Genomic DNA, 144179 nt, shown 5'->3' on the forward strand with positions numbered 1-144179 from the left:
CCAAAGCTGGATTGTGGTACATTGACATTCGATTAGGCCTGTAGACAGTATTGTTGTTGAATATTTCCAGGGTCTTTGTACTCTGCTCATATTATTGTCAGATTGAAAAGTACGTGACTGTTGCTGTTACATGTTAGTTTGAAACTGATTACATGAAGAAAAATTTGTGGTATTGGTTACTTTCTGTTGTTAACTATTAACTTTCCTGTGTAGCGAACTGTTATGTGCACAAACCTGATTTAATGTTTGCTTCATCGACTGACATTCCTGAGATTCAATAAACAGAATGGGAGCTGTGTCGTCTGATTTATTTTCACTTTGGTTTTGAAGTGTTTTTAATCTTGCTGATAGCTCATCCCATCGTTCCGTGAGCATAAGAGTGTGTGTGGAATTGTTCGAACCTAAAGCGTCGAATTGCTTCTGTAGTTTGCATTTAGTTTCGTTCATCGTTTTCAAATTTTCTTTAATTGTGTCAGGGTCCTGCGCCAGCTTTATTTGTTCATGACGGGTGATTAACGATTCAATGCAATCTGTACACTTTTCTTCAACTTTTTGGATTCATATAACAACAGTGGTCTTGAAATCAGATACATCTGTCCGCATTTGGTTCTGTGATTGCTGTACTCTGTTAACTTCGTTTATAACGGAATATATATTAGCGTCAACATGGTTTGTAAGAATATTGAGTAACTGCTGTTCTACTTGCAGTCTTTGCGCTGCTAATGGCTGTAACAACTGACTGTTTTACTCTGTGTGTTTACGGAGAAAGTCTTCGTATCGCTTTTCTGCGGTGTCTGTGTGAACTTTAAGACGTGCATCTAATCAAGTGTCTTGTTGATCTATTCTTTCATTAACTGACTGTATTTCATCTGTGAGCTTTTTATATGTTTCACTACATTGATATCTTAAATCATTAATGTCATCTCTCAGAGGTTTGGTGCTGTCTGCGCATTGCCAGGCTATGGCTTCAATTTTATCGCAGAGACGTATATCAGTGGCCTTAATGTCTGTGTCTACCTCTTTGAAACAGTTATCAGTCGTTTCTGTGTACGATGTAAGCTCGTCACGTATGGTGGAAAATTGTCCATTGAACAGAGTGGTGGTGTCAACTTGTATTTGTCGTATGATGGAAAATTGTTCATTATTTTTATTAAATCGTTCATAGAATATGTGCATGAGATTTTGAAACATCTCTTCCATATTGCTTTGAACTGATGTCACCTGTGTTGTGTTTTGTGGTGCGGAGACATCATCTACAACCATTGACGTCTTGTTTGTTGCTTTATCTGCATAATTACCATTTACGGAATCTGACGAATTTTTATAAACAGATTGCGTACTTTGCACTCCTGTGTACTCTGACATTCTGTTGGCATTCTAATTGAGTGTACAACAACTGGAAAGTTCATTTACCTGATTTGGTAAGGAATCGTGTTCTGACATCTGTGTGTTAGCAATACCTACTTCAGCGTCTTCCACTATGCTGGAATCGGCACTCTGAGCAGATTGTAAATTAGGTGAAATCATATTGTCAGGAAACCGTATATTACTCTGGGAAGTGGAGGTCACGGTGCTTTGCAACCGTTGTAGTGCTTCACAACTGTTGCACAGCAGAGTGGTAACTGTCGTCTTCAAGATTGTTGTCAATAATAGAAAAATCGTCTATTTCCGCATCTCTAATTGTCAAATTACACATCAGAACCTTAACACTACTGTGTGGCATCGTATCAAATACGAAGTACAAATTCAAAGACGAAAATTCAACACTCAACTCAATGAAAAAACAATGTGGAGCATAAGAATGCCGATGAACTGTGGAAGGAATTTTGTACAAGTTATTAAATTACGTTGCACCAAAAATATCCAACTATTATTATTGCTACAGAGTGGTTGAGAGAACAAATATATATATCTGACTATTTTAATATCTGAGATTTCACAAGTCGAACGGCTGCCAGAGTTGTCACCAAGTGTAACGTTCTCTTACAAACTGAAAGCTTTATGATTACGTTGAAAGAATGTCTTAACAGTCACATGGATACAAAATTCGGATTGCAGTGTAAAGTGTTGTAAGTGCAATTGGTGTGCTTTCTCTGTGTCATTGTTAGCAAACTTTACACGACTTCATTGGGAAAGGCAGTTCCCAATACCAGTAAAAGAAATACAGTCACTGCAAAAACATTCAGCCCCTTAGGCACTGAATCATCTGACCATGTTCAAAACTGATAACTTTGGTCCCTGTGCACATAACAAATAAATTAAATTGTCTTATCTCTAAAGCAAAATATTTTCTGGTCTCCCACAAAAAATATAAATATGCTAGCTACAGGCTCAGCGATGTGCAGTGCTGGTTGTAATACTTTGAAATGCACATGAAATTGTTTTGGCTGATAAATGAAAGCATCTATGAAAATCCAACATCTTTGAAAAACATATGACCGGGACAGGGATGCGGTACTGATTGTGGTCTACATCTACATCTACATCCACATCCATACTCCGCAAGCCACCTGACGGTGTGTGGCGGAGGGTACCCTGACTACCTCTATCGGTTCTCCCTTCTATTCCAGTCTCGTACTGTACGTGGAAAGAAGGATTGTCGGTATGCTTCTGTGTGGGCTCTAATCTCTCTGATTTTATCCTCATGGTCTCTTCGCGAGATATACGTAGGAGGGAGCAATATACTGCTTGACGCTTCGGTGAAGGTATGTTCTCGAAACTTTAACAAAAGCCCGTACCGAGCTACTGAGCGTCTCTCCTGCAGAGTCTTCCACTGGAGTTTATCTATCATCTCCGTAACGCTTTCACGATTACTAAATGATCCTGTAACGAAGCGCGCTGCTCTCCGTTGGATTTTCTCTATCTCTTCTATCAACCCTATCTGGTGCGGATCCCACTCTTCTCAGCAGTATTCAAGCAGTGGGCGAACAAGCGTACTGTAACCTACTTCCTTTGTTGTCGGATTCATTTCCTTAGGTTTCTTCCAATGAATCTCAGTCTGGCATCTGCTTTACCGACGATCAACTTTATATGATCATTCCATTTTAGATCACTCCTAATGCGTACTCCCAGATAATTCATGGAATTAACTGCTTCCAGTTGCTGACCTGCTATTTTGTAGCTAGATGATAAGGGACCTATCTTTCTATGTATTCGCATCACATTACACTTGTCGACATTGAGATTCAATTGCCATTCCCTTCACCATGCGTCATTTCGCTGCAGATCCTCCTGCATTTCAGTACAATTTTCCATTGTTGCAACCTCTCGATACACCACAGCATCATCTGCAAAAAGCCTCAGTGAACTTCCGATGTCATCCACCAGGTCATTTATGTATATTGTGAATAGCAACGCTGCTATGACACTCCCCTGCGGCACACCTGAAATCACTCTTACTTCGGAAGACTTCTCTCCATTGAGATGACATGCTGCGTTCTGTTATCTAGGAACTCCTCAATCCAATCAAACAATTGATCTGATAGTCCGTATGCTCTTACTTTGTTCATTAAACTACTGTGGGGAACTGTGTCAAACGCCTTGCGGAAGTCAAGAAACACGGCATCTACCTGTGAACCCGTGTCTAAGGCCCTCTGAGTCTCGTGGACAAATAGCGCGAGCTGGGTTTCACACGACCGTCTTTTTCGAAACCCATGCTTTCCTACAGAGTAGATTTCTAGTCTCCAGAAAAGACATTATACTCGAACATAACACGTGTTCCAAAATTCTACAACTGATCGACGTTAGAGATATAGGTCTATAGTTCTGCACATCTGTTCGAATTCCTTCTTGAAAACGGGGATGACCTGTGCCCTTTTCCAATCCTTTGGAACGCTTCGCTCTTCTAGAGACCTACGGTACACCGCTGCAAGAAGGGGGGCAAGTTCCTTCCCGTACTCTGTGTAAAATCGAACTGGTATCCCATCAGGACCAACGGCCTTTCCTCTTTTGAGCGATTTTAATTGTTTCTCTATCCCTCTGTCGTCTATTTCGATATCTACCATTTTGTCAACTGTGCGACAATCTAGAGAAGGAAGCACAGTGCAGTCTTCCTCTGTGAAACAGCTTTGGAAGAAGACATTTAGTATTTCGGCCTTTAGTGTGTCATCCTCTGTTTCAGTACCATTTTGGTCACAGAGTGTCTGGACATTTTGTTTTGATCCACCTACCGCTTTGACATAGGACCAAAATTTCTTAGGATTTTCTGCCAAGCCAGTACATAGAACTTTACTTTCGAATTCATTGAAAGCCTCTCGCATAGCCCTCCTCACACTACATTTCGCTTCGCGTAATTTTTGTTTGTCTGCAAGGCTTTGGCTATGTTTATGTTAGCTGTGAAGTTCCCTTTGCTTCCGCAGCAGTTTTCTAACTCGGTTGTTGTACCACAGTGCCTCTTCCCCATCTCTTACGATCTTGCTTGGCACATACTCATCTAACGCATATTGTACGATGGTTTTGAACTTTGTCCACTGATTCTCAACACTACCTGTACTTGAGACAAAACTTTTGTGTTGAGCCGTCAGGTACTCTGTAATCTGCTTTTTGTCACTTTTGCTAAACAGAAAAATCTTCCTACCTTTTTTAATATTTCTATTTACGGCTGAAATCATCGACGCAGTAACCGCTTTATGATCGCTGATTCCCTGTTCTGCATTAACTGATTCAAATAGTTCGGGTCTGTTTGTCACCAGAAGGTCTAGTATGTTATCGCCACGAGTCGGTTCTCTGTTTAACTGCTCAAGGTAGTTTTCAGATAAAGCACTTAAATATATTTCACTGGATTCTTTGAAAAATCTCCACCCAGAACTATAACATGGTGGGGAAATCTACTCGAAATACACTCCTGGAAATTGAAATAAGAACACCGTGAATTCATTGTCCCAGGAAGGGGAAACTTTATTGACACATTCCTGGGGTCAGATACATCACATGATCACACTGACAGAACCACAGGCACATAGACACAGGCCACAGAGCATGCACAATGTCGGCACTAGTACAGTGTATATCCACCTATCGCAGCAATGCAGGCTGCTATTCTCCCATGGAGACGATCGTAGAGATGCTGGATGTACTCCTGTGGAACGGCTTGCCATGCCATTTCCACCTGGCGCCTCAGTTGGACCAGCGTTCGTGCTGGACGTGCAGACCGCGTGAGACGACGCTTCATCCAGTCCAAAACATGCTCAATGGGGGACAGATCCGGAGATCTTCCTGGCCAGGGTAGTTGACTTACACCTTCTAGAGCACGTTGGGTGGCACGGGATACATGCGGACGTGCATTGTCCTGTTGGAACAGCAAGTTCCCTTGCCGCTCTAGGAATGGTAGAACGATGGTTCGATGACGGTTTGGATGTACCGTGCACTATTCAGTGTCCCCTCGACGATCACCAGAGGTGTACGGCCAGTGTAGGAGATCGCTCCCCACACCATGATGCCGGGTGTTGGCCCTGTGTGCCTCGGTCGTATGCAGTCCTGATTGTGGCGCTCACCTGCGCGGCGCCAAACACGCATACGACCATCATTGGCACCAAGGCAGAAGCGACTCTCATCGCTGAAGACGCCACGTCTCCATTCGTCCCTCCATTCACGCCTGTCGCGACACCACTGGAGGCGGGCTGCACGATGTTGGGGCGTGAGCGGAAGACGGCCTAACGGTGTGCGGGACCGTAGCCCAGCTTCATGGAGACGGTTGCGAATGGTCCTCGCCGATACCCCAGGAGCAACAGTGTCCCTAATTTGTTGGGAAGTGGCGGTGCGGTCCCCTACGGCACTGCGTAGGATCCTACGGTCTTGGCGTGCATCCGTGCGTCGCTGCGGTCCAGTCCCAGGTCGACGGGCACGTGCACCTTCCGCCGACCACTGGCGACAACATCGATGTACTGTGGAGACCTCACGCCCCACGTGTTGAGCAATTCGGCGGTACGTCCACCCGGCCTCCCTCATGCCCACTATACGCCCTCGCTCAAAGTCCGTCAACTGCACGTACGGTTCACGTCCACGCTGTCGCGGCATGCTACCAGTGTTAAAGACTGCGATGGAGCTCCGTATGCCACGGCAAACTGGCTGACACTGACGGCGGCGGTGCACAAATGCTGCGCAGCTAGCGCCATTCGACGGCCAACACCGCGGTTCCCGGTGTGTCCGCTGTGCCGTGCGTGTGATCATTGGTTGTACAGCCCTCTCGCAGTGTCCGGAGCAAGTATGGTGGGTCTGACACACCGGTGTCAATGTGTTCTTTTTTCCATTTCCAGGAGTGTATTTACCAAATTATTCTTCAGGTGCTGAGCCACAACAGCTGCTGACCCCCGGGAGCCTATAGAGACAACCAATTACCACGTCTGAGTCTGCTTTAACCGTGACCTTCACCCAAATCATGTCACAATTCGAATCTCCGTCAATTTCCTTCGATACTGTTGCACCTCTTATCGCTATAAACACGCCTCTCCCTTCACTGTCCAGCCTGTCTCTGCGGTATACATTCCAATCTGAGTTTAGGATTTCATTACTGTTTACATGTGGTTTCAGCCAACTTTCTGTCCCTAGTACTATATGGGCGTTGTGGCCGTTTTTTAATGAGTGCAGTTCTGGGACCTTTCTATAGACGCTCCTGCAGTTTACTATTAGCGTACTGAACTGCTTTCTGAGCTACTGACAGTTTTAATAAAGAATAATAAGGTCATTTTTTTCCTGTAGTGCTGTAGATATGGGCAGAATATAACTATAACTATATTCGAAGTAGAGAGGATATAAAGTGTAGACTGTCGATGGCAAGGAAAGCGTTTATGAAGAAGAGAAATTTGTTAACATCGAGTGTAGATGTAAGTGGCAAGAAGTCGTGTCTGAGAGTATTTGTATGGAAGTGAAACATGGACGATAAATAGTTTGAACAAGAAGAGAACAGAACTTTCTAAATGTGGTGCTACAGAAGAATGCTGAAGATTAGATGGGTAGATCACATAACTAAGAAGCTTGCACAGGATAGAGTAGCATGGAGAGCTGCATCAAACCAGTCTTTGGACTGAAGACCAAAACAACAACATAATCTACACAATAAAGTGCCTTTCATAGATCATAAAAATACTAAATAGCGATATTTTAGTGTTAAGGATTTTTATTAGTTAAGCACAGAGACGCTTTCTTAATTTGAATGGTACGTGTATTAAACGTAACACACGGTTAAATGCGAAGTGTTCTTTGCCCCACACTTCCCAGTGGTGGGCAGAGTATAAATGCAGCTGACAGAGAACTGCAGCGCATTTGTCTAGTCAGTGTTCGCACTGCACACCCTGTCGTCTTTCAGCTGACCCCAGAGCCGCAATCTGCGTGCCTTCCCCGCTCTCCCTTCTGGTATGCACTGCACTATTAATAACGCGCTGGCGGCGTGTACATGCTTGAAGCGGAATTTGCGGCTCCCTGCCTCGGCCCGACACCCGCTTATCTCAGGGCGGGCGGGCAGAATCTCTTTGCCCCTTTTTTATTCTCTTTGGGACGGAAGGCAGCTGGGGCGCTTATCCCTCTTCATAAACAGCTTGGCAAGCGACGGACGGCCGCATCCCGCCATTGTCCCTCGGGATTTCGCCGGCTTGTCTGCGGACTGGCTGGCTACCTGTTCAGCACTTTCACTGGCGCAATAAAACTTGCACGCTGATACCCATCCACTAGCGGGGCTCCCGCAGCGAGTTGCGCCAGAGTCAGCAGTTCTGACTTTTAGAGCCGAGTGAAAGGAGCCGGCGTTAGCGGCGGTTTATTTAGAGGCACTGCAAAGCTCTCGTTTCAGAGATACGAGGTGCTTTCCACTACACAAGTAGCGTGCCGTTTTGTTGGGTCTGATTCTGCAAGAAGGACAGTCTTTTAACGTTGCGCGGGAAAGAAGTGATATTACGGTTTAACGCCATTGAGGTCACTACAGACGTAGCATAAGCTTAGTTAGCCAAGGATGAGACAGGGAAACAGTGCAGTCCTCTTTAAGGAAGTGATTGAGGTTGCTGTAACAAAACTGAATAAACATACTTAAGGGTTTGCACAGGGTGTTTCAGGAGGAGTGCTAAATATTTCAGTAGATGGTGGTATAGACAAATTCCAATAAAAATGCTATGAAACGTGTGTCCAATTTTTATTGAGTACAGATATACAACTGAGTTCATTGCATTTTTGTTTCGTGTGTTGGTAGACCTGTTGCTGTGGATTGCTATGGGCAATGTCAGTAGTACAGTGTTGATGTTCACATTGTGAAGTTGTGCTTTAGTTTACACTGAAATTTTCATTGTGATTTGTTTGCCAAGTAGACAGTACTGTAACAGATAAACATGCCGCACGTATTTTCACACGCTATGCTCATAAGGTATGGGTTTTGTAATGGAAACACTGCTGCTGCTTGTAGAGAATATTTCATCCGATTTCCTAACCGAAGACTACCAGATTCAAGAGTGTTTACTGGTGTATTCAATACGCTTCGTGACACTGGTAGTGTGCCCAGCAGCCATACTGCATCTGAACTTGTAAATGGATAGACTGTGAATGAATTAGATGACATTATTCAGTCAGTAGAACGTAGTCCTTCAACAAGTACACGTAGAATTTCTGCACTTGTCGGTGTTCCATATACAAGAATATGTATGCACGGGTTTCGGCCGTATAATTTACAGCTAATTCAACACCTTCGAGCAAGAGATGAAGATAGACGATTGGAAATTTGTCACTGAATACTTTCACTCGTGACGGCATCAATAACACTCGTAATTCACGTCAATGGTCTGAAGAAAACCAACATGGCACTGTGCAGACACATTTTGGAGACACATTTCCAAGAACGCATCTATGCAAATGTGTAGTGTGGTCTGACAGATAATCAGTGGTTTGCGCCTGTTACTTTATCATCTTACTGGGTCTTATTATCTATAGTTTCTTGAAAATGAGCTTCCAGCCTTATTGGAAGAGATTCCTTGCGCTACAAGAATGCGAAGTCTACAAACAAAAAGTAACCACAAGAGCCGCTTTCATCGTTCGGATTGTGAGTTGTACAGCCCTCATAAAAGAAAGGAAAGATGACCTTAGAAGAACTATTCGTGGTGTTATGAAGGGAAGTCGAAAGTGCATTGAAGTTGACGGTGAAAGTTTTGAAAATAAACTGTGAAAGTCCTAATTTGCCTTTGCTTTAGGTTGGGGTTACGTAGCTAACAGCTGTATCCCTGTACTCAATAAAATTTGGGCGCATGTTATATGGCATTTTATTGCAACTCGACTATACTACCACTTCATAAAATATTTACTGTCCCTCCTGAAACACCTCGTAGAGGTAAGGTTTCCAGACTCTGCCTACTGATGTAAATACGTGAGGCGTTTCAGGACTCTGTTTCTCCAACGTGTGTAATAGTTGTTGTTGTTGTTGTTGTGGTCTTCAGTCCTGAGACTGGTTTGATGCAGCTCTCCATGCTACTCTATCCTGTGCAAGCTTCTTCATCTCCCAGTACCTACTGCAACCTACATCCTTCTGAATCTGCTTAGTGTACTCATCTCTCGGTCTCCCTCTACGATTTTTACCCTCCACGCTGCCCTCCAATGCTAAATTTGTGATCCCTTGATGCCTCAAAACATGTCCTACCAACCGATCCCTTCTTCTAGTCAAGTTGTGCCACAAACTTCTCCTCTCCCCAATCCTATTCAATACCTCCTCATTAGTTACATGATCTATCCACCTTATCTTCAGTATTCTTCTGTAGCACCACATTTCGAAAGCTTCTATTCTCTTCTTGTCCAAACTAGTTATCGTCCATGTTTCACTTCCATACATGGCTACACTCCAAACAAATATTTTCAGAAATGACTTCCTGACACTTAAATCTATATTCGATGTTAACAAATTTCTCTTCTTCAGAAACGCTTTCCTTGCCATTGCCAGTCTACATTTTATATCCTCTCTACTTCGACCATCATCAGTTATTTTACTTCCTAAATAGCAAAACTCCTTTACTACTTTAAGTGTCTCATTTCCTAATCTAATTCCCTCAGCATCACCCGATTTAATTGGACTACATTCCATTATCCTCGTTTTGCTTTTGTTGATGTTCATCTTATATCCTCCTTTCAAGACACTGTCCATTCCGTTCAACTGCTCTTCCAAGTCCTTTGCCGTCTCTGACAGAATTACAATGTCATCGGCGAACCTCAAAGTTTTTACTTTGTCTCCATGAATTTTAATACCTACTCCAAATTTTTCTTTTGTTTCCTTTACTGCTTGCTCAATATACAGATTGAATAACATCGGGGAGAGGCTACAACCCTGTCTCACTCCTTTCCCAACCACTGCTTCCCTTTCATGCCCCTCGACTCTTATGACTGCCATATGGTTTCTGTACAAATTGTAAATAGCCTTTCGCTCCCTGTATTTTACACCTGCCACCTTTAGAATTTGAAAAAGAGTATTCCAGTCAACATTGTCAAAAGCTTTCTCTAAGTCTACAAATGCTAGAAACGTAGGTTTGCCTTTTCTTAATCTTTCTTCTAAGATAAGTCGTAAGGTCAGTATTGCCTCACGTGTACCAACATTTCGACGGAATCCAAACTGATCCTCCCCGAGGTCCGCATCTACCAGTTTTTCCATTCGTCTGTAAAGAATTCGCGTTAGTATTTTGCAGCTGTGACTTATTAAACTGATAGTTCGGTAACTTTCACATCTGTCAGCACCTGCTTTCTTTGGGATTGGAATTATTATATTCTTCTTGAAGTATGAGGGTATTTCGCCTGTCTCATACATCTTGCTCACCAGCTGGTAGAGTTTTGTCATGACTGGCTCTCCCAAAGCCGGCAGTAGTTCTAATGGAATGTTGTCTACTCCGGGGGCCTTGTTTCGTCTCAGGTCTTTCAGTGCTCTGTCAAACTCTTCACGCAGTATCGTATCACCCATTTCGTCTTCATCTACATCCTCTTCCATTTCCATAATATTGTCCTCAAGTACATCACCCTTGTATAAACCTTCTATATACTCCTTCCACCTTTCTGCCTTCCGTTCTTTGCTTAGAAATGGGTTGCCATCTGAGCTCTTGATATTCATACACGTGGTTCTCTTCTCTCCAAAGGTCTCTTTAATTTTCCTGTAGGCAGTATCTATCTTACCCCTAGTAAGATAAGCTTCTACATCCTTACATTTGTCCTCTAGCCATCCCTGTTTAGCCATTTTGCACTTCCTCTCGATCTCATTTTTGAGACGTTTGTATTCCTTTTTGCCTGCTTCATTTACTGCATTTTTATATTTTCTCCTTTCATCAATTAAATTCAATATTTCTTCTGTTACCCACGGATTTCTAGCAGCCCTCGTCTTTTTACCTACTTTATCCTCTGCTGCCTTCACTACTTCATCCCTCAGAGCTACCCATTCTTCTTCTACTGTATTTCTTTCCCCTATTCCTGTCAATTGTTCCCTAATGCTCTCCCTGAAACTCTGTACAACTTCTGGTTCTTTCAGTTTATCCAGGTCCCATCTCCTTAATTTCTCACATTTTTGCAGTTTCTTCAGTTTTAATCCACATCTGCCCCTGGAAATGCCTTACAACTTAAAACCTGGTTCCTAAATCTCTGTCTTACCATTATATAATCTATCTGATACCTTTTAGTATCTCCAGGGTTCTTCCACGTATACAACCTTCTTTCATGATTCTTAAACCAAGTGTTAGCTATGATTAAGTTGTGCTCTGTGCAAAATTCTACTAGGCGGCTTCCTCTTTCATTTCTTAGCCCCAATCCATATTCACCTACTATGTTTCCTTCTCTCCCTTTTCCTACACTCGAATTCCAGTCACCCATTACTATTAAATTTTCGTCTCCCTTCACTATCTGAATAATTTCTTTTATTTCATCGTACATTTCTTCAATTTCTTCGTCATCTGCAGAGCTAGTTGGCATATAAACTTGTACTATTGTAGTAGGTGTGGGCTTCGTATCTATCTTGGCCACAATAATGCGTTCACTATGCTGTTTGTAGTAGCTTACCCGCATTCCTATTTTCCTATTCATTATTAAACCTACTCCTGCATTACCCCTATTTGATTTTGTGTTTATAACCCTGTAATCACCTGACCAGAAGTCTTGTTCCTCCTGCCACCGAACTTCACTAATTCCCACTATATCTAACTTTAACCTATCCATTCCCCTTTTTAAATTTTCTAACCTACCTGCCCGATTAAGGGATCTGACATTCCACGCTCCGATCCGTAGAACGCCAGTTTTCTTTCTCCTGATAACGACATCCTCCTGAGTAGTCCCCGCCCGGAGATCCGAATGGGGGACTATTTTACCTCCGGAATATTTTACCCAAGAGGATGCCATCATCATTTAATCATACAGTAAAGCTGCATGTCCTCGGGAAAAATTACGGCTGTAGTTTCCCCTTGCTTTCAGCCGTTCGCAGTACCAGCACAGCAACGCCGTTTTGGTTAATGTTGCAAGGCCAGATCAGTCAATCATCCAGACTGTTGCCCCCGCAACTACTGAAAAGGCTGCTGCCCCTCTTCAGGAACCACACGTTTGTCTGGCCTCTCAACAGATACCCCTCCGTTGTGGTTGTACCTACGGTACGGCCATCTGTATCGCTGAGGCACGCAAGCCTCCCCACCAACGGCAAGGTCCATGGTTCATGGGGGGGGGGGGGGGGGGTAATAGTTGTTAGCAAATATAATACATCATGCCATTTTTGACGGAGAGATATCTGCAGAAGAGAAAATAACGTCGCATGTACGCGAAGGAAGCTCTAGGAGACAGTTACTGTTCACAATATACTTAAATCACGTCGAAAGATTCAGGAGGATGTTCGTGGATTATATTGTCTTACATCAAGAAGATAGAAATTTGTAGTGAAATGCTGTAAACTCGTAGAGGATCTACACTTGTAGTAGGGACTGGTAGTTCACGAATAACAAACAAATGAACGTACTGTGACTAAATTAGCGGAAGGAGCCGTTGTTAAAAAGAAGGAAGATTAAAGTTTAGTGTCCCCTCTGGCCCGTTATTATTTGATTACACAATTGGCGAACAGTCACTGGAAGCAACGATATTCATTGAATATCTTGCCGTATGCACACGGAGCAATTAAAGTAGAGTGACTGCATAAAACTAATTGTAGGAAATGCAGATGCCAGAGACGTTCCCTGAAAGAAAAACCAGGAAGTGCAGTCCACCATGAAGGAGGTAGCTTTCAAAACACGTGTTTGTCCGAAGCTTTAATATCGCTCGTCAGTGTGGGATTCATTCCAGAAAGCAGAGGTAGAGAAAACAGAGAAATCGAAAGAAGAGCAGCACACTTCGTCACATGTTCTTTTAATAAGTGCGAATGAATTACAGAAATGTTCATACACCTCCAGTGGTGGACGGTACAAGAGTTGTTTTGTGCTTCACGATTTGGTTTACTGTTAAAATTCCGATATTATACCTCACTTTAAGAGACAACTAATTTACTGTTTTCATCTGAATATGTTTCACGACAAGAGTATGAAGGCAACATTAGAGAGACCAGAGCTCACACTAAGGCATTCCTGCAAGTCATGCGCAGAAACGCATTCTCCTTCTCGTAGCTGGGCGAGTCCACCCCTCTGTTCTGAAGGGGAGTACACTTCAGTTTGCTGTCACTCAATCGTGCACTTCGCCTTGAGAGAGTACAGTGCTCTCACATGGCGATTTATTTGCTGTATGTTTATAAATTAGAAATATATGTAGTTATCGATGGAGTTACCCACTGAGTGCGTGGTAGCCGTGGCTACGGGTATAATTTAATCTTTGCTTGTTAACAACCCGCTGGAGACACGTTATTGTTGTGGTGCGTGTTAGTTGCAGTTGGGCTCTCCGGCAGGACGAAGTGAGCTTGGATGGTGCATCCATCGGCACTGAGCGGCAGCCGTCTTAATGCTCATGTAGCGGGTCCGTGACGCTATCGGCCGTGCTCAAGTTTCAGTGTGGAAGCGATTGTTAGCAAATTGTAGCTTGTAGATTGAAATGCTGAACGTCATCAAAAGTGTTAAGGTTATTTAGTGCTTGAATAAATTATAATTCGTGAGCCCTTGATAATCAATGTTCTCACTTGAAACAATCATCATAGAATCCCAGGAGGAATTATATAATAAGATTAACTGTACAGAAAGTTTGTTGGAAAAGTATGGAGAGATTGCGACTTAATACATCGGGACTGGAGGAATACCGACAGGTTCGTTATATATGGAGACCGATGACAAGGGCGTCGCATCCTACAAGTCTTCGGATTCGGAGCCTGGTTGCCATCGTCTACTTGTGGTGAGTGAACTAGACTTTCTTAGCGGCGCCTCGCCTTCCAAGCAACGAGGGACAAGAAAAAGATAATAGACTGCGAATAATCTCATTTTAATTATAATTTGCGTGTGCTGTATACAATTGAACAATGATGTCTAATTAAACAGAGAACGTTAACATAATCGACGAAAGGACAGTGTTGATCAGCACACTGGTGATATGAGTTTTGTCAAATAATCAGAAGAATGTGGTAGAATTCAAAATGTAGATGCCCTGGGAGTGAAAGTGCAAACTTAAATGTAGATGTTGAACCACATAAGGAAGTAACAGAACGTACTGGCGGAGTTTTTACAAAAAATGAACGCTGAATAGAACAAAAACTCGATGTTCATGAGCGAAATCTGAACAAAAAATTTGAAGAACGAACTAAAAAAATTGCAAAAAACGGTAGATTAAAAAATAGTGAATTTTAGTAATGAGTTTCAGAGTCAGTCTGACAATTTTCCTCAGGACTGTAGGAAATCACTTGATGAGAAACGGTCAGAGTTCGTGTACAAGGTTACAATGCGGTGTCAAAAGATAGAAGCTGATGTAACTGAGATACAGAAACAAGTCAGCTCACAAACGGAAGTAGTAAAACAAGCTTTACTGAGCAATGCCGTTACAAATAATGAGGTAGTTGGAGGTCAAAATAATAATAAATCAGCCACTAATGTAGCACCAGGTCTACAAGAACAATATTCCAATCTAGAACCAAAAATACAGGCACTGAAAGGCACAATGAAGAATGTAAGAACATCCCATACCTCATTAGACACAAACATCATCCGACAAGAAACTGAAATGATAACGCAAGAAAATCGTGGAACAGGTTATTGTAAAAACCTTGTTAACAGGGTACTCTGTCAAGAACAATTAAAAGAATTTGATTCATATGAACAATTATAGCCCATGGATTTCATAAAAGAATTTAAAGTTTCATTTGCACGAGAACAAAATGAACCAGAAAAAAATCGATATTTGTGTAAGATCAGTATACTACTTTTGTAGACTTTGTGAAAGTGCGTTGCATGAGAAACAACCTAGAATAAAAGAGAAATTATTTGCCAAGTACAATTACGATGAGCATGAGGGGGTTTATGCGCTACTTTCTTCAAAAACTCTGGGAGCGCAATAGTTATCTGGACAATCCTATTGATGATGATGATTTGATTATAATTTTTATAAGGCATTTGCCATAGAAAGTAAGGAAACGGTTATCGTCGCGAACATTTGATGATTTTGGTGAGCTGTTATGAGTTGTTGACAGTTCAGAAAAAATAGATATTGAAGGAACGCCAAAGAGATCAGGGATCAGAGCGAAATTTGACTCACAATGCACTTCAAGTATATCATTGAACCATTTTAAATTGTACTGTGTGGTGTGTGTGGTGTGTGTGTGTGTGTGTGTGTGTGTGTGACGTTTACATTTCTTTTCTATTGCGCCGCGATCTGTCAAAGTGAAGTGTTCCTGTCACGTGTTTTCTTTCTGTGTTTACGTGGTACCATAACCTGGCGACACTACGTTACCTCTACGTCAGAGCGTGCAAGCTACTGGGTTACGTGAAGTAACAACGTCACAAGACGTGACATCCAACAATTTACGAATTCTCCGCGGAATGGAGCACGGCGACAAGCAGCCATGCTATCTGACCACCACCAACGCGCAGCATAGAGCAATCATCCAATAACGAAGGAGTTTTGTGCCGAGCGGCGCATGGCGACGTCCAGCGGTGCTACGTTACCGCCACCGCTGTACCACGGCGACCGGCGCAGTCATCATAAACCCCCTTCCGTCACTCCACCAGAGCATCTCTGTGCGCAGTTCCCTATCCAGCACGCCACAGACCACTTGGTGCTTATCAACAAATCCACGTGATGCGGAGCGGTGACACCGTTATGAATCACATGTGAAGTTTTTACTGTGGTACTTAGGTATTTATCAAAACAAAAAAAAACAGATTACCAACGAGTGTAGTGATTAAATGTGATACTAAAGAGCAACCCAAAAAATATTCCTGGATATTGCAAACATGTATGATATTTAGGTATTGATGTATTTGTTTCATGCACTGAATGACACTTAAATAACATTTGCTCCCTTCTTGCTTTTCTTTTCTTTTTGAATACGTTAATTAATAACGATAGGGAGGTGTCACTTTGATTACTTATTTACTTTTGTGTATGTTTTGTAAAGCCTCTGATTACTTCTCTTTTCGCTGTGTTATGACAATATTTCATCTCTGGTTATGATTAGCGTAAGGACATAATATTCTAATAATGATTATTACTTTCCAGTATATCAGTGCTTTATTGATTTCTCTATTGAAACTGATTACGTTCTTGATTAATTAAAAAGTTGATTACTTCATGAGCTGCTTTAACGGTGAACTTTAAAAGTTAACGAATTCGATTAGGAATTAAAGGCAGAAGAATGTTAATTTTCACAACTTGGAAGTTACATTAATGTATATTGTGAATTACAGAAACTGACTGTTTATGACTTAATGCTTTTACCTTTCTTTATCGATCTTTCATGGACATAAAGTCTATTGTTTTGATCGTGTTATAGACACTTTCTCTTGGTAATGCTGTGTAGTAGTAACTCTCTTTGAAGTAAATAACTACAATATTTCTTTACTCAACATTATATTGTATTCTCTTCTGCTCTTTCCTGTTTACTGGGACCCTTCTTACGTGATCAGTTACTCACTGAAACGTTATGTCGTCATAAATTTCCAGCCAAGATTAATTCTTGAAATCTGGGGATATGTGACGGTACACTGTCCCCACATGGCAACGTATTTGACAATTCGCCGTAATAGTTATTGGTGAAGTTATCCATTTAGCGCTTTGTAGTCATGGCTACCAGTGTAAGTTGACCTTTGCATGTCGAAAATACGCTGGAGACTAGTTACTGTTGCCGTGCGAGTTGGTTGCAGTTGGGCTCTCGGCCAGGGCGGAGTGAGACGAGCTTGGATAGTGCATTCGTCGGCACTGCTCGGTAACAGTCTAATTGCATTTGTAGCATGTCCGTGCCGCGATCGGTCGTTGCTTAAGTTTCAGTGTGGACGCGATTGGTAGCAAATTGCAGAATCTAGACTGAAATGCTAACGTAATGAAAAGTGTTAATGTCTACTGAGTCTTTGAATGAATTATAATTAGTGACCGCTTAACAGTCGATCTTCTCGCTTGAAACAGTCATTATAGCGTCCCTGGAGGAATTATTTAATGAGATAAGCTGTACGGAAAGTTTGTTGGAAAAGTAAGGAGAGACAGCAGTCTAATATAGCGGGTTTTGAAGAATAACGACAAGGCAGTCATAGTCTGGTCGAAACGTTCTGCCACTGCCTTCGCTCACTGCGGAAACCGAAGCGCGCATATGCTGGCTGCACTTCAGCCTTTCGCAGACGATACTAAACAAACTAATCGGGAAAACATATTCATTCTCTCACATCTCATAGTCTCATTCGTGAGCACCAGTGTGAGCTGCCTATCATTTCGTTAATCGTCATCGTTATTTTCATACCTCTATATTTAGTACGATTCTGTGTGAAATTCGAATAGTTTACAGAGAAAAATAGGAATCGCTATGGTTTTGCTTTCGTGGATGTTAAGCCATCATTACTGAGTGCTGAACTTTTCTTTAATCTTGAGATGAGACATGTAACAAGAAAATAAATTTAAAATAGTACATTCACTTCCAGTCGCACATACAAATGATAGTCTTAAGTAAAATATTCATAACATCCCTCATATCTCATTAACTATTCAACGTATCAAAACAAGTTTTCGGAAAATGGTACCATGCAAAGCGGATATCATTTTGCCTTATGGTTAAAATGTGAAACTCTCTTATTACTGTGATGTAGGAGTAACTACAGATTTTTTCAATAAAATATTTTTTAAGGGTCATCGACATTTGGTTAAATAAGAATTAGTTTGGGTTTGTAGCAACGTAAGTGAAGAATCATAAGTTTATTTTTATGCTGAGCATGAGGTTTTCATAATCTATTGACCGTACTTGCCCTCAGTTGTTGTTTAATACTGAACTGTTTCAAGATTCTGTGGCAACTGTAGCTGCATTAGAATGTTAGTGATGTGAAGTTGGGTAAATCCCGCTGTAGTTTCGTAAAAGAAGCTAATTGTAAAATGGCAACAAGTGAAAGGAAAAAAGATTTACATGTCAAACGAAAATAAATCGCTCCTTCTGTTGCAGTTTCAATGTAATACTGCGAGCCTTTTGCGTTTTTGAATAATAAACGCCTCATTTGTCGAATTATTTGTCATCTCAGCATAACATGTTAATACTATCATTAGCAGACTCGCTAGCTGTAACTTAGATGTTCTGCGAGACTGATGTTTGTGTGAAGACCTTTGGCTGTAGAACTATGCCTGTCCCAACGGCAAGAGAGCTCCCACCACTTCTGATGTCCCCTCCCCTACCTCACTGATGCGTAATTAGGAGCTATGTAATACTGTACCCACTGTAGAGTATCCACCAATACACACCATAGTGTGGTATGTGGAGTACAGATAATACTTATTCACTTATGAAAATTTTACCCACAAAGTCATTGTTCACTACAGCATGAACCATACTGTTGTATGCTTTGTATATTACTCTTTTCACACAGCAAAGTCGACACCCAGTTCCCTAAGCTGACAACATGCCGATTCAAATTTTAGTTACTTGTATATGGACCTTTTAGGAAATGGGCGAAATTCGTAGTTAGTGTGAATATTATGGTGTGTGATTGTTAAGTTAGCGCCCCACATTTACTGAGATGGATTTTGTGAATCCCAGATTAAGAAGTTAAGTACTGTTAGTTATGTTAATTAAAAATAAATTGTATATGAATGACTCATTTGCAAGCAATAATACCTAAGGATTATATGTGTCAATACTGGATTGTATATGAGTATCTTATAAATGATTTATTTCCACAAATATATCTATTATGACCATGATTACATGCTCTGGTTTGAAGACGGTCTAAAACAGATCGAAACCGATAACCTCATAAAAAAGAAATTTCTTGCGGTTGTGACAGTTCATGTGCATTTTCAAGCAATAAAAGAAACCTGTTTTCCAAGCGAAATGCTCTCAAAAATTGCGTGATTAAACCAGGGACCTAGAAACGACAGATTCTATGCCCCACCGTATCCCTCAGTGGTTCAGAATCCCCAATAGGCCATAGCAGTCCACCCACCCCACCCTCGCGCCACACCGAATCCAGGATGTTTGTGCAGTTGTGCAGTTCGGCCACCAGTGAACCCCCCCCCCTCCCCCCCATAAGCAAATCTCCTACCAGACGAGTTTAACCCCAAACTTTTGCGTGGTAAAATAATTATAGCGTATGCATACATGGAAACTGTGTTTGCACAGCAATCGCCAACACAGTGTAACTGAGGCGGAATGAGGGGGACCAGCCTGCAGTCACCATTGTAGATGGAAAACCGCCTTGAAAACCATCCACAGGCTCGTCGGTACACAGAACCTCGACACTAATTGAAGCCTGGGACCGGTACGACTTCTCACCAGAACATCGTGGTCTCTATCGTTTACGCCCACCACGTGGTTACCATTCAGGAATATTCATTTGCCATCAGTGATCTGGCATTCTCAGTAGGTGTTTAAAAATTTTCTTTCAATTCTGTCTATCACTGTTTCATCTGACATCATTCGACTTCTCACTTCATGATGAGTTTTTTTCGATTGTTGATATTCTGACACTCCTTCACAAATAATCCATTTCCATAGATTTTATTCTTCTTTTCAGGTCAGCATAGTCCTGTTCCATAGTTATGACCCATAGCATAGAGTAAATTCAACCTATAATCTGCCCACTGTTTTGTAGCGAAGGAAGCAGAGGATCAAGCAGGTAAAAAGACGAAGGCTAATAGAAATCCAGAAGAGATATGGAATTTAACTGATGACAGAAAATGTAAAAATGCAGTAAAGGAAGCAGGCAAAAAGGAATACAAACGTCTCAAAAATGAGATCGACAGGGAGTGCAAAATGGCTAAGCAGGGATGGCTAGAGAACGAATATAAGGATGTAGAGGCATATCTCAGTAGGGATAAGATAGAGACCTCCTACAGGAAAATTAAAGAGGCCTTTGGAGAAAAGTGAACCACCTGTATAAATGTCAAGAGCTCAGATGGAAACCCAGTTCTAAGCAAAAAAGGATAAGCAGAAAGGTGGAAGGAGTACATAGATGGTCTAGGAAAGGGCGATGTACTTGAGGACAATATTAAGGAAATGGAAAAGGATGTGGATGAAGGTGATATGGGAGATATGATACTGTGTGAAGTGTTTGACAGAGCACTGAATGACCTAAGTCGAAACAGGGCCCCGGGAGTAGACAACATTCCATTAGAACTACTGACAGCCTTTGGAGAGCCAGGCCTAACAAAACTCTACCATCTGTTGAGCAAGATGCATGAGACAGGCGAAATACCCTCAGACTTCAAGAAAACTGTAATAATTCCAAACACAAAGATAGCAGGTGTTGGTAGGTGTGGAAATTACCGAACGATCAGTTTAAAAAGTCATGGCTGCAAAATACTAACACGAATTCCTTACAGACGTTGCTAGCATTTGTAGACGTAGGGAAAGCTTTTGACAATGTTGACTGGAATACTCTCTTTCAAATTCTGAAGGTAGCAGGGGTAAAATACAGGGAGCGAAAGCCTATTTACAATTTGTACAGAAACCATATGGCAGTTATCAGAGTCGAGGGGCTTGGAAGGGAATAAGTGGTTGGGAAGGGAGTGAGACAGGTTTGTAGCCTATCTCCGATGTTATTCAATCTGTATATTGAGCAAGCAGTAAAGGAAACAAAAGAAAAATTCGGAGTTGGAATTAACATCCATGGAAAATTAATAAAAACTTTGAGGTTCGCCGGTGACATTGCACTCGTAATTCTGTCAGCGACAGCAAAGGACTTGGAAGAGCACTTGAACGGAATAGACAGTGCTTTGAAGCGAGGATATAAGATGAAAATTCACAAAAGCAAAACGAGGATAATGGAATGTAGTCGAATTAAATCAGGTGATGCTGAGGGAATTAGATTAGGAAATGAGATGCTTAAAGTAGTAAAGAAGTTTTGCTATTTGAGGGGCAAAATAACTGATGATGGTCAAAATAAAGAGGATGTAAAATGTAGACTAGCAATGGCAAGGAAAGCGTTTCTGAAGAAGAGAAATTTGTTAACATTGAACATAGGTTTAAGTGTCGTTTCTGAAAGTATTTGTATGGAGTGTAGCCATGTATGGAAGTGAAACATGGACGATAAATAGTTTGGACAAGAAGAGAATAGAAGCTTTTCAAATGTGGTGCTACAGAAGAGTGCTGAAAATTAGATGGGTAGATCACATAACTAATGAGGAGGTATTGCACAGAATTGGGGAGAAGAGGAGTTTGTGGCATAACTTGACTAGAGGAAGAGATCGGTTGGTAGGACATGTTCTGAGGCATCTAGGGATCACTAACTTAGTGATGGAGTTAAGTGTGGAGGGTAAAAATCGTAGAGGGAGACCAAGAGATGAATACACTAAGAAGATTCTGAAGGATATAGATTGCAGTAGGTACTGGGAGATGAAGAAGCTTGCACAGGATAAAGTAGCACAGAGAGCTGCATCAAACTAGTCTCTGGACTGAAGACCACAACAACAACAATAATTAGAGATATTCTTGTTCAGCCAAAAAGAATCGATACAACCTATTAATTGTCTGCTTTGTTGTATTCTGAATTTCATTTGTGTAGTACCCAGTCCATTTTTGTCAGTACGGATATTTAATCTTTTCTACTGTTTCATAAGTGCTCTGTTATTGATGTGAACTTCTAAGTTAGTGTCACAGGGCATGATATCACCAAGAAATTAATCATTGTGTGTGTGTATATAGATCTGCCAGTGGTAGTATGGACACTTTTTTCAATAATTAACAGAAAATCTAGATAAAGTCTCAAGCTCAAAGGTCAACATAATTCTATGTGGGGACATTAACATCAACACTAATATCATAAATGAATCCAGCAACATCCTCATAAATATCCTTCAAAGTTTTGGCATGAACCTATTAGTCAATATTGCCACATGGGTTACTACAATGACTGCATCAGTAATTGAGCATGTGGTCACAAACACGGACAGGGAAAATGTGATGTAACTGTAAAAGATCTCGCACTGTCAGACTGTTTCTGTCAATTAACACCAGTAACATCAGGCATAGGATCATACCCTGGCCAGCCAGTGTGGCTGAGCGGTTCTAGGCGTTTCAGTCTGGATCTGCAAGACCGCTATGGTCGCAGATTCGAATCCTACCTCGGGCATTGATGTGTGTGATATCCTTAGGTTAGTTAGATTTAAGTAGTTCTTAGTTCTAGGGGACTGATGACCTCAGATGTGCAGTCCCATACTGCTTAGAGCCATTTAAACCACTTCATCATTCGCTAAACTACAAGCATACAAACGACATCTATCAGAAATTAAAAAAAAATTTCAAAAGAAATAGCAAACCAAAGCTCAGATAAAGCGTAGAAGGAAACCAACCTGAATATGAAATTCTCTAAATTCTGCACACTATTTACACTTTGAAAATGCATTTCCAAAGGTATACATGTATCAACATATCACAGAAACAGATGGATAACAGCAGATATTAAGAAGTCCTCCCAAACACTTAAATAACTCAGTTCAATGAAAAAGAGTCGCAATGATCCAGATTTCTAAATTTTCAGCCATAGATACAAAAAGATCTATAGGAAGGTGCAGATTACTGCAAAAAAGTCATTTAATGACAAAATACTATATAATGCAGAGAGTAAAAGCAAAGCAGTCTGGTATGTTATAAAAACGAAAAAGGGAGAGGCAAACAAATGCAGAATAAAATACTGCTAAGGGAGGGGGATAAGGTAATAAATGATCGACAACATTTAGCAAACTATGTAAACGGGCATTTTTCAAGTATTGCAAAGAAGTTACAGCAAAAATTCCCCCAAACAAATGTAACTCCTGTAAATAAGGTTGCACTAAATACAATAATGTTACTTCCAACCACAGAGAATGAAGTCAATAAAACTTTTCAAAAACTAAAAAAAGAAAAAGTCAATAGGTTCAGATGAAATACCAATGTGTGTAATGAAACAGTGCATACGGATTGTACAAGGCCCCTTAACAAATATAATAAATGAATCCTTCACATCAGGGACATTTCCAGAGCAGTTAAAACAGGCAAGAGTAGTACCTTTGCTTAAGAAAGGTAATGCATAAGACATAGAAAATTACCAAGTCATTTCCCTGCTGTCGCCATTCTCAAAAATACTAGCAGCAATTATGAAAGATGGAGTAATGGATTACCTGAATAAATACAATATTTTAAGCTAATCACAGTCTGGTTTCCAAAGTGGCAAAAAATATGGAGTCAGCCATAGTAGAATTCACAAAAGCTGTACTTGATGCTCTTGATAAATATGGTTGTGCCACAGACATATTTTTGGATCATTCTAAGGCCTTTGATACAATCGCCCACAAGATTCTATTAAATAACTTAGAAGCATTAGGAATAAGAGGGGTGGATAATGAATGGTTTGGATTATACCTAGCAGATAGGCTACAAAGAGTAGAGATAACACATACTTCAAATAGATCTAAACACCTGTCAGAACCAAAATACCTTAACGCAGGGGTTCAGCAAGGTGGCATATTAGAACCAATACTATTCCTGATATACATCAATGACTTTCCCAGTAGTGTTACGCATGCTGAAAATATTCTCTTCGGCAATGACAGCAATGTTATAATCATTGAGACAACAAGAAAACTCCTTGTAGCGAAAGCAAATGAAACTCTCACGAAGTTTATGCAAATAAAACTGTCAAGGAAGTTTATGATTGTGCAATTAGCAATAAAGTGACATTGAACACAAAAAACGAAGTAGTATGGATTTAAGTTCGAAGAGAATACATGAAAATGTTTAATTACATGTAGATGACACCACTGTAGACAGTGTATCAAATGCAAAATTTCTATTAATGAATATTAATTCACAGTTGAAGTGGTGTGAAAACACAAAGGTATTTGCAAAAACAGAATGTCATCAGCATGTTACGCCCTTAGAATCCTATCATCAGTGTGTAACAAGCAGTGTCTTTTAGTTAAATAATATTCATATGTACACTCAGTTCTTAGCTATGGCATTCTTTTTGGGGAACAAATGCACAAAATATGAACACAATTTTGAAGCTCCAGAAAAGAGCCATAAGAATAATATTCAAAAGTAGTAGCCGAGCCCATTGTAAAGATCTCTTCAAAACACTGGGGATTTTAGCTGCTTCATGTGAATACATTTACCAGTCAGTTGTACACATCAAAAATAACATTGGTAATTACTACACAAAGTGCTTTGTCCTTGACCATGGAACAAGAGCTTAATTTAACTTGTTGTTGTTGTCTTCAGTCCTGAGACTGGTTTGATGCAGCTCTCCATGCTACTCTATCCTGTGCAAGCTGCTTCATCTCCCAGTACCTACTGCAACCTACATCCTTCTGAATCTGCTTAGTGTACTCATCTCTCGGTCTCCCTCTACGATTTTTACCCTCCACGCTGCCCTCCAATGCTAAATTTGTGATCCCTTGATGCCTCAAAACATGTCCTACCAACCGATCCCTTCTTCTAGTCAAGTTGTGCCACAAACTTCTCTTCTCCCCAATCCTATTCAATACCTCCTCATTAGTTACGTGATCTATCCACCTTATCTTCAGTATTCTTCTATAGCACCACATTTCGAAAGCTTCTATTCTCTTCTTGTCCAAACTAGTTATCGTCCATGTTTCACTTCCATACATGGCTACACTCCAAACAAATACTTTCAGAAACGACTTCCTGATACATAAATCTATATTCGATGTTAACAAATTTCTCTTCTTCAGAAACGCTTTCCTTGCCATTGCCAGTCTACATTTTATATCCTCTCTACTTCGACCATCATCAGTTATTTTACTTCCTAAATAGCAAAACTCCTTTACTACTTTAAGTGTCTCATTTCCTAATCTAATTCCCTCAGCATCACCCGATTTAATTTGACTACATTCCATTATCCTCATTTTGCTTTTGTTAATGTTCATCTTATATCCTCCTTTCAAGACACTGTCCATTCCGTTCAACTGCTCTTCCAAGTCCTTTGCCGTCTCTGACAGAATTACAATGTCATCGGCGAACCTCAAAGTTTTTACTTTGTCTCCATGAATTTTAATATCTACTCCAAATTTTTCTTTTGTTTCCTTTACTGCTTGCTCAATATACAGATTGAATAACATCGGGGAGAGGCTACAACCCTGTCTCACTCCTTTCCCAACCACTGCTTCCCTTTCATGCCCCTCGACTCTTATTACTGCCATCTGGTTTCTGTACAAATTATAAATAGCCTTTCGCTCCCTGTATTTTACCCCTGCCACCTTTAGAATTTGAAAAAGAGTATTCCAGTCAACATTGTCAAAAGCTTTCTCTAAGTCTACAAATGCTAGAAACGTAGGTTTGCCTTTTCTTAATCTTTCTTCTAAGATAAGTCGTAAGGTCAGTATTGCTTCACGGGTTCCAACATTTCGACGGAATCCAAACTGATCCTCCCCGAGGTCTGCATCTACCAGTTTTTCCATTCGTCTGTAAAGAATTCGCGTTAGTATTTTGCAGCCGTGGCTTATTAAACTGATAGTTCGGTAATTTTCACATCTGTCAGCACCTGCTTTCTTTGGGATTGGAATTATTATATTCTTCTTGAAATCTGAGGGTATTTCGCCTGTCTCATACATCTTGCTCACCAGCTGGTAGAGTTTTGTCATGACTGGCTCTCCCAAGGCCGTCAGTAGTTCTAATGGAATGTGGTCTACTCCGGGGGCCTTGTTTCGACTCAGGTCTTTCAGTGCTCTGTCAAACTCTTCACGCAGTATCGTATCTCCCATTTCGTCTTCATCTACATCCTCTTCTATTTCCATAATATTGTCCTCAAGTACATCGCCCTTGTATAAGCCTTCTATATACTCCTTCCACCTTTCTGCCTTCCCTTCTTTGCTTAGAACTGGGCTGCCATCTGAGCTCTTGATATTCATACACGTGGTTCTCTTCTCTCCAAAGGTCTCTTTAATTTTCCTGTAGGCAGTATCTATCTTACCCCTAGTGAGATAAGCTTCTACATCCTTACATTTGTCCTCTAGCCATCCCTGTTTAGCCATTTTGCACTTCCTGTCGATCTCATTTTTGAGACGTTTGTATTCTTTTTTGCCTGCTTCATTTACTGCATTTTTATATTTTCTCCTTTCATCAATTAAATTCAATATTTCTTCTGTTACCCAAGGATTTCTAGCAGCCCTCGTCTTTGTCCCTACTTTATCCTCTGCTGCCTTCACTACTACATCCCTCAGAGCTACCCATTCTTCTTCTACTGTATTTCTTTCCCCTATTCCTGTCAATTGTTCCCTTATGCTCTCTCTGAAACTCTGTACAACCTCTGGTTCTTTCAGTTTATCCAGGTCCCATCTCCTTAATTTCTCACATTTTTGCAGTTTCTTCAGTTTTAATCTACAGGTCATAACCAATAGATTGTGGTCAGAGTCCACATCTGCCCCTGGAAATGTCTTACAACTTAAAACCTGGTTCCTAAATCTCTGTCTTACCATTATATAATCTATCTGATACCTTTTAGTATCTCCAGGGTTCTTCCACGTATACAACCTTCTTTCATGATTCTTAAACCAAGTGTTAGCTATGATTAAGTTGTGCTCTGTGCAAAAGTCTACTAGGCGGCTTCCTCTTTCATTTCTTAGCCCCAATCCATATTCACCTACTATGTTTCCTTCTCTCCCTTTTCCTACACTCGAATTCCAGTCACCCATTACTATTAAATTTTCGTCTCCCTTCACTATCTGAATAATTTCTTTTATTTCATCGTACATTTCTTCAATTTCTTCATCATCTGCAGAGCTAGTTGGCATATAAACTTGTACTACTGTAGTAGGTGTGGGCTTCGTATCTATCTTGGCCACAATAATGCGTTCACTATGCTGTTTGTAGTAGCTTACCCGCATTCCTATTTTCCTATTCATTATTAAACCTACTCCTGCATTACCCCTATTTGATTTTGTGTTTATAACCCTGTAGTCACCTGACCAGAAGTCTTGTTCCTCCTGCCACCGAACCTCACTAATTCCCACTATATCTAACTTTAACCTATCCATTTCCCTTTATAAATTTTCTAACCTACCTGCCCGATTAAGGGATCTGACATTCCACGCTCCGATCCGTAGAATGCCAGTTTTCTTTCTCCTGATAACGACATCCTCCTGAGTAGTAATTTAACTTACATTTACCAAAAAATAAAGATAAAACTCAAAACAGCAGTTTCTACCAAGGCATTAAACTGTACAATAAATCACCAGAAGAGATTAAAGAAATACCTTATTTAAAATGGCAGCTGAAAAGTACCTGTTATGCAATACATTGAAGGATTACTTAGATAATACTGTAAGTAGGCTGTTTAGGTTTTTTATTGGTAACATCACCGCCACGTAGCGCTCTGTATGAAAATCACTGGCTGTGCTGTGTGCACTCTGTGACTGGTTTGCATTGTTGTCTGCCACTGTAGTGTTGGGCAGCGGCAGCTGGATGCTAACAGTGCTAAGTGTTGCGCAGATGGAGGTGAGCCGCCAGCAGTGGTGGACGTGGGGAGAGAGATGGCGGAGTTTTGAAATTTGTAAGAACTGGTGTCATGAACTGATATATATACTATGACTATTAACTACTATGACTACTCTATCCTGTGCAAGCTGCTTCATCTCCCAGTACCTACTGCAACCTACATCCTTCTGAATCTGCTTAGTGTACTCATCTCTCGGTCTCCCTCTACGATTTTTACCCTCCACACTGCCCTCCAATGCTAAATTTGTGATCCCTTGATGCCTCAAAACATGTCCTACCAACCGATCCCTTCTTCTAGTCAAGTTGTGCCACAAACTTCTCTTCTCCCCAATCCTATTCAATACCTCCTCATTAGTTACGTGATCTATCCACCTTATCTTCAGTATTCTTCTATAGCACCACATTTCGAAAGCTTCTATTCTCTTCTTGTCCAAACTAGTTATCGTCCATGTTTCACTTCCATACATGGCTACACTCCAAACAAATACTTTCAGAAACGACTTCCTGATACATAAATCTATATTCGATGTTAACAAATTTCTCTTCTTCAGAAACGCTTTCCTTGCCATTGCCAGTCTACATTTTATATCCTCTCTACTTCGACCATCATCAGTTATTTTACTTCCTAAATAGCAAAACTCCTTTACTACTTTAAGTGTCTCATTTCCTAATCTGATTCCCTCAGCATCACCCGATTTAATTTGACTACATTCCATTATCCTCGTTTTGCTTTTGTTAATGTTCATTTTATATCCTCCTTTCAAGACACTGTCCATTCCGTTCAACTGCTCTTCCAAGTCCTTTGCCGTCTCTGACAGAATTACAATGTCATCGGCGAACCTCAAAGTTTTTACTTTGTCTCCATGAATTTTAATACCTACTCCAAATTTTTCTTTTGTTTCCTTTACTGCTTGCTCAATATACAGATTGAATAACATCGGGGAGAGGCTACAACCCTGTCTCACTCCTTTCCCAACCACTGCTTCCCTTTCATGCCCCTCGACTCTTATTACTGCCATCTGGTTTCTGTACAAATTATAAATAGCCTTTCGCTCCCTGTATTTTACCCCTGCCACCTTTAGAATTTGAAAAAGAGTATTCCAGTCAACATTGTCAAAAGCTTTCTCTAAGTCTACAAATGCTAGAAACGTAGGTTTGCCTTTTCTTAATCTTTCTTCTAAGATAAGTCGTAAGGTCAGTATTGCCTCACGGGTTCCAACATTTCGACGGAATCCAAACTGATCCTCCCCGAGGTCTGCATCTACCAGTTTTTCCATTCGTCTGTAAAGAATTCGCGTTAGTATTTTGCAGCCGTGGCTTATTAAACTGATAGTTCGGTAATTTTCACATCTGTCAGCACCTGCTTTCTTTGGGATTGGAATTATTATATTCTTCTTGAAATCTGAGGGTATTTCGCCTGTCTCATACATCTTGCTCACCAGCTGGTAGAGTTTTGTCATGACTGGCTCTCCCAAGGCCGTCAGTAGTTCTAATGGAATGTGGTCTACTCCGGGGGCCTTGTTTCGACTCAGGTCTTTCAGTGCTCTGTCAAACTCTTCACGCAGTATCGTATCTCCCATTTCGTCTTCATCTACATCCTCTTCTATTTCCATAATATTGTCCTCAAGTACATCGCCCTTGTATAAGCCTTCTATATACTCCTTCCACCTTTCTGCCTTCCCTTCTTTGCTTAGAACTGGGCTGCCATCTGAGCTCTTGATATTCATACACGTGGTTCTCTTCTCTCCAAAGGTCTCTTTAATTTTCCTGTAGGCAGTATCTATCTTACCCCTAGTGAGATAAGCTTCTACATCCTTACATTTGTCCTCTAGCCATCCCTGTTTAGCCATTTTGCACTTCCTGTCGATCTCATTTTTGAGACGTTTGTATTCTTTTTTGCCTGCTTCATTTACTGCATTTTTATATTTTCTCCTTTCATCAATTAAATTCAATATTTCTTCTGTTACCCAAGGATTTCTAGCAGCCCTCGTCTTTGTCCCTACTTTATCCTCTGCTGCCTTCACTACTACACTCCTGGAAATTGAAATAAGAACACCGTGAATTCATTGTCCCAGGAAGGGGAAACTTTACTGACACATTCCTGGTGTCATATACATCACATGATCACACTGACAGAACCACAGGCACATAGACACAGGCAACAGAGCATGCACAATGTCGGCACTACAACAGTGTATATCCACCTTTCACAGCAATGCAGGCTGCTATTCTCCCATGGAGACGATCGTAGAGATGCTGGATGTAGTCCTGTGGAACGGCTTGCCATGCCATTTCCACCTGGCGCCTCAGTTGGACCAGCGTTCGTGCTGGACGTGCAGACCGCGTGAGACGACGCTTCATCCAGTCCAAAACATGCTCAATGGGGGACAGATCCGGAGATCTTGCTGGCCAGGGTAGTTGACTTACACCTTCTAGAGCACGTTGGGTGGCACGGGATACATGGGGACGTGCATTGTCCTGTTGGAACAGCAAGTTCCCTTGCCGGTCTAGGAATGGTAGAACGATGGGTTCGATGACGGTTTGGATGTACCATGCACTATTCAGTGTCCCCTCGACGATCACCAGAGGTGTACGGCCAGTGTAGGAGATCGCTCCCCACACCATGATGCCGGGTGTTGGCCCTGTGTGCCTCGGTCGTATGCAGCCCTGATTGTGGCGCTCACCTGCACGGCGCCAAACACGCATACGACCATTATTGGCACCAAGGCAGAAGCGACTCTCATCGCTGAAGACGACACGTCTCCATTCGTCCCCCCATTCACGCCTGTCGCGACACCACTGGAGGCGGGCTGCACGATGTTGGGGCGTGAGCGGAAGACGGCCTAACGGTGTGCGGGACCGTAGCCCAGCTTCATGGAGACGGTTGCGAATGGTCCTCGCCGATACCCCAGGAGCAACAGTGTCCCTAATTTGCTGGGAAGTGGCGGTGCGGTCCCCTACGGCACTGCGTAGGATCCTACGGTCTTGGCGTGCATCCGTGCGTCGCTGCGGTCCGGTCCCAGGTCGACGGGCACGTGCACCTTGCGCCGACCACTGGCGACAATATCGATGTACTGTGGAGACCTCACGCCCCACGTGTTTAGCAATTCGGCGGTACGTCCACCCGGCCTCCCGCTTGCCCACTATACGCCCTCGCTCAAAGTCCGTCAACTGCACATACGGTTCACGTCCACGCTGTCGCGGCATGCTACCAGTGTTAAAGACTGCGATGGAGCTCCGTATGCCACGGCAAACTGGCTGACATTGACGGCGGCGGTGCGCAAATGCTGCGCAGCTAGCGCCATTCGACGGCCAACACCGCGGTTCCTGGTGTGTCCGCTGTGTCGTGCGTGTGATCATTGCTTGTACAGCCCTCTCGCAGTGTCCGGAGCAAGTATGGTGGGTCTGACACACCGGTGTCAATGTGTTCTTTTTTCCATTTCCAGGAGTGTACATCCCTCAGAGCTACCCATTCTTCTTCTACTGTATTTCTTTCCCCTATTCCTGTCAATTGTTCCCTTATGCTCTCTCTGAAACTCTGTACAACCTCTGGTTCTTTCAGTTTATCCAGGTCCCATCTCCTTAATTTCTCACATTTTTGCAGTTTCTTCAGTTTTAATCTACAGGTCATAACCAATAGATTGTGGTCAGAGTCCACATCTGCCCCTGGAAATGTCTTACAACTTAAAACCTGGTTCCTAAATCTCTGTCTTACCATTATATAATCTATCTGATACCTTTTAGTATCTCCAGGGTTCTTCCACGTATACAACCTTCTTTCATGATTCTTAAACCAAGTGTTAGCTATGATTAAGTTGTGCTCTGTGCAAAAGTCTACTAGGCGGCTTCCTCTTTCATTTCTTAGCCCCAATCCATATTCACCTACTATGTTTCCTTCTCTCCCTTTTCCTACACTCGAATTCCAGTCACCCATTACTATTAAATTTTCGTCTCCCTTCACTATCTGAATAATTTCTTTTATTTCATCGTACATTTCTTCAATTTCTTCATCATCTGCAGAGCTAGTTGGCATATAAACTTGTACTACTGTAGTAGGTGTGGGCTTCGTATCTATCTTGGCCACAATAATGCGTTCACTATGCTGTTTGTAGTAGCTTACCCGCATTCCTATTTTCCTATTCATTATTAAACCTACTCCTGCATTACCCCTATTTGATTTTGTGTTTATAACCCTGTAGTCACCTGACCAGAAGTCTTGTTCCTCCTGCCACCGAACCTCACTAATTCCCACTATATCTAACTTTAACCTATCCATTTCCCTTTATAAATTTTCTAACCTACCTGCCCGATTAAGGGATCTGACATTCCACGCTCCGATCCGTAGAATGCCAGTTTTCTTTCTCCTGATAACGACATCCTCCTGAGTAGTAATTTAACTTACATTTACCAAAAAATAAAGATAAAACTCAAAACAGCAGTTTCTACCAAGGCATTAAACTGTACAATAAATCACCAGAAGAGATTAAAGAAATACCTTATTTAAAATGGCAGCTGAAAAGTACCTGTTATGCAATACATTGAAGGATTACTTAGATAATACTGTAAGTAGGCTGTTTAGGTTTTTTATTGGTAACATCACCGCCACGTAGCGCTCTGTATGAAAATCACTGGCTGTGCTGTGTGCACTCTGTGACTGGTTTGCATTGTTGTCTGCCACTGTAGTGTTGGGCAGCGGCAGCTGGATGCTAACAGTGCTAAGTGTTGCGCAGTTGGAGGTGAGCCGCCAGCAGTGGTGGACGTGGGGAGAGAGATGGCGGAGTTTTGAAATTTGTAAGAACTGGTGTCATGAACTGATATATATACTATGACTATTAAGGTAAATACATTGTTTGTTATCTATTAAAATCTTTCATTTGCTAACTGTGCCTATCAGTAGTTAGTGACTTCCGTAGTTTGAATTTTTTAGTTAGCTGGCAGTAGTGGTACTCGCTGTATTGCAGTAGTTCGAGTAACGAAGATTTTTGGTGAGGTAAGTGATGAAAGGTATAGGTTAATGTTAGTCAGGGCCATTCTTTTGTAGGGATTATTGAAAGTCAGATTGCGTTCCGCTAAAAATATTGTGTGTCAGCTTAAGCATAGTTGTGTAAAATTTTTCTAAGGGGACGTTTCATATGTCGACCCTTAGCCAAAGATACCTCACTGGAATCTTCTGATTTTTCTCTTGTAGTTTGTGTAGTTAGTGTAGCCTTCCTTTATTGCTAGCGCGTAATTGTTGAGAGAATTATGTAGTATAGCTGTAGTTTTTCATTGTTGTACAGTAAAACAGTTGTGGCATGCATGTATATTTGCACCAAGTATTTCGCAGCTTCGCTTGCAATTAACTAGATATTATTTTCAGTGCTATGTTAATGTGTTCTCTTATTTTTTCTCTTCAAATTGTTTTTTTCTGTGTTGTCGTGTGAAATATTGTGACAATAATGGCATGTGAAAAACATAATACTAGGCTCCAAAGTAAACTGAGAAATGACAGTGAAGACGAAAGCAGTGTGTTAGCGCCACCATGTAATGAATTAACTAATGTTCAAAGTAGTAATTTGGTAATTGTGCATAGGGAAATGGAGTGAGCTGCAATTAATGGTGTAGGCAGTGAAACAATTAGTGAACAGGGGAGCATTATCGTTTGATCGGTCGGCAACAGCTCGCCTCAGGATTCCGAAATGACAGGACACAATCTTGCAAATACTGTAGATTCAGATTTTGTGTCCTCACCGTTTTCTCAAATAAGTCAAGACACATTTTCTGTTATTCAAACTGCGAATATTGCCGGTTCAAATGCATTGCCGAATAGCACTGAGGAACATGTTTCAGACACCAGTGCATTGTTATTACAATTAATGCAACAAATGGGACAAAAGCTTCAAAAGCTAGACACAATGGAACAAAATCTTCAAAAGTCAGACCCAATGAAACAAAATCTTCAAAAGTGAGACACAACGCTTGAACAAAATCAGAAACAAATGGGACAAAATCTCCAAAAGTTAGACACAATGGAACAAAATCAGAGACAAACACAGCAAAAGCTTCAAAAGTTAGACACCACACTTGAACAAACACGTGAAGATTTAACTAATGAGTTACACAACATTGAATCGAAATGTCAAGAAATCTGTAATGACATAAAAACACAAATTTGTGAGCATTTTCAACCTATTTTTTCGCGGCATGAAAATGCATTACAGAATCACGAAGCAGCCATAAAAGAACTGCAAACTATTGATCATGAACATCATGAGACCTTGCAAGCTAAAATGGACTCAGTTGCATCTACCGATTCGGTTACGCAACTTGCAAAAACTCGGGAAAACTTAAAGGACACAGTAGATACGATTTCAACACAAACGGACACTCTGAAACTTGGTTCAGAAAAACACACAGAGGAAATAATTTCACTATTTGATAAAGTAGACAAACTTTCAGATCAGTTCACTAACTTATCTACAAAGGTAGATTATGATCTGAATGACACAAAACCTGTAGCTTTCACTGACACTGAAGAGTATGAACAAATTAGAAAATTCAAACAGAATCAAAATCAAATCAACACACAGTGCAAAAGAGAAATGCGGGAAGTACAAGATCAGTTGGCTCAAGTAATACAAGAATTACTTATTTCAGAGGACACTTGCGCCCCAGTATGGGAAGAGGGACATAGAATTACAGAACAACCACAAAATAATAACACAGGACATTTCGGAAATCATGAAAGAATTTGCAAAGGTACACCGAATTTTGAGATGGAACCGCCGAAACGACGTAACAATGACCGACATGCGACTCGCCGACATGACGATTTTGACTATAAGCTGTTCATTACGACACGTAAATTCAAAACATTTAAGAATTCTGGCAACGACATTCATCCACAAGCATGGCTCCATCAATTCTATCATTGTTTCCCAGCCCCCCCCCCCCAACTGGTCATTACAGCACAGATTAGAATTTATGTGTGGCTACTTAGAGAATGAACCAGCTGTAAGAATGCTATCGGTCATTCACGATTGTCACAGTGAAGGAGAATTTAATCATGCCTTCCTCTCAGCATATTGGTCTCAAGCTACACAAGACCGAGTAAAACATAGCATCATTATGATGAAACATTTCGAACAATCTGAATTTTCCAGTCTTGTGAAATATTTTGAAGACATGTTACAAAAGAATCAGTATCTTTCAAACCCATACAGCCTTTCAGAAGTCATCCGCATTTGCTTAATGAAATTGCCGGAACAGTTAAGGAATATTATTTTGGCAGGGCGTTGCAAAGACGACATTGAAGCTTTTCAGGGACTCTTACGAGAATTAGAAATTGACACAGACAGTCGGGGGATGCGAAAACCGGAAAACAATCACTACAGGTCACATCCGTCGCAGTACCGCGATGAAAGAAACAATAACTGGACACGACAAGGCTATTCTCACAACACAAATCGTGACCAAAACAGGCACCACCCATATGACAACCACTGGCAGAGTAATAGTTACAGAGAAAGATCGCATTTCCGTAGTAATGAATATTACACAGACAATCATAGAAACAGACAATATGGCAACCAGAACTATTATTATCAAGGGAGACAGAATAATTTCAGACGCAAGGGTCCACCGCGCAATGATAATTCATGGAGAAATTCTCCACCACTTAACCGACAAGACAGAAACTACAGGAACTACCGACATGACGACAGACGATATGATCATAACGACAGACCTGAATTTCATCAGAACTGGCGGGATTCAAACAGAGTAGGGCACTCTCGACAGGGTGAACTTGTAGAAGTTAGGTCTCGTAATACCAGTAACGACGCGCGCCAACAAAAAGGTGACAAACAATGACTCGCACCGCAGGCAGCCACGTGCGCCGGCTGGCTCCGAGAAAAATAACATAAGACGCTAACCTTGAGAAAAATTTTAGCATTCCTTACCGACGTACACAACATGATAATTGCTTTGAAGTTAAAACTCTGCTAACTAGAAAGGGTAAATGATGGCACCACATTTCGCATGTAAAACCGTTTATTGAAAGATAATCGGCTTTTTAACTTTTGTCTTTGCCATAAATTTTTTCACTTTACATTACTAGTATGCTTTGTCAGACTTAGAATCTGTTAATATGCAACAATATTTGAAGTTAAATATCCAGTCAAGAACCAAGAGAACTTATTTAAACAGAAATTACGAATGCATTGTTATAGTGAACAGACGACACAGTGGTGTTATTTGTACATTCTTGCTTGTTAGTTGCTCGATTACGTAACGACTATAAGGCTTACATACTTAGAACTTATACTGTTAATGAGATTTTAATGTAACATTTTGGTTTAGTTGAAATGACATTCTTTATTTGAAGTACTTTTTGTGAGATTAAAGATGACTTAGCATTTGGTTTCTTTGATAGGTACACGATTATATCACGACACTACTAATGTGTGACACAATTTACATTGTGCTTTTGCGGTGTATCTGTTTTATATCTGCACCGTTTTTCTGAATTCTTCTGGAAAGGAAAACATGTTTTAGTAGTAACTTTGTGGTATAGCTACAATGAGACAGCCTTTTCTGTAGCACAACAATGCGTTACAGTACAGTACTTACTTCATCATGGCAATAAGCGTAGTAACTACGATATCTATACGCAAAGCATCTCACTTTTGTTTATCATGAGGTAAGTACATTGACTTCTTCAGAACTTAGCTTTCGGAGGACGATAACTACGACACTTCCACAGACATTATCTTACAAGAAGACGCACAGTTTAGCGCTACAGTACACTTATTTGAGTGACTAATTTTGTACTTAAAACATTTATTTTTAAAGATATTTGAAATACAATGATACAACGGTTTTCTGCGATACATTTCATTCCATTGCTGTAATCTGTAACACCTGAGGATATAATTACATTAATCCTCACGGGGGTACACGCTTACTTCATGTACCATGTGTATGGCAAGCACAAGGAGCCCTAGCTAATATGGTATTTGCTTATACAACTTTACACATCGGTATCATATTTCTCTAACACATTAATTGCACAGCTATCTGATCATTTAACTGAGAGAAACAAACTTTTTTTTACTATGTCAGTGACACATGTTTACGCAATTACGCAGTTGGATAATTTCACACTATTGAAATTGTATTTAGTTTGTACTTTGTGAACTGATCATATTATTTCGGAACCATTGTGATACTATGAGAGCTTTGAATGATCTATTTGGTATGGAATCATGATTTTTAAAGTACGTTTGAGGCAGATGACACTTTTGACATGAGCAGAGAATTTTTTTATGTTTTGAAATTATTGGAGGAAACTGCGACGATTTTGACAGTTGACTGAGGTGTTATGATGTTATTATTACGATGACTATGTGTATTATGCTGTTGCGGTATGTTTATGATCAGTAAGCTGATGCTATATGAGTTATTTGATTATGCTATGTATCCATTACGATGATATATTGAAGAAGTGTCGACGAATAAGGTAAGGAATAATGAGTAGTGGTTAGGGACTCTGGTTTGTGAAAAAGATGGTTGGAAACCAAGAATCGTACTTTAAGAGATGAAATGTATGTAAATGCGTGAATGTATTACAATGGCGACGGAACTTTTGTGGACACTGTTATATCAATAGGATTTTGTTTCTACAGATTTGTATCGCAAATTCTTGACCTGTGAAATTTTTTATATGAGACTGCCACTGTAGCGGAAACTGGTGTCATAAATATTTCGGTAAGACAGTTAAGTGACCACCTGCACGTAATGCGTCGTGGGCACCCAGCTGGGCGACAGCCACCTGGAAACAAGCCATTAGTGTGTGCCTTTCAGAGGCACAGGAAAAAAAGGGCCATTATGCTCGCTATTGACATTTCTTTGTAGAAAGCATCGCAAATACGACACGCTCAAACTTGAAAACATATGATTACACTTTGGAGTTCTTAATTTATGATATTTACTGAAATGAAATGATGAGAAACATTCCATGTCTATTGTCTTGCTAGTTGGAAGATTGTTTACTGCAATATGAAATGACTTATGGCTAACGAACGACGTTTCACGCCTTGCTTCGCCTATTTTGTTTAATATCTAGTTTCTAGCTGCCCTGCAGCATTGGTTAAAGTAAAATTTAATGGATGTACTAATATAAATATTTTATGCCTACAGATCCAGTAAATAAACGAAGGTGCACAAAAAGACTTCTCTTCACAGGAACTGCATACATAATTTTCTTTTCGAGTACTTGGTAACTTTAATGGTAGAATAACTTCTTGTGGTGCACCACTTTACTGACATAGATATTAATATGTGAATAGACATTTCCCTTTTCTGCATTGTTGTCTTTCCTGTAATATTTTTTTTTGCTCGAGATTTGTCATGTTTAGATATAAGTTATTGCATTTGCTGCTGCTGCTTGCCAGGCATAGTGTTACTGAATTTCTCTTTGTATTACTCTGTTAAGCCAGTTTTACTACTGATTTATTTTTCTTGTTGCTGCTCATTGCTTCATATTAGTTGCAATGTTGCATTTGCTAAGTCCTATATTGCTGCCTTTTTTCTGCCAATTTGCATTTTTTCTGTCATTGTTGTTTGTGTTAAATGTTTTGTGCTGCTGCATTGTGTCGTCCCTTAGTTTAGCATCTGAGTTCATTAGGTTTAAGTTAGCTTACGAGGGGGTAGGCTATAAAAGATACTAACAATGATGAATTGGAAGAAAAGCATTGAGAAGCTATAAGAAAATGGTTTGGCCAAAAAAAGCAGTGTACAGTGGAGAAAAACTATTTTTGAAAGAGGATGTGAACAGAATACAGAAAGCATGCTTGGATAAGATTTTTTTTTTTTGGCTGGAGCAAATGTTGAAATAAGAGGGACGATCTATGGAATGAAGTTTTGGGTTGGACTGCAGTACCAAATGTTACTCTGAAAACAAACCCTGTTCTTTCCTTTTGTATTATCCCACTATGTGTTTGTGTACCTTTGTGTATTTATTTTCTTCCTGTCTCTGTGTACTGTTTCATAGAATTTTTTCTCTTCGAATACTAAGCTACATTCACTATGATGAGGAATACTTTTATCCTCAAATATAATTTGCATTAATAACATGTTATTTACTTCCTAAAGATGTTTACACATTATTTATTCTGTTTTGTTTTAATGCTCACGTGTGAAGTTGATGTTTCAAAAGATATTCTGATCTTTTATGTATTTACTTACATCATAATTCCTGTAACACTGTATATTTCATTTCTATTCTTTTGTGAAGCCTGTTTCACTACAAATGTTATCTGTATTGTTATGTTCTTTAATGATGTATTTTGTGCCTTTGTAATTGTATTTTTATATTTTAAATTTATAATTGTATAGACACCAGTTCTTCAAATTAAGTATCACTTCAGTGCACACGTTTCTGTTGGTCATAGTATATGGACAATATGTGAGAAGTAGGGACTGACAGTGTTTGCACATGTGTTAATAATTCAGCAAGGGACTGGACAACAGCATTGCTGGTTCTAAGGACAATTCCAAAAGCTTTGTGCGTGCACAAGTGGTGGTTGATGGACTTGCTATATTCTCCGCAAGACTCTTCGGTGGTGATTGTGCACCTGCACAGTCCCAACAGATGGCTGCTGGCTATCTCTACAAGGACGGATTGGGTCTACACCTTTGATGACTCACCAATACCATTATTTCTACAAGGACTGCAGTGGTTCTGCATCTCTGGTGGTCCACTAATACCATAATCTCTACCAGGACTACAATGGGTCAACTCTGTGTTGACCTACCTACCAATATTCTTCAAAACTTCCACTGACTCTGCTGTGGGTTTGCTCTTCTACTTCTTCCAGACTGCATGGAAATCCACTACTTCCATGTGCATTTTCTTTTACTACTCAGACTTTGAGAAAAACATTGCAATTTTACTTTCATGAATGATCAGGACTGTCTTTATGGAGTGTGAGAAAATTTTAGCTTTTGACCAACATTGTATCGATAAGTGTGTGCATTTCATTTCTTTGTTACTGTAATTATGAAAAAAATTTTCAAATCTGTATTGGCCACTGCCCAAAACAATTTGTAATTTTTTTGTGGGGAGCATGGGGGCTATGTAAGTAGGCTGTTCAGGTTTTTTTATTGGTAACGCCGCCGCCACGTAGCGCTCTGTATGAAAATCACTAGCTGTGCTGTGTGCAGTCTGTGGCTGCTTTGAATTGTTGTCTGCCATTGTAGTGTTGGGCAGCGGCAGCTGGATGCTAACAGTGCTTAGCGTTCCACAGTTGGAGGTGAGCTGCCAGCAGTGGCGCACATGGAGAGAGAGATGGCGGAGTTTTGAAATTTGTAAGAATTGGTGTCATGAACTGATATATATACTATGACTATTAAGGTAAATACATTGTTTGTTCTCTATTAAAATCTTTCATTTGCTAACTGTGCCTATCAGTAGTTAGTGACTTCCGTAGTTTGAATCTTTTAGTTAGCTGGCAGTAGTGGTGCTCCGCTGTATTGCAGTAGTTCGAGTAACGAAGATTTTTGCTGAGGTAAGTGATGAAAGATATAGGTTAATGTTAGTCAGGACCATTCTTTTGTAGGGATTATTGAAAGTCAGATTGCATTGCGCTAAAAATATTGTGTGTCAGTTTAAGCACACTCGTGAACAATTTTTCTAAGGGGACGTTTCAATACAGAGTAGAGGTTTTACAAAACGTTATACAAATATATAAGAAAAATAATTATAAAACGTCCAACATTCCACATAACACCTTCACACTCTTTTTCCTTCTTATTTATTTATTAATTTATTTATTTATGCATTTATTCTACCTGGCAAGATTAGGGCCTTCAGGCCCTCTCTTACACCTAACCAGTCATACTCAGATTGAACGAGTTACAGTTTCTACAGAACATTAAGGTCATATAACATATTATGCAGTATTGATGTTAAAGAAAAAAATAGAGATTATAACAGTAGTACAATGCTAACTATAGCAATAAAAATAATTACAACAATCAAGAATAATAATGATAATAATAATAATAATAATAATAGTAATGACTATGTATATGAAATCAAACATACTTTTCTTTTGTGAATGTTAGTCCTATTGTTAGTTGGGAATTTTCTCGTTCTTGCAGGTTGTGAGTTATTCTCATCGAGCAGAGACATAAGACGATAGAATGGGGTAAAAGAGATATATAAGAGGTAGACAGGTTAGAGGAAGAGAAATAGAATGGTAAAATTCAAAGCTGTAGTGGAGAGGAGAAACAAAGAGATGGAAGGGGCACAACAATGGTGGCTATACTGTCACTAATATGTAAGTCTTGAGTTCCCTCTTGAATGTTGAGTAGTTATGGATAAGACAAAGATCACATGGGAGCGCGTTCCATAGTCGTATGGCTGAGATGGAGAATGACACGGAGAAACATTTTGTGTTATGTAAAGGTACAGCCAAGATGCTAGATGTATCCGATTTGGTATTGCGATTTTGGAATGATGATAGGTGTTTAATGTGAGAAGATAAGTATTGGGGGCACCAGTGGCTAAGAAATCGATGAAGTAAGCACATCGTGTGGAGATCGATCGCCTTATGTGGACGTATCCAACCTAGCTGGGAGTATGAAGGACTGATATCATCATACAACCGAATATTGCACACGTATCTAACGCAACCACTCATCACTAGCTCGAGGCATCTAGAATTTTCACTATTTGTGCCATGCTGAACTACATCACAGTAGTAAAGATTAGGCAAGACTAGTGTTTGGACTAATTTTTGATTAACATGGGTTGGAAATATTTTTCTAAATTTTTGAATTGCATGTAGGGAGGAGAGCGATTTCCAGCAAGCTGTGACTGTTTGTTCTTCCCAGTTTAGGTGTCCATCCAAGATTATTCCAAGGTCTTTTACTGTTTTTTGGTATGGTAGTTGGGTACCATTGAGGAGTATTTGAGGGACTGTTTCACGAAAGTACCGGCTGATTAACTTTGGATGAGATATAAGTATGACCTGGGATTTCTTGGGGTTAAGTTTCAGACCTAGGGTCTGTGCCCATCGAGAAACAGAGCAAAGATCTGCGTTCATACTCGCTACTGCGTCAGCAATGTTTTTGGGGCTTGCACTTATGTACAGTTGGATGTCGTCGGCATATAGATGGTAGTTGCAGGAGTGAATCACTGAAGAAATATCATTAATGTAGAGTGAGAAGAGTAGTGGACCAAGGACGGAGCTTTGGGGAACTCCAGAGCGCACGCTTTTCCATGATGACTTTTCCGACCCACAAATGACTTGTTGACTTCTGTTTTAGAGGTAGCTGTCGAACCAGTGTATTGCGCTGTTTGAGAAATTCAGCTGTTTCATTTTCATTAGTAATATATCGAAGTCGCCTGTGTCAAAAGCCTTGCTAAAGTCAAGCAGTGTTAGGATAGTAGCTTCACTTCTGTCCATAGCATGTTTAATGTCATCAGTTACTTTGATTAATGCGGTTGCTGTACTATGGTGCTTTCGAAAGCCTGACTGATATTCGTCATGGATGTTATGAGTTTTGAGGTAATCCATCAGTTGTTCATGGACGATGTACTCTAGGGCTTTAGAAATTGCAGGTAGTATGCTGATCGGCCTGTAGTCACCTGGCGACACAAATACGACACGCTCAAACTTGAAAACATATGATTACACTTTGGAGTTCTTAATTTATGATATTTACTGAAATGAAATGATGAGAAACATTCCATGCCTATTGTCTTGCTAGTTGGAAGATTGTTTACTGCAATATGAAATGACTTATGGCTAACGAACGACGTTTCACGCCTTGCTTCGCCTATTTTGTTTAATATCTAGTTTCTAGCTGCCCTGCAGCATTGGTTAAAGTAAAATTTTATAGATGTACTAATATAAATATTTTATGCCTACAGACCCAGTAAAGAATAACTTCGTGATATATTTATAAAAAAATGAGGGAGCACAAAAAGACATTGCCCTTCACAGGAACTGCATACATAATTTTCTTTTCAAGTACTTGGTAATTTATTTAATTGAATAAGTAGTGGTGCACCATTTTAATTACATAGACATTAAGATGTGAATATACATTTCCCTTATCTGCGTTGTTGTCTTCAGTGTACTATTTTTTCTGCTTGTGGGTTTGTCACGCTTACATATAAGTTATTACATTTATTGCTGCTTGCTTTGCTTAGCTGCACCTTTTTTATTGCTGTTTGTGTTAATTTGTTTTGTGTGCTGCTGCATTGCCTCGCCCCTTAGTTTAGCATCTGAGCTCAGTAGGTTTAAGTTAGCTTAAGAGGGGGTAGACTATATAAGAATCTAACAATGATGAATTGGAAGAAAAGCATTGAGCAGCTATAAGAAAATGGTTTGGCCAAAAACGTAGTGTACAGTGGAGAAAAACTACTTTTGAAAGAAGATGTGGACAGAATACAGAAAGCATGCTTGGATAGGATTTTTTTGGAGGAAACAAATGTTGAGATACGACAAAAGATCTACAGAATGAAGTTTTGGGTTGAACTGCAGTACCGAATGTTACCCTGAAAACAAACCCTGTCCTTTCCTTTTGTGTATCCCACTATATGTTTGTGTACCCTTGTGTATTTGTTTTCTTCCTGTCTCTGTGTACTGTTTCATAGAATTTTTTCTCATCTAATACTAAGCTACATTCACTATGATGAGGAATACTGTTATCCTCAACTATAAATTGCATTAATAACATGTTATTTACTTGGTAAAGATTTTTACACATTATTTATTCTGTTTTGTTCTAATGCTCATGTGTGAAGTTGATGTTTCAAAAGTTATTCTGATCTTTATGTATGTACTTATGTCATAATTTTTGTAACACTGATGTGCATGTTTATTTCCATTCTTTTGTAAAGCCTGTTTTACTACAAAAGTTATCTGTACTATTATGTTCTTTAATGATATATTTTGTATCTTTGTTATTGTATTCTCATGTTATAAATTTGTAATTGACACCAGTTCATCAAATTAAGTAACTTGTAAATTACATTTCACTGCACACATTTCTGTTGGTCATAGTATATGGACAATATGTGAGAAGTAGGGACTGATAGTGTTTGCACGTGTGTTAATAATTCAGTAAGGGACTGGATGACAGCATTGCTGGTTGTAAGGACATTTCAAAAACAATGGCACCGACGGAGGTTTATAGATTACTCCAATTAGCAGTTTCTGATTTGGTGTATTTATTTCGAAAAACAGGAACTCTGCTTCTCCTTCGCCGTTTGCATCCGATGTGCATAGTACAGTAGGTGTCAGATCAGAGCGAACATAGGCACCCACACCACCCCCGCGTCGTGTTCGCGATCTGCCCTTAGGAGAGAGTAACCAGTGATTCGGATAGCGTCGGAAGAAACGTTTGGTTTCAACCAAGTTTCAGAGACGAGGATAATATGGAACAGCGATTGGCAGAACAGGTCACAAAACTCGTCGAAGTGAGCCGTTAGCGACTGCGCGTTCGCGTGGGCCACAAAGAGCCCGCCGCCGGAACCGGTCCGTCCCATTGTGGCCGCCTGTAGGACCGAGCGCGCACCGTTTGCCTGCTGGCCGGAAGAGGGACAAAAGCTGGATTTCGCGGGGGAAGATATATTTACAGGTGTGTCCAAGGTCGTGACTGACTCAAGTGTCTGTGGACTAAAGGTGAAAAACAGGCTGGAAGTATCGGAGAAGGGAGCCAAAAGAAAGATGGAAAGTGGCAGTAGTGGTTATGAAAAAGATAATAGTAGCAGTAGTGGTAGTGGCGAGGATGAAAATAACAAATATAGAAATGCGGTTGTGAGGAGATTCCTGTTAATGGAGAATGTTAATTCCCATTTGACTGACAATATGAATATACATGAGCACTTATGATAGACAAATAAAGAAACAATATTTATATGAAACAATTGACTGATTTTAAATAGAGTACTTATGGTACTTATACAAATAACGGAGCAATATTTAAGCTAAAAAAATGAAAAGAAAGAATAAAAATTCACTTATATTAGACAGATTACAATATGAGACTTTGTGTCTCGCGAGATTTCGCTCAGTCTTTCAGTTCGAACAAGTTCGTCACCGTTTTCCTCCCTCCTTCCGTCTTGACTATGATCCTGCCATCCTGGGTCCATACATTTTGAATGCCGAACTGTGTGATCGCAGCGTTCAAAACTTTTAGTCTTTCGCGCGTCAGATCTTCCTTCAGGGTAACCCCACTCTTGGCGAGTTTTCTTTTCTGAGCAAACACTTAAGCTGTTTTCCGGTAAGACAAAAATTCAATTATTATGGGTCTGGGTTTCATGGCACCTGGTATCCTGCGCCCAACACGGTGGCTTCTGTGAATATCGGCCACGTCGCTCTGCACGCCAAGTTTCTCACGCACGAGACTGATGGCCAGGTCGTCGGTGTTTTCGCGATCGTTTTCAGCTACCCCGAACAAGCGCAAGCTGTTCCTTCGCTGATACTGCTCAATTTCATCGGTGGCAGAAGACAGTTTAGCTTCTAGGTCGGCGGCTTTTTTCTCTTGTGCGGCCAGGGACTTTCTAAGAGACTGGATTTCGGTGCTGTTGCGCCCGACAGACTCTTGCAGTTTGTCCATGACCTCGGCCGTCACAGAGTCCATGATGGATTGGACGATTACGCCTAGCGTGTCTTTGCTGTGCAGCGCCGCACTCACCTGGGACCGGACGAGCTCCCCGATGTCGGGAGGCGGGGCCTCACCTGCCGCCGGATACCGGGTGCCCGCGCTGCCTGCGCCCCTGTAGCCTCGCCTGCTGCCGCTTACTCGTGCTCTTCCCATTTTTCACTCGCTTATCACTTATCACTTGTGGTAATCAACGGAGAACAATACACCACGGCAAGTAACACTTGTTTAGTCGGATGCACACGTTGTGGACTGCCGCACTTCTCTGTAACACCTTCAATGAGCGGAAAAACTCGCGAGCCGAAGAAACGCGCGTCACTCAGTGGCCGCCATCTTACATCAATTTTTTCCTTTTCTAGAAATACTTACCCCCAAGCTATGCACAGCACGATACTAATACCACTTCCTCTTTCTTAACTCAACGTCTCACTCATTATAGAGGGATGCTGACTCAGTTTCTCAGGATTTCATACAGGAAGTTGCGGTACAGGAAATGCCCCAGAGATCACCAGTGTGTGTGTGTGTGTGTGTGTGTGTGTGTGTGTGTGTGTGTGTCTAGCGAGTGAAGTGATATGAAACAATGTGTGTATAGCGTGTGCACTGACTGATAGTGAGATATGAGTGAACAGTGAGCATTACATTATTTAATAAGTTTTTTTTAGTATTGTATACCAGGATGATTGTTTCTAACTATAAGTCTGTAAATGTATGTGTATACGAATTAGCTTATTTTAAATTGGTCTTAACTTTTAAATACTTTTACATGTCCTGTATCCTTGTAAAAAGAGGCCTACTACTTCCACTACTACTCTCACTACCACTACTATTCACTACCAGATATTTGCGTTTTGTCAGACTCATTGGCAGTACCTATTTATCATATTTCTGGTATAAACGCGGTATCATGAACTGAAGACTGAATTCATCTTCTGCCAAAACAGTTTGACCATCAGTGAGACCTAACGAAAACAATTGTACATCTCTAATAATAATTCCCATTCCTCCACAGTTGTTCTTCCACCTTCGGAGAGCCTCTTCTACATATAAATTGAACACGATTGATTTAGTATTTACTTGTGTATGTCAGATAAACTGCAGTCCAGGTCCACAATTAAATCTCTGCGTCCCAGGACCGTAGAACACCACTGGAGAAGGCAAAAAAAATAGCGGAGCCCATTGATAACGTAGATTATGATGCGATAACAGGTTTTCTGTTTCTGAGGTGGAATAATGCTGCAAACATCGTCCGTTAGATTAAGCCACTGCCCGCTACCGTACCAAAAGCCCGCAGAAACGAAGTAATAGCAAAGATGTTACTGCTGCGTGAGGACAATAGAGAGTACTTCTTTAGCCACCTGTTCAACATGGAGGAATGTTTTTTGTATCACTATGATCCGTAGACAGAGGAGCAAAACATGCAAGGAAACCACGTCTGTTAACACCCGTTTACCTCAGGATTGGGAAGACGTATCAGGTTATACTCGTAATTGATGTAGCATGCGGAGATCAATAGTCCCTCGTCGGTTTAAAACATTAAAGTTTCTAAGTCAACGCAATTAGAGGATGTAGCCACTTATAACACATAATTAACACTCGCAAATTGACTCATTGCAGCCTAAAGGGTACTTCCCGTTGACCTAGGATAATGAAATTTGGCAAGACGCAAGGCTTCACAGTCGAAATAAAGGGAGAAAAAATCAGAAAATTGTTAATCTGTAATTATACACACAAAAGAAACATTCTTGTCTCACTCGTTATCCAACTTCAGAATCAAAACTAAAACATTCTCGAAAGTCTTGGAATTGCCAGGTCGAATATCCTGCCAGTATCAATTTCGATAACAGAAAAAATTGTTGAGATCCTCGATTGTCCGCATGGATGAATTGTTTGTATACGTAATCAAGCTGTTACAGAAACCTCAGGGCACGAGTCCAACTCTCACCTCTCTTTTTTTCTCTTTTCCCTCTCTCTTCTGACTGATTTTATGGGGTACAAAATGGTTCAAATGGCTCTGAGCACTGTGGGACAACATCTGAGGTCGCCAGTCCCCTAGACTTAGACTTAAATCTAACTAACCTAAGGACATTACACACATATATGTCCGAGGCAGGATTCAAACCTGCGGCCGTAGCAGCATTGCGGTCCCGGACTGAAGCGCCTAGAACCGCCAGGCCACAGCGGCCGGATTTGATGGGACCAGCCACGAATTTCTCGTCCGTGCCAATCTCATCATGTCAGAGTAGCACTTGGAAACAGTGTCCTACATAAGTAATTGTTGGATTACTTAAGTCTTTATCTACCTACACAGCTTATATCCTCTATTGCTTCCTTTAGTACCATGGAAGTTATTCCCTGACCCCTTAACAAGTGCCCCTCTATCCTGCCGCTTCTTATTGTCAGCGCTTTCCGCACATTCATTTGTTCGCCGATTCTGCGTGGAACTCCTTACTTCTTGCGCTATCGATCCACGTTAACTTCCAATATCCTTCAGTAATATCACATCTGAAACGGTTGGATTCACTTCTTTTCCAGTTTTCTCACAGTCTACGATTCACTAGCACGAAATCCTGTGCTCCGAACGTACTTTCTCATAGTTCTCTTCCTCAGATTATGTTCTAATGTTTTTCGGAGAGAAATGCCCTCTTTGCCTTAATTAGTCTGCTTTTTATGCCCTCCTTGCTTCGTCCATTAAGTGGCATTTTGATTTCAAGGTAGCAGAGGTCTTTGTCTTCCTCTACTTTGCAGTTCACAATTCAGTTGTGAACTTTATGGCTGATTACATTCTAATACTCGTCATTACCTTCGTCTTCCTTCAATTTACTGTGAATCCATCTTCTTTACTCCTTGTATTTTGGTCCCACAACTTTGGTGTATAGACTCAACAACAGGGGCGAAAGATTGAATCCATGTCTTACACCCTTTTATTTCCAGGCACTTTCCTCTTGGCCTTCCATTCTGGTTGTTCCTTCCTGGTTCTCGTACATATTGTAAGCTTTATTGCCCATTTTTCCCCATAGCGTACTCCTCTCTTGCACAGAATTTCGAACATCTCGCATCTTTTACATTCTCAAAGGCTTTTATTTAGGTCAGCAAAGACTATTTACATATCTTGATCTGTTTTATGTCTTTCTTCTGTCATCGAGCCTCTCTTGTGTCTTTGCAGTTCCTAAAGCCAGACTGATATCCATCTGACAGATAACTAAGTTTACTCCACACAGCATGTTTCCCCGACTATTTTTGGAATTTGTAAAAGGTGACAGGTAGAAATTACCAACCCACAAAAGTATTTCTTTTTCAGTAGATGTTCAGTGTGAGGCCTAATTTACAAATTAATTTCTCATGTGAATATAAAATGACTCGTTTCACATCATTACAACGTATCGCACTACAGACTTTGCCGGAATGGTTCTGTTACCGCATAATTGCACGCAGCAGTTGGCATGCAGACTTGGGGCAGCAGCTCGCTATGTACGCACAGACTCATGCCTGTGTGATTGCAGCACGAGCTTCTACTGACCATGGCTCTCACTCTTAGTCATTTCACTCAGAACCTAAGTTCTGAGCGACAGTTGAAGTTCCTTAGGTCAGAGTTTAAACAGCGAAGTGTCACACTAGCGGTATCTCTCCCTCAGCGTTCTGCAGCCAGGAGGCTCCGCCATTTTTTTCTTCCCGTGTGGTGCAGAATAAATCTCTAGTAAACTGCTCAACCACAGCTACTGGATTCATTCTGATGGAACTTCTTGCACCGTAGAAGTTCAGTTCGAGATCGAACAACAATCGCACAGTAGCACGCCGCATTAAAATACCTCATTAGTAATGTGAGCAGTGCCTACTACTTCGTTTTACGGGACAGTATCGTCGAGTTAGATCGCGGTGTCGAACCATATGGCCCGTTGAGTAATTTAGGCACGCAGCCACGCTGCTGAGGGTGCATTTTTCCGCGTCCCAAAAACTCATTATGCAGCATATCCTTCCTTTTAGTATGTATAGAAATTTTAGGTATGACTCAGTGACTCATTGGTGCAGTGCCAGACTAGGGGTCTAAATTTCTCAGGTTCTATCTCGAGATTTGTAAGTCACTTTTCGGTTTTTCACCTTTACCAGCGCTTTTTCGTGTGAAAAATTCCGAGTTGCACAGTAGTTCGGAATCCAGCTGAAACTATCGGTTCTCCAGTGACTGGCTGGGTTAAGTCACTTTAAAGGCCATAGGAAGGTAACGGCGGGCCGCTTCGAACAGCACAAGGCCTACTGAAGCATTGTGGTGTTCAAATCACCCTTCTGAATGACTGTAGGCGCCTAGGTATAAGTTTTGTTATAATATTTCACCACGTTGGCTATACCTGCATATGGCACATTACAAAATAAAACGAGCAAGCTACATTTGTGTATTCATGAAAGTACAACTAGAGTACCACAAAGTTTGTATCAGTTACTCATCTTCCAGTGGTACATAGGCTGCAACCGTTCAGTGTCCATGCTGCAACAAATCATAACTGACAGTGTTAATTACGTTGGTAGCAAAGTGAGTTCCAAATGATGAACACAAACTAAAAATACACTCAGGTATACTCTGAAAATCCTTCAGTGAGAATAACCAATTGGATAACGGTTAATCACACGTATGTGGCCGGAACTAAATCTTGGGTGTTCATTAGTATACGAGTAGTTTCAGAATATTTTTGCGATCTCGTACTGCTGGTTAACGAATTTATACACAAGAACTACTGCCAATTTAATAATGTTAATGAAGTGTTAGTGTTGAATAACAAGTACACTGTTTTTGTTCTACTGATTTTTGTTTATTTCTTACTACTTTACGGCTTATTAGGCCATCTTCTGCAAACAACTGACTAGCCTCTAGGAGAGACACTGGTTCTTATGTAACTAAACATTATAACTGTTGTTGTGGTCTTCCGTCCAGGGGCTGGTTTGATGCAAAACTTCTTTACTACTTTAAGCGTCTCATTTTCTAATCGAATTCCCTCAGCATCACCTGCCTTAATTCGACTACATTCCATCAGCCTCGTTTTGCTTTTGTTGATTTTTCTCTTATATCCTCCATTCAAGACACTCTCCATTCCGTTCAACTGCTCTTCTAAGTCCTTTGCTGTCTCTGACAGAATTACAATGTCATCGGCAAACCTCAAGGTTTTCATTCCTTCTCCCTGGATTTTAATTCCTATTCCAAATTTTTCTTAGACTTTCTTAAGTGGTTGTTCAATGTACAGATTGCATAACACCGGGAATAGGTTAAAAGACTGTCTCACTCCCTTCTAAATCATTGCTTCCCTTTCATCCCCCTCGACTCTTATAACTAGCTTCAGAATTTGAAAGAGAGTTTTCCAATCAACTCTGTCAAAAGCTTTCTCTAACTCTGAAAATGCAATAAATATAAGTTTGCCTTTCCCTAACCTAGCTTCTAAGATAAGTTCAAATTGCTCTAAGCACTAAGGGAGGTCTGATCTCCGTTTAAGACAGTGTTACTACTCAGGGCACATATTCTTTGAAAGCACCGACGATGGCTGTTAATTAGTTGAAATGGATTTGCGAAAGTAAATAAATAAAAGATGATTTTGCGACAGATTGCTGCTTTTTTGGTAATTTTATGGTTTACGGTCGCTGCACGGCTTGGGAACCACATGGAGCCCACCATTCAGAAACTTTCATGCAAGCAAGGTAAAGATGTTAAATAATTAGGATTTTTTTGTGTTTGCCAGTGTGTTAGTATAGATGAGCTGCCTGATAATTTGCATTTTCTGAGCAGCCCCAGAATGTATCTAAGCCGTTTTGATAAAAAGGCTAGTTAGATTTTTCTCTTGTGTAATGCTTCTAAAATTTGTTTACAGAGCTGATGGTGTTCATTTATGTTAGATTAATGAAGTTAGATAATACTTGTTGTTGAAATCTCATTGTTTGTGAATCAATTGTGAGTAATGTAACTTCAATTGTCTGATGTTTTAGAAAAGACAAACTTAACTTGCAATATAATTTTGCTAAAGAAAACAGTGTTAGTAATTCACCACAATCAGTACCGCACCCCTATCCAGGTCATATGTTTTTCAAAGAAGTTGGATTTTCGTAGATGCTTTCATTTATCAGGCAAAACAATTTCATGTGCATTTCTAAGTATTACAGCCAGCACTGCACATCGCTGACCCTGTAGGTAGCATATTTATATTTTTTATGGGAGACCAGACTATATTGCGTTACCCCTTTGCTGCTTTAGAGATAAGACAATTTAATTTATTTTTTATGTGCACAGGGACCAAAGTTATCAGTTTTGAACAGGGCCAGCTGATTCAGTGCCTAAGGGGCTGAATGTATTTTGCAGTGACTGCTTACTCACTATACAGATTGAGTAACATTGGGGATAGGCTACAACCCTGTCTCACTCCCTTCCCAACCACTGCTTCACTCTCATGGCGCCCGACTCTTATAACTGCCGTCTCGTTGCTGCACAAATTGTAAATAGTCTTTCGCTCGCTGTCTTTTACCCCTGCCACCTTCAGAATATGGAAGAGAGTACTGAAGTCATTGTTGCCAAAAGCTTTCTCTAAGTCTACAAATACTACAAACGTAGGTTTGCCTTTCCTGAACCTGTCTTCTAAGATACGTCGAAGGGACAGAATCGCCTCACGTGTTCCAATATTTCTACAGGATCCAAACTGATCTTCCCTGAGGTCAGCTTCTACCAATTTTTCCATTCGTCTGTAAAGAATTCGCGTCAGTATTTTGCAGCGGTGACTTATTAAACTGATCGTTCGGTAATTTTCACACCTACCAACACCTGCTATCTTTGTGATTGGAATTATTACATTCTTCTTAAAGTCTGAGGGTATTTCGCCTGTCTCATACATCTTGCTGAACAGATGGTAGAGTTTTGTTAGGTCTGGCTCTCCCAAGGCTGTCAGTAGTTCTAATGGAATGTTGTCTACTGCTGGGGCCTTGTTTCGACTTAGGACTTTGGGTGCTCTGTTAAACTCTTCACGCAGTATCATATCTCCCATTTCATTTTCATCTACATCCTCTTCCATTTCCATAATATTTTACTCAAGAACATCGCCCATGTGTAGACCCTCTATATACTCCTTCCACTTTTCTGCTTTCCCTTCTTTGCGTAGAACTGGGTTTCCATCTGAGCTCTTGGTATTCATACATATGGTTCTCTTTTCTCCAAAGGCCTCTTTAATTTTTCTGTATGCACTATCTATCTTACCCCTAGTGAGATAAGCCTCTACATCCTTACATTTATCCTCTAGCCATCCCTGTTTAGCCATTTTGCACTTCCTGTCAATCTCATTTTTGAGATGTTTGTATTCCTTTTTGCCTGTTTCATTTACTGCATTTTTATATTTTCTCCTTTCATCAATTAAATTCGATCTTTCTTCTGTTACCCAAGGCTTTCTACTAGCCCTCGTCTTTTTACCTACTTGATCCTCTGCTGCCTTCAATACTTCATCCCTCAAAGCTACCCATTCTTCTTCTACTGTATTTCTTTCCCCCATTCCTGTGAATCGTTCCCTTATGCTCTTCCTTAAACTCTGTACAGCCTCTGGTTCTGTCAGTTTATCCAGGTCCCATCTCCTTAAATTACCATCTTTTTGCAGTTTCTTCAGTTTTAACCTACAGTTCATAACCAACAGATTGTGGTGAGAGTGCACATCTGCCCCTGGAAATGTCTTACAATTTAAAACTTGGTCTTACCATTATATAATCTATCTGAAACCTTCCAGTATATCCAGGCCTCTTCCATGTATACAACCTTCTTTCATGTTTCTTGAACCAAGTGTTAGCTATGATTAAGATATACTCCGTCCAAAATTCTACCAGGCAGCCTCCTCTTTCATTTCTTACCCCGATTCCATATTCACCTACTATGTTTCCTTCTCTTCCTATTCCTACTATCGAATTCCAGTCACCCATGACTATTAAATTTTCGTCTCTCTTCACTATCTGAATAATTTCTTTTATCTCATCATACATTTCATCAATCTCTTCGTCACCTGCAGACCTAGTTGGCGTATAAACTTCTACTACTGTGGTAGGCGTGGGCTTCGTGTCTATCTTGGCCACAATAATGCATTCACTATGCTGTTTGTAGTAGCTTACCTGCATTGCTATTTTTTATTCATTATTAAACCTACTCCAGCATTACCCCTATCTGATTTTGTATTTATGACCCTGTATTCATCTGACCAGAAGTCTTGTTCCTTCTGACATCGAACTTCGCTAATTCCCACTATATCTAAATTCAACCTATCCATTTCCCTTTTGAATTTTCTAACCTACCGGCCCGATTAAGGGATCTGACATTCCACGCTCCGATCCGTAGAACGCCAGTTTTCTTTCTCCTGATAACAACGCCCTCCTGAGTAGTCCCCGCCCAGAGATCCGAATGGGGGACTATTTTACCTCCAGACTAATTTCCCCAAGAGCACGCCATCATCATTTAACCACACAGTAAAGCTGCATGTCCTCGGGAAAAATTACAGCCGTAGTTTCCCCTTGCTTTCAGCCATTCGCAGTACCAGCACAGCAAGACCGTTTTGGTTGGTGTTACAAGGCCAGATTATTTAATCATCCAGACTGTTCCCCCTGCAGCTACTGAAAAGGCTGCTGCCCCTCTTCAGGAACCACACGTCTGTCTGGCCTCTCAACAGATACCCCTCCATTGTGGTTGCACCTACGGTAGAGTTATCTGTATCGTTGAGGCACGCAAGCCTCCCCACCAACGGCAATTTCCATGGTTCATGGAGGGGGGAGGGGGAACATTATAGGTGAACATATATTCATTTCCACAGAGCGTTGTGTATCAAACTTGTTTCTTAACGTTGAAATTATACTTTATGCATTGGACAATGTTAAGCACAATATTATTTTAGGTTTCACATGATGCTGTCAACCAGCCGTGATGTCCTTGTTTAATATCGCCCACTGCATAAAAATATCGTTTACAATATGAAACGTGTTTGTTGTTCAACATAATTTACTAGCGCTCAATGAGGTATTTCTCAGCCAATGTCACGACCTCACAAACTGTGGCATCATAACCATATAACCTGTAATACTGTAAGAGTATGTGTTCTAATTAATGTAGATAACACTGTCCATCGCCTAAAGTTTAGATTACGGTGTGAAAGACATCTTTGTTGCATCAGCCGATGTCAAGATAAAAAACGTTTGATGTATAACACGCTATGCACGTGATTGTGTCTTTACCTGTACTGTTTGGTTACCCCTTCCTAGCTAAAGCGACTTACTTTACGATACGGCACTGACGAAACGCTGGCTGTCCCCTGTCCGTAATGGCAACTGTGACCAGCTCGGACGATAATGTCTCATGAAATGACGCGTCGGCGCACCACTGAAACTCTCAAATACTGCATAAGGTGGGATGACAGTACGCTCACATGACGACAGTTTTACTTTCTTTTCCAGGGATTTCGGAGACTCTGAGTTGGAGACATACAGATAGTGGACAAAAATTTGGAGACCCCAAAAACACTTCACGTTACCGTGCCTGATACGGTGTAGGAAATCCGTTGGCATTCGGAACAGCTTGAGATATCGTCGAATAGATAAAAACGGGTCTGGTATGGTTTTCAACGTCCGCCTCGATAACTGAGTGGTCAGCGCGAAGGAATGCTATGTAAAGGGGCCCGGGTTCGATTCCCGGCTGAGTCGGAGAGCTTTTCAGCTCAGGGACTGGTCGTTGTGTTGCCTTCATCATCATCTCATCCCCATCGACAATCAGGCGACCGGTATACCCGACGGGGGACCCTAGCAACACGACATTTCATTTCCTGGTTTTCAACGGAATCTTATACCATTGCTCCTGCAAAATAGTGGCAAGTTCAGGTAACGCACCCTTCTGCCCAAAGTAGATAACAGAGGCTCAATAATATTGGGAACTGGTGACTGTGGTAGCCAGAAGATGCGAAAGTTCATCGTGGTGCTCACGAGACCAGTGTTGGATAATGCGTACTGCGTGAACACGAGCTGCGTCGTCTTGCCACGCAGCGGTATCATTGTGGAACAAACGTTGTACCATGGGATGAGCTCGATCGGCCAAAATGGTCACATAATGCTTGGCAGTAATGCGACCTTACAAGTAATCATGTGACCCAAGGAATGCTACTGCATGGCTGGCCAAATCATCACCGAACCTCCGCCACGTTTCACTTCCGGGAAGTAAACGGTCAAAAATTTAAAGCACTGTGAAACAAGACCCATTCGACGAAATTCCATTCTTACATTGCTTCATTGTCCAGGTTCTACCGCTTCGGCACCACATTTTTCTATGAAGAGCATTTTCATCACCGATATGCGGTTTAGTAATTCCAGCTCGCCCTGTAGTTTCCTACTTATGGAGCTCCGTTGGTGACAGAGTTCTCAAGTGCAACATTCAGTTGTGCAGCGAATTTTGAAGCTGTTGTCCCTTTATTTTTCGTCACAATGCTTTTCAATGAGCATTCATCACTATCACTCAATACACACTCTCATCCGATTTGTAATTTAGTGGACTGTTTTTCCGCTTTCCCCTGTATCCTGTATAAATCTTCGATACGCCGCCTCTTTAAATACCGAGGCTTTGCTAACATCTGCATTTATGACCAAAGTATTTTGTCTATTTCCTTTATCTTTGTTAGGAGTGGCTGAATGATAGAACAGCACTACACAAACACATATCGTCCATATACTTACTTTGTAGCATTTCAAAGTCGCTTTTAATTATGCGATGCAGAGTGTAGATGATGACTGCTTCCGGAGATCCTCATTATCCTTGAAGCACAAGAAAATATTTCAGTAAGAAAATGACAATTATTCGTGGTTATTTTATTCGTGGCATCGCAGAAATATCACTTAAGAGCATGTGCAGGTGTTTCTATCAGAGACATTGATGGGTTAGGTTGGCTTGTCTAGGCCGATCATGTACCAGGGTCTGAAGTGTTGACTTACAATAATTCTCGAGCTATCCTCAGATTTAAAGCACAAAAGAACGTCAATAATTTTCAAAATATTATTGACGTGATGACGTGCAGCTTTAAAAATAGTATTTTGACGTTGCTGTGTAAACAATACCATCTCTGGTTTTGGAAACTCCTTGAGATTTTATCAAACACCCAAAACTGGGAACTAAGTTAACTGTCATGTTAATATGTACGTTATAGATATAAGTAATTCAATTTAGGCTCTGAACAGTAGTATTTCCAGCGCTTCTAATTTTTGGTTTTCTGTTAACTTGTGATGCCATGTAAAATTGATACACAACATGTTTAACACTTTTGTTAAATGTATACGTGTGTCTTTAGCCTGGCTGTGCATAACCTTGTTGTCAAAAGCAGTCCTAAAAATATGTCTAGGAACAGTGTGAAACCGTTTACAAGGCGATACAGTAAAAAAAAGGATTGAGTTCAAATACAAACGTCGGAAACGGTGCCCAAGATGCCTTCAAGAATTTTAGTAGTTTGTCCGTCACAGTAAGGCTATTTGCGAGTGAGCACAAAAAAGTGAAAATGGAATCCTGTCGAAGCACGCGATCGACAAAGCTGAAGTAACTGGCGTTCTCTGCCGTTAAGTGAGAGGAGGAAATGAGTTCCTGTCGACAAGAATCGACGACAAGGGAAATGGAACGCCAATGTCACAGGGAATTGCATTTCGGGTGTAAGATTTCTGGTTCAATTCACTCCTGGAAACTGTACTCTCAACTAAAGAAAATTCTGCAATTTGTTTTCTTCCATCGTACTAAATTTTATGTTCGCGTTGCATGTCCCATCGAATAGAGCCACAAAATGTAATACGTTAGACACTTCCGCGCTTCATCCACGCATAATAAGTAATGGAAATGTTTTACTTGTATTTGTATTTCTATAATTTGTTTAGCATAAAATTTTATTTCTAGTATTTCATGTTCCTCACGCGAGACTGCAGCCGAACGGTGTCCACCCAGAGCAATGCGCGGCGACCCGCGGAACTAGAACTAGCCGTTAGCCGAGGGCGCGGCGTGAATCTGCAATCGCGGGAAGATGCGTCGTCAGCGGAAACTGTCACGACAATGAAAAATTGATAAGTCCATTATAACAGAAATAAAACACGTTTGTTTCTTATAAAATGCCCTTGAGCTTTCATCGAGTAGCATTTTACAGCTCTAATTTGCACAAGACTGTGTAAAGTGTGTTAACGAGAATACTGTTATTGCACGAATAGTGTAGCACCGACTTATGGTAAAACATGAGTAGTGCAGAACCGATTAATTGCAGAATAACTTTTTTCTTATTTATTCAAAGAGAATGACTTGAGAAAAAAACCATTTCTCGAATCAGATTGATTGGACATCTGTTATTGGAAGTGGAATGGTATAGAATACACTGTAGTCTTTTTAGAAATTCTTCAAATTTATTGAAACATCCAGCACTGGGTATTACGTTAACTATAATGTTAAACTACACTTTATACATACAATTATTTCAGTTTAGGCTCCGAACAGTTGTATTTCTAGCGCTCCTATTTTTCGTTTTATCTGTTAACTTGTGGTGCCAGGTAAAAATAATATACAGCATGTTTAACACTTCTGTTAAGTGTATATGTGTATCTTTACTTACATTCGTGCCACTAGAGCAGTGTTAATCGTTAACGTTTATATACTTGTAGCTATTTATGTTTTGTACCACATGTTCTTACTTGAATTTTAGCTGGCTAAATGCCCGTTAGCTGTCGGAGCTCGAATAAACAAATAAACTCTGCAGTTTAAACTCTATGGATTCTACGAGACACAAACTGAATGAACATATATACATTACTGGAGCTGACACTACATTGGGTGAAAATAACGACAGTTTTTTTCAAACTTATCACCAAAAGTATGTGGTTCTTACACGCAAAAAGTGGTATCTTCGTGATGAAGAGTGGAACCAACCCTGTTTTTAAAAATCAAAACCAGCAAAAAGAGGCTAGTATACAAGACAGGGTCGATAATCCGATAGATTGTCGGAATTAATATCTTAAGCTCCCCTAGACAGGCTATAATATTGAACAGTATTTCATGAAACGCAATAAAAATGAACGTCTAGGTGTGAGATTCAGATGTTACGCAATAACAGTGACAAAGTCAAGAACTTTTGAGGTATTTTGCGCTTCCCGAAAATATTGTTCAGTGTGTCGGTAGTACTAACATTATGCTTGACAACAGTCTCCCGCGTGCTACACTTGCTAGCATATTGGTGTTTGCTCTTCGTTGTTGTTGTTGTTCTTATTTTTCTGTTGCAAATTAATTCAAAACAATACAAAAGAGCGTTATTATTAGACAGCATCGAAAAGTATAAATCATACAAAAACATAAATGTTAAGAATGAATCGTTTGACTAAAAGCTCAGAAAATACAGACAACGGTACCATACAACAACGAATGAAGATATTTTAAAACGGCATGTCTAAATTTCAAGTGGTGGAAAGAACTGGCAGTAGCAAAGTATCGTAGCGTAATAGGTAAGTGCTCACTTGGTGGAACTGGGCAGAATTTTGTTTTTTGATAATGAGGCTTTTGGCTTCCACATAAATTTCTCAATAGGGGGTTTCGACAGAAATGTGTTGCTCAGTTTGGAGATCTGCCATCCCACAAAAAATAAATGTTACAGATGACACAAAACACTTATTATACCCCAGAGAATTGATGGCTATCCACTCAGTGTTTGTTACTGATTGGTTACTTTGATACCCAAGATAAATAAACTACGAAAACTGAAAGAGGTATCCACTATACAATTCGTGCTGAAACATAAGTTACAAGTCAATTACTAAAGCCATAGCACTGTCTCACTACAACCAGCCACGTGCAGCTACATTTGGCTAAACGAGAGGTTTAGTGTAATATCGGGAAATCGGTCTACAAGCGCATGACAGTTCCATAATAAACAAAGCCTTGTAGTCCAGATTACAGGGCAGGGAGCGGAGTGAGTCTAGGTAGAACTTCAGTAAATATTGCAGTATATTATTGTATAGTATTATTGCACGACTAGGGGGTGCTTTTCGAGGTCCAGTGACATTAATGTGAGCACCGCCGATGTTGGATGTCAGTGTGCAAATACCCAATCACGGACAGCAGTGTAATAGGATGACCGGAGCGGGTGACGTGGTCGCAGTTGTATTGTATGGCTGGGTAGAAGAAGGTGGCTGTTTTTAGCAATCTTCCTCTTTATTGTTGGTTCTCCCAATGCATTATCCGGTAGCTCAACCCAACCACTCGTGTCATGGTGGAGACGTGCTGATGCACGCAGCCCGGGGAAAGGGGCGCCGGGCTCGGGCAGCGGCTGCGCAGGCGGTAGGAGTGTAGCAGCACGAGGCCCAGCGCAGCATGCTTCCTGCAGACGCAGCAGCTCGTGACGACGCCGGGAGTCGCCACCGCAGTAGCGGGCAACGCCCTCCGCCGGCCAGTCCTCGGGGACAGCGTCACTGATGACGACGACGTGACAGCGACCGAACGCCCAATCGGTCGAACCGAATGCCGACGTCCACCTCTGATGCCCTTAAATAGTGCAGACCGCTGCTGAATCCACCGGTTACGTGGTGCTGTGTTTATTAGAAGGTTCTCGATGAGTTGGCTAACGCAACCGCGGCACACGCGGCCCGCGTCTGCGCAATTCTGCTAATACTACGTTGTGGCTGTTGACGGCTGCCGCTCACATACACACACGCCGACGCTCGTTGCAAAGCTGTGTCACCTGCATAACGCACTGGCCGGCCTTCGTCCGCTGTCTGCCGTGAGACTGGCGCATCGCGCACTTAAACACACTAAATCAAAATTTCGCAACATATTTCCTAAAAATAACCCCTTGTCCTCTACAGCAGGTAGCCGCGCTAACAGTGGAGTATACGTAAGGCGTGTCGGAGGGATGCAGAAAACTGCAGTCGCCGTTGTAATGCGGAAACGAAGCGATTCGAGGTCCACGAGAAAGACAGACCGCCCTCGGTGCGTATGTCACACCACGTGACACGGGAGGTCTTATGAGTGCCAGCAGCCATCTCCGGCAGGGAGCGAGTAACTATTTCAGACGAGTTTAATAATTCTTAAGTGCGTGTTTAAATGCAAGCAAGCCTCCGTAACACACGACAATGTTAATATCTTAAGTGGAAACCTACTCAGTGACATATTGATTTCCCGTGGACCCTGCAGGGAGGGGCGGTTGCGATGATGGCAAACATGGCGACTAGTGTGATGTCATAAGTTCGTTGTGGGAGGCGTATTTCTCTTGTGTCCTGAGAACAATTTATCTGATCTCAAAAAGGGCATGATCATTCGTTTCCGGGCCAAAGGTGAAAGCATTTCCGAAACAGCTAAGTTTGCACAGCAATACGGCGCTATGCAGAACCAGCGCCGTGTCAGCTGTGGTGCTCCAAGAGCCACAGGTGGCAGGTGTGAATGACGGCTGCGATGATGTGTACGGGCCAATAGACATGCAACTGTTGAGCAAGTGATAACCCAGATGAATCAAGGGGCTACCAACAGTGTCTCCTCAACGACTGTTTACGGAACATGCTGCGTATGAGCCTCTGCATCAGGCGCCTGATTCACTCAGCCATGATGACTGCTGTTCATCAGATCGCCCCTGGTAGCTGAGGGGTCAGGACGATGGAATGTCATACCTAACGCCCCGGGTTCGATTACTGTTGGGTCGGAGATTTTCTCCGCTCTGTGACTGGGTGTTGTGTTGTCCTTATCATCATCATCCCCAACGACTCGCAAGTCGCCGAAGTGGCATCAACTCGAAAGACTTGCACCAGATGAACGGTCTACCCGACGAGAGGCCCTAGCCATACGGTATTTCCATATCAGAGACGAAGACTGGAGTTTGCATGCTGATACGGCAACCAGACATCCACTAAGTAGCGATATGGGGCCTTTTCGGATCAATCGCATTTAATGCTGCACTGGCCAGATGGTCGTTGGTGTTCACGGACGTGCAACAATCGTCAGAACGGTCCTGACCGGAGGAGAGAGAGTTATAGTCTGGCATTCCCTGGCATTCCTGGCATTCCCTGGCTCAACTTGTCATTCTGGAAGGCACAATTGGTCAACACAAGTGTACGTCTGTCCATGGGGACCATGTCCACCGACACGCATTTTGTCTCTTCCTCAGCACAACTACCAGCAGGACAATGCAACGTGTCACACAGCTCGCAGTGCATGTGCGTTGTTCTTAACGTACGAGGATGACTTCACCGTACCCCCGTGACCCCCAAAGCTTCCCAGATGAAACCCTATCGAGAAACTGTGGGAATACCTTGCACGGGCTGTAAGCGCCATGGATCCTCAGACGGCAAACCAGGCGCACCTGGCCACTACAATGGAGTCGACAGGGCTTCACATCCCTGTCGGTACCTTCCGCAATCTCACTGACTCTCTTCTATGACTGAGTGCAATTCCACCACAACTTATGTAACATCACAACTGCAGTCTTTGACATATAATGCTGTGCTAATAATGAACTAGTCTTGAGCTGTAAATTTCATTATAGTTCTAGGATGAAGCTGTAGTAAATTCACCATAGTCAACAGAGTCCCTTTACGTTTTACATTGTTTAAAGGTGATTGAGACAAATGTATCGAACTCTTCATTTGTTGTTCGTTAGCTTTTCTTTGTATTCTCATTATATCTTTCCTACGTTGAGAACCTGCCTCTGTATCGACAGTTACAAATATTGATTCATTGTTTTTACTTGCTCACGTTGCTCTCACAATAAAGGGCATAACCAGCTGAGCTAGCCTTCCGATTCTAATGACTTTGATGACGAAGAGACGTTTAAGTTTAACGCTTAGTTCGTCCTTTCGAAAGCACAGATATTTGTCCATTCCAGGACCAATCTATATGTCACATTAACTTACGCTGACCTTGTAACATGGTAGTTTTGGTGCCGTTCTTATAGTCTATTTCCATAATCAGTTACAGAAGACGCTAACAGGGAAAATTTATGCAATTTCCTGTTGGTCACACGTTCAAGTGCCCTGATCTCTTTATAACTATAGCAATAGTTAAACAACACCAACGTATCCGAATGTAGGCTACGGACCACGCGTTCTCTCAAAGTACTTCCTTGGATGGACTACGGAAAGTTCCTGGAACTTGTAACCAGCAGGCCCGGAATTGTAAATAGTACACTGTACTCGGCGCCAAGTAGTGATGAAATCATCGAATGGAACAGTGAGTGCAAATTACCACTATGTCAGGTGTTTACGTATTCTGTAAACTCTTTAGCCCTAGTTCCAAATAAATCTGTTTGGCAGGGTACTGATGAATACATTCATCAATTCGACAGCTTCCATTAGACTTGATCAAGATAGTGAGAAATTGATACCGAAAACGAGAGCCAGGCAAGGAGGTTCCAGATCAGCAAATCTTCCTTCATCATCTATGTTAGAAGGCTTTGGCCAAAATAAGAAGGAAACGGGGTAATGGAGTGTATCTGAAACATCTTTGCTTTGCTGCTGAGGAATTACCTCTTATATAGCTAAAGAATAAACGTGATAGAGCAAATTTCAAAGCCGGTACGAAAACTGATTCCAAGGAATCTAAAATACATACATTATATAAGTAACGGGCTACCCTGCCTTCACACTGGTAGCACTGAGTATATACGAGCTCACGACTTGACTAGGGTAGCGACAGTAAATTACGAGGGTAGAAACTTAAATAATGGCAACTACCTATTCACAACCAGTACAAAAGGGTTACATATTTGAACCTGTTACTGCCCTTCAAAGTAGTCACCAGCATAGTGTAGAACCCGTTGCGAGCGATGTGGAAGGCGTAGTATACCGTTACCTGAGCCTGTTCTGTTGATGGTGCGAATGGAGCGGTCTGCTGCCTATCGAATCTCTGGAACACTTTGGAAGCGAATGCCACTAAGCCGAAACTGAAACGCCAATCCATAGAATGGCGTAATTATGGGTCGCCGCGAAAGTCGGAAGTGCGTAGGAACCCCAGTATGGTGAAAGTTATGATGATTCTCCCGTACTACTGTAATGATGTTATCCTAACGCACTACGTTCCTTCACGACAGACCGTCAGTGCACAGTATTACTGTTAGTTTTTGGAGAATCCCCTGCGACTAGCTTTGCGAAAGAAGCCCCGACACTTTCTACGCAACCCATCATTTTTACGCAACAATTCGCGGGCGCGTACAGTTCAAGCTGTGGCTGCCTTGTTTTTCGATGGGACTGGGACGTATTCTGCCAGCCACCATACTTTTCGGGCTTAACTCCTTGTGACTCTGATTTGATTCCGAAGATGAAGGAACCACTTCTTGGCATTCGCTTCAGAACTGTTCCAGAGGTTCGACAAGCAGTAGACGTCTGTAGACCGCTCCATTCGCTCCATCAACATAACAGGCTCAGATAACGGTATACTACGCCTTCCACAGCTCTGGCAACGGGCTCTACACAACGCTGGCGACTACTATGAAGGACAGTAACAGGTTCAAATATGTAAATCTTTTGTATCGATTGTGAATAAATAGTTGCGACTATTTAAGATCCGAAGCTCGTATATACTCTACACAAACCTTCCTCGTGAATCAGTCTGTCTATTACTGAAAACCGTATCGAAGTCACGGCTGCAGTTCTTCAGATTCGCATTCACATAAATGCAGAAAAATGCTGAGGAGGACTTTTAAATTATAAACTGCAAAGCAAAACAAATTAACAGTTGAAGTCATAGAACCCAGTCATGAGCCTTTATTTTTATGGTAGCTGAAGATGAATACTGGATGGGCAGAAAAGAAATAAACATGAGAGTCTTTTTCTAAAGACCTATACAAACGATCAAACGTATATGTCAGATTCACTCTTTCTTACCCACGGGATTGTCAAACACTCGCGGACGTACAATCAGAGTCTGTCAAATTTAACCTCACTTTGCAGACATAGCAACAAAGTTCTCAAATTTAACCTCACTTTTGAGGAAGCTGTCTATCTGTGTGCATCTTGTCGCAAAGCAATTTAACACTAGTGGGAATGGTTACCAATGGAGACAATTCATATCTTGCATTGGCTTTACTACTGTGAATAAAGAAGAGAAAGAAAACAAGACACTGCTTCAGCGAACGCTTGAAATTGGGAGATAAAAATACCCATGAAAATATTCCAAAGTAAATATTACGCACCTCAAAATCTGATGATCACAATGACTTTTATCTATCAACTTTTATTTAGTTTTATTTTATTGCAGTCCTACTCGTATGTTTTGCGTAGGATAATGATTTTCTTCTTAGCGTCTTCCTGCATAATATAAGACTGAGAAGGACGAAGGACGATAGGGAGACTGGCATATTGGTCACGTGGCTCTCCATCCCGCATTCGATTATGTCACAGGCAGAGAATGGCACGGCAGTTGATAGGGTCCGATTGGCCTGTCTAGGGCCAGAACGCGGAACTTCACCTACGTTTACCTATCCCCTCAAATGACCTACAAATGTAATCGTGTATTCTTCCTCCTAAAGGTCGTGACTCAGTACTCTACCAATATCTAGAAAATAAGCGACCTGATTGTCAAGACTGTTAAGATTTGGAAAGAAAATCAAGTTTCAGAAGAACGGAAAGATGCTTTAATTCACCCCATGTGTAGAAAAAGCCAATGATCTTGCCACAGTGGTTACCCATCAGATCACAGCCGTTCAGCGCTATCGAGCTTGGCTAGCACTTGGATGAGTCGCCGTGCGGGTCTGCCGAGTGCTGTTGGCAAGTGGGGCGCACTCAGCCCTTAAGACGCCAATTGAGGAGCTACATGACTGAGAAATAGCGACACTGATTACGAAAAGACAACGGTTGGGAAAGCTGTGTACTGACCAGGACCCTCATTTCCACATCCAGTGATGCCTAAGGTCTGAGGATGACACAGTGGCCGATTCTCACCATTGAGCATTCAAGGCCTGTTTGGATGGTGTTTTGTTTTTATGTATATAAAAGGAGATCTATCTATATGCAAAAACTACAAGCGGATATCATTATTCAATACTGTATATAAAATACTTACTGACAATTTTTTCAAGGTTACAAAAATATCTGGAAGAAATAATTAATGCACAAGCAAGTTTTACAAAAATTAGATCAACAGTGGATGATATTTTTATCTTACGAATCCTGCTTGATAAGAAATTTGAATATACTTGGGATATGCACATGCTTTTCATAGTCTTTAGAAAGCATTTGATAGTAACAACACAAACTATCTGTGTAAAACTATAAAAGAATTTCGAATCCCAGACAAATTAATACAGCTGGTAAATATTTGCATTCAGAATTCAGATTTTAGAGTTAGAGTACAAAACAATCGCTCAAAAAAAAGTTCCATGTCATTTTCAGAGCCAGGCAAGAAGATTGTTTGTGACCATCGTATGTACAATGCCAACTCGCTTATGCGTATCTATCACAGCCAAATTTCTTTCTAAAACCAGCTGTGTTGTAACGAGAGCAATCGGACCAATGTTTATGCTGCACAGCTCAGAGTCGGTATCTTACTCCCTAGGAACATTCACCTGAATTAATAGAACTAAAAGGTTTATTGTCTCTATTTGAAGACACGGTACACTCTCTTAATATTTCAATGCACATGTATTGGCGTTCACTCTTATTTCGGTTTATTATTGCTGTTCTGAGGTAACCATTGCCTTTACCGATCTCTGCTAATGACTCACTTCCAATAGTGATGAGTCCTCAGTCCCATCCACAAACACTGCAACATTTAATGGGTTTATCAAACTTCTAATGGCACGTGACCATGTATAGTTCCGCCACCTTTGACATACAGCCACGAGCGCCCACTGCTCACTGCCCTCTGTGCCACCTGTAATGGTTAACGCCAAACCGAGATTCTCGACCAGTGGGTGTCCCCTTGGTGGCAGTGCTGATGCACTAGGCCACTATGTGTAAGGTACAGATATCGATCGTCGGAGAGTAACTGTACCTGTAGCCCTCCATCCCCAAACCTAAATATTTACAAAATTTATTTTGGAAAAAAGAAAGACAATGTCTGAAGGGGATAGAAGAAAACTCCCTCTCCCAAATGTTTTAGAATTTACTGCAGTGGTATCCTCCTAGCTTCTGAAGGAAGTTTTACAATTATATGTGAAATGTGTCTTAAGATAAACAAAAATATTTAGTTGTCAGTTACAAGAAATTTGAAAACATAGTCCATTTCACATAAATCAAAACCTGAAAAAGATGTGTCACAATAGTCCAAAAACATTCACAGTAAAATGCACCACAAATATCACAAACAATGTAGAATATATATGGCAATTAAGAAAGGTGTATGGTAAAATTATTCAAATATATGAATATTATTTACAAATACAAATCAAAGGAATTATATGGATGTGGGAACACTATGCATTAAAAACTATTTTTTTCAGAATTGTAAAATAATTGCCTTACTTTACAGCCATTGCTGCTAATTATTTGTAAGTCAACTGAACTATTAAACTGTACATAAATGAAAATCAAAAACATTTTATTTATAGAAATTAGAAACAGTGTATGCATCAAAAATTTTAATTTGTCGCAAATTTGATTAAGCTAAATTTGACAGTTATTTTTTTTTATATTATTTATTCCCAGTAAATTTAATATTATTATTTTTTGTGGTAGACAACTGTACTAAACAACTAAGCTAATAAATTTGTATTTATTTTTTACCTCATCCAATCCATTTTTGTCACTTGTCATGAGGCATTGGTTGAGTGTGCACAGGATACGGTGACTGATGCACGAGACCAGTTTTCGTCCAAAACGCTGGGCGACTTCATTCGTTTGGTCGGAAGGGGAGGCCAACAAGTTGTAAGTAGGCTGTTTAGGTTTTTTTATTGGTAACGCCACGTAGCGCTCTGTATGAAGATCACTGGCTGTGCTGTGTGTAGTCTGTGGCTGGTTTGCATTGTTGTCTGCCATTGTAGTGTTGCGCAGCTGGATGTTAATAGTGCATACCGTTGCGCAGTTGGAGGTGAGTCGCCAGCAGTGGTGGATGTGGGCAGAGAGATGGCGGAGTTTTGAAATTTGTAAGATGGGATGTCATGAACTGCTATATACATTATGACTTTTGAACACTATTGAGGTAAATACGTTGTTTGTTCTCTATCAAAATCTTTCATTTGCTAACTATGCCTATCAGTAGGTAGTGCCTTCCATTGTTTGAATCTTTTATTTAGCTGGCAGTATTGGCGCTCGCTGTATTGCAGTAGTTCGAGTATCGAAGATTTTTGGTGAGGAAAATGATTTGCGAAAGGTATAGGTTAATGTTAGTCAGCGCCATTCTTTTGAAGGGATTTTTGAAAGTCAGATCGTGTTGCGCTAAAAATATTGTGTGTCAGTTTAAGCACAATCTTGTATAATTGTTCAAAGGGGACGTTTCATATAGCGACCCTGCCAGGATACGCAAAGCGTTTAAATTTTGTTTATCATGAGGTAAGTACATTGAGTTCTGCAGAACTTAGCTTTTGGAGGACGATAACTACAACACTTCCACAGAATTATCTTACAGCAAGATGCACATTTAGCGCTACAGGACACACATTTGAGTGATTAATTTTGTACCTGAACCATTTATTTTTCAAGATTTTTGAATTACAAGGAAAGTTTTCCATGACACATTTCATTCCAATGCTGTAATCTGTAACACCTAAGGGTATAATTACATTAATCCTCAGGGGGGTATATGGTTACTTTGTGTATCATGTGTTTGGCAAGCACAAGGAGCCCTAGCTAATATGGTATTTGCTTATACAACTTTACACATCGGTACCATATTTCTCTACACATAAATTACACAGGTATCTGATCATCTAACTGGGAGAGACAAACATTAATTGTACTACATCAGTGACAGATGTTTACGTAATTACACAGTTGGATAACTTCACACTTACGAAATTGTATTTTGTCTGTACTTTGTGAAATGTTCAAATTTTTTTGGAACCATTGTGATACTATGAGAGCTCTGACTGATGTATTTGGTATGAGATCACGATTTTTAAAGTAGGTTTGAGGTAGGTGACACTATTGAAATGAGCAGAGAATTTTTTAGGTTTCGAAATTATTGGAGGAAGCTACAACGATTTTAAGACTTGGCTGAGGTATTATGATGTTATGATGATGATGTGTATTACGCTGTTGCAGTATGTTTATGATCAATAAGCTGATGCTATATGAGGAATTTGATTATGCTACATATTTATTATGATGAAATATGAAGTAGTGTCTTCAAATATGTATATGTGCAATAAAGCAAGGAATTAATGAGTAGTGGTTTGGGACTCTGGTTTGTGAAAAAGGATGTTGGAAACTGAGAATCGTATTTTGAGAGTTATGAAATGTGTATATATGCATGAATGTATCACTATGCTGGCGAAAATTTTTTGGATACTGTTATATTTACGGGATTTTGTTTCTACAGATTTGAAACGCAAATTCTCGACCTGTGAAATTTTTTATATGAGACTGTCACTGTAGCGCAAACTACTGTCGTAAATATTTCGGTAAGAAAGTTAAGTGACCACCTGCACGTAATGCGTTTTGGGCGCCCAGCTCAGAGATAGTCGTCTGATAAAAGAAAGCCATTAGGTGGAGAAAAAAAAGAGGCCATTATCCTGGCTATTGACATTTCTTTGTCGAAAGCATTGCAAATACGACACGCTGAAACTTGAAAACATATGATTACACTGTGGAGCTCTTAATTTATGATATTTACTAAAATGCCTAATGAAATAATGAGAAACATTTTAAATCTATTGTCTTTGCAGTTGAGAGATTGCTCATTTTGTTTAATATGTAGTTTCTTGTTGCACTGCAGCATGGTTTAAATTAAAATTTAATAGATGTACTAATAGAAACATTTTCTGTCTACACACCCAGTAAAGAATAATTTTATGGTGTACTTTCTTAGAAAAGAGATCACAAATAGACATTTCCCTTCACGGCAATTGTATAAATAATTTTTTTAACTACTTGGTAACTTTCTTGCAGAGTAAGTTTTTGTTATGCATCACCCTAGTGTTAAGATGTGACATAGGTATTAAACATGGCCATTTTACTGTAATATTTCTTCTGCTTGAGATATAAGTTATTGCATTCGCTGCTGCTGTTTGCCAGGCATAATGTTACTGAATTTGACTTTGTATTACTCTGTTAAGCCAGTTTTACTATGGATTTATTTTTCTTGTTTGCTGTGCATTGCCTTATATTAGTTGTAATGTTGCATTTGCTATGCTAATTTAGATTTGCTGCTGCTTGCTTTGACAATTTCCATTTTTCCATTGATGTTTGTATTAATTGTTTATGGTTTAGCCAAAAAAGTATTTTGAAAGTGGATATGAATAAAAAAAAGTAGGGTTTAGGGACAACAGGTTTAGGTAGGATTTTCTTGGAAATAAATCAAATACATTGTTTGTTCTCTATCAAAATCTTTCATTTGCTAACTATCCCTATCAGTAGTTAGTGCCTTCCGTAGTTTGAATCTTTTATTTAGCTGGCAGTAGTGGCGCTCCGCTGTATTGCAGTAGTTCGAGTAACGAAGATTTTTGGTGAGGTAAGTGATTTGCGAAAGGTATAGGTTAATGTTAGTCAGGGCCATTCTTTTGTAGGGATTTTTGAAAGTCAGATTGCTTTGCGCTAAAAATATTGTGTTTCAGTTTAAGCACAATCTTGTATAATTGTTCAAAGGGGACGTTTCAAAGTGTGTTCCAACCTTTTGCTGGTCAGCGATGACAGAATCGAGGCGCACGCTTTGAAATATTTCTCAAACGATTTTACATTAACTATTTGATAAAAAAATTTCATTTTTGTTTTACTTATAGCTTTACATGTCAGGTTCATGATGATGTGTCCATCATTTCGTTAATGGTCATAGTTACTGTGGTATTTACGTGGAAGTAAGACACAGCGCGAAATTCGGAAAACTTTGCAATGAAAAATGGTGGTCGCTATGATTTTGAACTTGGTGCATATTACATAATATGTCGCTGCGTATGGAATTTAGCTAACGTAGTGACTTTCTCTTTATACTTACCAATCTCGAGAAAATTGATCTACTCTAGCACACGCAATTGCGATCGCGCTGCGCAGCGATGAAGTGCGAGGGAAATGGGAATATCCACAACATTTGTCATATTTCAAAAACTGTTTCAGACATCGAAATGAGATTTTGGAAACTGATAGCACACAAGGAGAAAAGTAACTTACCATATCGTTGTTATGTAAAATTCATTATCTACCATGTTATTCCACTAAATACAGACCTTTTCGAAGAAAGAACGTAATTTTTAACGACCATGGGTAGCTGGTAAAACGAGAAATGCTGCGGGTTTTAGAAGAGCGTAAGTGAAGACATGACTTTTTTGTACCAAGAATGTGTTTTTTCCTAAGCTATTGGCCTTACGTTTCCTCAGTTCCTCACTTAATAAAATTCTGCTTCAGAATTCTGTCACATGCACCTGTTGCTGAGGGGAGACTGTGTAAGCTCTGCTGTGTTTTGACGAAAGAAGCAAATTTCAAGACGGCTAGCAGCGAAATCTCTAGATTTTACTCAAAACTCGCCATTGGTGACGCTTCTCTTACAAATGGTTAACAACCCAGGCGAAGATAAATTGCTGCATTTTCGGTGAAATTCATTTTAGATAGTAATCTAAGGACAGGTGACAGTACATCTGAATTCACCATCCAACTGTGGGAGTGGAGGGGCTCCATTTAATATATACACAAAAATGTGAGTCTAGGTTTCAGTTTAGAATGGCACTTTCTGTGCAGCGCTCGGAACTTCCCTTACAACGCCTGCCGGTGATCCCCACCACTACTGCTCTCTCTTGCATGGCCTACTGTTTACGCATTTATTGGCCACGGCATTCTGCACGGTCTATAACTGACTCAGGGCGATCCCCGCACACGCTCCACGACATGGTATCACCCGTGCGGACGTTGTGCTCATGTGCGCCTCTAGTGGTGGTGACTAGACATACATAATCCACGTGGTCTTCAGTAGCATCTTCGATTAGCGATCAAAAGTCCTCGGTTCCGGGTTTGAAATGCCCCATTGCTTACATTTGAATAAAAATCATCAGCAACAGAGGCCAAAGACTTTTAGCATAAGAAGTAACCCACATTCAGCCAATGGCCTTGCCAAAGAAGCGCGGAGGAGCGGACAAAGGTTCAGAATACTCTCTTGCCCTTGTTGTGGGAAACTGCCCTATAGGTGGAGGAATCAGCAATGACCAACGGCATGAGGATGCACAAGGCAATGGAAACTACTGCATGAAAGACACATAACGTTTATCCACAGAACACGTGGCCTGTAACTGAAAAAGTGTCATGATGATCTCTTCATCGGCAAAAGATTCCGAACCAGTCCACCATTCAGATCTCCGGGAGGCGGCTGCCAAGGGGGAAGTGACCATGAGAAAAAGACTGAATAAGCAACAAAAGGGTAACGTACTACGTAGGGGAAGGAGCAGGGGAATATGGGCTTGAGAGAGGAGCAAGACCAACTGAATTTGTCAGTATATTTCAGGTGTTTAAGACCCACAACAGCACGAGGTATATGCGGAAAAGGCTGGGAGAATGTAACGCGCCGACTAGCGGTACCCAAAATCGAAGTCACAACGACAAATCGTACTGTACCAAAGTCGCTATGCCGTTGATGTATGGCTTCCTGCCGCGCAAAATACTTGGACCAACCAATCGACCACTACAGCTTTAATTTGGTACAGTTTTAATTTTACAGTCGATGTTAGGACTGTGGAACGCTATCAGATTTCAGAAGATTCCAGTCGTAGCACAGGGCCTGGCAACTATCGAAGCTTAGCTCATACTGCAATCTCACTGTCAAGGGACAAATTGAAGACAGATCAATCTAGTATAATTACTTCTGCAGCCACCTCAACCACTGACTATACAGCTGGCTCGAATATCGAATAATGATAGACAGCACCCTTACTATTGTGAGGTAAGTGGGGGTAGCCGCAAAGGCTACTCGGCCGGCCGGGACATGGAAGCAAAAACGTGGTGCCGAACGCTACCCAGACGAGAGGGGTAGCCCCAGCGCACTGTCCATCCGCATGGCTGGGAATGCCATGGTGACGCTGTGTTGATAAAGGAGACACGCTGGGAGTGCCAAAGATGGCGGACTTTGTGAAACCTTAATGGCAGACATTTCACAGTTTGTATAGAAATTAATAGTAGGCTGTTAACTTATGATACCTCCAAAAGAAACAGTTACATTACCACTATGTGCACGACGATACTGATGGTGTAATCAGATTTTCAATATCTTTACTAGTTTAAATTTTAGTATCTGACTAAATTTTACAAGTAACACACAGCAACGAATTTCCGAAATCTAAACGGTTCATCCGATTTTTTCGATCTACATGTCTTTAGAAAGCTATTAGTGTGAACCTAAATTGGTAAAAAATACAGGCATGTAACATGAATAGTACATGAGTTATGGGATGTCAACGTGGTCGATTACCACTAATCGCATCAGGCCATAAGTACTCCACAATTACACAAAAAAACGGTTGCAGCATGCTTATAAATAAATATGTTTATTCATCTACGTTTTTGTTTATATCCAATATATACTATTCATGAAGAAATTGGCTAAATATTTACTGTGTTCTAGAAAGCACAGAGACATTAGGCTACTGGTCTGCATTTTGTTCTGTTCCTTTGATATATGTCTATATAATTTGTTTATATATTTAATAATGTGTGTTAGAGCGTGTTTATCGTCCAGATGTAGGAATATTTATTTGATTTCAAGTTATTTAAACGTAAATCCAGTATTTTGTATGTGTTTCAATATGTTTGTAAGTGGACGTTGGCTTGGAGACATGGAGGGAGCGTTCTAGCCAATCACATCGCTTGTTACTAAACTAGGCATATGAAGGTTGGGGAGGTGCGTCGTTTCTGGAGAGGACACGAGGCAGTGCTGGACAGTACGGCACAGGACACGGGAAGTGCTGGACGCGACGGACGCGGAGTCAGCGGAAAGAGTTGAACAGTGGAGCAGTTTGCGCATGGTCGTGGAGGACATAAATATTTCGGAGTGCCGACCTGTGCTCTTCTGTGATTTCCGTGGCTTCTGCAGTGAAGTCGTAGAGTGCCTTCAGAAGTGGATAACTACCGAGCTATGTTGTTGTTCATAACTAATTACGTGAAGTGGGAATCTACTGTTTCCCTGTTATTCAACTTATATTTTATTTAATTGCTGGACCATCGACACCAATAAGTGTTTTGCAGAAATATATCGCATTCTCAAAAGTACTTCTACAATCGCACTCATCATTTAAATTCGTTAAGATAGTACCTGCAGATTTTATTTAATTGCAATTTTACTTTTATAAATTTATAGGTTACATTCATAATTCGCAATTGCCGAGTAATTGAGACCTTCGACCGTTCGATACATGTGTGTATTCTTATCGTATACTGTAGACTCAGCAGTATTTGTCCTGTAATGCGGCAGCTATGTATCCCAGCGCCTAGACAACGAAACCAGCCAAAACTCTGAATACTGAAACTCTGAATCAGAGGTTACGTAGTTGAGGGCCACTCATTTCATTCGTTATTATTTGAAAGCCCGCACTATACACAATGACAAGATTACACTATGCATAGACGCATCCAAACATTCTAATGACAATGACCACCAATATCAAACAGTACTTGCGAGATAGGCCAGTTTCGCTAACAACTCCCGTTATCGTACCACGGATCGAATCAAAGCATAAAACCTCTTTAAATACAATACCTGTTTTTATTATGTAGAGATAAATGTCACATCTAGCTTGCAATTGTTGTCCCCACACAACGAAATTCTCACAATTCAGTATACTGTCTCTGGAAAAGTCTTGTAAACTTTTAATTACATAGAAAATTTCTATTCCATATATCGTCGTGTTCTGATGGTTTGTAGTAAGACTCTTCCCCCAATATCGGTAAGAATTAAAATAGTTTATGCTGCCACTCCACGGATATAGTTATTTGTTATATTTGTAATCGTTGACTTTTCTGTGATAAATTCCGAGAACTTCCTTTCAGATTATGGTTACTTAGGACACTCTTTCTATCAATGAAATCATATTAACTGTTCAACATATCTGATACGCACACCAGCCACTAATTGAATACCGTACACGTAAGGTGTCTGTTAACACAAGAAAACTAGAATTTATTGTCTCTAAGTATTTCAATTCACTTGTATTCATGTAAGTGCGGGAGGGCTATCAAAGACTACCACATCCCGACAAAACGGAAATTCAGTAATCCAAAAAGAAATAGAAACAAAAACCCTAGGCTCCACCGCCACTTTAAATCTAACCTTAAAAAACAATTTTACACAAATCTAAACTACTTCCGGGTTTGACAATACGAAACCCATTAAGTTCCCTAACTTAAATTCGGCCACTCGTCACTTTGGTAATCAAGTTTTTGTTTAGCTGTGTGTTGCTTGTAAAGTGGTGCCTTTATTTTCCCCGCTTATCAGCTCCACAACTGGTGCGATCTATTACACTACGGAGAAAAAGTTCGAGTTTTTACGAGCCCATGATAGGTCCGCTGTAGGACTATGGTACTTAAACAACAACAAAAATCTGTTCGAGGTTTCACCTTCTCGACACTCACACTAATCACTCCCAAATCACTTCAACTAGACAGCTAACAACCCAATTTGCTCTGGGCGAGATGCGACCACTAATCATATACCATAAACCGGATATCGGTTCACCAACTCCCAAAAACTCAGCACCTACAAATATACTTGTCTCTCTAACCAGGCTCACGCTGGATTTTCCACAGCAAACTATTTCTTACGACCGAAACTGTCCACAAGACTACAATCAATTGATAGCCCGAGCACCTAAATTAGCCAACATCAGTGTATCACCAGCGCCTATCCACAAAATCACACAGAATCTCTGTACATTCCGTTTCTCGGCGTTGGGAGGAAATAACCATCACAGCCACTTAATTGAAAAGGGGCCTAACAGATTAAATAGCCACGCTGCCTCGGTGAGCTGCAACAAATTAAAATACTGGTTCTACCAATCAAAATTTCTTTCCCTCTCCCGAGCCTTAACCACCAGCTGCGGTGCCTCAGTACAACATGCAATGGGTCGCTCTACTATCAGACCTAGACACGCACCGATATATCCACTTAGTCGGTGAGAGGTCTACTTGGGAACTAACTCTTTACGTCATACCATAGGAAGCATTTTCGCGAACAAACACGCAGAGCCACGCCAACGTTTGACAACTAGTTAATTATTTATTGATGCTGTCGGTCATGTAAGACAGCGGCCGGCTGCTGCGCGTCGCCCAGCCACCATCTATGGACCCAGCGACGGCGAGTTGGTGCGTCGCTGACGATCCGCCCGCCCACCACCTGTAGCTTTTCTTTTCTCTTCTTTTCTTTGGTTGACGCTCTCGGACCATCTAGAACATATTTTTATTTCTTAACGCATTGTAGCTAGCCTGTTTCTACGGGTTATTACGTTAACAGTGGCAATGCAAATGCTTATTGATTGTGAAATTAACGTGAGAAGATTAGGGTCGCCACGGACTCTAACCATAGAAATAATCAAATGTTTGGCCGAGTCGGAAAATAAATTAATTTGATCACAGACCAAAAACTCATAAATATACGTACGTCTTGATATCGCTCATAGTATTTCCCGTGCACTGTCCACGAGAATCAACCATTTAAAATAAAATAGTGCATGCATGAACACTCTGCAGAAGATTAGCTCCCAGCAACACACCTGAAAATAAGACTTAATCTAAAGCATTTGTTTTAAAATAAAAGGGGAAACTAATCACTGGACCTGTGGGTAAGGAAACGCGTTGGATGTGCTAACAGGAAAGCTACGAAGTGAGTGGCTTAGGTGCAAAAACGCAACCTCGGAATGCAAGAGAAAATTGTGTATAAAATTATTTATTCCTAAGATATGGATGTGAGGCATGTACACAATTCCTGATAACATTAATTCCTAAAACATTAAAGAAAAGCATCGAAACATACACCGTTATAATTTACACCTAAATCATTGATGTGCATCATTCATACAACTGCTGTTGCCTGATAACTGATTGTAATAACTCGTGAAACGGCACACGTTTCGCAGTACACCCGCGTGCCCACGTGGTTTGTGGAGACGCAATTCCTAGGTATCGTGGCCAAGTTGCAACAATATCTCATCACACAATCACGAACAGTTAACATTCTTTAAAACAAACATGAGACCGGACAGTTAGTGATGACGGTAGCCCAACAAACTTTAATGTTCAACCACGTGGTCGGCTCCCCACGGACGAAAGATACATAAAGCAAGGCAAATTTATGAGAAGGGAAAGCTATTAATATTTAGAAAAATGAAACCTTATACAGGCACAGCTGAAGGCAAACAGACATTCATACAGAAGCGAGTGCTCACTTCGTATTGATAGCCTTGTGTGGCGCTTTTCCGATGGGTGCAAGTCTGCTATAGAGATTTACTAAAAGAAAAATCTGCCAAAGTTTTGCATTCCTTGCTGCGACAAGGCAAAACAATCTTTCAGAGTTTAAAAGCGAGACCAAAAGCTAACAGCTCCCCCCTCGCCAAGTAACAGCGCGCCACGCGGTCAGTCTAACTCACCCTTCTTCGACTGGAGCAAAGCCGGGACGCTTCCCGTACCGGCGGAAGACTGCCTCTCTTTTTCATCTCCAGCCTCCTGGAAAACCCAAAGATGCCATTTCCGCCACCAACCTAACGCAGGTGGGTTTCTCACTGGTAGCGCAAACCTCTTTGCCTACTTGACCCTACGAGAGTTGGCTATTCTGTACAATTGCTGCTGAATCTGTATCACTATCGCAGACTTTCTGCAGCAGACTACGCCACCGTCTAGCAGCGTGACACACAACCACATTCATTCAGTCGCACCATTATGAGAGTTATGAGGAAAGAGAAACAAGGAAAAGAAGGAGAAATGATAGTAAAAATGGGCTACCGGACTAATGAAAGGTGGCTACAGGACCCTTTAACATCGTACACCTATCTTTACAGTAACCACTACGTGTTATTATTAAGTTATCAGGTAGGATGCTTAGCACTGATCATGGCGAAAGTAATTCGTGCGTTTTGACATAGCACAAGATATGGGAAGATTTCAGTTATATTACATCATGATCAGGCAGAGATTCCGAAATTGTGAGGCACGTCCAGGAGACCACAATCTCGTAGTGATGAGGAGCAGGCAGAAGTTCAAGAGACTAGTCAGGAATAGCTAGTGCGCAAATAGGTGGAACACAGAAGTACCAAGGAACGGAGGGATACACTTCAGGTAACTGCGAAGAAACCATGGATAATAGAAGCACTTCAGTCATTCGATGAAAGAAGGAAGCACAAAGACGTCCAGAGAAATTCACAAGTATAGCAACACCTGTCGCAAAGGAATTAAATAAATAGGAAGTACAGGGAAGCTAAGAGAAAACGGCTGCATGAAAAGTATGAAGAAATCAAAGTCATAATGATGGTCGGGAGGACTGACTCAGCATACAGAAAAGTCCAAACAACGTTCGGTGAAACTAAAAGGGAGAGTGTTATCATTAAGAGTCTAACCGGAATTCCACTGTTAAATGCAGAGGACAGACCATATAGGTGTAAGCAATACATTTAAGTCCTCTATGATGGGGAAGACGTATCTGGTGACGTGACAAAAGAAGAAACAGGAGACGATATAGAGAAACAGGAGATCCAATATCAGAAGCGCAATTTAAAAGAGCTATGGAAGACATAAGATCGAATAAGGCAGAGGAGATAGATAACATTCCATCAGAATTTCTAAAATCATTGGGGGTGAGGGGAGAGTGACAACAAAACAGCTATTCACGTTGGTGTGTAGAATGTAAGAGTCTGGCAATATACCATCTGACTTTCCGAAAAATGTCATCCACACAATTTCAAAGACTGCAAGACCCGACAAGTGTGAGAAGCAGTGGAATAGGGCATGCATTCAAGTTGTAGACAAGAATAATGTATAGAAGAATGGATAATAAAATTGAGGATGTGTTAGGTAATGATCAGTTTTTCTTCAGGAAAGGTAAAAGTACCAGAGATGGAGTTCTCATGTTGCGATTGACAATTGAAGGAAAATTGAAGAAAAATCGAGAAACGTTCATAGGGTTCGTGTGCCAGAAAAACGCGTGCAACAATGTAAATGGTGCAAGATGTTCGAAATTCTGAGAAAAGTAGGGGTAAGCAATAGAGCAATATCGGTAATATACACTCCTGGAAATTGAAATAAGAACACCGTGAATTCATTGTCCCAGGAAGGGGAAACTTTATTGACACATTCCTGGGCTCAGATACATCACATGATCACACTGACAGAACCACAGGCACATAGACACAGGCAACAGAGCATGCACAATGTCGGCACTAGTGCAGTGTATATCCACCTTTCGCAGCAATGCATGCTGCTATTCTATCATGGAGACGATCGTAGAGATGCTGGATGTAGTCCTGTGGAACGGCTTGCCATGCCATTTCCACCTGGCGCCTCAGTTGGACCAGCGTTCGTGCTGGACGTGCAGGCCGCGTGAGACGACGCTTCATCCAGTCCCAAACATGCTCAATGGGGCACAGATCCGGAGATCTTGCTGGCCAGGGTAGTTGACTTACACCTTCTAGAGCACGTTGGGTGGCACGAGATACATGCGGACGTGCATTGTCCTGTTGGAACAGCAAGTTCCCTTGCCGGTCTAGGAATGGTAGAACGATGGGTTCGATGACGGTTTGGATGTACCGTGCACTATTCAGTGTCCCCTCAACGATCACCAGAGGTGTACGACCATCATTGGCACCAAGGCAGAAGCGACTCTCATCGCTGAAGACGACACGTCTCCATTCGTCCCTCCACTCACGCCTGTCGCGACACCACTGGAGGCGGGCTGCACGATGTTGGGGCGTGTGCGGAAGACGGCCTAACGGTGTGCGGGACCGTAACCCAGCTTGATGGAGACGGTTACTAATGGTCCTCGCCGATACCCCAGGAGCAACAGTGTCCCTAATTTGTTGGGAAGTGGCGGTGCGGTCCCCTACGGCACTGCGTAGGATCCTACGGTCTTGGCGTGCGTCCGTGCGTCGCTGCGGTCCGGTCCCAGGTTGACGGGCACGTGCACCTTCCGCCGACCACTCGCGACAACATCGATGTACTGTGGAGACCTCACGCCCCACGTGTTGAGCAATTCGGCGGTACGTCCACCCGGCCTCCCGCATGCCCACTATACGCCCTCGCTCAAAGTCCGTCAACTGCACATACGGTTCACGTCCACGCTGTCGCGGCATGCTACTTGTGTTATAGACTGCGATGGAGCTCCGTATGCCACGGCAAACTGGCTGACACTGACGGCGGCGGTGCACACATGCGTCGCAGCTAGCGCCACTCGACGGCCAACACCGCGGTTCCTGGTGTGTCCGCTGTGCCGTGCGTGTGATCATTGCTTGTAGAGCCCTCTCGCAGTGTCCGGAGCAAGTATGGTGGGTCTGACACACCGGTGTCAATGTGTTCTTTTTTCCATTTCCAGGAGTGTACATTTTGTACGAGAGCCAAGATGGTACAATAAGAGTTCAAGACCAAGAACAAGATGCTCGAATTAAAAAGGGTGTAAGACAAGGTTATAGTCTTTCACCCCTACTGTTGCATCTATACATCGAAGGAACAGTAACAGAAATAAAAACAAAGGTTCAAAAGTAGATTTAAAAATCAAGGTGAACGGATGTGAATGGTGAGATTCTCATACGACATTGCTTTTCTCAGTGAAAGTGAAGAGGAATTACATGATCTGCTGAAAGGAATGAATAGTCAATGAGTACAGATTATGGATTGAAAGCAAATCGTAGAAAGATAATAGAAATGAGAAGTAACAGAAATGAGAACAGCAGAAAGCTCAACAACAGGAAGTAGATGAAGCTAAGGAATTTTGATACCTAGGCAGTAAAATAACCCATAATTGACTAACCAAGGAGGACACAAAAAGCAGATTAGCACTGGCAAAAAGGGCATTCCTGGCCAAGCATTGTATAATAGTGAATCATGGAGTGTCGGAAAACCAGAAAAGAAAAGAATCCAAGTATTTGAGATGTGGTGCTACATATGAATGTTGAAAATTAGGTGGACTCATAAGATAAGGAGTGTGGAGGTTCTCCACAGGATTGGCGATAAAAGGAATATATAGAAAATACTGACGAGAAGAAGAGACAGAATGGTAGAACATCTGTTAAGACATCAGGGGTAACTTTCATGGAACCAGAGGGAGCTGTATAGGGTAAAAACTGTAGAGGAAGACACAGATTGGAATACACCCAGCAAATAATTCAGGCTGTACCTTGTGAATGATACTCTCAGAGGAAGATGTTTGGACAGGAGAGAAATTCGTGGCGGGCCTCATCAAACCCATCAGAAGACTGATGACTCAAAAAAAATAGAGAATATTAACAAACAAAAGAATGTATGTTTCGTATGGAAGAACTGAAATTGTATCCAAAATGAAAGCTAGGATACTTCGTTACATTCGATGCAGACTTCAAGCTCCAGAACAAAAGAACATCTATGAAATAAGTACAGAACATCATTAACGAAGAACAGATCTTGGAAGACCAGTTCTGCGCTAGATTAACAACATCAGACAAGATGATATCAAAATCTTATATCCGATGAATTGGGAAATTAAACCTCGAACCATTGTCATTTCGACAGCGAATTTTATATTTATATTTATATTTTTTTTAATTTACCTCACCTACACTCCGACCGAACGACAACCTCACGCCACTCACGTCCCATGTGTCAGGTGTCGCCTACTTCCTGCACAGGCGTCTGCAGGCCAACGGTCCTGGGCAGGAAGCCAGCACAAAAACAAATACAATACGACTTGTTATCGCCGGGAACTCAGGAGGCCACCATTGCAGGCGCTACTCTCGCCATTTGGGGCGTTCCAATCGACGCAAGTAGGCGCAGTCAGAATGGTACTATTTCCCCTCAAAAGTGCGCGCCATGTACCTCCACCTCGGCAATACTTAGGCTGGAACAATCGCCGGGGCTGAATGGGTATTATCGTAGCTGATACTGACTTGCAGACTCAGGCTTCGCGCTACTTAGGCTTTGTAACCATACCATCTACTACCAAATTAAGAAAATCGCCCATAATGTTGCTCCTCTGAAAGGATTTGTAATGACAGTTATCATGTGTACTGAAAAGGAATCTGACTATTTTCCGTTTCACGAAAGATTGCTACTGAAAGGAAACAAAAGCAGAACAAATGGTAATCAAACCAATCTTCTATTAGTAATGAAGCAAACTGGAATTACGTAAATGGAAATGGTCGCCAGCCTAATTAGACAAATTGGCAGTAAGTTCTAACACTGATATTTACTTTACTGGATACTGAAATTATATTTTTTGCTTATATGATGTAAGACAGTGGTATACTTTAAAAATAATACACCTATAGTTTGGCATTGATGACACAGAAGGAGTAACGCTTACTATCTGTATATTAAAGAAGAAAGCTAATGACCATTCCAGGTAAACTTTTATTAGTGGTGGAACACTACTAACTTGGACATGAGGTCGTATTAGCAGCTTAATTATTGGACAAATACTGTCATTGAAATGGTTTTCTAATCATTATATTCTCTATTCTGATTACATTTAGTATTCTCAACCGTAATTCTCTTCCTTATACTGTATGGCTCAAATGGGTCCTGTGATCCCTAGATCTCTTACATTCTGAATAACTGTAGCCACTTACTTATTGTTGTTGTTGTTGTTGTTGCGGTCTTCAGTCCTGAGACTGGTTTGATACAGCTCTCCATGCTACTCTATTCTGTGCAGGATTCTTCATCTCCCAGTACCTACTGCAACCTACATCCTTCTGAATCTGCTTAGTGTATTCATCTCTTGGTCTCCCTCTACGATTTTTACCCTCCACGCTGCCCTCCAATACCAAATTGGTGATCCCTTGATGCCTCAGAACATGTCCTACCAACCGATCCCTTCTTCTGGTCAAGTTGTGCCACAATCCTATTCAATACTTCCTCATTAGTTACGCGATCTACCCATCTAATCTTCAGCATTCTTCTGTAGCACCACATTTCGAAAGCTTCTATTCTCTTCTTGTCCAAACTTTCGTCCGTGTTTCACTTCCATACAAGGCTACACTACATACAAATACTTTCAGAAATGACTTCCTGACACTTAAATCTATACTCGATGTTAACAAATTTCTCTTCTTCAGAAACACTTTCCTTGCCATTGCCAGTCTACATTCTATATCCTCTCTACTTCGACCATCATCAGTTATTTTACTCCCCAAATAGCAAAACTCCTTTACTACTTTAAGTGTCTCATTTCCTAATTTAATCCCCTCAGCATCACCGGACTTAATTCGACTACATTCCATTATCCTCGTTTTGTTTTTGTTGATGTTCATCTTATATCCTCCTTCCAAGACACTGTCCATTCCATTCAACTCCTCTTCCAAGTCCTTCACTGTCTCTGACAGAATTACAATGTCATCGGCAAACCTCAGAGTTTTTATTTCTTCTCCGTGGATTTCAATACCTACTCCGAATTTTTCTTTTGTTTCCTTTACTGCTTGCTCAATATACAGATTGAATAACATCGGGGACAGGCTACAACCCTGTCTTACTCCCTTCCCGACCACTGCTTCCCTTTCATGTCCCTCGACTCTTATAACTGCCATCTGGTTTCTGTACAAATAGTAAATAGCCTTTCGCTCCCTGTATTTGACCCCTGCCACCTTTAGAATTTGAAAGAGAGTATTCCAGTCAACATTGTCAAAAGCTTTCTCTAAGTCTACAAATGCTAGAAACATAGGTTTGCCTTTCCTTAATCTTTCCTCTAAGATACGTCGTAGGATCAGTATTGCCTCATGTGTTTCAGTGTTTCTACTAAATCCAAACTGATCTTCCCCGAGGTCGGTTTCTACTAGTTTTTCCATTCGCCTGTAAGGAATTCGTGTTAGTATTTTGCAGCTCTGGCTTATTAAACTGATTGTTCGGTAATTTTCACATCTGTCAACACCTGCTTTCTTTGGATTAATTATATTCTTCTTTAAGTCTGAGGGTATTTCGCCTGTTTCATACATCTTGCTCACCAGATGGTAAAGTTTTGTCAGGACTGGCTCTCGCAAGGCCGTCAGTAGTTCCAATGGATTGTTGTCTCTTCACGCAATGTCATATCTCCCATTTCATCTTCATCTACATGCTCTTCCATTTCCATAATATTGTCCTCAAGTGCATCGTCCTTGTATAGACCCTCTATATACTCCTTTCACCTTTCAGCTTTGCCTTCTTTGCTTAGAACTGGGTTTCCATCTGAGTTCTTGATGTTCATACAAGTGGTTCTCTTTTCTCCAAAGGTCTCTTTAATTTTCCTGTAGGCCGTATCTATCTTACCCCTCACGAGATTAGCCTCTACATCCTTACATTTGTCATCTAGCCATCCCTGCTTGGCCATTTTGTACTTCCTGGAGATCTCATTTTTGAGACGTTTGTATTCCTTTTTGCCTGCTTCATTTACTGCATTTTTATATTTTTTCCTTTCATCAATTAAATTCAATATTTCTTCTGTTACCCAAGGATTTCTACTAGCCCTCGTCTTTTTACCTACTTGATCCTCTGCTGCCTTCACTACTTCATCCCTTAAAGCTACCCATTCTTCTTCTACTGTATTTCTTTCCCCCATTCCTGTCAATTGTTCCCTTATGCTCTCCCTGAAACTCTGTACAACCTGTGGTTCTTTCAGTTTATCCAGGACCCATCTCCTTAATTTCCCATATTTTTGCAGTTTCTACAGTTTTAATCTACAGGTCATAACCAATAGATTGTGGTCAGAGTCCACATCTGCTCCTGGAAATGTCTTACAACTTAAAACCTGGTTTCTAAATCTCAGTCCTACCATTATATAATGTATCTGATACCTTTTAGTATCTCCAGGGTTCTTCCATGTATACAACCTTCTTTTATGATTCTTAAACCAAGTGCTAGCTATGATTAAGTTATGCTCTGTGCCAAATTCTACCAGGCGGCTTCCTCTTTCATTTCTTAGCCCCAATCCATATTCTCCTACTATGTTTCCTTCTCTCCCTTTTCCTACACTCGAATTCCAGTCACCCATTACTATTAAATTTTCGTCTCCCTTCACTATCTGAATAATTTCTTTTATTTCATCATACATTTCTTCAATTTCTTCGTCATCTGCAGAGCTAGTTGGCATATAAACTTGTACTACTGTAGTAGGTGTGGGCTTCGTATCTATCTTGGCCACAATAATGCGTTCACTATGCTGTTTGTAGCAGCTTACCCGCATTCCTATTTTCCTATTCATTATTAAACCGACTCCTGCATTACCCCTATTTGATTTTGTGTTTATAACCCTGTAGTCACCTGACCAGAAGTCTTGTTCCTCCTGCCACCGAACTTCACTAATTCCCACTATATCTAACTTTAACCTATCCATTTCCCTTTTTAAATTTTCTAACTACCTGCCCGATTAAGGGATCTGACATTCCACGCTCCGATCCGTAGAACGCCAGTTTTCTTTCTCCTGATAACGACATCCTCTCGTGTAATCCCTACACAGAGCTCCGAATGGGGGACTATTTTACCTCCGGAATATTTTACCCAAGAGCTCACAAATTTTATAAAATTAGTAGTTGCACTCCGTTTGTACTGTTATTGTAATGTACTGTTATTGTAATGTACTGTTATTGTAATGTGGAACTCAAAACTGACTCAACAACTAAAGTGGGGGCCCAGAAACTAATATATCAGAAGAATCAGGTCAAGACCGAACATTTTAGTTATGACATAATAAGAAAAGCACCTTTTAAATATATACATGTAAAAATATAAGCACTATTGCAAAACTGTACAGTAATTATTCCTAATGCTGGGCTTTCCATTTTACTAGCCAGAAACTCTTCTGAATAATCCCACTTTTATTCGTGTAATTTTAATACTGTACTGGGATTTCAGTAACAACAATGAACCAAAACACTTTGCAATTGTACTTCGGTGAAATTTTAACTATTATTTTATGAAAAAACGTGCACTGTTTCAAAAAGTAATCTCACTGAATAATTATCAGATTAACTGTTCCACAAAATTATTAATTTTGCTATCAGAAATTGGAATGCCTTGTGGGTAGGGCCTTCCGTCGGGCAGACAATTCACCTGATTCAAGTCTTGCGAACTGACGCTATTAATTTTGCTATTGAAAATAATTATTTTTCAGTTCAGTAAAATTGTATACTTGGATAAATTGCAGCAACTAAAAAGTAGTACCATGACTAGGGCTTAAAGATGGGACTTCGACACAAAGTTTAAACAAATTAGCATCATCATTTGTATAAGAAACCAAATAACTGGTCAGTGCAATTATACAGTACCCAGCTCACAATTTGAGACGAAGGTGGTGGCTGTGGCGTTTTCCTGTGGCTGTTCAAAAAGACGACAAAGTGGACACGGCATCAGATTTTGTAGTACAGAGCTGATTAGTGCATGCCATGTATAATAAGCCAAACTGCTTCCACATCCGAGGCTATATTACATAATCTTGCTGCTCTTCTTACATCAATCAGCACACCGAATACGAACACTTTGTATGCTAGCCACTGACTAGACTGACTCTTTCCACAGAGGAGCCTTGCAGCACGAACACCAGATCTGTTATTGCTGTCTTGGCGGCAAATATGTGGGGTCTAGGAAACCTGTCTTCTCGGATGGCTAGACCACATTCAACAAATCGTTTTAATGAGTTTTATTACGAAATGAACAATGACAGTAGTTAACTCTGACAGTAACACAGAAGTGTTGCAAGCGAAGGCGACATGCAAATAAGAAATCTCTTCAGTATATACAATGCCTAATACAAGTGAAGTAATAGAGTTTACTCTTTCATTTAGGTCGCTAGTCGTGAAGCTTCTGTAGAACTGGCCGCGGAAAGTCGGCGTGGCTCTTATGTCCTCTTTGCATATAGGCCGCTGCTGTCGCGTTGTCATCCTGGAGAGAGTTCGGTCAGCGTGCAATTGGCTGACGCCATCTCACAGCCCTCTCTGCTCTAACCTTCCCGACTGGCGTGCCAGAGCATGAGTTCACCCCGGGAACACGAGCCACCTTCCCAACTCCCTCCAAGCAGCTATTGTTGCGGATACACTTCCCTCCATCTTTTACGTGAATACAAAATTACAAGCAAAATTTGAACACATCATTTGTTTGTAATATTGCATAGATAAATGCATTTCAATGACATAAAAAATGAATAATAGATTTACATAGATGTTACATGAAAGATCATGGTGATACAGACGTCACATTAAACACAAGCAGACAAACATTACATATGTATAGCTAATGTCAATAATAGCAGCACAACTTGTTATTTGTTATCTCTTCCTGAGACAAATCATTACCCTGTAATTGCTCCTGAAAAACGAGTATCATTTCCAATCCACTTGACTGATGTTTTATCTGTATGTACAGAACCCCAGTCCATAACGGATTTCATAGCTTGTAAAGTTTGTGAGCATGTCGGTGCTATTCTGTCATTCTGTGCAACGGATTAGTCTGAGATGTACACTTTACCCTGTGGCTCTTGCAAGATGCAATTTCCAACCCCACACTACTACAGAAGTCAGACAGACGCTCCTAACGTTCTAAAGAGAAATGCATGAAAAACTTTCAGCAATAAATATCTTCTGGAGTCGTCCGCCGTGAGGAAATGACACAAAAATTCACAAAATCTCTTACGTAACTAGTGGGATACATGGGTACTGGAGTAGTGCTAATTAGTGTATGAAAAACATGAAACTAACGAAAGTTATTACTTATTTTGCAACAATTCTGAGAAATCACAATGACACTTTTAGTTATGAATTGAACAAGTTATATCCTGGTTCTTTTCGGAATGTGAAGTTACCTTTCAAGAATAGGATTCACTAATAAAATTTCTACATAAAGTTTAAGATGCTTGTTGTCTTGGCAGAATGGCGGAGAGGCGCGCCTACTCAACTTGAATAATTATCCTTTAGAATGTTGCTAGGTACGGTCGAGGCTGTTGCGTGTGAAATGCAGTGAAGTGTACTGTTGTGGAGGAAATATGGGGTTCGCAATAGCTGTAGCGCACAATACTGTAAGCTGCGATGACTGCTGTCTGCGCCACTCGCTGCTGACAAATAATATAAATCTCGTTCTATCTGGATTGACCTTCGCCAATCAACCTCTCCCTATACCTTGATGACGTCTAGGATTCCTATTCGCCCCTAGTCTAACTATTGGCGTGGTACACCGGTCAGATAACCAGTCCACCGTGATGCCACTCAAAATTCGCTCGCAGACGTTTAACTATAACTATGTCCATTCACACGGCACAATAAGTGTGGTGCTGAACACAGTGGACAACGTTTAATCGCAAGGACTCAATATAGAGTCGCACTCCAATTCACTCTCGAGAGAGGTGCTCTCCCAGTGATGTACTGAGGAGAGACTTGTTCCTTGCTCTTTGAGCACACGTACGAGCGCGCACACTCTCGTTACGTGTTCTCACTCCAAGAGCGACAACGTAGCGGCCCCTCCCCACGCCAGACCTGAAGGGGTATATCTTTCGGTCTCTTCCATTACTCCTTCAGCTCAAGGCGTCAGGAATATCGTTGCCGATCAGCATTGCTCTTCTAAAACGGGAGAATGACGTTTAGTTTAAGGTGACCAATCCGGAAACCTGTAGCATCGGCTTTTGGTTTTTGCTGTCTCCATGTTACAACCTCTGAATCTGCATGCTATATTTGTAAAGAATGCGTAGGCTGCGCGCTCCCACACAATGTAGCGGAATATGCTTTTAAGCCGAACACGGGGGTCGTTCTTCCTTTCACTAGGCCAAACGCTGTCCGCTCCACAGGCGGCCGAGGTTGACTCGTTCTCTAAAGGGACCAAAATCCCGCAGTGCAGACTGCCTCTCTCGAACTAAAAACTCCTGTGACTGTCGTGTCTGGAATATGTATGTGTACGCCAGCCTCGAGAATTTCAACCACGGTGCGTTTACTTGTTTTTTACATATCGTTTACATGAATTCATACAACATTGACTTTATCCAATCGAGTTTGGGTTCGAATGAAGCGTCTTGATGTGCGGAATATGATTGTGAGGGCGGAATATGTAATCAATGAAGGTCAGGAGACCACAACGTCTTACATACCTTCCTCCGTCTGACAAAATTTTTGTCTTGGGTTTGTCAATGTCGAGGAAAACATTGACAAAGTCAGGCAAAAATTGTTCTTTCAGATTCTCTAATAAACTTTTCTCAGCCATTTTTAACAATTTTTTCTAATGTTTTCTTTACAGCTATTTTTTCTACTTTTTAATTCTATAATTTATGTTTTGTTGTTAGGCAAATATAGACCTTACAAAGGTTGTTATTCTTTGTCGTTGCCAGTACCTGTCTGTTTTTCTTTTTCATTTCCAAAAATTGTTTTTACAGTATTATTTGTTTTAAACCCGTTAGTGTACAGTGTATCATGTTTAAGTGTGGTTATATCTTTTCTTTAGTTAAGCTTCACGTGAATATTCGCAAAAGCTCTGTTGTGTGACTTTGTTTTATTTATTTAGGTATTATTTGTGTCACTGTTTTAAGAGTGAAGAGGTGGTTTTTCTTTATTCTATCCTCTTTAAACCTATTATTAATCAAAACCCATAACCTTTTTTATATAAAAAACTAACTAGGCTTTACAGGGAATTTTGAGATTATCTACTTATAGTAATTAATTTTCTTTACATAATATTTTTAAGTCTCTGTCACATTATGGGCTTTATATATATGATAAAATAATTACTTTTACAAAAAAGAAAAAAATATTTTTACAAATATGACATTTCCTTAACTTTACATTCGTATTTTATCACTTTTTGTTTTTTGTTTTGCGCTGCGTCAGTTTCTGTGCTCGACGATCCCAACTGAAATACTGGAAGGCTTCCACTTATTTGTATGGCTGTCACCACTCATGAGAGAAGCACTCTGGCATGCGATGCTGGGTCTCACTAGTTGACATTGTCATCATGGAGTTGTACTTTTAACCGATGATGATAACTGTGGTTTACTGAATAAACAGTGATGTCTTGGTACTCCTTTGCTGTCACACCGGGGACGGTATGGCAGTTCGATGACTGTAGTTCACTACCGACGATCGTCACCCAATTTTGTGCTGTGGCGTCTTGGTACTTCACACCTGGTTCGGTATGGCAATTTGATGATGTGGTAGGGAGAATACTATTCATTTTGCTGAATCTATTTCTAGATAATGTTGGTTGGTACTACTTAATATTTGTTTGCCGTTCGTTTGTATTTGTTTGTCGATTCAAGGTTTATTTTGGAGAGGTGGTTGTAGTAGATGATATGCCTCAAAGTTCATGGAAAGACGTTTGTAGCAATTTGCTTTGTAGGATAGGAGAGAAAGGTATCTTGCTGTCTTCTGCCCTTCTTCATCTTGCGTCTTCTTTTCTTCTCTTCTTTCTTGCATTTTTCTGTTCTTCTTGGGCTAGGAATATGTGAATTTTAGTGTAGGAGTGATACAGGATTTGTAGCATCTGACTGCCTTTCCAAATGTTACTTGATGAGTTTGTAGATCTTAGTAATTTCTTGTACCTTCATTGTCGTCTCGTCGTATTATGATTCTCCCCACGCCCTTCTGTTGTGTAGTAGTGTCGTGACATATGAAATGTCCGTGATGCGCGTTGTCCTCCTGAAATCCAGCCTGGTTGCAACCTACATTTCCAGTGTGGTGTTGGTCTTCATGTTGTTGTTATTGCCCTAAGTGCTTCCTTAACATGCCTGTACCCTCTCCATCGCTATCTCGAAGCATCTGGTGTTAATGGAGCTGGTGATTGGTGTTGGCGGCGATGTCCCTTTTACAATTTTTTGTTTTACATATATTTGTTATTTACAAAAAAAGACTCTGATTTTATATACTGCAAGAATTTTCTGATAGTGGCAAAAATTAATGTGTTATTTTGTTGATTCTTAATATATTTTTTGATTCAGTGGTTAGTATAAGATAGGGTGGACGTCCGTTTGCCTAACCTCTTCCACATTTTTCAATTCAATCTTTACGTTTTGCAGTATTCGGTGTCCTAACTTCTACACCCGGTTTCTCTTTGCTGTGTTGTTCTTGTCTCTGTGGACTATAATTTCCTCGGTAATTATTCACACCTTGATCTCACCAGCTGCTCTTCCTGACATCGTGACCTCTTTCAAAGTACCCTTGACTGATGGCATTTTGATTCCTAAACCCATATTTTTCAGTGCAACCTTTGCGACCTTGCTTTGAATTGCTTGTTCTTCCGAAATTTGTATTGCTATTCGAGTGGCTTTTTTCGTAAAACGTTCCACCTTTTTGTCAACGTTTAAGATGTCCAATTGGAGCTAGTGCACGTCAGCGCGTAATTGTTGCTGACCTTGTGTTAGTACCTGAATTCTTTCCCTAGATTCTTTCGCGTCTTTGTCTGTCTGTGTGATCTGACTATCAATTCTGGCGATCCCTTCTTCCATCTGGATTTTAAACTGTTGAATCTGTCTCTTTATCTCTTGTCTCAAGTTCTGATTATCCTGTTTCAATTGCCGATGCTGTTCCGTCATCTGTGTATTCTGTTTCGTCGTACTATCGTCTATTTTTAGTAACATCTCCATGATCGCGTCCTGTCCTGTAACGCTACCTACAGTTTAACTACGTATTCTCGATCTATTGTTTTCTACTCGGTCAGTTACGTCGTTTACTGGGCTATGCTGTGGCGTTTCTAAGTTTCATAACTGTAATAACCTGTGCTCTCTGTGTTTAGAACTAGTTGCGTTTGTCATTGAACCATTACGTGGCGCAAACAACTCCACAATTTGCCCTCTCTCTTGTGTATGTCTTGTGTTTGTAGATACAGTTGCGTCTGTTACGGAACCTTTCCGTGGCGCTCGACTCTCCGCAAAATTCTGTGACTGTTGTTGGGACACATTTAGAATGTGTACGATAGGTTCGACGTATTCTAAATGTTCCCCCTCTTCCTTACTCTCGACTTCTCTTTGAACGTTAGCTAACTGCCGGTTCATTGACAGTATTGACGCGTTTTCTGTCCCTGAATATGCGGCGAACAAACGCGTTTTCTGTGCTCGTTTCCCTTCTAATCTTTGCCATTTCCTACGTGGGCTGTCTATTTCCGGCTCAGAATGTGCCCTACCTGGGATTTCATATTCTGGAAATTCGATGTTCTTCCCTCTTCGATTCCCATCTGTCTGATCTGTCTCAATTTTATCCCAGTCTATCTGAGCCTGCTGATTCTGCAGCTCCCCGACTGTCCTATTCTCTGAATCACCGTCTGTCCTATTCTCAGGTTAACCTTCTGTCCTAATCTCAATAAGCTCGTTTACTTGCTGTCTATCTGGTTGATTCTCCCCCATCTTGTCTACTTGCTGTCTCTCACGTAACCTGTTGGCTTGTGCTCTCGTTAACATGGAAATTCTTTCAACACACCACAACCCTTTCTACAAAAGTGTACGACCAACAACAGCAACGTCGTGACTTCTCGGCTAATGTTCTGTCTGCTCTGTTACAGTCTCCAATCTCCACAAGTGCTCTTGCAAAGGGAGAAAAATGTTATTTCTTAATTCTAACTTATATAATGCTGCGTCACACTGCGTCTCTACGTCACTCTGCGTCTGTGCCTATCACCTGAAAATCCTATGCCCTAACAGGTACACAAAAGTCGCAAAAATATGCAAAATTTTGCAACACAATAACACACGCTCTTTTCCCTACAATTCTGCTTTCTGCACTACCTGTATCTATTCTTATCCCAATATTAGCAGCTAGCTATTTAATACATGAAAGAAAGTTTTTAAAGTGCTACTGCTGCGACCTGCCGTACCTAACTATCCTTACACTTTCCTCTCCTGGTACCTTACCGTTTTTTCCTATCCTGTCAGGGGCGCCATTTTCTATGAGCGTGTGGGTGCTATTGTGTCCTTTTGGACAACGGATTAATCTGAGATGTACACTTTACCCTGTGGCTCCTTCAAGATGCAATTTCCAACACAACACTTCTACAGAAGTTTGACATACGCTCCTAGCGTTCTAAAGAGAAATGCTTGAAAAACTTTCAGCAATAAATATCTTCTGCAGTTGTCCGCTGTAAGAAAATGACACAAAAATTCACAAAATTTCTTACGTAACTAGTGGGACACTTGGGTACTGTAGTAGTGCTAGTTAGTGTAAGAAAAACATGAAACTAACGAAAATTATTATTTATTTTGCTAAAATTCTGAGAATCACAATCGCACCTTTAGTTATGAACTGAACAAGTTATTTCCGGGTTCTTTTCGGAATGTGAAGTTACCTCTCAAGGATAGGATTCGCTAATGAAATTTCTATACAAAATGTAAGATTGTTATTGACTTGTCAGAATGGCTGAGAGAAACGCCTACTCAACTTGAATAATTATCCATTAGAATGTTGCCAGGTACAGTCGAGGCTGTCGCGTGTGAAATGCAGTGAAGTGTGGAGGAAATATGGGGCTCGCTAGAGCTGTAGCGGATAATACCGTAAGCTGCGATGACTGCTATCTGCGCCGCTCGCTGCTGACAACTCTCGTTCTATCTGGATTGACTTTCGCCAATCAAACTCTCCCTATAGCTTGATGAAGTCAAGGACTCCTATTCGCCCCTAGTCTAACTATTGGCGTGGTACACCGGTCAGATAACCAGTCCACCTCGATGCCACTCAAAAATTCGCTCGCAGGCGTTTAACTACAACCTTGTCCATTCACACCGCACAAAAAGTGTGGCGGCCAACACAGTGAACAACGCCTAGTAGCAAGGACTCAACACAGAGTCGCACTCCGATTCGCTCTCGACAGAGGTGCGCTCGCAGTGAAGGTTTAAGGTGACCAATCCGGAAATCTGTAGCATCGGCGTTTGGCGTTTACTGTCTCCCTGTGAAAATCTCTGAAACTGCATGCTATATTTGTAAAGAATGCGTAGGCTGGGCGCTCCCACACATTGTAGCGGAATTTGCTTTTAAGCCGAACACGGGGGTTGTTCTTCCTTTCACTAGGGCAAACGCTGTCCGTTCCACGGGCGGCCGAGGTTGACTCGTTCTCTGATGTTACCGACCTCCCGGAGTGCGGTCCGCCTCTCTCGAACTAAAAGCTCCTGTGACTGTCGTGTCTGGAATCTATATGTGTACGCCAGCCTCGAGTATTTCAACCACGGTGCGTTTACTTGTTATTTACATATCGTTTACATGAATTCATACAACATTGACTTTATCCAATCGAGTTTGGGTTCGAATGAAGCGTCTTGATGTGCGGTATATGATTGTGAGGGCGGAATATGTAAGCAAAGAAGGTCAGGAGACGACGACGTCTCACAAGTGGTAACAACAATAATTCTTAATGTCAAACAACACAGGCACTGAAAATAAGATGTCGTTTTCGGTATCCTTCCTGGAGTTTCAAATTTGATGACTAGCGGCGTACTCAGTTGTAGTCTGCGGAACCTCAACGAAGCTCCGGATCTGGAGGAGAAGTCTTCCGGAAGCGGCCTCTGACTGCTGCAGCGAGAGCGAGAGGTACGGCCCTCTGGCCGCCCGGTGGCGGCTGCCGGCGCGCCTCCGTCAGTGGTGCCTGGCGCGGAGTCTCGCAGGCCGCGGCGGCGCCAGAGCACAGCCCCACAGCCCGGCAGCCCGACAGCCCGCCACTGTCCGGCGCGCCATGCAAGTTTGATGGCGCCGGCCCTAAGTGAATTATCGCGCGCGCCACGCCCGCACGTAAATAATGCAGCGTAAAGAACGCCCCGCGAGCTGCGGCGACCACAGAGCACGCCTGCACGTTCTCTTTGACGTCAGCGTGCATCAACAAATACGTGGCCGCAGATATCGGTTCTTTCATCATTTTATTGTTGCAGATTGTGCGGCTACTTTCGGCCTCACCTGACCTGACCTTCTCGTACAGTATAACGCACTGAACCATACCTTGTGAGTCATTGACGCCTCGAGCCTCTACAATTGCTCTCAGTGTTACACGTCCACAGGTGGTTCCTAAAGGAAAGTATAACAAAGCACTGGTGGAACAACGGTATGAATACAAGAATCTGGTTTCCAGCACGACTTTTGGCTCTCTAATATGTTCACTAACACAATATAGTCAACGCGTTTAATAGTCTAAACTGTATCTGGAACGAGAACCGCACTAAAATAAGATTTTGATCGCCTAATTCTTCCGACTGGTGCCAGAAGGAAGCCTCTGGACCAAACTCAGACAACAGCTGCTACCTTCTCGTATATCCTATAAGCCCGCTACTGTATCTGAGTGTTGGTACGCGGTTTTGATCAAGGTTTATTTCCTGAAATATGAGTATACCCCCAGTTACTGAACATGACCCATCAATAACACAATCTGACACTAGTTTCAAGTCACAGGTACGGCAAAAATTACGCTAAGTACAACTAAAGGGGAGGGGGGGCTATTACTCTGATGTAACATAATTTTGTTTTGAACTATAACACAGTCAGTGGCTCAGAAAATGGTTCAATATCGAGCAATAGAAATGTTTGATCATTTGCGCAATACCATAAAATGTCTGCCAGGTAGCAAAGCAAGTTTTAAATAATGTGCCCTAAAATCATTTCCCCTGCACAACTGCTTCTACTCCATTGATTAATATTGCTTAAAAACTGGTAGCCAGAAAAACTTGTTTTTACGTTTAGTTTCATTAATTGATCTATGGAACATGTAACCACCTAACTAACTACGCAAGAATAAATTTACAGACTTGTGAGAGAACCTATTTGTATGTCACATGAATTTACGAATGGTTACCTCAGAAACAGATACAGAACGACAAGTATTTTGATAGATTAGAAAAGATAACAAAGCAAGTGAATCATGGACGATAAATAGTTTGGACAGATTAGATGGGTAGATCACATAACTAATGAGGAAGTATTGAATCGGATTGGGGAGAAGAGAAGTTTGTGGCACAACTTGACCTGAAGAAGGGATCGGTTGGTAGGACATGTTCTGAGGCATCAAGGGATCACCAATTTAGTATTGGAGGGCAGCGTGGAGGGTAAAAATCGTAGAGGGAGACCAAGAAATGACTACACTAAGGAGATTCAGAAGGACGTAGGTTGCAGTAGGTACTGGGAGATGAAGAAGCTTGCACAGGATAGAGTAGCATGGAGACATGCATCAAACCAGTTTTAGGACTGAAGACCACAACAACAACAACAACAACAAAGGCGTAGCAATTTTCACAGCATATACGAACGCAAAATGCCATGCGAAAAGAACAAGTTTTACATAACCTCAACACCCTCGGGATATCCAGGCACGTGAATACAACCTGAAGCGCTGAAGGCTAATGAACCCATCTCAGATACACAAAGCAAGAATATATATCATTTCTACTCGATGAACAACCCAGGCAGAGAATGCTTTAACTTAAAACTGCCCGAGGCGTTCAGCCGAAAAAATAGCCTCCCAACACTCTGATGGGCCAGTACCGGTCCTGCTGTACAGACTGTACCGCTCTCACAGAGAAGACGGCTAGTGACAACCGCCAGTGAGTTGAGATGTGAATTCCGCGTAAGACGCTGGCGAGCGATGTCTTTGAAGCCGTTTATACAAGAACTAGCTTAGCGTCCTCTGCTTCGTTCCCCTACACTATATGACCTGCACAGATATTTCTTTTCTTCCATATTTTTATGTTGTTCAAAATTTGTAACATCTTGTGAACTCTGGACACTATTAGTGCCTTAGAAGCAATGGCTTTTCGAACCTACTTCTGGCGAAAAAGTAATTCTCGCTACTGGAGTGGGAGGTTTTTGTAATCCTGCCTTTTGAGTTGTATAGTGATATTTCCATAAGAACTTGCATCCTCTGACAGATATTTCTTTAGCAGTAAAATACTAGTTTCCATAGATTTAGCTTCAAATATGTTTTAATAAAACGAAATATTTTCATAAAAATATTCATAACCCACTTCACCCCCTAACGATTTGGATTTCCTAAAAATAATGAAACACGTATTTTTTTATTTCTGTCCGCGAAGCCAAATACAAACTTTCTGAGAATTAGCTTCAAAAACACTTTCGTAATGAAATACATCCAAAAAAACTCATCCCCCAATTTACACCCTTAGGGGTTTAATTTCCAAAAACACTGAAACACGTAATTTTTATTTATAACTGAGAAGCCAAATTCACATTTACGTAGATTTAGCTTTTAAAATTCTTTCATAATGAAATATTTCCATAAAAAAATTATCCCCTCTTTCATCTCCTTAGTAGTTGAATTTCCAAGAACAGTGGCACAAATATTTCCTTATTTTTAACCGAGATCTAAAACAGATATACCTTTCAAAATGCTTTAGCAGTTCTTCAATAATGATTTATTTTCAAAAAAGCTTTCACCCACTATTTCATCTTCATAGTGGTCAAATTTCCGAAAATGCTGAAGCACGTATTTATTTATTTCCGGTCGAGGAACCAGTACCAACTATCGTAATTATAGCTTCAAAATTGCCTTAACAGCCACATATTTTTTTTAAAGAAAAACCTTTAATCTCCTATTTCGCCTCCTTAAGGATGGAATTTCGAAAAATTCCTTCTTAAACGACTCCTACAGTATACACCCTTTCCAACTTCAAGTTTCTATCCTGAGTGGATGGGCTGGTAGATAATGAGTCAGTCAGGATATTTCTTTTATATAGAGAGAAAAAGAGGGAAAAATTGGATATGCTCGGATTCGAAAGGCTATAAGACACGATCGTAGTCTCTCGCCTCCATTCTTCAATCTACACGCCGAGGAAGCAATGACGAACATAACGAAGAGTAGTTGCATTGAAAATAATGGTGAGAGGGTATTATTTATAAGATTTGAAGAAGAGATTGCTATCCTCAGTAAGTGTGAGGAAGAGTTACAGGATCTGTTGACTGGAATGAACTCTCTAATCAACACACACTATGCACTATGAGTATCCCGATGACTGAAGAAAGTAATGAGGAGCACCAGGAATGAGATTAGCCACAGACTTAACGTTAAAACTAAGGGCCACGGAGTACACGAAGCAAAAGAATTCTGCTACATTGGAAGGAAAATAGTACATGACGGAGGGTATGAAAAGCAGACAAGTCTCGGGCAAAGGTGGCACTCGTGGCCAAAAGAAATCTACCAGTGCCAAACATTAGCTTTAATTCGAGGAAGATATTTCCGATAAGGTAATTTTGGAACATAGTATTCTATGGAAATGAAACACAGATTGAGAGAAAACCGTAAAAGAAGCGTTTGAGGTGATGATGATGTTTGGTTTGTAGGGCGCCCAACTGCGCAGTCATCAGCACCCTTACAAAGTCCCAATTTTTTCACAGTCCAATTTTTTCCACAGTCCAATCTAGCTACCGTCACGAATGATGAGGAGGCTGATGAAATGAAAAGGACCATACAAACACCCAGTCCCCAAGAAAATCCCCAACCCGGTGCGAAATGTGTTTGAGGTGTTGTGCTGTAAAAGAATGTTTAAGATTAGGTGGACTGATAAGATAAGGAATGAAAAGACTCTTCCCAGAATCGGTGAAAGAGCAACATGTGGTAAAAACCTACAAGAACAAGGGGCAAAACGAGTAAGAGAAGATACTTTTTTGAATTTATCCAACACGAAATTGAGAACATCTGTGCAGCTGCTAATCTGATATGAAGAGACTGCCACAGGAGAAAAATTTGTGCAGGTAGCATCAAATCTGTCAGAGAACTGATGAAAAGAAAAGCACTTGTCTTCCGCCGATCTGAAGTCTGCCTTCCAGTAAACCGACCTTCTTATCTGTACAACAGGGACACTCGCGATAGTTCGGTCTCTGGTTAACACAGGAGTAGTACGTTGAGAAATCTTGGTAAAAATAGGTCAGGGAAGGAATTTGTTAAGTCTAGAAGTAAGTAGAAAACTAAATGTGCCACAAACAATACACATTATCGAGAGGGGGTGGTCTTTAGTACGCTTGTTTAATAAAGATTGCTCTTATGAAGCAGTCCGTACTTGACACCATTCCGAGAGGAGCTCTTGTGGAGAACCATATAGTTAGAACACGTCTTCCCCGCGATGTCTTCAAGGCTTTATGAAACCCACGGAACACACACTCTTTACAGCAGCAAACAGCAAAACTCCTTAATAAAAATACAACACTGTAAAGGACTTTATAGCCACGTAGCTCATTAAAAAACCAGACAATGTTTATTATATTACCATAAGAAAATTCATTTCAAAAAGTTACAACATGTAACGTGGCAGAATAAATGAAGGTCAGATTCATACCTTACATCAGAGCTTCATACATCGCAACAGAAAGGTGAATAAGATACCTAACTTAATTTGGCGGTTATGAGCAAATTTTCAAAGAGGGATGACTCTCAATCGACGGTGCAACAAGAAGCGAGAGGCGTTTTAGATTGGAATTCAGAGGGGCTAGAGGAGAGGCAAGGCCACGCCACAGGAGATACAACGAAAATCACTTAAAGGGGCTTCCCAAGCCAGGTCAACAACCGACCAGGTAACTCAGAAGGGAAGAGCGAATAAACGGGCCATCTGAGGAAGGACAGGAAAGAAAGCTTTTACAAAAACTGCGTTTCAGAATTCCAAATAGATACTAACAAGAATAGTGACGAATTTTCGATCACGTGTCCAGCGAGTGGTACACACGTGAGAGACAGTGTACGTATTTTGACGTCTGGCGTGGGATCAAAACGTCCGATTGGCGGAAACGCACTAGGAAAAACCAAAGCGCCGAAGTTTCGACGCAGCTTACTATTGGGGCCTTGTGATTGGTGGAGAGTGTTTCCACAAAATTAGAGGAATGCTCCTATTGGTCGAAGAAGGCTGTGTCATAAAGAATAAAATAACCCAGGTGGGGAGACCGGCTATGAGGAAGACAAGATGGAAATTTTGGGGATCTCGTCTCGGAACGCCGGCTGCTGTGGCCGAGCGGTTCTAGGCGCTTCAGTCCGGAACCACGTGGCTGCTATGGCCGCAGGTTCCAATCCTGTCTTGGGCATGTACGTGTGTGATGCCCTTAGGTTAGTTAGGCTTGCATATTTAAGTCTAGGGGACTGATGAACTCAGCTGTTAAAACACATAGTGCTTAGAGCCATTTGAACCACTGTCTCTGAATTGGCGTCAAGTGGAGAACGGAGCGTATAACGCTCAGTACGATGCAGAGAAGAAATTTGGGTGAACACTGCGTGCACAGCAGCTGACATCCAGCTAGAAATTAGCTATAGCATCGTTTAGCTCCAACTGTGGGAAAACGAACCAGCCAGTTAGTTAATTGTTCTTGCGAGAACTGAGAGAGCATTATAATATGCACGCTGCTCCAGTCATGCACTTGTATATAGCCATATTCTAAGACTAGGGAAGAGTACAGGTTTTATGCTGAAAAACGTCAGTAAAGGTTTTAATTAGTTTTATAGGAACTTCAGTGGAGAGAGCGGTCTAGCAGACGACAGCTCATTGCAGCTTAAAGTAAATACCGCATGCAGAGGTGTCAACTTGTTGGTTCGCGAGCTTGCGTCCACTGTAAACTCGAGCAACCTTGAGTAATTTTTTGCACAATTTGTCATATAACTAACCATCCACCGTAGACTTGATTGTCATCCTAAAAATAGTACCGAACTTAGAACCGGAATCAGATGATTTATTTTAGTACTCACCAATATCATAACAAAATCGTAAGAATAATTTTGTGAAAAAAGATCTAGATAAACTTTAATATTATCGAGTTTAGGATAATTTAACTTTCTGAGACCTAATGCTTAATAATGATGTGTTTAGGATTATTTCAGTTTTGCTGTTGATGAGTCGCGTTGTCCTCTTTTAAGATGTTTGAACATTGTCACATGCTAAATTAAGTAAAAGCGTGTATTTCTATGCTAATATTGAGACATTAAACATGTCACTTAAAGTTACACATTTGTCCTCAGTCATAGAATAAGAAAAACCGAAAATATCACCTTACAAATGGCGACTATGCCAGGATGGCAATCGGTCTGCCTGGATGGCAATTAGTCAAATTTGTAAGGAAAAAAATTTAATTTTGAAAAAAAAATATTTTTAGTGTTATTTTGTGACGAGGTTACCCAATGTATGTATGTAAATTTATAGTGGACAGAATACAGTAAATGTGAGATCGAAAGTGTATAAAAGTTGTATTAGCAATTAGAAGAGCATTTGTGATTGTGTAAAAGTAGCTTGTGCGTGACCTTGCTGGCGCGCCCGAAGTTATTCATGGCGTTGTTGAGTTGGGCTGAAATTCCACAAACAGTGGACGGCGTTGCTACTGATGTGTACATTATCTAAGAAACTTTCAGTGATATTTTGGAAACGGGTAAGATCATATAACTTAATGTTGACAAGAGCGCAAGCTCGCAAAATACGACAAAGACAAAGGTTTGTTAGCCGGTCGGAGATGGCGGAAGAACGGAGAGTATCGCAGATAGGTCAAACTGAAGATCTTGACGAAATAGAGATTGATGTACAACATAAAGTATAAAGTACGAATCACGGAACAGAACGTAATGATAGTACAGAGGGAATGGTAGCAGTTTCAAGATTGGTATCAATGTGCAAAAACAAACTAATGACAGAGCTAGTGGGTCAGAAATAGAGTCAGAGAACGAGCAACGTCTGTATGTTGAACCGAATATAGTAATTTTGAACCAAACTGGACAGTTTCCAACAGAACGAATGTGTGTAAGTGCGTCCGCACTGTGCACGGAAGTCGGTGAAACGCGACGTGAAAGATGAGAACAGCGAAATTTTCATCAGATAGTGACAGGTGTCGATGGCGAAGAGTCAGACACTGTGTTTGCAATACTGAAGCAACTCACTATGATCGTAAAGCAGACAAATGCAGGGTTAGAAGACTTTAAAACCGAAACGGCAAATTTTAAATCAGCAGCAGATGCCGGGTTATCGGCCACGAATGCTGCCTTAAATAGTCTCCAATTTGGAACTTATGCTGGGCTCGAAAAATGCCTCGAAGATCAGCAAAAATTACGAACGGGAGTTAATGAACAGTTTACTGAAATCCGGAGAAAGGCGAGAGACTCGCGCGAGCTTATACAATTGTTAATGGTTGACCATAAAGAGATGGGTCCTGACGTTGACCAGGCGCAGGATGCAGTGTCCAACGTTAATTAAAAAGTGGATAAGTTAGCACGTAAGTCATCTAGTAAGGCGCAACAAATCATGGAAGAGCTCAGTGTCGGAAAACGTGTCACGCGAGCCGCATTAAAACGATTTGACATCGCACTGAAGACATTGTCTCGAAAAATCAAATAAAGTATGAAGACCTTCGTACAGAATTGAAACAGTGTATCGAGAATCGTACAGGAAACAGTAGCGAAGCAACGGAATCGGTGGTATCATCCGACATAGTGATGTACAGAAATCCAGAAATAAACAAGTCAGTTGCGCAACCTTCCGTAGCATTAGCGGAAAAAAAAACAAAAACGTCATGAAATTCCAGTCGCATATCCACAAGAGGTTGTGTCAATAATTACAGAAACTAAACAGAGGCAAGTAGGAAAAGAACATTTAACACAGCTGAGCGAAGCATGTGATGTGCGGTCACAGCAGACAAGGGAGCGAAAACGGTAAACGCGCATTCCAACAGAGTGGCAGCCGACCCTTCGAACAAGTGACGCGAGAACAGAGCAAGTTGCCGCGACACATGCACCAATTGCTCAATTTCCAAGTTACAGTTCAACAGTTTATAGACCGCAAGACAATATGAATCTAATAGGAAGGAAGAACACCGAACCAGTTACAGGAAATGTAAACGAATCTTTCAGTCCGACACACGAGGATTGGTACGGTCTAGATAACTGCACATCACTGCATAGATACGATACTAAATGGGACGTACATACGTCATATCAAGATGCAAATGTGGTAGAACGAGTACAGGAGAACATGACACAGTTGAAATAAATGGGCAATATTGTGAAATCACAAATGCCATTTGGTGGAAGAGAAAAATTTGACAATGATCACTTTCTGACAGTCATAAAATTCCAACATTACAAATAAACCGGGAACGGCTTACATCCACACACATTTATAAATCAATTATAAATCGGTTTACCAGAGCATTGGCCACTTAGCCATAAACTTGACTTCATTTGCGGGCCTATGGACGGCGTAATAGCGGAAACCATGCAAAGAGTAGCTGTAAACTGCCAGTCGTATGAGCAACTTAAATCTTCATTCTTGGAGCGATAATGGTCCACAGAAACACAAAATAGAATAAAGTGTGAATTATTACAGAAGGGGTTGTTCAAAAATTCTGAAGAAAAGAAACCAGTTCGATTTTTCGAAGAAATTACAAAGAAAAGTCAGTGTTTAGATAATCCATACAGTGATGGGGAACTGATGAGGATGTGCACAATGAAGTTACCGTTACGTTATCAGCAGTCATTGCTTGGTATGACAGGAGATAATATACAAGCATTTCAAGGAATGTTAAGAAAACTTGAATTCATTTTCAGTGAAGATGACGCGAAGAAACAACGTTTAGTGAGAGAAAACAGTAGTAGGGGGGATAACAGCAACCGATCTGGCTTGAATAATAATTACAATGGCAATAATAAAGTAGGAAAAGGTAGTCGTTTAGAAAGGAGTGGTAATCACCCATGCGATAACAACAATATTTGGGTGGGCCGCGGAATTATAATGGTGGATTTGGTCCTAGAAATTACGGTGGTAACTATGATCCAAGATATAATCACTATGAAAACGAAGCCGGAAGGTTTAGAGGTTTTCAGCAACAAAATCCAAGTTATTCACGTGGAAATGGAATGGCCAGGTTGGGAAAATCAAGCTTCAGCGGAACAAAACACGCGAAATGAAACGGTAGAGGAGGTCGATTTGAGGCCACCAAACCCAGGTAAAAGATAGAACTGACGAGATGAACGGTTAGAAGACCAGTCACAAGTGATTCGATCGAATAATGAAGTTAATTGTATAATAAAACATGTAAATAGACTTACTTTTGATAAGCAAGATTTTGAAGTAGGTTTAGCGGGAGATCGAATACAGACAGCAGCATGCTGGGATTCAATTGACTGTGAATCGATCGACGATGGTGAGGAACAGGAGTTACTAACGGTGAATATAGACAGTGATACAAAAACTGATAAGGACCAAATTGTAAAAAATGTAGCGTATTTATACGAAACGGAGAGAGAAATAGTATGCCAACAGGATAATGTACCATTGGCAACACCAATAATGATACCTAAAGCAGATGAAACACATAGGACAGGAACATATGAAGAAGTAATAGAGGCGTTTGATAAATATTATGGGCAAAAAAATTTCATCCCAAAACATTAAGAGGACAGGTGTTAAAAGGTATGAGGAAAATAAAGAACGATAACAAACCAGTGGGAAAAACCAAGTGCCAACCCAGCTGAACGAGTGATGAAATATTTAGGAACCCCCTGTCGTTTGTATTGTAGTAAGCAGCATAATACGTAGGACAGACATTAGTCTGACTTCCAAGATGTCACAAATTGAATTCCACATGACAGTACATTATTACCTCCAATTACCGTCTAAAAAATAAACTAGCACCAGATACAATCGGAGAAATAATTAAATTCCGATCAGTACCACGAGTACAGCATCAGCATTTAGTAAAATTTAGCACTGAGCATTTTGAAAGCTGCTGCGTTAAAGAGAAAGAACCGAGCGGACTGAACGGCAAAAACACGAGTATTTTCACTAGGAAGAAAGGAACTAGTAAAAAACCACCATCTCTCTAGCAAGAAAAGGCACCAGAGTCATAAATTCTTTTCTATTTACAAAGGCCCCATAGAAGTAAGTAAAGTAGTCCGCGATAATGCAGTCGAACTGATTAATCCAAAAACAGGGAAATCATTAGGCTGACACCATGTAAGTCATTTAAGAATATATAGAGGATAAGCAAAAAAAAGAGTTACTCCACACGAGAATTTAGTTGTATTAAATGTGCAGAAATCAAAGAGTATGAAAGATAGCAAAATACACTCAGATAAAACTTTTAACTTATACTTATCTCAGGTAACTAAATAAAAGAAATTTCGTAGGAAGGTAAAGAAATACTGATGATGAAAAGATAGGAAAGTAAGAACTAAAGTAACTCTTCTACAAAAGAAATTTGTTCTGGAGAAAGAGTTGAAAGTAAGGAAAAAATAGAGATCAGCATGTGGATAGTTTGACGAAATAGTAGTAGCTTCTCTCTTAAAGGTGTAGTGTCAAGTAGAAGAAAGTTGATTTTTGCAGACGAAAGGAAGTGAAGAAGTAGGAAGGAAATAGATAATTAGGTGACAAGGAGATAGATATTTTTAATCCGTTCCGTCGAGGACGGTGAACAAATAATTGAGGAAATATTTTGAGGGTATATGTGAAGCATATATGATTTGTGGAAAGTACCACAATCTGATATTGAACGAGAGGTTTGAGGGAAATAAATATAAGCAGTCGTTAGGAGGTAATAATTAGGAAAGGCGATTGAAATGTGAAGCTAAGGAAGAAACATGTTATTTCGTGGAAGGAGATTAATAGTGGGAAGAAAAACTAACCCAGAAAAGATTTCAATAAGGAAGAATATGACGAGGGAAGAAAGGAATATAAAAGTTTATTATCGAGAAAAAAGGAGAAAGAGATAAGTACAACTGAGAAAAAGAAATTTTAAGCTTTAAAAACAACGCTATGGAACAATATAGAACATTTTTGAAATGAAAACTATCAATAAAGCAGAGATAAAGTGTATTTTGAAGTTCTGTTATAGCTAACGCCAAAAAGAAGAGATTGAAGAGAAAAAGGCGCTGGAGTCGCAGTCAAGGTGCGAAGTTTTCAAAATAACATAATATAATTGCATTTAAAAAACTAAAAAAGAAGTAAAATTTGAAAGTCACTAACGTACAAACCGTCATCACCATCAATTTCGCTCTTACTCTACATCGTGATGAAGATGAGGAAACCCTGACCTTTATATTAAGAAAAGAAAATGGGGGAAGAATGACAAAAAATTATATAGGGATAAGAAAAACTGTTTGGATAGAGTAATAATACTTTTTGTAAATTAATGGAGGACGTTTGATGTTTGTAAAGTTTTAGCGTAATTTAAGAGAGAAACATTGTATTAGATATGAAGTCAGCAGACAAGGTGCACCATCATTGCGGCCCGATTGACGACAAGACTGAGGAGAGCGGTTAGGCGTAAGACGAATGGACAATGAGTGTGAGTGCCTGGTACACCAGCTATGAGATGACGAAAGAAGAGGTCTTGGTGGAAGCAACGTTCCTAGAGGATAACTCCTGGATACAATCAACATGGACCGCGACGTGAGCTTTATTCATATGAAAGCCACACACAAGCGTTATAACAATGGTTTTGCGAAAGTGCTCGATACGTGGCACTTTTATCGCGAACTGTTCAAAGCAGCATATGAAGGTATAATGGATGTCCACCGAACCGGAACAGAGGCGGAGATATTACGACGAGGCCGAGCGGAGGCTTACATTCACCACAGGAAGAAGAAGAAACGCATTTCTGTAACTCAGTGTGGAGAATAGCGGAAACTGTTATCAGACCATACGAAATTCGGCAACTGCGAAACAATCCCTGATCACCCATGGGATGGAACAAGAGAACAATGGAAGGCTGTTCAACTTATCTAGATGAACAATTGATTACAATGAAGAATACACAACAAATGCAAAGAACGCGCCATAAGAACGGATTAAACGAGAACGAGATTAAACTGGTCATAAATCCTAATTCCCGGTCCAGAGAAGAGCGAAGCCATAAGTGAGAAGACAGCAAGATGCACCAAGAACAGAAGATGCAACGCAGAAGATTTTGAAGAAGGAAGAGCCTAGACCATAAGAGATCAAGAAACCTTTTCAAATCCCTTCTCATACATGACAATTATTGCATTTAAATACCAACGAGATTTTTAACTGTTCTAGCGATATAAACATCCGATATTCTTTATAGCAAATTGCAATACCTTCAAATTTCATCCCGTAAAATGGGAGATAACTACTCGTAAGGAAACCTAGAGACGAATTGACCAACGATGAACCAGCATAAAAAATACGACGAATGCTGAAAAAAACTTTTATGATGCCGAAAGTGAATCTCCAATACAACGTCACCAAGGGCATATGCATCATGGAACAAAGGCTACCACGCTTTCCCAACACGATCAGACCTTCAACAACTTTTCTCTCTAGAATTGGAAGGAAAATCAGCATTCGCCATAAATGTTGTTTTATTGTCAACAAAATCTATTTTCAGTCACCTAGTGGCCATCCTCAGTGCTGTAATAGACAATTAAAGTTGGTAGGCACTGGTATCAAGCTATAACCACAAGCTTAGAGCGATCACATAAACTCTTGAGTTTATATTGATCGCTCTGATATATACAAACTTATATAACTATTCAAACTGTTTGAATTTAAAATTACAATTAAAATGTAAACAACTATTTAGGAAGATAAAATACCTTACATTAGTTAAACAGAATTGTATAAAAAGCGGAAAATTAATAAGAATGTTAAAGTTTAAAAAGAAAAAAGAAAATCACTTAAGAGGTCTAATCCATAAACAGGAAATCGAGTACAATGTAGACTAGAAGTGTAATGAGACTGAAACGGACCATTGTTTAAGTTATACAAAATATTCAAACAGGAGGTTGGCCAGTGAATATGTCAGTTGCTACAGTCAGCAGTTGGCGTGCTGCGGGGTACCACCACAAATCACAGTTGGTGCTTGTCCAGGGCACAGTGACCTGTGTGACCTACGTGAATGATATCCTTCGAACTGTAGCCATACCCATTCTGCACAACACCCCAGACGGTGCACGAACATGTGCCTGCTTGATGTCACAGGATGTCTGCTTTTGTCCCTGGCCCGCCAGTTCACCAGACTTTTCACCAATCGAAAATGTGTCGTATACGATGATACGATGGGTGCAGTGCTGTGACCCAAAGCCAACCACTACAGATGAACTTAGGAACGAGGTGAATGCAGCATGAATGTCAATACCACAAGATGCCATTCGCGTGTTATACAAGTTGATGCCATCACGCATGGTACAATTCACACCATTAGCGGGTATGTAAATGATTAGAGCTGCAATTTTTTGTGACACCTCGAACAGTCACGACAATTCATTAGTACTGTTCGCGTTAAGGTCGTTAATTGGCCTTGTGAAACGTCCCCTTAGAAAAATTATAAATGACTGTGCTTAAAGTGACACACAATATTTTTTGCGCAAAGCAATCTGACTATCAATAATCCCTACAAAAGAATGGCACTGACTAACAATAACCAATAGCTTTCATGAATCACTTACCTCACAAAAATCTTTGCTACTCTAACCACTGCAATACAGCGTGCGCCACTACTGCCAGCTGAATAAAAGATTCAAACTACTGAAGGCACTAACTACTTATAGGCATAGTTAGCAAATGAAAGTCTTTGATAGATAACAAACAATGTATTTACCTTAATAGTGTTCAAAATTCATAATATAAATAATAATTCATGATATCCAGTATTACAAATTTACTGTCTCTGATGGACACACGTCCAGATCATGCGCTCTCAAAACTTCGCCATCTCTTTCCCCACATCCACCACTGCTGGCGGCTCACCTCCAACTGCGCAACGCTACAATAGCAAATTCCAGCAATGCAAACCAGCCACAGACTGCAAACAGCACAGCCAGTGATTTTCATACAGAGCGCTACGTGGCTTTACCAATATAAAAATCTAAATAGCCTACAAATAGCACAGTGAGTTCGTGAAGATGCCTAGAAAATAGAGCCTCCCGCAAAATATGGGTGCCTGCCAAGAGATTTCACCTGATTTCATGCAAACCCACACAAAATAACTGTTATTCAATTCCGTCTTCATGACAGTTCTCTGCCGTACACTGCAGGGCAATGATGAAGCTCCTGCAGCGTTTTCGAAGAGAAGTGTTTGGTCATCCACTGTACAGCCCAGACTTGGCTCCCTTTGATTTTCACCTCTGCCCAAATGACCGCCGATTATGAAGACAACATTTTGGCACAGACAGTGAGCTGCAGTCCAGTGTACAAAATTGGTAGAGACCACCAATTCTATGCCTAGCTATTGGGAAGTTAGTACAATGTTACGACACATGCTGAAGTCGGAGTAGCCATTATGTAGCAAACTAGCTGGCCGATGTAGCTAACTTTTCCAAATAAAACAATTTTGATTTTCGATGTGGTCTCCGTTTCGTGATCGACCGTTCCTTGGTTTCCGAACAGCTCTCGTAGATGGCAGGTGCCCTTAAAGGGTAATCATTTGCACATACAAGGCGCGCGGAGTGGCCGCCGGCTTTGAGGCGTCACGTCGAGGACTGCGCCGCCCCTCCCACCGGAGGTTCGAGTCCTCCCTCGGGTATGGGTGTGTGTGTGTGCTGTTCTTAGCAAAGGTTAGTTTAAGTTACTTTAAGCAGTAAAGTCTAAGGACCGATGACCTAAGCAGTTTGGTCCCTTAGGAATTCACACGCATTTCAACATTTGAGATTATACAAGTATGTAGAACACTTCATGCCAGTTTGGCAAATGGCGCATGCCGACTTCGTAATGTTGCAATTTTAACGGTGAGGGGTGTAGATTAGTATTGGTGAACGCAAGGATCCCCACCTGTCCCTTATCTCCTACTCCACATCTTATCACTATCTATCTTTCAGTACTAACTGCGCACGGAGGTGGCTGACGCACGCAAACAGCTGCCCGTAGTTTTCGGTGTGGCCGAACGAACGCAGCAGCCGTAGTCCATGCGGAAAATTATCGGCCGCCCTCCTTGGTGGGCAGAGCCCCTGTAAATTAGCTGGGAATGAAGTAGTGACCCCTGCGGCGGGACGCGGTGACCGCGCGCCGTGACATCCCCGGCTTGCAGATTGCCGTCGTAAATCTGGCGTCGCGACGCGGCGCGACGGGATACGTCCCGTCCCCGCCTTCATTACCGCAGCCAATCCCAGCCTCCGTTCCACACCTCACTCTGCAAAGCCGCCACCGCGGACACCGGCGCCGCTGTTTTGCTGGCGCTGCCGTAATCCACAATTCATACGCACCAGGTAGCGCCTGACGGCTGTAACCTCCGGTCTTATTTCATGTGCCGCATAGCAGAAGGCTGGCAGCTGTGAGGGGCCCCTCGTTACGGTGCTACGTGCAGCTCAGGAGCCTCCGTCGCCCTGGGTGACAACAGTACATTGCACACTGAGCTGACAAAAGTCATGGGATACCTCCCACCAACCTGTCGCATTTCCTTCTTCCCGGCGTAGTGCAGAAACTCAACGTGATACTAGCACAACAAGTCGTTGGAAGTCCCCTGCAGAAATACTCCCAGCCATGCTGCCTCTGTAGCCGTCCATAGCTGTGAAGGTGTCTCCGGTGCAGGATTCTTGCACGAACTGACCTGTCGTTAAGGTCCCATAGAAGTTCAATAGGATTCATGTCAGGTGATCTGGATGGCAATACTGTTCGAACCAATAGCACATAACTGTGGCCCGCTGAAATGGTGCACTATCATCCATAAAAATTCCATCGTTGTATGGGAACGGAATTCCACGAATGGCTGCAGATGGTCTCCAAGCAGCCGAATATAACCATTTCCAATCAGTGACCAGTTGGACCAGAGGATCCAATCCATTCCAAGTAGACACAGTCCACGTCATTATGGAGACGCAAGCAGCTTGCACAGGGCATTGTTGACAACTTGGGTCCATTTTTTGTGGTAAGTTCCTATGGGACCTCACACACCACTTCACCTAACTTTAACTAACTTACGCTAAGGACAACACACACACCCTTGTCCGAAAGAGGACTCGAAGCTCCGACGCGGGGGGAGTGGGGCATGCGCTTAAGAGCGCGCGACTACCTCACGTGGCTTGGGCCCATTGCTTCGGGGCGTATGCACCACCTCTAACACTACCATCAGCTCTTACCCATTGAAATCTGGACTCATCCGGGCAGACCACGACTTTCCAGTAGTCTAGGGTGCAACCGATGTGCCCACGAGCCCAGTAGAGGCGCTGCGAGCGACGTCGTGCCATTACCAAAGTCACTCGCATCCGTTGTCTGCTGCCATAGCCCATCGACACCAGATTTCGTAGCACTGTCCTAACGGATAAGTTCGTCGTAAGCCCCACATTGGTTTCTGCAAGTTATTTCACGCAGTTTTGCTTGTCTGTTAGCATTACCGGTTCTACGCAAATGGCACTGCTCTCAGTCGTTAAGTGAGAGCAGCAGGCCATTGCGCTGTCGGTGATGAGGGATAATGCCTGAAATCTGATATTCTCGGCACACTCTTGGCACCATGGATCTCGGAAAATTAACCTCTATAACGATTTCCAAAATTAAATGTCCCATGGGTCGACCTCCGACTACCTACCCGCTTACAAATTCTGTTAATTCTCGTCATCCACCCGTCATGTCGTCGGAAACTTTTTCACACGAATCTCCTGAAGACAAACGACAGCTCCACCAATGTACTGCCCTTTTATACCTTGTGTACGCGATGATACCTCCATCTGTATAGGTGCAGAACCCTATCCCACGACTTTTGTTGCCTCAGAGTATGTTGGATATTTACATACAACTGTGTATGCAGCGTATATATATGTACACCATCCTATCTTCCACAGACATTTACGAGTATATGTCTCCATGATACATTTTGCAGATGTATTTGGGAAATGTTAGTTCTCTGCTCGCGCTTTCAACTTCTTTATAACACACAGGAATCAGTTCCATTTCTTATTCAATCATCCTAAGTATCATGTGACTTACCTGGAAACTCTTTCACTCATTAACCAAGGTTTCAGGAAGTGATTATAATAATTTTTTTAATTTTCTTTTGTCTGACGTATCCGATGGATTTGTAAAAACACATGGTCCGTTAAATCGCATGCTGTGTTGCGAAACTTAAGGACTAAAGTAACTTTCACACGGTGTTTCACTGGCAAGTAACTTAGCTCGATGAAACTTGTATCGTGCATAGAAAGAACTGCTACGATGTAGTACATGACTGACGAGATACGCAATACGCAATGAGACTGACAGAACACATTTGTCACTTTTATTCATAGACAATTAGATTGAAGTCACCGCGATTTATGATGGTCCCCTGGACGTTACAAAAGACGGGACATAGTTGTTAACAGGGTGTGTGCTCACCACGGACGACAATGCGTGCTCTGGAACGTCCCCATACCGTCCAGAAGGTTTGTACCGTGCTCGTATATTAGGACAATCCATTCCTCTGCCAGCGCAATTGACAGTTGCAGGATGTGTTCCCACCTGTGGCCATATGTGGGTACGTAATGCACTCAGAATACTGTCAAACATGATGGGTTTGTTGGTCCAGGTGAGGAGGCATAATGTTAATAGAGCGCACCGATCTCCGAATGTTTTTTACGCGGTACACTCGAAGCTCAAGGTTATTGCGGCACTGTATTCCTTCCCTAGGGGCTTACATGTACAAATATTCACAATGAAAATAGCATAATTAAAATATATGTAGCTCCTTATCTGTTCTCTTAATTCTGATTCAGCAGACATAAGTTACTTCGATAAGTTACCTGTACAAATTTTAGATTGTTATCTTAACTGGCTACAGAGATGAAGGTACGTAAATCTAGCTTATTTATTATTGAGCACATAGGTCCTGTAAACTCCCCTTACGGGAGATGTATTGGGTAGTGGCTGTTAAATTTTGAAGATCCCTAAGAGGCTTCTGTAGGGTGTGCAGTTCTCTACTCTACACAGTATTCTTACCACTCACTTCTGCTGAATAAAAGCTTTATTTACTTCAGGTGCGTTGTCACAGCTAATATTATTAGCTGTGAACCTCATGTAGACCTGCTAATCTATCATCTGAGCTGTGTCTGCTATGGTTGAGTTTGGAAGTCTGATTAATACGCTTATGCCATTAGCAAACATTGATGTTTCTTAATTGCCGTTTAAAGTGTTACATTATTCCAACAGGAGTGGACCCAATACTGACCTTTGTGGCACTACACAGCTTGTATTGCCCCTTTACGATGTTATTTTGATGCCTGAGAGTCTTTTAATGAGACCCTCTGCTACCTGTTATGGAGACAAGATGCCATCCATGCAAGAGGGATGCCATTCGTGTCATAATACACTGAGGTGACAAAAGTCATGTGATAGCGATAACCACGTATACAGATGGCGGTGGTATCGTGTATACAAGATATGAAAGGGCAGTAGATTGGCATAGCTGGAATTAGCAGATGTTGAAGCCGAATGGTAGTTGGAGCTAGAAGCATGGAACATTCCATTTCGGAAACCGTTAGGGAATTCAATATTCCGAGATCCACAGTGTCTATAGTGTGCCGAGCATACCAAAATTTAGGCATTATTTCTCATCACGGACATCGCAGTGGCTGACGGACTTCGCTTGACGACCGAGAACAGCAATGTTTGTGCAGAGTTGTCAGTGGTAACAGACAAACAACACTACGTGAAACAACCGCAAAAATCAATTTGAGACGAAAGACAATCATACCCATTAGGACAGCGTGACGAAACTTAAGGGTAGTGCTGTCACTTCAGCACAAGATTTTAATATTCTGCTATAACCACCTTTATAGCCAGCAGCATGACAACTATTTAGTGACTTGATGAATTCTGTAATATCTTCAGAGGTTGTATTTCTTAAAGCAATGTTGACGTAACGTGCAGTGCACGCACAAGTAAATCTAACACATCTGCATTTGGTTGTACAAAGGACGTTCAAAAAGTTTTGCACAGTCGTCTCTAATTTTTTTTTTTTTTTTTTTTGCAGGAGGGGAAAGAAATTTTTTGTGAACATACTTAGAACATTCAGTTATACATTGAACCTACTCAATGTAGCGACCATCAGCTGTGACGCATCTGGCCCAGCGTTCTTCCCATGATGTAAATCCACTTTGGTAAAATTCTGGGAATTGATTTTTACACCATCGCTGCGATGCACTTCGCCCACGCCATAAACAGGGACTAACTTCCTGTGAATCCATGTGGCAGAGTCATCGCCGGTCTTGAAGAGGAACTCCATCACCAACCATAAGCTGTTTCTCACTATCAAATGTTTCACCCCGCAGGCGGGCCTTCAGACGAACAAAGAGGTAAAAATAAGACGGAGCCAAGTCTGTACTGTAGGGAGGGTGAGGAACCATTTTCCAACCCATGTTCCTGATTTTCTCCTGCGTCATAACGTCTGTATGGGGTTTGGCATTGTCATAGTGTAGTCTGATGAGCTGACCCTGAAGCTGTGGTCTGTGGGTCTTGATGGCACCTCGCAGCTTGTACAGTGACAAACGGTAATGGTGCTGGTTAACTGTGGAGCCAGGTTCCAAAAAGTCAATGAAAATGACACCACACTGATCCCATAAGAAGGAGGCCATTACCTTTCGGCCTGCTGTTCCATGCATTAGGTTTTGCTCTCTGGTTTGGACAAAAACAACTATGTTTCATCCTGGGTATTGGTGCTGTCAAAACACTGTTTCCACTCTTCAGTAAATATCTTCATGAGACCCTCGCACACATTCTTCCTCATCGTTTTCATTACTCTTGTCAATAATATAGGCACCCAACGTGCACAGATTTTTCTGTACCCTAGTGACTGTACCAGTGATAGCACACCACCCAATCACAAACGAGTCATTTCAGCAAGCTATCGTGTCGTCACACATCTGTCATTTTGGGTGATTTGATCAATGGTCTCCTTACTCACATCACTCACTGGTGTCACATTGTGGATTTTCCAGTAGAGAGAAATCACCATCTTTAAACACCGCTGGATACTGCTGCGATGCACTTCGTCCAGCCCATAAACAGGGAGTAACTTCCTGTGAATCGATGTGGCAGAGTCATCGCCGGTCTTGAAGAGGAATTCCATAACCAACCATTGTCGCAACCTGTCATCTACCTCACGGTCCAAAAAGGCTCACCTGTAAATAAAATAAAATACTTTATACAACAACTTATAGCTAAATGTTCCAAGTATGTTCACAAAAAATTTGACTCTCCTGCAAAAAATAAAGAAATTAGCGACAAGTGAGCAAAACTTTTTGAACGCCCTTTGTATATTACTGGGTACAGTGTTTGCAGCTATTGTGAGGAAATAATTATACACTTTCGTGGCCAATAATTTGAAAGTTCATCATTTCTGTCACAGCCATTTTTTGGAGCTCAGTTTCATTTGGATGACTAGTTTTGTTTGCGACTTGTCATAATAATGTCCCAAATAGTTTTTGTCTTATTCGTAGAGTGTTTTAATTTCAGAGCACAGTACATAAATGTTGCTTTATTCACAGAGTGAGGAATTCATAATACATTGAATGCCTTAATTAAAGTGACTAACTTTTTCTAACATGGGTTGAAGCAAGTCAGCAATGGTAAGGAAACCAAGTATTTTTTCAGGCAGAACGTTCCTTCCCTTTGGATCTAACTGGTTTTCGCGATTGGAGGAGCAAAGACAGTAGAGGAGTTCGACCTTGGGACTTGGTAAAATTCTATTAGTGTGGGACAAAGTGCAACTTTTTTTCTGAGAACAGCAGTGTAGTTTCACTTAGATATTTCCACATCACGCATGTATATCGTTTTCTGAAATTTAGATGAAAGATGGTCTTAACATAGGGACTAGAGCAGGCTGTTGAAACCGAGCTCCAGGGAGCCGGAGCACTCCGGAGCGCTCACTGCGGCAGCTCGGAGCCTGCGTGGAGGGGGAAAGCGAACTCACTGCCCACTGGCCGCAACTGACGCAATAATCCGTGTTCAATGACTAGCCGCGGGAGCCCTGTGCCTCTATTGGAGGATACCTCTTTGTTCATTGGGAGGGATGGTCGTCCGCAGTGTCTTGTATGTCATAAAGTATTTAATTCTGCGAAGAGGTACAATATACAACGACATTATACATGTCTTCACGCAGCGCACTACGATCAGGTAGCAGGCGTTGCACGCAGAAAACTGGTAGCTAGGCTTAAGAACGACATACCAGGACAGGTAAGTTTCAAAACGGTTTCGTAATACGAAGGGTATCAAAACATGCAACATAGTTCGTGTTTTGTAATGCGTTTATAATTTTCAGGTGAGTGAGTGCGGAGAATACGTTGCTGAATCTCCAATTCGAGCAAGCTACAGGGACGCTGACATCATTGCGACGAGTGGCAAGCCGTTTTCGGTGGAAACACTCGTAAATTCGAGCATGGTAGCAGTTGCAGATTGTTAGTCTCCAAGGGAGGTGCAGGCAATTGAAGGGGTTTGCCTGTCAAAGCAATGTCTCGTCGAATCCTGGACATGGCAGCGGGTTTAGAGACACAGCTCAGGAAAAAGGCAGAGAGCTTTCTTGCATTTAAGCTAGCGATTAACGAAAGCACCGACATATCGGACTGTGCTCAGCTTCCAGTCTTTGTTCGTGGTATCAACATGGAGCTGAAAGTAACTGAAGAACTCTTGGATGTGGTACCACTCGATTACACAGCAATAGGACGTGACATTTTTGAAGCTGTTTGTGAATCAGTGGACAATATGAATTTGCCGTGGGATAAGCTCCATTCTGTAGCGACAGACGGTGTACCACAGACGATCGGGCGTCACCGAGGTTTTGCTTCTCGTTTGAAAAATAAACTCAGGGACGAATTCGGGAAAGACATTTTGACTCTTCATTGTTTTATTCACCAAGAGGCAGTGTTTGCTGAAACAGTAGAGCTAGGTGGCGTAATGAAAGATGTCGTGAAGTGTGTGAATTTTGTGCGGCTTCACAGTATGAATCATCGCCAATGCAAAGGATTCCTGAAATATATGGAAGCAGAGTATGGGGATATACCTTACCACAGTACAGTTCGTTGGCTGAGTCGGGAAAAAGTTCTTGATGTTTTCTTTGCCATTCGTGAGGAAATTCCCTTTCCTTGAAATGAAAGTGGGAAAGAAATGTATTGTCTGAAAGATATAAAGTGGATATCAGACCTGGCGTTCCTAGCTGACATAACTATGCATCTGAATAATTTAAATGTGTCATTGCAGGGTAAAGGACAGCTAATCGTTGACATGCACGACCAGATCGAAGCGTTCATGGAAAAGTTACGTTTATTTGAGAGGCAGATGAGTAATGGACATTTAACGTTCTTCAATCGTCTTGTTTCTTTAAAACTACTTGAAGGCACTACTTTCGGCGATTACCAAGCAAAGTTAAAGCAGCTCATCACGTCGTTTAAAACACGATTCCGAGACCTCACTAGTTTGGAAATGGAACTTAAGGTGTTCAGCACTCCTTTTTCAGTTTCCCCCTATGACTTGTCATCGTCACTTCAATTGAAGATTATTGATTTGTAAAATTCAACTTTGTTGAAAGAGAGGTCCTACAACACGTTGGATTTGTCACGATGGTATCGTTCATTACAGCAAAAAATGTTTCCCAAGCTTCACAACAATGTCGCTCAGATCATGCGCATGTTTGGATCTACGTATTGTTGTGAGCAGCTTTTCTCAACAATGAGAAGAGTGAAAAGTAAGGAACGATCGTTTCTTCAGGATGCAACAATGAAGGCGATCCTCCTCATTAACGCTGCGAACGCTTTGACGCCTGATATTTCCGATCTTGTAATGAAAAGAAAATGTCAAGCTATAGAGGCCCAATAAATTTAGTATGCAATTTCTTGTAAAACGGTTGTTTCTTATTTATTTCCTGAACATCGTATTTCCTGGTGTAGCATGTCACCACGTCTTAGCAGGAAAGAGTATGAGGTTGTCGATCTTGTAAGACGCAGATGACACATCAAAACGCTTGCCTTGCCGCCTGCCTCAGCCAGCCGTGCCACGTGCCAGCGTGCCGGCCCACGTGAATGGTCATAGCGAGGGACATGGCTCCCTGGAGCAGGGAGCGCTCCGCCGCCAGCTGACGAGCTGGAACAGCCTGGACTAGAGTCTAACATTGTGTGGGACTCTGTATTCTGGATGGATGATTTGGACTCATGGTAAACAGAAACAGAACACAATTCACGAGTCATGTTGACTTGTTGTAAGTAGGCTGTTTAGGTTTTCTTATTGGTAACGCCACATAGCGCTCGGTATGAAAAAATCACTGGATGTGCCGTGTGCAGTCTGTGTTTAGTCTGCATTGTTGTCTGCCATTGTAGTGTTGGGCAGCGGCAGCTGGATGCTAACAGAGCGTAGCGTTGCGCAGTTGGAGGTGAGCCGCCAGCAGTTGTGGACGTGGGGAGAGAGATGGCGGAGTTTTGAAATTTGTAAGAATTGGTGTCATGAACTGATATATATATATTATGACTATTAAGGTAAATACATTGTTTGTTCTCTATTAAAATGTTTCATTTGCTAACTGTGACTATCAGTAGTTAGTGACTTCTGTAGTTTGAATCTTTTAGTTACCTGGTAGTAGTGGCGCTTGCTGTATTGCTGTAGCTTGAGTAACGAAGATTTTTGTGAGTTAAGTGATTTGTGAAACGTATAGGTTAATGCTAGTCAGGGCCTTTCTTTCGTAGGGATTTTCAGAAGTCAGATTGCGTTGCACTAAAAACTATTGTGTGTCAGTTTAAGTACAGTCGTGTATAATTGTTCTTAGGGGACGTTTCATATGTCGACCCTTAGCCACGGATACCTCACTGGAATCTTCTGATTTTTTCTTGTAGTTTGTGTAGTTAGTGTAGCCTTTGTTTATTGCTAACGCGTAATCATAGAGAGAATTTCCTTTGTAGTTGCAGTCTTTCATTGTTGTACAGTAAAACAGTTGTGGCATGAATGTATATTTGCACCAAGTATTTCGCAGCTTCGCTTGCAATTAACTAGATATTATTTTCAGTGCTATGTTAATGTGTTCTCTTATTTTTTCTCTTCAAATTGTTTTTTTTTTCTGTGTTGTCGTGTGAAATATTGTGACAATAATGGCATGTGAAAAACATAATACTAGGCTCCAAAGTAAACTGAGAAATGACAGTGAAGACGAAAGCAGTGTGTTAGCGCCACCATGTAATGAATGAACTAATGTTCAAAGTAGTAATTTGGTAATTGTGCATAGGGAAATGGAGCGGGTTGCAAATAATGGTGTAGGCAGTGAAACAATTAGTGAACAGGGAAGCATTATCGATCGATCGGTTGGCAACAGCTCGCCTCAGGATTCCGAAATGACAGGACACAATGTTGCAAATACAGTAGATTCAGGTTTTGCGTCCTCACCGTTTTCTCAAATAAGTCAAGACACATTTTCTGTTTTTCAAACTGTGAATATTGCCGGTGCAAATGCATTGCCGAATAGGACTAAGGAACATGTTTCAGACACCAGTGCATTGTTATTACAATTAATGCAACAAATGGGACAAAAGCTTCAAAAGTTTGACACAATGGAACAAAATCTTCAAAAGTTAGACACAATGGAACAAAATCTTCAAAAGTTAGACACAACGCTTGAACAAAATCAGAAACAAATGGGACAGAATCTTCAAAAGTTAGACACAATGTAACAAAATCTTCGGAAGTTAGACACCAAACTTGAACGAACACGTGAAGATTTAACTACTGAGTTACATAACATTGAACCGAAATGTCAAAAAATCTGTAATGACGTAAAAACACAAATTTGTGAGCATTTCCAACCCATTTTTTCGCGGCATGAAAATGCATTATAGAATCACGAAGCAGCCATAAAAGAATTGCAAACTATTGTCCGTGAAAATCACGACACCTTGCAAGCTAAAATGGACTCAGTTGCATCAACCGATTCGGTTACGCAACTTGCAAGAACTCAGGAAAACTTAAAGGACACAGTAGATTCGATTTCAACACAAATGGACACTCTGAAACTTGGATCAGAAAAACACACTGAGGGAATGTGTTCACTATCGGAGAAAGTAGCCGAACTTTCGGATCAGTTCACTAATTTATCTATGAAGGTAGATGATAAGCTGAATGACACAAAACCGGCAGTCTTTAATGACACAGAAGAGTATGAACAAATTAGGAAATTCAAACAAAGTCTGAATCAAATTAGTACGCAACACCAAAGAGAAATCCGGGAAGTACAAGATCAGCTGTCACAGGTAATACAACAGTTACGTATTTCAGAGGACACTCGCGCTCCAATACGGGAAGAGGGATATAGAAATACGGAACAGCCACAAAATAATAACACAGGGCACTTCGAAAATTATGAAAGAAATTGGCAAGGTGCACCGAATTTTGAGATGGAACTGCCGACACGACGTAACAATGAACGATATGCTACCCGCCGACACGATGATTTTGACTATAAGCTGTTCATTACTACACGTAAATTCAAAACATTGGTAATTCTGGCAACGACATTCATCCACAAGCGTGGCTCCATCAATTCTCTCATTGTTTTCCTCCCAACTGGTCACTAGAGCACAGATTAGAATTTATGTGTGGCTACTTAGAGAATGAACCAGCTGTAAGAATGCGATCGGTCATTCACAATTGCCACAGTGAAGGAGAATTTCACCATGCCTTCCTCTCAGCATATTGGTCCCAAGCCACACAAGACCGAGTAAATGTGGCATCATGATGATGAAACATTTCGAACAATCTGAATTTTCCAGTCTTGTCAAATATTTTGAAGACATTTACATAAGAATCAGTATCTTTCAAACCCATACAGCCCCTCAGAACTCATCCGCATTTGCTTAATCAAATTACCTGAACATTTACGACAGATTATTTTAGCAGGACGATGCAAAGACGACATTGAAGCTTTTCAGGGACTGTTACAAGAACTGGAAATTGACACTGACAATCGCGGAACGCGAAAACAGGAGCACAACAATTACAGGTCACACCTGTCACAATTCCGCGATGACAGAAATAATACACGACAAGGCTATTCGTACAACGTAAATCGTGACCAAAACAGACAATACCCGTATGACAACCGTTGGCAGAGTAGTAATAATTACAGAGAAAGATCCCATTTCCGTAGTAATGAATATGACAGAGGCAATCATAGAAACAGACAATATGGCAACCAGAACTATTATCATCACGGGAGATGGAATAACTTCAGACGCAACGGTCCAGCGCGCAGTTTCGATTCAGAGAGAAATTCTCGACCACGTGACCGACAAGAAAGAAACTATGGAATCTACCGACATGACGACAGACGTTATGATCGTAACGACAGACCTGAATTGCATCAGAACTGGCGGGATTCAAACAGGGCGGGGCCCTCTCGGCAAGGTGAATTTGTAGAAGTTAGGTCTCCTTATCCCAATAACGGCGCGCGCCAACAAAGAGACAGACAATGACTCGCACCGCAGGCAGCCACGTGCGCCGGCTGGCTTAGCGAAAAATAACATAGACGCTAACCTTGAGAAAAGTTCCTGTATTCTTTACCGACGTACACCGCATGATACTTTGAGTACTACAAAGAGTAATGGTTTACACCACATTTCACATATAAAACCGTTTATTGAAAGATAATCTGCTTTTTAACTTTGTCTTTGCCATAAAACATTTCACTTCACATTGCCAGTATGCTTTGTCACACTGACAAATTGTTAACATGCAACAATGTTTTGAAGTTAACTATCCAGTCTAGAACCTAGGGAATATTTTTAAACAGAAATTACGAATGCATGGTTATAGTGGACAGACGACACATTGTTGTTATTTGTACATTCTTGCTTGTTAGTTGCACGATTGCGTAACGACTATAAGGCTTACATACTTAGAACATATACTGCTAATGAGATTTTAATGCAACATTTTGGTTTACTTGAAAATACATTCTGGATTTAAAGTACTTTCTGTGAGATACCAGATGACACAGTGGTTAGTTTATGTGACAGCTACACGATTCTATCACGACGCTACTAATGAGTGACAATTTACAATGTTGCTTTTGCGGTGTTTCTGTTTTATATCTGCACAGTTTTTCTGAATTTTTCTGGAAAGTAAAACATGTTTTAGTAGTAACTTTGTGGTATAGCTACAATGAGACAGCCTTTATCGTAGCACAACAATATGTTACATTATAGTACTTTCTAGATCACGGTAAGGTACGTAATAACTACCATATCTATACGGAAAGCATTTCACCTTCGTTTATGATGAAGTAAGTACATTGACTTCAGCAGAACTTTGCTTACAGATGACGGTAACTACGACAGTCCCACAGAATTCTCTTACAGCAAAACGCACATTTAGCACTACAGGGCACGCATTTGAGTGATTAATTTGGTACTTAAACCATTTATTTATCAATATTGTTGAATTAAAAAGAAAGTTTTTTGTGATACATTTCATTCCATTGCTGTAATCTGTAACACCTGAGGGTATAATTACATTAATCCTCAGAGGGGTACACGTCTACTTTGTGTACCATGTGTTTGGCAAGCACAAGGAGCCCTAGCTAATATGGTATTTGCTTATACAACTTTACACATCGGTACCATATTTCTCTAACACATAAATTACACAGCTATCTGGTTATTTAACTGAGAGAGACAAACATTTATTTTACTACATCAGTGACAGATGTTTCCGTAATTGCACCGTTGGATAACTTCACACTTATGAAATTGTATTTTGTCTGTACTTTGTGAACAGTTCATATTTTTTCGGAACCATTGTCATATTATGAGAGCTTTGAATGATGTAGTTGGTATGGGATCATGATTTTTAAAGTACGTTTGAGGTAGATGACACTTTTGACATGAGCAGAGAATTTTATTAGGTTTTGAAATTAGTGGAGGAAGCTACGACGATTTTGAGAATTTGACTAAGGTGTTATGATGTTGTTATTACGATGACTATGTTTATTATGCTGTTGCCGTATGTTTATGATCAATAAGCTGATGCTATATGAGTTATTTGATTATGCTACGTATCTGTTATGATGAAATATTGAAGAAGTGTCGACGAATAAGGTAAGGAATAATGAGTAGTGGTTATGAACTCTGGTTTGTGAAAAAGGTTGTTGAAAACCAAGAATCGTACTTTAAGAGTTATGAAATGTATGTAAATGCTTGAATGTATTACAATGCCGACGAAAACTTTTTGGACACTGTTATATTAATAGAATTTTGTTTCTACAGATGTGTAACGCAAATTCTTGACCTGTGAAATTTTTTATATGAGACTGCCACTGTAGCGGAAACTGGTGTCATAAATATTTCGGTAAGACAGTTAAGTGACCACCTGCACGTAATGCGTCGTGGGCACCCAGCTGGGCGACAGCCACCTGGAAACAAGCAATTAGTGTGTGCCTGTCACAGGCACAGGTAAAAAAAAAAAAAGCCATGATGCTCGCTATTGACATTTCTTTGTAGAAAGCGTCGCAAATACGACACGTTCAAACTTGAAAACATGATTACACTGTAGAGTTCTTAATTTATGGTATTTACTGAAATGAAATGATGAGCAACGTTTCACGGCTATTGTCTTGCTAGTTGAAAGATTGTTTACTGCACTATGAAACGCCATATGGCTAGTGAATGACGTTTCACGTCTTGCTTAGTCTATTTTATTTAATACCTAGTTTCTAGCTGCACTGCAGCATTGGTTACTATAAAATTTTATAGATGTACTAATATAAATATTTTATGCCTACAGACCCAGTAAAGAATAACTTCGTGATATACTTCCAAAAAAATGAGGGAGCACAAAAAGACATTGCCCTTCACAGGAACTGCATACATAATTTTCTTTTCAAGTACTTGGTAATTTATTTCATTGAATAAGTAGTGGCGCACCATTTTAATTATATAGACATTAAGATGTGAATATACATTTCCCTTATCTGCGTTGTTGTCTTTAGTGTACTACTTTTTCTGCTTGTGGGTTTGTCATGTTTAGGTATAAGTTATTACATTCATTGCTGCTTGCTATGATTGTTGTTGTTGTTGTTGTGGTCTTCAGTCCTGAGACTGGTTTGATGCAGCTCTCCATGCTACTCTATCCTGTGCAAGCTTCTTCATCTCCCAGTACCTACTGCAACCTACATCCTTCTGAATCTGCTTAGTGTACTCATCTCTCGGTCTCCCTCTACGATTTTTACCCTCCACACTGCCCTCCAATGCTAAATTTGTGATCCCTTGATGCCTCAAAACATGTCCTACCAACCGATCCCTTCTTCTAGTCAAGTTGTGCCACAAACTTCTCTTCTCCCCAATCCTATTCAATACCTCCTCATTAGTTACGTGATCTATCCACCTTATCTTCAGTATTCTTCTGTAGCACCACATTTCGAAAGCTTCTATTCTCTTCTTGTCCAAACTAGTTATCGTCCATGTTTCACTTCCATACATGGCTACACTCCAAACAAATATTTTCAGAAATGACTTCCTGACACTTAAATCTATATTCGATGTTAACAAATTTCTCTTCTTCAGAAACGCTTTCCTTGCCATTGCCAGTCTACATTTTATATCCTCTCTACTTCGACCATCATCAGTTATTTTACTTCCTAAATAGCAAAACTCCTTTACTACTTTAAGTGTCTCATTTCCTAATCTAATTCCCTCAGCATCACCCGATTTAATTTGACTACATTCCATTATCCTCGTTTTGCTTTTGTTGATGTTCATCTTATATCCTCCTTTCAAGACACTGTCCATTCCGTTCAACTGCTCTTCCAAGTCCTTTGCCGTCTCTGACAGAATTACAATGAATTTTAATACCTACTCCAAATTTTTCTTTTGTTTCCTTTACTGCTTGCTCAATATACAGATTGAATAACATCGGGGAGAGGCTACAACCCTGTCTCACTCCTTTCCCAACCACTGCTTCCCTTTCATGCCCTCGACTCTTATGACTGCCATCTGGTTTCTGTACAAATTGTAAATAGCCTTTCGCTCCCTGTATTTTACCCCTGCCACCTTTAGAATTTGAAAAAGAGTATTCCAGTCAACATTGTCAAAAGCTTTCTCTAAGTCTACAAATGCTAGAAACGTAGGTTTGCCTTTTCTTAATCTTTCTTCTAAGATAAGTCGTAAGGTCAGTATTGCCTCACGTGTTCCAACATTTCGACGGAATCCAAACTGATCCTCCCCGAGGTCCGCATCTACCAGTTTTTCCATTCGTCTGTAAAGAATTCGCGTTAGTATTTTGTAGCTGTGACTTATTAAACTGATAGTTCGGTAATTTTCACATCTGTCAGCACCTGCTTTCTTTGGGATTGGAATTATTATATTCTTCTTGAAGTCTGAGGGTATTTCGCCTGTCTCATACATCTTGCTCACCAGCTGTTAGAGTTTTGTCATGACTGGCTCTCCCAAGGCCGTCAGTAGTTCTAATGGAATGTTGTCTACTCTGGGGGCCTTGTTCCGACTCAGGTCTTTCAGTGCTCTGTCAAACTCTTCACGCAATATCGTATCACCCATTTCGTCTTCATCTACATCCTCTTCCATTTCCATAATATTGTCCTCAAGTACATCACCCTTGTATAAACCTTCTATATACTCCTTCCACCTTTCTCCCTTCCCTTCTTTGCTTAGAACTGGGTTGCCATCTGAGCTCTTGATATTCATACACGTGGTTCTCTTCTCTCCAAAGGTCTCTTTAATTTTCCTGTAGGCAGTATCTATCTTACCCCTAGTGAGATAAGCCTCTACATCCTTACATTTATCCTCTAGCCATCCCTGTTTAGCCATTTTGCACTTCCTCTCGATCTCATTTTTGAGACGTTTGTATTCCTTTTTGCCTGCTTCATTTACTGCATTTTTATATCTTCTCCTTTCATCAATTAAATTCAATATTTCTTCTGTTACCCAAGGATTTCTAGCAGCCCTCGTCTTTTTACCTACTTTATCCTCTACTGCCTTCACTACTTCATCCCTCAGAGCTACCCATTCTTCTTCTACTGTATTTCTTTCCCCCATTCCTGTCAATTGTTCCCTTATGCTCTCCCTGAAACTCTGTACAACCTCTGGTTCTTTCAGTTTATCCAGGTCCCATCTCCTTAATTTCCCACATTTTTGCAGTTTCTTCACTTTTAATCTACAGGTCATAACCAATAGATTGTGGTCAGAGTCCACATCTGCCCCTGGAAATGTCTTACAACTTAAAACCTGGTTCCTAAATCTCTGTCTTACCATTATATAATCTATCTGATACCTTTTAGTATCTCCAGGGTTCTTCCACGTATACAACCTTCTTTCATGATTCTTAAACCAAGTGTTACCTATGACTAAGTTGTGCTCTGTACAAAATTCTACTAGGCGGCTTCCTCTTTCATTTCTTAGCCCCAATCCATATTCACCTACTATGTTTCCTTGTCTCCCTTTTCCTACACTCGAATTCCAGTCACCCATTACTATTAAATTTTCGTCTCCCTTCACTATCTGAATAATTTCTTTTATCTCATCATACATTCCTTCAATCTCTTTGTCATCTGCGGAGCTATTAGACATATAAACTAGTACTACTGTGGTACACGTGGGCTTCGTGTCTATCTTGGCCACGATAATGCGTTCACTATGCTGTTTGTAGCAGCTTACCCGCATTCCTATTTTCCTATTCATTATTAAACCGACTCCTGCATTACCCCTATTTGATTTTGTGTTTATAACCCTGTAGTCACCTGACCAGAAGTCTTGTTCCTCCTGCCACCGAACTTCACTAATTCCCACTATATCTAACTTTAACCTATCCATTTCCCTTTTTAAATTTTCTAACCTACCTGCCCGATTAAGGGATCTGACATTCCACGCTCCGATCCGTAGAACTCCAGTTTTCTTTCTCCTGATAACGACATCCTCCTGAGTAGTCCCTGCCCCGATATCCGAATGGGGGACTATTTTACCTCCGGAATATTTTACCCAAGAGGATGCCATCATCATTTAATCATACAGTAAAGCTGCATGTCCTCGGGAAAAATTACTGCTGTAGTTTCCCCTTGCTTTCAGCCGTTCGCAGTACCAGCACAGCAACGCCGTTTTGGTTAATGTTGCAAGGCCAGATCAGTCAATCATCCAGACTGTTGCCCCTGCAACTACTGAAAAGGCTGCTGCCTCTCTTCAGGAACCACACGTTTGTCTGGCCTCTCAACAGATACCCCTCCGTTGTGGTTGCACCTACGGTACAGCCATCTGTATCGCTGAGGCACGCAAGCCTCACCACCAACGGCAAGGTCCATGGTTCATGGGGGAGGGGGTTGCTATGCTTACTTGCATTTTTTATTCTTTGCTGTTTGTGTTAATCGTTTTGTGCTGCTGCATTGCGTCGTCCCTTAGTTTAGTATCTGAGCTCAGTAGATTTTAAGTTAGCTTAAGAGGGGGTAGACTATATAAGAAACTAACTATGATGAATTGGAAGAGAAGCATTGAGAATCTTTAAGAAAATGTTTTGGCCAAAAAAGTAGTGTACAGTGGAGAAAAACTATTTTTGAAAGAGGATGTGAACAGAATACAGAAAGCAGGTTTAGATAGGACTTTTTGGAAATAATGATGAACTAAGGGAGATCTCTATGCAAAATACTGCAGTAAAACAAACCCTGTCCTTTCCTTTCGTATTATCCCTCTATGTGTTTATGTATCCTTGTGTATTTGTCTTTTTCCTGTCTTTATGTGTTTAGCTAATAAGATTTATGTTGTAGAATTTTTCAAATACTATGTTATTTTCTTTGTAAATATGTTCAGACATTATTTATTGTGTTTTGTTTTAATGCTCATGTGTGAAGTTGATGTTTCAAAAGTTATTCTGATCTTTTATGTATGTACTTATGTCGTAATTTTTGTAACACTGATGTATTTGCTATTTCGATTCTTTTGTAAAGTCTGTACTACTGCAAATGTTATCTGTATTGTTATGTACTTTAAAGATGTATTTTGTACCTTTGTTATTGCATTCTCATGTTATAAAATTGTAATTGACACCAGTTCATCAAATTAAGTAACTTGTAAATTACATTTCACTGCACACGTTTCTGTTGGTCATAGTATATGGACAATATGTGAGAAGTAGGGACTGATAGTGTTTGCACATGTGTTATAACTCAGTAAGGGACTGGATAACAGCATTGCTGGTTCTAAGGACATTTCAAAAACAATTTTTCTGAGTGCACAAGTGGTGGTTATGGACTTGTTATATTATCCGCAAGACTCTTCAATGGTGATTGTGCGCCTGCACAGTCAAACAGATGGCTGCTGGCCATCTCTACAAGGACTGCAGTGGGTCTACACCTTTGATGACCCACCAATACCATTACTTCTACAAGGACTGCAATGGGTCTGCACCTCTGGTGGCCCACCAATACCGTAATCTCTACCAGGACTACAAGGGGTCTACTCTGTGATGACCTACCTACCAATATTCTTCAAAACTTCGACTGACTCTGCTGTGGGTTTGCTCTGTTGTGGCCCATTACCTGTAGGCATGTCAAGAGTCAGCACTGTCTTTCGTTGGAAGGACAACACTACTTCTTCAAGACTGCTTAGAAATCCACTACTTCCAAGTGCAATTTCTTTTACTGCTCAGACTTTGAAAAAACACTGCAATTTTACTGTGATGAACGATCAGGACTGTCTTTATGGACTGTGAGAAAATTTTAGCTTCTGACCAACATTGTATCAATAAGTGTGTCTATTTGATATCTTTGTTATAGTAATTATGAAAAATTTTATCAAATCATTATTGGCCACTGCCCAAAACAATTTGTAAAAATTTTTTTGTGGGGAGCATGGGAGCTATGTAAGTAGGCTGTTTAGGTTTTCTTATTGGTAACGCCACATAGCGCTCGGTATGAAAAAATCACTGGATGTGCCGTGTGCAGTCTGTGTTTAGTCTGTATTGTTGTCTGCCATTGTAGTGTTGGGCAGCGGCAGCTGGATGCTAACAGCTCGTAGCGTTGCGCAGTTGGAGGTGAGCCGCCAGCAGTGGTGGACGTGGGGAGAGAGATGGCAGAGTTTTGAAATTTGTAAGAATTGGTGTCATGAACTGATATATATATATATATATATATATATATATATATATATATATATATATATATATATATTATGACTATAAAGGTAAATACATTGTTTGTTCTCTATTAAAATGTTTCATTTGCTAACTGTGACTATCAGTAGTTAGTGACTTCTGTAGTTTGAATCTTTTAGTTAGCTGGCAGTAGTGGCGCTTGCTGTATTGCAGTAGCTTGAGTAACGAAGATTTTTGTGAGTTAAGTGATTTGTGAAACGTATAGGTTAATGCTAGTCAGGGCCATTCTTTCATAGGGATTTTTAGAAGTCAGATTGCGTTGCGCTAAAAACTATTGTGTGTCAGTTTAAGTACAGTCGTGTATAATTGTTCTTAGGGGACGTTTCATTGTGCCTAGTTGGTTTGGCATCAGTGTGCTTTCCTATATGAGCAACTTCATGGATGAACGTGTGTCTTACCATACCTGTACATTAATTACTGGTCCATGACTATATCTTAGTTTTTATGCAGTGATACGAAACCAGTGCTCACTCGGTATTTTACAGCCAGTCTGGTTAATCAGGACATCATACAAGGGTTGTACCAAAGGCAAGGTTTCCATATCCACTCGTCATCAAAGGAGTATATATTGTAATCAAAGGCTGGAATAAAAGAACATTTAACAGTATTAGATCACCTTTCATATTCGCGACTATCTCGCAGCTGGTAAAACATTTGAAGGTTCCCATATTTTTTTACAAATAGAAATCATTGTTTAAAGTTATTAATTTTACATCATTGAGGAGCTTACACTTTTGTCTATTTTTCAACATAGTATCCATTTGTTTGGACACACTTTTGAAGACGAAGCTCCAGCTTTCGTATCCCTGAGTCGAAGAAGTCTCCCACCAACCCATTGAGGAAGCGTGTGACCTCTGCTTAGACTTCATCATCGCTCTTGCCACGTAGCTTGGGGAAGAGGTGATAATGGCTGGGGGCTAAGTCTGTGCTGTACGGGGATGGGGCGTAACAGTCCACCCAAATTTCTTCAAAGGTTCCTGTATTTGACGAGTGACGTTGGGTCCAGCGTTTTCGTGAAGAAGCACTACTCCCTCTGTCAGTTGTTCTCTCCGGCGATTCTGGTTTTGCTCGCTGGAGTTCGGTCAATGTTTTACAATATCTGTCTGAGTTTATTGTGGTCCCAGGTTCCACGAAATCGATGAGGTCTACCCCCTTCTGATCCCAAAACATGGTCGGCATAACCTTTCTTGCTGACTGCATTTGTCTGAATTTCTTTGGGGGCTGAGCCGGAGTGACGCCACTGACGAGACTGTTGTTTTGTTTCAGGTATGTAATGAAACACCCATGTTTCATCTCCTGTGACAATAGAGTCAAACAACTACTCCTTGTCTCCCTCCTCACATTGTTGAAGAAACTTGCGGGCATGGTCAAGGCATTGCTCCTCGTGTCCATCAGTCAGCATCTGGGTAACACAGTAAGCACACACTTTCCGATAACCCTAACGTTTCTGTTAAAGTTCTTTCAATTGTGCTGTGGGAAGCTTCATGAAAGTGTTAAACAAGGTCATGAACAGTGACCCTCCGATCTTTGAGCAGATCACTGTCGATCTTCTGGACAAACATATCCAAAACCCGTGGTCTTCCACTCCAGTCTTCATCGTTAACTTTCATGCGACCCCCCGCAAAGCCCTGCACCATCTGCGGACGTGCTGATAGGATATGCACTCTTCATCATAAACCTCAGTCAGATGCCAATAAATCTCCATGGGCGGTGACTTCCTTGCATGGTGAAACCGGATTACTGCTCGAACTTCGCATGTGGCGAGTGCGGCGATCAACACTTCCATCTCTGACAGCGGCCAAGCCAACATTGAGCGACGTAGATGGGCGGGCTCGAGAGTGGGGGAACCACTGCGCGTACACTGTTGCCGGATTTAGCCTAGCACCTTCTCTTGAGGCTGTAGCTCATTGGGAACCTAATGTCTGGTACAATTCTCGTACAAAGCGACCGAACTACTACTTGAGGACATGCAACTGGGTATAGTTAAGAACTATAATGACCAACATTTCAGAATTATCCAGTTGACTCAGCTAATAAATTCATGTAACACGGCATGTGTGTGCAAGTTTCGAGCTATTATTTGTAGAATAGCTCACATGAACCACTTACATTAACTTGCAGACTGCAAGTTAAAAATAAGGCTAAGTGTAAGACTGCGCAATTTGAAAATGCATGTGTGATGTGCTATTGGTATTTGGATGAGAATCACACATGATAACCAGACTATGGGGTGCCTATGACGAACATGACACACCATATTCACTTACTTTGTGATTGCACTCAGCTTCGGTGTTGTACATTTTCTTTCACACATCGTAACTCAGCTTTTACTTTCGTTGTAAAAGAAAAATGTAGAGAACTTGAAGTGGGTATGCAGAACTTACAGCAGCTAGTTCGATCAGTTGTCGTCGAAACGTATTCACTTATGAGGATTAAATATTGAAAAAGCAGAATCAAGATTTTGTGACAGTATTTCTTTCAAATAATTAGCATACTGGTAAACAAGGAACTATAAAGTTGCTCCAAACATCTGTTAACTTACGTGTCAAGGAAATACAGAAAATCAAACTTTTACGAAACATGGTAAGCTGTGACTCATAAACGTAGTTGATAAAACTTATTAATGCAGTAATAACATCTCAGTTTCTAAAGTTAATTTCCGTAACATCATTTTAGACATTATTTTAGGCACTTCAGTTATGTCTTAACAGCCTAAATTTTGCGGTGATTTTGTGAGGAGAAAAATTTGGAAGGTATTTATTTCCATCTCGTTTCTTGAGCCACTTCCAAAATTTCTTACTTTTTACTACTGCACGAAGTGTGTATCCATTCATTGTTTTCCTGTGATAAAACAAGAATAAAATTCTCATTCATAGCGAACTACGACACACAGCATGGACAAAAATCATGAACTTAAATTTTGTCAGAACTTTCGCTAAAATTCATTCCTCCGTCGTCATGTGCTAGGCAGAGAAAATCTACCACTACTATGTTCTTGAGAATTTGCCCTCTGCTATCAACTTTTCAGTGACTTTTACTTGTGTTTTAGATTAATTTGCCCCCCTAGTACAATTATTTTCACTAATCTTTCTACACGTCTTCTCTCAGTGGTGTTATGTTGTATTTACTTAATCTTCTCCAAGCAAATATCGCAAGTCACATGAAAGTCTGAACTCTCTTCCAAAACAGTGCCAGGCTTTTGTGCCTTTCAGTAGATATCTCCCAGACTTTTGAAATGCAGACAGATTTTTCTCTTTGTTTTCCATACTCTTCACTAATATCTTAAGGGAACTCATCCTATTGTAATGTGATTGCCATTTTCAGTTTCGTTCTACCGTCCGAAGACTTTTCACCACTAACGTGTAAGTGGGAAATGTAATAACTACAATTCTAAAAAGAGCGTTACAGATCCCGCTTTTAAATGGCATTATCATATTGCAGACTAATCGCCATACAAAACAGCGAGTTTTTTAAAGCATTAGAGAAATCATGGAGAAAATCCATGAATATGAACAAAATTTGACACACAATTGCCACAACGAATTACAGTCTGTAGAAAAACCATTGCCTCCAGTAGGTCGTGAAGTGAGCTGTACACGTCAACGTTTCTGGTGGAAAATGAAAGTTTTCCTGGTCGATCTTCTACATGGAAGTGCTTAGCAACAACGCAGTATACGTCAGTAACTTTGAAACGGATTCTTGTACTATATTAATGTCTCTGTAACACGGTCGTTTGTGCTTCATCCTGAAGAAAGGTCCCGCAAGGAGACAGGAAGATACGATTTACACACTGCCATCCAAGTGCTTAATAAATTTTTTTTCCTGAGAGAGTTTTCTTAAAAATTTGTACGATTTCACATGGCCTTTTGGTTGTTCTTAAATTCCTGTGAGGTTCAAACAACGGTGAACGAAACTTTGCTTGACACCTGAAGAACAAAACTTGGAAAGTTGTTAAAATACCATGTAAAAGAAGTAACAACCCGACCGCTAACGCAAAAACTTGTACTTTATAAACAATATATAGTTCAGTACATCCATAAATACTGTCTCATCTCTGTTTCACATGATAATCACACCGATTGAAAGTAAAAGATTATGGAGGTTGATCTATCGTATTTGTAGCGTTCTACCCTCGCGGCATATTTATTGGAAAGAAATTCTTTGTTTTCTATGTTCAAAACAGACGAGCGAACAGTTTTTCGTCCAAAATTATTTGTTGTAAAATTATGTCAGCGTGTTCATGAGTTGTAGGAACTTACATTAAACGTGTTGGTCTGTGGCGTCTCTAGCAGATATAGCCCGCCGTCGCAACAGATTTAGCTGCCTGCTGTTCTTGACACTTACCGGAAGCCTGCATCTCGGTTGCCACAATCTACTGTTATAAATGATCCTTGAGAGTAATTACTCTCCCGAAACGGCGCAGGGCTTTTCACGTGCTGAGCTGCCAAAACGCTGTCATTCAGCTACGCACGCTACCTCCATCACTGACTAAGGAAAGCGTGACGTCATACATGTGTATTATACAGTACAGAGATTGTATTATGCTCTGTCCAGTGGTAGATGTTGCACGACAGTTTATGTAAACTTATTTTTTCTATCAGTAAAAGAATGTTCCTTCGTTCTGTGAAACGTCAACAAAGACATAAATAGAAATCTGGAACATACTTACCTTTTTCTCAGTTTTGAACTAAATTTTATGTACTTGTCTCTTCACTAAGTACATACTTTGTTATAAATTTATTATGTGAACTTTAAGTAGTGAAATGTATGTAATTTTTTTCTTTAGGCGTTGTCGATAGAACAGTATAGTTAATAACGTTGACAGAATCAGAAAGCAAGTAGTAAATGGATGACATGTGGCACAAGGCAGTCAAAAACCTACAGTTAGTGAAGGTGAGGCAATGTCTTCATCTTCCAGTTTCGTCAGATCCTTAACATAGGCGATCATAAGACTGAATATCATATCGATCGCTTGCCCAGCGGTTTATTACCAAATTTTGGGATAATAAATATTATGAAACTTCCTGGCGGTTTAAAACTGAGTGCCGGACCGAGACTCGAACTCGGAACCTCTGCTTTCCATGGACAAGTGCTCTACCAACTGAGCTACCCAAGCACGACTCACGGCCCCTGCTCACAGCTTAATTCCGCCGGTACCTCGTCTCCTACCTTCCAAACTTCACAGAAGCGCTCCTGTGAAAGCTCTCGTGAAGGTAGGAGCCGAGTTACTGGCTGAATTAAAGCTGTGAGCAGGGCCCGTGAGTAGTGCTTGGGTAGCTCAGTTGGTAGAGCACTTGCCTGCGGAAGGCAAAGGCCCCGAGTTTGAGCCTCGGTCCGGCACACAGTTTAATCCACCAGGAAGATTCATATCAGTGCACACTCAGCTGCAGAGTGAAAATTTCATTCTGGAGATAATTATTATGTTTAAAAGTTTAATTCCTAGTCTTATCATTTCTGTACGTCATTGTTACTTACACAAGGATCCTAATCCTATTTGCTTGCTGAAATCTCAATGTTGTTTATGAATTCCATTCCTGCAAAAGTTAAAAAGTACCTGACGTAATGCATCCAGCAGCAGAGGTTAAATTTTGTATAGAACTATCTCATAATCACAGTGTGAAGTAACGTTATTTAAAAAAGCAGTGAGGCATACTTGCATAGTAATTCATTCAGTGCTTATTAATCGGAGTTGTCCGCCCCTGGTAGCTGAGTGGTCAGCGCGACGGAATGTCATACCTAACGACCCGGATTCGATTCCCGACTGGGTCGGAGTTTTTCTTCGCTCAGTGACTGGGTGTTGCGTTGTCCTTATCTTCATCATTCCATCGACATCGACACGCAAGTCACAGAAGTGGCGTTTACTCGAAAGACTTGCACCAGGCGAACGGGCTACCCGACGGAAAGCCCTAGCCATACAGCATTTCCAATCGGAGTTAATGTAATTCTATACCATTGATTATAATTGTCTGATTATTTAAACTTTCTGTATGTTTCTTACTTGTTTGGTTCGTCATTTTTCAGGTGCTGCACGTGTTGGCTCACGCAGTAATACTGATGAGCCGAAACATTATGAACACTGCCCATCGCGACGATGGATGCCGCCTGGTGGCGTTACAGCCACGTAACGCGGCACCCGAAGTATGTATGCGGAGAGACACGGACATCGCAACAGTGAAGCGGAGATGTGGGCTGCGAATGGATAAATCGTTTGAGACAAGCGACTCTGACAAACGGCAGATTATTATTACCCAGAACCTGTGAACGAGTATCTCGGAAACAGCCGGTCTATGGAAAGAGGTAGGACAGTGAAATTACTACTAGATTGAACGTCCACGTCTCTTTGCAGAAACAGGTTGGTCTTCCCCCAAAATCGACAAACCAACAGAACGTGGAGTTCGTAGACTTGTCTGCTCTGTAAAGTTGGATGGTGGTGATCTGTGGCATCTCTGCCGAAAGAGCACAATGCCGGTGCACGCACACGAGCTTCGGAGCACACCGTTCATCGTACATTGTTGAAAATGGAGCTCTGGGGCAGACCACCCCTACGTGTTAATATGTTGACCCAACGACATCGTCAGTTACCATTACAGTGCGCACGGGATCATCGAGATTCGACAGTCGATCATTGAAAACCTGTCGCCTCTTCATGTGAATCACATTTTTGCTCTACTAGGTCTATTGTCGTCCTCAAAAACTCCATCACGAGGTGAGAGGAGGCTCGAAAGAGGCAGACTGGGGGGGGGGATCAGTGACTATGGGTGACATTCTCCTGCGCTTGCATAGGACCTATAGCAGTAATCGAAGACACGCTAGCAGTGTAATTGCCCGTGTTTCGGACCCAGAACCATGCTACAATGGTTTGAGGAACGTTATAATGAATACACGTTGATGTCTCGGCTACCAAATTCGCATGATGTGTGAAATCTTATGGGACTTAACTGCTTAGGCCATCAGTCCCTAAGTTTACACACCACTTAACCTAAGTTATCCTAAGGACAAACACACACACCCATGCCCGAGGGAGGATTCGAACCTCCAACCGGACCAGCCCCACAGTCCATGACTGCAGCGCCTAGGACCGTTCGGCTAATTCCGCGCGGCAAATTCGCATGACGTAAATCCTGTGGAATCCATCTGGATCGCTATCCAGCGCCATCACCACGTACGTAAATTAACGGCATGTTATTTGTGAGAGCTACAGTACCTCCACAAACCTACCAACAAACTGTTGGATCCCTGATACGACGCCGGCCGGTGTGGCCGTGCGGTTAGAGGCGCTTCAGTCTGGAACCGCGTGACCGCTACGGTCGCAGGTTCGAATCCTGCCTCGGACATGGATGTGTGTGATGTCCTTAGGTTAGTTAGGTTTAAGTAGTTCTAAGTTCTAGGGAACTGATGACCTCACATGTTAAGTCCCATAGTGCTCAGAGCCATTTTGAACCCTGATACGACGCCGACCGCAGTGAGCGAGTGGTTCTAGGAGTTTCAGTCTACGGTCGCAGGTTCGAATCCTGCCTCGGGCATGGATGTTTGTGATGTTATAAAGAAACTGGTTCTTTACTTCTGAGAAGGAAAACCTTTTAAATTATAAAACAAGACCTATACAAGGAATCTGACTACCCCTGTTAGTCATGGACGAAAAAAAATAAATATAGGCATAGTCTTACTCAGAAAGGGGAATTTCTTATGTGGGGCCAATAAGACGTCAATTTTAATCTAAATATGGTATGTCAATGTTTTGTAATAAAAAAATAAATTAGGTAATTCAGTACAATTATTATATAGATGCGATAATCACTTTAACAGCGGCCAAATGAACAATTAAAGACAATCTAGTTGCAGTAAACCAGCAAAAGTAAAAAAAATTATTGTAGGGGCCTAAATAGGCAGCGTGCATCTGCTAGATGCCCACGAAATACGTAAATTTGTTTTGAAGCTGACAGCCAATGAGAAAATATGTGCAAAAGTACTATTGGTCAGTTTTCAAGCAGTAATGGCGGACAATAAAATACGTAATTTTATGGTAGCTAATTTTACTGCACAAAAAATAAAATATGTACTCCCTCTAAAAAAAGTTACACACAAACATTAAAATAAAATTGTGATGAGCAGCAAAATGTCTGAGAAAAATTTGGAAAGAAAATTATTAATTGAACTTATATTTGGCGAGTTTCTACACTGTCAGCAAGACGAAATAATGGAAAGAATATTTATTGGAACCAAACAGAATTGAACCTTGATATTGTGACAGTATTTTTAAAATAGATAATTTAACTGCAATTGTCTTTAATTTTGAAATGAGAGAGAGCGTAATAATTTCCTTTTAATGTCTTAACTGTTGGTGCAGGCAGTGCTATGACGTCAGCGGTGGTCCGCGCGGACGATGTGTGAAGTGGATCCTGGTTTGTGGCATGAAGGTAATGACGAATCCTCCTGTTTCGTTAATATTCCAGGTACGGCGGTGGTCCACGTCTCCGTTGTAGTCGAATCAGTTGGCATCACTGGCGCGATAATAATAGTTCCAGTGTGTGCGTTGTCGTTACGCGCGCCACGTTTTATTATCAAAAGTTTATTAATCATGCGGTGCAGGTAGGTCGGAACTATACAACCTCTTTAGCATTGAAGATATATATATCCGGTTAATGCCAATACTTCGCACAGTTCTTTCACCGTGTTGCCACAGGAAAGCAGTCACATGTGTTTATCACTATAACAGTCCGTTGAACAACAGTTCAATTTACGTCGTCGTCGTATTTGAGACAGTTTGGATGGTATAATAAATGTTTCTTGATCAAATCACAGCACTGTTCTTTTACTTATCATTTTGGTTTGTTCCACTTTCAACAAATTCACTCAGTATGTAAAATCGTCACCGCAAACACTCTATGTACTTTTCAGGTTTTACTGTTCACTTAATAATGCACGATCTCCTATTAACACAGCGGACCACTGTAATTAATTGTTCCTCCGCGTATCACAGTCTTTCACGCCGAACTTTGCAACGTTTCTCCACCCTTGAACCGGACACGAAATCACAACAACTCTCACGCTCTCTATCTATAGTCGTTCGCTCTCTCTGTGACACAGTACTTCTCCTAGCCTAATCAAAGATTTACAAAGCATATAAAACCAGAACATTTATATTCGTACAATATAAAATATAAAACAGTATAAAATGAATGAAGAAACAATGTGACGTATTAACAAATAAGGAATAGTTGAAATAAATGATACATACGTACTATGACAAGGTAATGCACAAAAGAAAAAAAAATTTATCGACTGTCGGGGAAAGCAATGTCTTTACATGTGGTAACAACAACGACGCTGTACTATTGTATAATACATAACAATTTTTCCATCTGATTTTTCGATAAACTTGTGTAATTGATGTTCTCATTTCATTTCTTTTTTGTTTCATGCCATTGTGTTAAGAAAACTGTAAACAAGTTTCAATGTGAATATTAATGTTTATGTCAGATGTCAAGCAATATTGTAATAGAATTGAAATGCAACAAATGTTGAAACTGTTGTAAGATGTTTAAAATTGTAAATGTGCGTCTGGTTCATACGTAGGCAATGTGTTAGGATATGTAGAATGCAAAACGTTGGGTGAATACCCTGTTTGTAAGAGAGCGGTAAAAGGTGGATGGCAGGCGAGCGCTGGAAAATGCGCAGGGCACTGCACGGCACAATGGGCTTAGCAGCAGTAATAGTTCGAGTTTGGCACTGGTTTGAGCAACGCCTTCTGGAGCGAGAAGGCTCTCCTGGAAGACATAGCTTCACTGAGCCTCGGGTATGCCGTTCCAACGCCCACACAGCATGGCAAAATTCCATAGGCACTAAATGGAAAAGTATGGCGACGCTAAGAAGAATTAAAGTGCCGATACGTCAAGAGCCATAGCTGTGGTTGTATGTGTGCTCTGTGCCTCTTCATCTCGCCGCCCGCCAACCGCCGCATCGATACAAGCAGGTTAAAACTTTTAGTACTGTATTCGTATGGATCAGAGAGTGAACTGAATTTTAGCAGAACTTTCCCATCATTTAATTATCCTCACAACTAACCTAGACAGCGTCCTTTCCAAATGTTGTGCAATCCAAGTGTACCAAAATGAAAATTAAAATTTGTGTTGATAAAAATTATTTGTATAACTAGCAATGTTAGAATGTTGTTTAAAGAAATGTTTTGTTAATGAACCAGTAAATGAATAACGAAGGTCTAACGAAGTTGAATGATAACTTGTAAGTAGGCTGTTAAGGTTCTTATATTGGTAAAGCGGCCGCCACGTAGCGCTCTGTGTGAAAATCACTGGCTGCGCTGTGTGCAGTCCGTGCCTGGTTTGCATTGTTGTCTCCCATTGTAGTGTTGGGCAGCGGCAGCTGGATGTGAACAGCACGTAGCGTTCCGCAGTTGGAGGTGAGTCGACAGCAGTGGTGGATGTGGGGAGAGAGATGGCGGAGTTTTGAAATTTGTAAGAATGGATGTCATTAACTGCTATATATATTATGACTATTAAGGTAAATACATTGTTTGTTCTCTATTAAAATCTTTCATTTGCTAACTATGCCTATCAGTAGTTAGTGTCTTCCGTAGTTTGAATCTTTTATTTAGCTGGCAGTAGTGGCGCACGCTGTATTGCAGTAGTTCGAGTAACCAAGATTTTTGTGAGGTAAATGAATTGTGAAACGTATAGGTTAATGTTAGTCAGGGCCATTCTTTTGTACGGTTTTTTGAAAGTCAGATTGCGTTGCGTTAAAAATATTGTATGTCAGTTTAAGCACAGTTTTGCATAATTTTTCAAAGGGGACGTTTCATATGTCGACCCTTAGCCGAGGATACCTCACTGGAATCTTCTGATTTTTCTTGTAGTTTTTGTAATGAGTGTTGCTTTTGTTTATTGCTAGCGCATAATCGTAGAGAGAATTTCATTTGTAGTTGCAGTCTTACATTGTTGTACAGTAAAACAGTTGTGGCGTGCATGTAGTTTTGCACGAAGTATTTCGCAGCTGCGCTTGCAATTAACTAGATATTATTTTCAGTGCTACGTTAATGGGTTCTCTTATTTTTGCTCTTCGAATTGTGCTTTTCTGTGTTATAGTGTGAAATATTGTGACAATAATGGCGTGTGAAAAACGTAATACTAGGCTCCAAACTGTGAAATGACAGTGAAGACGAAAGCAGTGTGTTAGCGCCACCATGTAATGAATCAACTAATGTTCAAAGTAGTAATTTGGTAATTATGCATAGGGAAATGGAGCGGGCTGCAAATAATGGCGTAGGCAGTGAAATAATTAGTGAACAGGGAAGCATTATCGATCGATCGGTCGGCAACATCTCGCGTCAGGAATCCGAAATGACAGGACGCAATCTTTCAAATACTGTACATTCAGGTTTTGCGTCCTCACCGTTTCCTCAAATAAGTCAAGACACATTTTCTGATTGTCAAAATGTGAATGTTGCCGGTGCAAATGCACTGCCAAAAAGCATAGAGAAACAGATTCCAGACACTAATACATTATTATTGCAATTAATGCAACAAATGGAACAAAATCAGAGACAAACACAGCAAAAACTTCAAAAGTTAGATTCAATGGAACAACACCAGAGACAAACACAGCAACAGTTGGACACAATGGAACAAAATCTTCAAAAGTTAGACACAATGGAACAAAATCAGAGACAAACATCAAAAGTTTCAAAAGTTAGACGCAATGGAACAAAATCTTTGGAAGTTAGACACCACACCTGAACGAACACGTGAAGATTTAACTACTGAGTTACATAACATTGAATCGAAATGTCAAAAAATCTGTAATGACGTAAAAACACAAATTTGTGAGCATTTTCAACCTATTTTTTCGCGGCATGAAAATGCATTACAGAATCACGAAGCAGCCATAAAAGAACTGCAAACTATTTTTCGTGAAAATCACGACACCTTGCAAGCTAAAATGGACTCAGTTGCATCCACCGATTCGGTTACGCAACTTGCAAGAACTCAGGAAAACTTAAAGGACACAGTAGATACTATTTCAACACAAATGGACACTCTGAAACTTGGTTCAGAAAAACACACTGAGGAAATGTGTTCACTATCGGAGAAAGTAGCCGAACTTTCGGATCAGTTAACTAACTTATCTACAAAGGTGGACACAAGACGTGTAGCCTTCAATGACACTGAAGAGTGTGAACAAATTAGAAAATTCAAACAGAATCAAAATCAAATCAATACACAGTACAAAAGAGAAATCCGGGAAGTACAAGAACAGTTGGCACAAGTAATAAAAGAATTAAATATTTCAGAGGACACTCGGGCTCCTATACGGGAAGAGGGACATAGAAATATGGAATTGCCACTAAATAATAACACTTCGGAAATTATGGAAGAAATTGGCATGGTACACCGAATTTTGAGATGGAACCGCCGAAACGATGTAACAATGACCGACATACGACTCGCCGACATGATGATTTTGACTATATGCTGTTCATTACTACACGTAAATTCAAAACATTTAAGAATTCTGCCAACGGCATTCATCCACAAGCGTGGCTTCATCAATTCTCTCATTTTTATTCCTCCAAACTGTTTATTAGAACACAGATTAGAATTTATGTGTGGCTACTTGGAGGATGAACCAGATGTAAGAATGCGATCGGTCATTCACGATTGCCACAGTGAAGGAGAATTTTATCATACCTTCCTCTCAGCATATTTTTCTCAAGCCACACAAGTCCGAGTAGAACATGGCATCATAATGACGAAACATTTCGAACAATCTGAATTTTCCAGTCTTGTGAAATATTTTGAAGACATGTTACATAAGAATCAGTACCTTTCAAACCCATACAGCCACTCAGAACTCATCCGCATTTGCTTAATCGAATTGCCTGAACATTTAGGACATAGTATTTTGGCAGGACGTAGCAAAGACGACATTGAAGCTTTTCAGGGACTGTTACAAGAATTGGAAATTGACACTGACAATCGCGGAACTCGAAAACAGGAACACAACAATTACAGGTCACATCCGTCGCAATTCCGCGATGAAAGTAATAATAACTGGACACGACAAGGCTATTCTCACAACACAAATCGTGACCAAAACAAACACCACCCGTATGACAACCGTTGGCAGAGTAGTAATAATTACAGGGAAAGGTCGCCTCTTCACGGTAATAACTATCACAGAGACAAGCAGAGAAACGGACAATATGGAAACCAACATAATTATTATCAAGGGAGACAGAATAACTTCAGACGCAACGGTCCAGCGCGCAGTTACGATTCAGGGAGAAATTCTCCACCACGTGACTGACAAGAAAGAAACTACGGAATCTACCGACAAGACGACAGAAGATATGTTCGTAACGACAAAACTGAATTGCATCAGAACTGGCGGGATTCAAACAGGGCGAGGCCCTCTCGACAAAGTGAATTTGTAGAAGTTCGGTCTCCTAATCTCAATAACAACGTGCGACAACAAAGAGACAGACAATGACTCGCCCCGCAGGCAGCCACGTGCTCCGGCTGACTCCGAGAAAAATAACTTAAGACGCTAGCCTTGAGAAAAATTTTAGCATTCTTTACCGGCGTATACGACACGATAATTCCGTTGAAGCTCGAGCTTTGCATAGTAGGAAGAGTAAAGGCTTGCACCACATTTTACATTTAAAACCGTTTATTGAGAGATAATCTGCTTTTTAACTTTGTCTTTGCCATACAATTTTTCACTTCACGCTACTAGTATGCTTTGTCACACTGAGAAACTGTTAAGATGCAACAATGTTTTGAAGTTAACTATCCAGTCTAGAACCTACGGAACATACAGTAATTACCACTGCATTGTGATAGTGAACAGAGGACACATTGTTAATGTGGGTGTACATTCTTGCTTGATAGTTGCACGATTTCTAACGACTATAATGCTTACATACTTAGAACATATACTGCTAATGAGGTTTTAATGCAACATTTTGGTTTACTTGAAAACACATTCTGGATTTAAAGTACTTTCTGTGTGATACCAGATGACTCAGTGGTTAGTTTATGTGACACCTACACGATTTTATCACGACGCTACTAATGAGTGACAATTTACAATGTTGCTTTTGTGGTGTATCTGTTTTATATCGGCACAGTTTTTCTGAAATCTTCTGGAAAGTAAAACATGTTTTAGTAGTAACTTTTGTGGTATAGCTGCAATGAGACAGCCTTTTTCGTAGCACAACAATACGTTACAGTATAGTTCTTTCTTGATCACGGTAAGGTACGTAATAACTACGATATCTATACGCAAAGCATTTCACTTTCGTTTATGATGAGGTAAGTACATTGACTTAAGCAGAACTTTGCTTACAGAGGACGATAACTACGACAGTTCGACAGAGATTATCTTACAACAAGACGCACAGTTTAGCGCTACAGTACATGTATTTGAGTGATTAATTTTGTACTCAGAACATTTATTTTTAAAGATATTTGAAGTACAATGATACAAAGGTTTTTGCGATACATTTCATTCCACTGCAGTAATCTGTAACACCTGAGGATAGAATTACATTAATCCTCAGAGGGGTACACGCCTGCTTTGTGTACCATGTGTTTGGCAAGCACAAGGAGCCCTAGCTGACATGTTATTTGCTTATACAACTTTACACATCGGTACCATATTTCTCTAACACAGAATTACACAGCTATCTGATCATTTAACTGAGAGACAAACATTTTTTTACTACATCAGTGACAGATGTTTACATAATTACATGGTTGGTTACTTCACACTTATGAAATTGTATTTTGTCTGTACTTCGTGAAATGTTCATATATAATGGCTGTTTAGGTTCTTATATTGGTAACGCCGCCACTGCGTAGCGCTCTGTATGAAAATCACTGGCTGTGCTGTGTGCAGTCTGTGCCTGGTTTGCATTGTTGTCTTCCATTGTAGTGTTGGGCAGCGGCAGCTGGATGTGAACAGCGCATAGCGTTGCGCAGTTGGAGGTGAGTCGACAGCAGTGGTGGATGTGGGGAGAGAGATGGCGGAGTTTTGAAATTTGTAAGAATGCATGTCATAAGCTGCTATATATATTATGACTATTAAGGTAAATACATTGTTTGTTCTCGTTAAAATCTTTCATTTGCTAACTATGCCTATCAGTAGTTAGTGCCTTCCGTAGTTTGAATCTTTTATTCAGCTGGCAGTAGTAGCACTCGCTCTATTGCAGTAGTTCGGGTAACCAAGATTTTTGTGAGGTAAGTGAATTGTGAAACGTATAGGTTAATGTTAGTCAGGGCCATTCTTTTGTACGGATTTTTGAAAGTCAGATTGCGTTGCGTTAAAAATATTGTGTGTCAGTTTAAGCACAGTTTT

Source organism: Schistocerca gregaria, chromosome 3 (genome assembly GCF_023897955.1).
Source record: "Schistocerca gregaria isolate iqSchGreg1 chromosome 3, iqSchGreg1.2, whole genome shotgun sequence".
NCBI classification, from domain to species: domain Eukaryota; kingdom Metazoa; phylum Arthropoda; class Insecta; order Orthoptera; family Acrididae; genus Schistocerca; species Schistocerca gregaria.